This window comes from Aotus nancymaae, unplaced genomic scaffold, assembly GCF_030222135.1.
Source record: "Aotus nancymaae isolate 86718 unplaced genomic scaffold, 86718_ANA_hifiasm-v0.15.2.pri h1tg000022l_1, whole genome shotgun sequence".
NCBI lineage: Eukaryota > Metazoa > Chordata > Mammalia > Primates > Aotidae > Aotus > Aotus nancymaae.
The window spans coordinates 28266564-28410742 of NW_026988435.1; the positions used below are offsets into that span (position 1 = coordinate 28266564).

General features: G+C 34.2%; 1 long non-coding RNA gene and 1 other non-coding gene across 2 annotated transcripts; both read right to left on the reverse strand.

Annotated features, from left to right (window-relative positions):
- Positions 1–5915: 5915 nt before the first annotated feature.
- Positions 5916–74225, reverse strand: LOC105708309 (uncharacterized). Its single transcript, XR_001105283.2, has 3 exons — positions 74165–74225; positions 12911–13014; positions 5916–5976 (listed from the first exon to the last, which is right to left on the reverse strand). It is a non-coding gene; the product is annotated as an uncharacterized LOC105708309 (long non-coding RNA).
- LOC135276467 (U4 spliceosomal RNA) lies at positions 9781–9921 on the reverse strand. Its single transcript, XR_010344002.1, has one exon. It is a non-coding gene; the product is annotated as a U4 spliceosomal RNA (small nuclear RNA).
- Positions 74226–144179: the final 69954 nt, after the last annotated feature.

Genomic DNA, 144179 nt, shown 5'->3' on the forward strand with positions numbered 1-144179 from the left:
TGAGCATCATTTCCTGTGCTTAATGGCCAGTTTTACATTTATTTTATCCAGCACCTGTTGAAATTGCCCATTTTAGTCATTTGTTTTCCATTTTATGATTGAGCTGTAAAAGTCCTTTATATATTCAGCTTCTGAGTTATTTCTTAGATACCTGTGTTAAAATATTTCTCCCATTAGATATCTTGCATTTTTGTTTTCTTAAATTTGTCTAGCAGTTTTATTGTTTTAGCTTTTTCATTGACAATTATGATACATTTTGAGTTAATATTGTATAGGATGTGAAAGGAAGGTCAATGTTCTTTATAGTTCATATAGATAGATCCTATACAGATACAGAGTTATCCAAAAAGTATGTTCAGAAATGTTTTATTTTCCCTTTAACCGACTTGGCACTTTTGTTGAAAAACAACTGGCCGTTTCATGTGAGTCCATTTCTACATTCTTTATTGTGTTCTGTATGTTTATAACGTCTTGATTACTGGAACACTATTGCAAGTAATTTCAGTCCTCCATTATCTTTCTCTATTTAAAAAATTGCTCTAGGTGGCTGTATTATCACTTATTTCCAAAACCACCTAGTTTTCTTTTTTTTTCAGTATTGCTGTGAATCTGTTATCAATTGATCATTTTGTGGAAATTTCCATTTTAGTTATATTAAATCTTCTAATCCATAAACATGGTTTATTCCATCATTTCTTTAGGACTTCTTTAATTTCTATCAACAATATAATGCATTTTTCAGTTACAGATCTTTTATATCCTTTATTAAATATCAACCAAAATATTATGTGTTGCCACTATTGTAAATACAGTTTTTAAAAATTATTCCATGACAGATAATGGAATGTTATTTGCGTCCACCAATATAATTTACTGAAACATACGGTGTGCAGTCTGTGTGGTACAAAAAGGAGTACAGACTTCATAATCTGACAGATTTAACTCAATTCTGAAAAGTATTATGGGTACATTTCATTCAACTCTAAAATTATTATGATGGTAATATGTGATTCAGTTAATTGTGAGGATTAAAGTAGATTTCATAGTAGGTCTTTATTCATATGTAATACATTTTTCCAACTTTATTCCTACTGCAGATATTCTAAGCAAGTATTTTTAAATAATTTAAAATTTTTGATTTTAATACCAGTAATTATAAAACAAAGAAGTATAAAAGATAAATTATAATACATATGATAGAAACTAAATCTTAGCCCTTTACATCAATTGTTGATAGGAAAAACATTCTCATTGATTTTATAAATGATGTTCTTTGAAGCAACAATGAATTGAACCATCAAAAAGGAAACACTCCATTGAAGGAAAAGCAAACAGTGAATGTGAAAACCAATACCTAAGAAAAACACGTGTTTTCTAACCTTGGCTTTTATTCCCCCTTTTGCCTTTGATAGATGATAAAAAGTTGAATTGTAAACAAATGCAACACAGAGATTGCAATACTAGCATATCAATCTGTTTTGTATACCAGCAGAGGACACAAACAAAATATATGAGATGCTACCCAAATGGAATATAAGTGAGTCTATTATTACGTAACTAATTCCTTTTCTGATGGCAAATAAGATATTTAATAATCATTCCATTCACTTAGCAAATGAATGCTAAAATATAACCTTAGGCTGGTCACAATATTTTATTATTAGCTTCTAAGTCTTTACTGGATCCTTCTTCAGCTTCTTCAAATCCTGGGCTGCGTGCGTGCGTGTGTGCGTGTGTGTGCGTGCACGCGCGCCCACAGGTGCATTGGCTCCCTGTTAAAGGATCATGGCTTATTCAGGGGCCCCATGCTACTCAGGTCAGAGGCAATGAGATGAGAATTGAAAGCGGTGTTAGCCTGTATCTGTGGGCTATGGCTCACACTTGTGGGTGCCAGATTGTTATTTCTCTGGCCATCCATAAGTCTTATCTTCCAGTCCCAAATGCTTGTCCTGTGATATTTGAGCTTTACTATCAATCAGACAGGAAGATAACATCCTTTCAGAGAGTGCTTAACTGGCTCTCGCAATTGCCTTGGGTTAAATTCTTTTAACAAATTCCTTACTGAACTCTGCCAGAGACACCATACTTATCTAATTCTATCCAAGAAAATAAGCAATCATAAATAAATGCATAGCATTTTTTATGTCATTATCAAATAGACCTTAAAACCCTTTAATAATAATTAAATGATGATTCTTATGGCTATGAATCTATTAAGATGAAAAGAAAATCGAAATTTTTCTTCAGTAATGTAGACATTTTACAAAAAATATATAAGGCTTGGTACACATGTGCATGATAACTTTATCCAAAAAGTTAATAGCTCCATTTAACAGATTAACTAGAGCTTATTGACAAAATTTTAAGAATTAAACTTTGAGTGATCATAGAAAACATCTCTTTTCATTTTGCTTTTCAAATAATGTATTATCCATTTCTGTCCTCCTTTTTCCCTGGATAAAAAAAGTTTTGATTTTATATTGAAAATGAAAGAGGCACACTGGAAAACAATTAATTTTGACATGCTTTACTCTCAAGAAAAATTCAGACTTTAGTAGCACTGAATCTTATCAGAATAGTTCCCTGTAGAAGGCTCAACTATAAAATTGAGCCAGGATTTTGAAACCCTAGATTTAAGAAAATATGATATAAGGAAGCCTTTAACTATTTCTTTGCTAAGCTGTACTTTTACTGTATGTTAGTGTGTCCTAGTTTTACTAACCAAATTGAAAGTAAAAACCTGGTAGAACAAACTGTTTCACGTAAGAAGTTCTTCAACCACCTTTCAATACAACTAAAGAAACCAACCAAGGTTATTACCTTATACCATTAATAAGTCAGCCCTAAAAACTTAGAAGCTTGACTTAACTTGGAAATTGTAGAAAAAGTAACTGATGAAATCCATAGAAGAGGGTTATCCTCCTTTTTCTTCATTTCTCTCTCCAATCTCTCTACACACTTATCCCACACTGTTTGTTCTGAACTACAGGATTAAATTCTTTTTCCAAACTATAATAAAATTAGGCTAAAATAACCCTCCAAAATGGAATATTACTACTGAGAAAAGTATTGATCACAGGAGGAATATATTTAATATGAGGAGGAAAAGGCATTAAATTTAGCCAGTTACATTAGTAAATTTAAGAGAGACATTTCAGTTAAACTATACCCTAAAAATAAAACACAAAAAGAAAATCAATCATGTGGAGTGGATTTTATCCTTTTAATGACAACAATAAAGATCATCAGGGGAAGCTTACTACTCAGAACAAAAAAGTTAAGTGTCTCAATCAAAGTTGTACTGTACGTACTGGATTTCCCAGTTGTCTTGAAATCAGAACCTTCAAGGTAAGCCTTTAGCACTGCAGTGACAAAATGCATGTGAATTAGATAGGCACTACTTGGGATCAAAATCTCAGGTGATTTCTTCATAGAGAATATCAGAGTATAAATCATTCAAATAAATTGAAGGTATGCTATGCTTAAGAATGGAAAGGGTCAGTAAAGGCAAGATATCAATTATCCAGAAATGAATCCGTAAATCCAAGCATTTCAAACAATGGTACCTGATAAACTGGTTTAAAATATCTTCAAATGATTACAGCTAAAGTTACATGGTAATTATTTAAAAAAGAAACAATATTTTGCAACTGACATTGGAGCAGGACTAACTAATACTTAGGCATCAAAGAACCAAAATAGATGCTTCAAATACAAACCAAAGCCTATGACACGTTGCTAAAGAACAGAAGTCACATTCAATAGTAATTGCTAAAAATTTTCCAAGAACTGATATTGCCCAAATTAGATTTCCATATTAAAAAGAGTTAAATTATTACTCACCATATATCATAAGAATAAATTATAAATGAAATAAGAAAAAAATGAAAGGAAAATTAGAGGAATACTTTCAAAACATGGTACATACCTAAAAAAATTAGAAAACATTCTAAAAATCTCAATGAATAAAAGATTGATGCATTTATATCATAATGTAAAATACACCATATAAAAATATATAGCAGAAATGAACAAGAACTTATGAAAAACATTTCCAACATCTAAAATAATCACTGTTTTAATGTCCAGAATATAAAGTCAATTATAAATCAGAAAGATATTGATAAAAGAATTAGTAGAAAATGGCAAATTATATAATTAAAATATCTAACACTGACTTAGCTTTAACAATAAGGCAGATGTTGCTTTACAAATTATATCTTATTACTAATTGTTATTATATCTTGTTATGTCAACTAAGTTATTCCTCACACTGAAACCAGGGAGAGCACTGGGTGAATGCTTTCCTTGTTTCAGGAATTGTGGTAGACAAGTAGCGAGATCACTAAGAAAGGGGGCTGTGTGGAATAAAATGAAATTCAAGACAAGAAACCAGGATGTACAGGTTTTTTGTAATACTATGAAAAATGTAGATTTTTATAGTAAGAGCAATGGAAAGCACAAAGATAGTGTGAAGTTCCTTGGTGATATTACCAGGTTTGTATTTTACTAGAGGTAATATTATTTGGGTGGAGAACACATGAGGGGGATCCAGGAAAGGAAGAGTGAAACACTGATTCAGGGAGAACAGATACTAAACTAAAATAATATAGTAAATAAGAATAATAGTGTGTTGGATAAGAGTGAAATCAGTTGAAATGTAGAAAACTAACAGATTCAGATGAAGATACTACTTAAAGAAATATAAGTATTCCTAGACATAGATAAATAGATAATAAATAGCTTCATAATAGAACTATCAATTAATATTTTTAATAAAACCTGTCTTTTGTTTGTTTTCTATAAATTATTTGAATAAAATGATATTAATTATGTAAAATCATAGTATTTATAACGTCTATTTAAATGGCAAACTGTGGTTTTCTAGTGAAAAATTACCAAAATTTAAGGGCAAAATACTACCTTATTTCCAAACAATACAAGTTCTCATTTCTGAGGCAAAAAAAAGCAAAATTATGGGAGGAGTTGAGAATGTTCTGTCCTAAATATACTTTAAAAATATATCTCTGTGACTAAAGTGCCTCTCAGTAACCAGAATGTTTTAATAACAATTGAAAAGCATAGGGCAACGTCTAACCAAGCTCACTAAAATGCTATATTTTAAAAAGCATTGCTGAATAGAATCTTTCCCAATGTACTACTCTGTTGTGGGATGTCACTGTGAAACTTTTTTTCAGTTATGTAATATTATCTTGCTTCAAGACTTTTTTGAAATAACTCAGAAATTTTATTTAACAAATAAGTCCTATTAAATATTTTTAGGCAAAAATTATGTTTCATATGCTTTTAAAACATTTTATTAATAAATTTCTATTTCAACAATTTAGAAAGATATTTCTCCTCATTCACTGGGGTAAGATTGCCACCTCCTGCTATCAAATGTTAAAAGACAAGAAAGCTGGGAAGGAGGATTAAAAAATAAAAATAAAAACATGGCGCACATGACCACCTTGGCTTTTTCATGTCAGATTCAGTGGTCTTGAAAGTTGTTCACCTTCCTGGATGGGAAAATATATACTGTAAAATTTTACTAAGAATTTATACTGTACTGCTCTTATTTTTAACACACAAGCATTAATTAGACAGGTTATTTACATTCAGAATGTAGCTAAAGTAAATGTAAGCTTGAGGGATATAGAATCAGTTCTAGCACATGGAGTCCATAAAGAGAAAAAATACTGCACGGATGGATATATTCTAGGCACACACACACATGCATGCACAAAAACATGTATGCTTCTTGCTAAGTTTGAAACATTCATCACCAGAAAGAAATGTATCTTTCATTGCAATTTGAAAATGAAATAAAAGAGAAAACAAAACTACGTAAAATTACCTATTTTGCCACCTACCTCACACCCACAGCACTTATCGCTGACATGTATTTAAACAATGTGCTTGAGCTTGGAGAAATTGAGAACAGCTTCCTGCTCCAATGTGGCCATATCCCAATGCCTGTTGAAGAAACCAGCAGTCACTGTGCCTGCTGTTGGATCAACAGTCTCCTCGCAGGTCATTCCCTTCCCCTGCAACTATGACAAGTTTGTTTATTTCTTTTTCTGTCTAACAAAGATAATATGTAAATATAAAGCAATCTAACTGCTTTTGTAACAGCTCACATCTCCAGTACAAAGCAAGGAGCATGTGTGCGACTCTGGTATTTTCTTCTTTCTTTGGAGCACCACTTTCTTCTGGTCTAAACCTGAATGCCTGGGAACAAAAGATCTAACAGAGCATGTTACATTCATTCCAACAGTGCCGTTAGCTTCAGTTTATTTATTTACTTTTTATTTTTAGATTTTATGGATACATAAAAGTTGCACATATTCAGATACATGTGATATTTTGATCCAATCATGAAATGTGTAATGACCAAATCAGGATAATTGATATATCCATCCCCTTAAACATTTATCATTTCTTTGTGTTAGGAACATTCAAATTACACTCTTTTAATTATTTTGACAATAAATTACTGTTTATAATAGTCACCCTATTGTACTACTTAACACTATATCATTCCTTCTAAATGTGTTTTTACTCATTGACTAATCCCTGTTTATTCCCTCATCCCCGCTACACTTCCAGACTCTGGTAACTGTCATTCTACTTTCTAACTCCAAGAGATCAACATTTTCACCACCCATGTATGAGTGAAAACATACATTTGTCTTTTTTGCACCTGGCTTATTTCATTTCACTCAAGTTCTATCCATGTTTCTGCCAATGACAGGATTTCATTCCTTCTTATGGCTGAATAATATTCCATTGTGTATATGTATCATATTTTTGTATCCATCTGTTTGTTGATGGACACTTAGGGTGATGCTATATCTTGACTGTTGTGAATAGTGCTGCAGTAAATATGGGAGTACAGATAGTTCTTTGATATTCTGATTTCCTTTAGTTTGGCTACATATATCCAGCACAGTACAATTGCTAGATCATGTGGTAGTTCTATATTTAGATTTTGAGAAACTGTCATACTGTTCTCTATAATGACTGTATTAATTTGCATTCCCACCAACAATGTACGACTGTGTCTCTTTATTCACATTTTCATCAGCATTCATTGTAGCCTTTTAGATAAAAGCCATTTTTTAAATTTTATTGTACTTTAGGTTCTGAGGTACATGTGCAGATCATGCAGGGTTGTTGCATAAGTACTTACATGGCAAGGTGGTTTGCTGCCTGCATCCCCCCATCACCTATATCTGGCATTTCTCCCCATGTTATTCGTCCCCAACCTCCCCACCCCCACTGTCCTTCCCTTATCCCCTCCAACATACAGACCCCAGTGTGTGATGCTCCCTTCCCTGTGTCCATGTGTTCTCATTGTTCAACACCCGCCTATGACTGAGAACATGTGATGTTTGATTTTCTGTTCTTGCATCAGTTTTCTGAGAATGATGGTTTCCAGATTCCTCCATGTCCCTACAAAGGACACAAATTCATCAGTAGTTTTATGGCTGCATAGTATTCCAAGGTGTATATGTGTCACATTTTCCTTGTCCAGTCTATCATCAGTGGGCATTTGGGTTGGTTCCAGGTCTTTGCTATTGTAAACAGTACCGAAATGAACGTATGTGTGTATGCATGTGTGTCTTCATAATAGAACGATTTGTAATCCTCTGGGTATATACCCAGTAATGGGATTGCTGGGTCTGGGGTGAGATAAAACATAATTTAACGGGGGTGAGATAAAATATTCATATCTTTGGACCATTTTAAATTAAATCATTTGCTTTTTTGTTATTCAGTTATTTGAGCTCCTCATATATTTTGATTCTAATTGTCAGATGGGTAGTTTGCAAATATTTTCTCCTATTCATGTGGATTGTCTCAAGTTTTTTGCTAGATATAATATTTTTATGAATGAGTACACATCTGTGCTTAAATTAGAAGTAACATAATGCCTTGTGTATGGCAAAATATTTCCTTTACACTTAGAAGCTAAAACAAAAAATAGCTAATTCATTTCTGATATAGGAGAGTTAGTAATTTTTTACACTACTGAGTAAAAATTTTCATAAACAACGTATGTGGTTTTTACAATTAGAAGAATGACTGGGTCAGAATTAATAGATGTTATTTCTGGAATTGTGAAGATCCAAAGGTATGTCTTGTGAAAAGGCTGAAATTTTTTTATTTTTATTTTTTTTCTTTAAATCTTGAACTGAGGAGCAACAAATCTTCAACACATACCTGAAACTAAGCATTATTTGGAAAATACAAAGGCTAATTCTCATCCTAAAACTCACTTTTTATTTTGGGTATATTTAGCAACTTTATTTACATAAAATGAGATTCAGATTGTATAAAATTTCTGGGTTATGTTATCCTAATTCCTCAAATGATCCTATCCCCACGTGTAATATGTCAATGCCTATTCATAAATAGAAAGATATTTGTAGTTATTAAAATTTTTAAATCCCTAAATCATCACACACACACACACACACACACACACACACACACACACACAGTTTTTTTGTTGTTCCCTCCCTGTTTTAGGCAAATAACATATTTTTTCTAATATACAACACTCTTTTTGATTCATGTTTCCATAGAAACCAAACGGTCAGTGTGTTTTTGATCCTTGTTGCTATTGTGAAATGAATTTGGTGGTTTGGGAGTAGGTGAAAATTGTTAAATAATAAGTAAATCTGAGTATGAGCTTTTAGAGAAAACATAAGCCTAAAAAAGAATGAGTTCATGTCCTTTGTGGGGACATGGGTGAAGCTGGAAACCATCATCCTGAGCAAACTATCACAGGAACAGAAAACCAAATACCGCATGTTCTCACTCATAAGTGGGAGTTGAACCATGAGAACACCCCATAGACACAGCAAGGGGAACATCACACACAAGGCCCTGTTGGAGAGTAGGGGTCAAGGGGAGGGAGGGCATTAGGACAAATACCTAATGCATGTGGGGCTTAAAACCTAGATGACGGGTTGATAAGTGCAGCAAACCACCATGTCACATGTATACTTATGTAATGAATCTGCAAGTTTAGCACATGTATCCCAAAACTTAAAGTAAAATTTAAAAAAATTAAAATTAAAAAAAGAGAAAGCATGAGCCTCATGATAAAAATAAAGATTAAATATAAATAATACACTATCAAGTTTAAAACAGAAAAAATAGAAATATTGAAGGAAATAAAAAGTGTAAACACAGACTCATATGAATATATTAAATTTTAATCGTGAATAAAGGTGATACCACTGATAATTGTAGAAGACATTTGTTGTTTTCAAAATGATGCTGGAAAACTGGACACATCACATGAGGGGAAAAGAACTGGCCCTCTAACATTAGAAATGTGGTCTCTAAATGGTTACGAACCTCAGTGCCAAAGTAAAACTATATATTTAGCAGAGAAAAATGGAGACTTTTTGTGAACTAAGTAAAAGGACTTTATGAAAATTGTGTTCAAAATTATAATCCAAAGAGCAAAAATAATGATTACATTGGAAGTCATAGTCAATAAAGAATACCATAAATAAAAATTACTGACAGCTGACAGCAGAAAAGAAGGTATTTTTCATGTCTAAAATTTTTGAGAATGATATATAGGACATAAACTTACATTAACGAGGTGAAAACACAAAATGAAATTTTCTAAAAATATAAAGAGGACATTTATAAAGTAAGGGATATTAGTTACTTTTTAACTGCTGTGAAAATTACCACAAACTTAGTGACTTAAACAATAAAAACGTATTCTTTTTTAAAAAATTATTTTTTATTCAGTCTCCGTAGAGACTGCCAAAAATTGCCAACGCTGACTGTATTTCAAGTAGTCATGGTGGGGTATTGGGAAAAGTTTTCAATTAGCAATAATCGCGCCTCAGATAAACCTCATTGGCTACGATACTGCCACTGCGCAAAGCTTAAAACGTGTTCTTTTATAGTTGTGAAGTTCAGAAGTTTAAAATTGCTCTCCACCGGATAAAGTGAAGATGTGAGCAGGCCTGCTTCCTTCTGAGGCTCTGAAGGGAAAATCAGATTCCTTATATTTTTCAGCCTCTGCAGGACTCCTGCATTCTCTGACTTACAGTCCTTCCTTGTATCCCTCCAGTCTCTTGCTTCTGTCGTCACATCTGCTGCTTCTGCTTCTGATCTTCCTGTCTCCCTCTTATCAAGACCCTTGTAGTTACACTAAGCACACCCACATAAACCTGGATCATCTCTCCATCTCAAAGTCCTTAATTTAACCACGTCATTAGAGTCCCTTGTCCAGGTAAGGTAACATTCACCAGGTTCCAGAGATAAGGCATGGACATCTTTAGGGAAAAAGAAGCTTTGTTTAGCCTACCATGGAAAGGGAGCCCAAACAAGAAGCACTGGGATAGATGTTCAGAAGTTACTAGTAATGGAATAATTCCAACAAAAACAATGAGATGCCTAGATATTCAAATAAAGTCAAGCCTTGGTGGAAATTTAGGGCAAAAAGAATGTTCAGGCCTTGCTGGTGGAAGGGTGGAATGGTGTAGCCATACCAAAGAGCCATTTGACATCTCAAAGTCAAATTGCTTATAGAAATGTACAGAGGACTCAGCAGTGTCACACCCAGTAAAAAAAATGTTTTACATAAGTCTATAAACTTGTGTGAGCTAAAATGCTTATAATAACATTGTACTTGATGGTGATATTTGAGGTCAGATATAATATTTGGAGGCATCGCTGGCAGGGAATAAAATATTTGGAGGAAAACTATGGAGTATGATGCAGCAGTTATATGCACTCGATTAGATGTTCACAGAACTACTTGATGGGCTTTAGTGCAATAGTGTATATGGAACCAAAATATATACATGGATATGCTACACACTCCCTCACATAAATATGACAATGTATGTATATTCATATATAATTATGTAATTGTGTACATACAATATTCTGTATATTAGAAAACACAATCAAATAAATATAATATGCAATAAGGACATTTAATTGTTATCTATGGTGTTGAGAGAAACAAGTTTGTGGTATGAAGATGAAAGAGAATAAACGAATGACTGCAATGCACAGATTGTTGATCATAACATGCCATCAACTGGGTAGCAACGTTACTTCAACCCTGTGCATCTGAGATAGAAAACAATCATGAATATAGGCCAGACTGGAAATATCTCTGAAATATGCTGACAAGCTAACTTATTTCAAATTTATTGAATGCTTATTCTTGTTGTTTTGGATTTTCCCTCTCACCGTTTAATAGTTACTTTCATGTTTCAAGAGGATATTCAAAACACTGATTAAGCAGTATAGACACCAGCCAATCAGAACAGATGCACAGTGTAAACTGACATATTGGGGTAAGCCTATTTAATAAGAGTGTCACAGGTACATTACATTATAGTAGCCACTGCAAACAGATTAAAATATTGGGTGAGTATCCTGCCAGTCCTTTAAATTCAATTGTACAAAATATTTAAATTTGAAATGTACATCTTCCCAGAAAATAGATGTCAAATGTTTACAATTATTCTAACCATGAAATTGGGAATATTTTAATATGCTTGGATGGAAAATAAAAATGACATGTAATGTTGACTTTAAAATACACACAAGCATATTTTTCCCACTGTTCTACATGAAAGTATTGAACTTAGTAACTTGTATTTAACTTCATAATTGAGTAAAATGATATGAGAAGTCCAGGATCCAGTTGTATTTAACTGTTTTAATATACTTTCCTTCTATTGGGGTCTTACAGAAGAAAGTGTAAGATGTCTTTCATGCGACTTTGAACTGAAAAATATAAGTAAAATCTTGCAATTTGAAATACTCTAACTATTTGAGCACTGGAAAAAGCAAGTGAATTTTTTCAACATCATTTAATAGCAGGTAAAAGTTCCTGTGTATGGGAAATAGACTTGTAGGGTGTTGTTGTGGAGGAAGGGCTGGAGTTAATGTGTAAAGACCCCAGATAGGCAAACTGAGGGGAACATGAAAGGAGACAAAAGGATTTATTGAACATACGTAAAGTTACATAGTTTCCAAAAGGGAGCCAGTGATTATCTAATAAATTTCTAGTGGCAAAAGAAGTGGACAGTGGGAAGAGCCTATGATCAGTTGCCAAATTGCCAAAGGAGGAGCACACGAATTGGTGATTTTCCTTTGAAGTCTGAGTAGAAAGTAAAATAACAATGTCAAATGGTTTTCAAAGGGATTCAGTTACATAAGCTAGAAAGTGTTAAGAAAAAAAAGTTTCCTATGACTCTGCCACTTACTGGAGCGTAACAATTAGCCTCCACATGAAGTGAAGTGGTGGTTAAAATATTTAATTACTGGATTTTTGGATGGGAGAATGCTTGTTTGTACTATTTGTCAATTTCCATGTAAATATTACCAGAATGACCAGTATAAGCTATCAATGTGTAATGTCAACTGGCTTGCATCATTTCTGAAATTTAACAATTGGCCCTTGTATGCAGGTAGAAGCTAGTTCTAATACATCATTAGAACTTTAAATTACTGTGAACTTTAAATTATTAAACTGCGTAAAGCCCTTTGCACAGTGTTTGGCACAGAAGAACAATACATATTAGCACTCCCTGAATTTCTTTTTCAGTGCAAGAAAGGATGCTTTCTTCTCCTATTAGTATCAGATATGTAAGTAAATATAATTAATAATAATATTCATAACTATATAGACAAATATGAGATGAATAAAGGAAGTTAATCTTGACGGGCAAGTGAACATCCTAACATTTCAATAGTTGTATATCACTGACCTGTTTGATGTTGGGAGGAAAAGGCATATGTAAAGAATTACTGAGCTGGCCTGTGTTGTCCAAATTCAGCACATTCCAAAGAAAATTTGTTCCTTTATCATGTTCTTAGAGATAATCTCCAGACTCTTGGCATATCCTACCTGAAAAGAATGTCTGTTTCTCTGTGACCATGGACCAGGTCAGATAGTCTGGGAAAACATTTTCATTTGCAGTGAAGTCCTTGGATCATGTAGTATTCATTGACCTAAAGAGAGAATGGAGATTGAGTAACTAATGTCAGACATGAGAGTGTGCCTTATCTATATGACCAATCCCCACTAAAAACGCTGAACACAAAGGGTCCAGTGAACTTCTCTGGTTGGCAATACCTTTTGTGTACTGTCATTGTTAGAATTAAGTTCTGTCTCTAGGATTCCACTGGGAGAAGACAATTGGAAACTTGTGGCTGGTGTCTCCTGTGGTCTGTTCTTTGCATATTTTACCTTTGCTGATTTTAATCTGTATCCTTTTTATATAATAAACTCTAACCCAGAGTATAACCAAAAAAGCCCAGATGGTGAGATAGTTGAAGTTTAAATTTTATAGCTTCTTACTTTTCCCAACTTTTCCCCACAATTTTAATTATCTGGCTCTTCTTGTTCTATATTATGTTCCAGTCCTTACATTATGTCTTATTGTTTTGTTTAAAAAAATGTCGTGACCTACTAATCTTCACAAAGAGGTTAGCTACTGACAACATACTTGCATGCTTTCTCAGTCATACTTGTATTTTAAAGACATTTATTAAAGTTAAAAGTTTATTGGACTAAGTTAATGATTACTAAAAAGGAAATTCTATCCACTGAGATGGACAATAAACACAATGCTAGAAATGAATTCTATATCAGTGGAAGATTTGGCCATATCTATAGAAATGTTTGGGTGACAAAACTGGTGTGGGAATACAACAGTTGAGGGCAGTTGAGGGCAGAGGCTAGAGATTCTACTCAGCCTCCCACGATGCACAGGACAGACCACCACAACAGGGGGTTGGCTGACCAAAATGTCAGCAGTGCAAAGTTGAGAATAGATGCTCTGGAGTTAGCTTTAATCATTCAGCCTGAAAGCAAAGAAGAAATTCCACATTATTTCAGGGAACCAAACAGCAGTAAAAAATGTCTTAGTTGGCAAAAGTCAATCTGTGAGGTTTATAATTTCTAATGAACAAACACAAAACTATAACCCAGGAAACTAAAGAAATTGAAACTACATAAAATGTAATCTCAGTTGTAATCAGTGAACAGAGTTTAAAGCATTAGGTTTTTTTTTTAATTTTTTTAATTATACTTAAAGTTCTGGGGTACATATGCAGATTGTGCAGGATTATAACATAGGGGAATTGGGGAGGGATAAAATTAGAAAATTAGGAAAAATACCTAATGTAGATGATGGGGTGATGAATAAAGCATTAGTTTCTAAATATATTTTGATTTTTTTTTATTAGGTTAACACTGAAGTAACAACTGAAGAAAAATTTCCTACTTACTAGGTGGTAATTTCCTGTAGTTTATTATTGATAGTCAATTTAATTGGAAAAAAAGACATATTTGCTTTTGTATCTATAAATTCAAAGTATTAATAAGCTGATGCTTTGTATGTGCTTTGTATGAAAAGAAATATTTCAGTCATGGAAAAATTTACACCACTTTAAATCTCTTCAATATAATGTTTCAGTTAATTTACCTCTAAGTTTTCAGTTACAAATAAAGCATTTTAACTTTCACATTTTAAAATGAAAATAGCATTGCCTACCATAGTTAGACAGCCATTGAATTTTTGAGACGGAGGGTCTTGGAAACTAATGTCAGCACAGGGGAGTTTCAGTGTTTTTAGCCATCAAAAATATTGTTGATCACATAAAAGGTTATCCTTTGTCCCTGCTCCATGCACATAAAATTCTGATTGATGTCAATGGGAACCACGTGCAGCTTTTGAGGGCACTGAAGTTTGAAACTTTATGGTGTGTTTGGAATATTTTTGAAGTCCAGTTTATGAGGAGAAATGCAGCGTTTGAAAAGTAGTTCTTCAGGGCTTATGATTATCCACTGAGAACAAGTTTAGATCGCCTATTTTACATGCAGCGTTAGGCTGGAATTGCAAAACACAACATGGGTAGGGAGAAGATGATTTATAATGGATTGTTTCAGTTGACTACAATTCCTAGATTTATAGCCTTGAGGGCCCCGTGGCAAATTGTCCGCCTCTTTTTTTGAACATTAATATTCATGAGTTTCTTTTATTCAGCTGCAATAGTAGTATATATTTATTTATTCATAGTATTGCTATAAAATAAGTGTATAACTTTCCTTCGCATTGTCCACGAAATTCATCAACAGAACAGATGAGATCACCATTACGTCAACGAAGTCATCAGTAAACTGAACTTTTAAATTATGACCAAGTACGTGTTTGTAAGACCTCTTCATATTTTTTGGTGCTTATCTTGATAAATATATTTAAGTACTCTACAAAAAACTCCTTGAATGTATTCCTACAGCAAGAGATCAGACATTGACCAGGTAAATATAAACACTACAAAAATAAAAGTGATGGTTTGTCTTAGGAAATCCCAAGTACATTAATCTGCTACACAGCACATGATACAACATTTATCAATTATAACATAAAATTAAGTAAAATAAATTATTATAATATAACATATAATTTTAAAATAATCTAGATTTCTTACATAATAGCACTAAAATCACCTAACCATTCAAATACTCAATGACAATTACAAGTAATATAAAGAACAATTACCTACTCCCATTCATCAAATATCAAATTATTTACTTGGATTAGCAGATTCTTGAACAAAATGCATATCACATATACAAATAATCACTTTTTTAAAAATCTGAAACAGAATTGCTAATGTTATCTGAAACTTCCACATTTCCCAGTTTGAAGGTATAAATGATATAATCCAATTTATATGTCCTAATTTTGCCTTTCTTAACTAGCTCTTGTTTCCATTTTGGACCCTACTCAAGTTGTGCTTAGAGCTGCTGAAACTGTGCAGCTTCTCAGAGACATCTTTGTGATTTTGCTACTTTTGGGTCTTGACAGCTCATCCAGTCTGTGCCTGATAATCCATCTCAACCATACATGAAGGAAGGTGTTTAATCAGCAACCAAGAAGGAGGACTTCTATGAGAAGAACAATAAATGACAGCCTTTCAACCAACAACAAATCTTTACATTTAGGAAGATTTTATGGTGAGTATGCAGGAGTTATGATGAAAATAATTGAAAGTAAAAAGACAAGAAATGGAATGCAGAAAAGAAGCCAAGAAAGGGAAGGGAGAAGGCAGGAGAGATACAATTTGGTTAGTTTTACATTTTATGTATACAACAGAAAATTACTTCTTCTGCTACTTTGTGGCTGTCATAGGTTCCTCAAAAATTAGTCCAATAACCAGAGAACAAAACTTCCATGCTCTTTTTTCTTCCATCATTTCTTGTCGCTGTTAGACAGTTCCATTGGCTCCACTAGATCTACTCCCTCTTCTCTATCCTGCTCTGCACTCCTGGACGGTATCCTTCCATCCATTAGGATCCGGCTTCTCATCAGTTTGAGCCAACACTAAGAGATTAAAGAGTGGGAGGAGAGCAAGGTACCTCCCTCCCTTTGAGACTGACTTTAGCTGGTTATTGAAAGGTCATCTTTTGCTTAAAGGGTTTGATAGTCAACACTTCCTCTTGTCTCACTTACTCTAAAGCTTGTAAGCTGCTGCCAAGAGCTCTGCTTTCTGTCCATGTCATGCTCTTAGTCTGACATGTCCATGTCAGTTACTCAGTTTTCTCTACATTCTTTTGATGTAATTATAGTCTCTTTATTAAACACATCACAAATTATCCAGCTTGAAAGCACCATTTAATTTCTGACAGAACATGACAAATTAGAGGTTGAGGTTTTTGTTGTTCTGTTCTCTCCAATATCTCCCTTAACAGAACCTATTTATTTTGTGCTGAGAAAAGAAGGTAAGAGGAAAAATATTAGTAGTAGATGGAAATTACATAATACTGAGAAATTCCCATGGGGTGACAAAATTTTTCTGCCTATGTTTCTCAATGGACTATTGGATTTTATTATTGATTAATGAGAAATTAATTATGAAAACAGGATTGGTCCTGTTCCACTTAACAAAGTACAACTTGCCCTCTAACCTGTGCCAGATCAATCTCCATGTGGAGTGTGGTTGTGTCCATAAATACTGTTTTCTTATATACAATATTGGAAATTACCTGGAAAGATTATTCTCTACTTACGGAATCTGAAAATGAATGGAATGGGTTTCCCACTCTCAAGTTCAACAGATATTTTTTGATTAAAAATGTTTTACTTGGTGGCTCAAGCCTGTAATCCCAGCACTTTGGGAGGCCGAGGCGGGTGGATCACGAGGTCAAGAGATCGAGACCATCCTGGTCAACATGGTGAAACCCCGTCTCTACTAATACAAAAAATTAGCTGGGCATGGTGGCGCGTGCCTGTAATCCCAGCTACTCAGGAGGCTGAGGCAGGAGAATTGCCTGAACCCAGGAGGCGAAGGTTGCGGTGAGCCGAGATCACGCCATTGCACTCCAGCCTGGGTAATGAGCGAAACTTCGTCTCAAAAAAAAAAAAAAAAAGTTTTACTTTAGGGGAACAGTAAACACTGGTGCTTATCAGAAGGTGTAGGGTGGGAAGAGGGAGAGGAGCAGGAAGAATAACTGGTGGGTACAAGGCTTAATACCTGGGTGATGAAATAGTCTGGACAACAAACCCCTATGACACAAGTTAACCTATGTAACAAACCTGCACCTGTACCCTGAACTTAATAAATGTTTAGGAAATGTTCTATTTTAATATTGCATCATAATCAACATGTAAGATGAGAGGCTGAAGGTCTCTGCTCTTACAAAACAAAGATCAGGTCAGCCTATGTGGTCATATTTTCAGGTTATTGAAATATTTGGGCTGTAATTCTTAAAAGCATCACTATTATTAAATGCCTGTCAAATTTAAAAGCTTTGCAAATTCCTCTTTTCACTGTATCCATTTACTTGTATGTCCACAGAATAAGTTTGCATTCATCAGATTCCCAGCTCTTTTTAGTTTCTGAGTCCCCATCCTCTCTCACACCATTCACAGGTGTGTTATCAATTACATTTTAAGGATCAATTTATATATGTAGTTACCATGCAATCTTACCAAGACTACATCTTAAAACTTATGCTTTGTAACTGTGTGTAAATAGGTACAAATCCTTAAAAAGCTTAAATAATATCAATATTTTCCAAATATTTACCAGTTAACAAATAGCATTAGTTTTCCTAGGTGTTTTGACATCCAAAGCACATGGCTAAAAAGAAAAGCCAGTTCCCAGATCCCAGACAGGTTTCTTTATCCTCGGCACTATTCACATTTTCAGCTGTATACCTCTTTGATATAGGGAATTGTAATATACACTGCCGGAGTGTTTAACAAACGATCTGGCCTCTAACACACCACATGCTAGAATCACCATCTCCACAACTGTCAGAATCAAAAACACCTCCAGACATTTCCAAATTCTTCCTGTTAGGGGCCGGGGGAGAGGGAACAACCACCTCTGGCTGAGAACCACTGGTATAGAATGAAGACATTATTGTTGCCGCCCTATGGCCCCTTAATTATGTAATATTTGAATGAAAACATTAAAATTCTAAAAGAGAATAAAACACATAACTGGTCATATTTCCAGTCTATATAAGGTCTTTTTGTGGCCTAAAATATTACAGCTTTCGGATTGAACATCTTTATCAAATAAGAGGCAGCATAGCTGAATACTTAAAGCATCTGCTTCCTGAGTTCAGATTACCACTCCTGGTGGCTCTGGGGAAATTATTGAACATCTCTGTTCAACAATTTTCTTGTAGGATAAATAGGAACAATTTATACTATTTTATACTATTTAAACTGTTGAAGGATTAAGTCAGTTAATACTTGTAAAGAACTTAGAAAACTGGTAATATAGGATGAACTCTTATTGTTTAGACATAGAAGAATGGACTTTGGGAAGAGGTGAGGTTAGTTGACATACAGTACAAATCCTACCACCATTTATATAACCTCAGAAGAAAAATTATATAACTTCCTTCATTTTCAATTCCTTTACACATTAAAGATGGTCTTGAAAGCTGTGCAAAACCATATTTCAAATTCTGAGGCTTTGTTCATGAAACCACGTTACTAACAATATTCAAGACAGAAAAGAATTGAATTGTTAAACATACCATAGTAGAAACGTGCGTGTGTGTGTGTGTCTGTGTCTGTGTATGTGTGTGTCTGTGTGTGTGTGTGTGTGCACTGCTGCTTTGATGAGGTGTTTCATTGTAACATGCAGCATTTCTAGTCACACAGAACATGGCTCAACTGTATTTGCCACTGACACACTTTTTTCTGTTACTTGGTTTAGTTTGCCTTTACCAAACAGATAGGCCTTCTGCTTGTAATACTGACAGAAATACTAAAATGGAAAATAATGCTAGTATTTGAATTCTGTCCGAGTTTTTGGTGGCTTTTGGTCTTAGAAATATTTTAGCTAACTCATAAACTGAAAAGAGAAATGGAGAAGGAACACATCTAGAAAAATAAAATTATAAAGAGTACTCTGAATAATATATAGGAATTTCTAAGTTTAAAGCAGAAACTCATTTTTTTATAACTAAAAAGGGAATAGGATAATTATATCATTGTGTTTCTAGATAAAATAGAACATTTCCAGAGAGTAACAAGCCATGCATCTGGGGAGAAAACCTCTTAGATTCCAGGTGATATGGAAAAATGAGGGGGAGACATGAATTAATCTTCTTCTCCAAGGAAGCACACTTCTGTGCCTCTTTAAAACTATTGAAAGTACATTAATTTTAACTTATTATTGGGTCTTCCATCCCCCAGCAAGAAACCCTGAACACAATTGGATTACCAGTCCACTTCAACTCTCCAGGAAGTCTACCAGAAGCAGTCTGTTAGAGTAAGATGGTCCAAACACTGCACCTCCCATGCAAAATTCCTGTCAGCATTTTTGGTTTTCTGCCATGTCCTCATACCCAAAGTCGTCACTCATTATTCCTTAGGGCAGAATGCCACCCAGTTGGTATAATGGATATAAAGGACAGGTTTGACTACCTCCTCTTAAAAGAAAATCCCTTTATAAACAAAATACTAGACTCAATTTTTAAGAAAAGGAGACCCTAAATGTCTACCAGTGAGCCAGGGTGCCACTTCGGAGGCAGTGTGAACTTTTGTCCCTGATTGATGTAGGTCCCACTTGGGAGAGTGATCATGACAATTATAAACAATATTTTATTTCCCCAGTGGCAATATTTTGTGTGGAACCAGGAACTAACTAACATCCTTCCAAAACATGGTGACTTACCCCTGAGAAACAGTCTTAAGAGATCCACAAGCATTTCAGGACAAACCACCAGAACATCACGTAACGCTCAGATGCATGTGAAGGTTTTTTATATTTTATTTTACTTTATTTTTTCCTAAATGAGGCTACCCTAGGTTGCATGGAGGTTTGAAAAGGATAACTGAATTCTAATTTAATCACAAATTATGCAGCAATTCTTACAGCATGGTAATTATTCTATTGGAAATATTGGTATGAAGTTTGTGACTCTAGTTGAGATGATCAATGACATCCTCTCAGGTTAGGAAAGCATTCAGTTCAGCCTCAAAGAATCGGCCAGGGTTGTTATGAAAGTCAGCTTTTTCCTAGACATTTTCTTTATGGGTCAAGGCAGATTCTATACAATATACATATGTATACCTGGATTAATGCCTCAAGAAAAGTGGAAAGGTCAATATAGAATCTCAAAAATAATCCCACCTGGATTTCGAAGGTATTCCTGATTGTTAGAAACTTTGTTCAGCTGATGAGTTTGGGACACTGTGGAACATTTTTAAGGCCACTACATTAGGTTGCCACAACCTGATGTTTAGAGTCTTGATAAGAATAGCCTTAATTAATTAAGTGTTGTTTATAAATAACAAATTTGGTCACAGCCTATGCTAGTCAAATAATCTGAGTAGCCAACTGGGCATCGTATTCATGGTCAGAAGGTAAGACAGTGTAGAAACGAGGGGCAGTGTAGAAACTCATGGGACGAGTCTCCACAAGTTTCTCGTGTTTTGGCACATCTTGCAAGTGGAAGCATCACCCCTTGATTCCAGACTATTTTTCCAAGGATTTTGTAAACATTCATATAGAATATTTTACACATTTATGAGACATGTTGTATTTTGTTGCATGTATAGAATGTATAATGATCATGTCAGGGAATTTGGGGTACCCATCACTTTGAGCATCTGCTTTTTCTATGTGTTGGAAAAGAAATTCAGGTTTACTTTTCTAGCTACTTTGAAATGTATTCTACTTTTTCCTTTCTATAATTATCCTTCTCTGCTATCAAGCATAACTTATATTTTCTACCTCATTGTATATTTGTATTCATTGACCTACCTCCCTTCATCCTTACTTTCTCTCATACACCCTGCCCAGCCTGGTATTTATCATCCCACTCTCTACTTCCCGGTGATCAACTCTTTTGGCTCCTACACAATAGTGAGAACATGGAAAATTTATCTTTACATGTCTGGCTTATTTCACTTAACATGGTAACCTCCACTTCCACCCATCTTGCCATTTTGTATGGCCAATAGTATTTCATTGTGTATATACGCTACATTTTCTTTATCCATTCATCCACTGATGAATACATAGATTGATTTCATATCATTTCTATTGTGAATAGTGATGCAATAAAATCTCTGAGTTCAGATATCCCTTTGATATACTGCTTTCTTTTCCTTTGGATAAATATCCAGTAGTGGCATTGTCAGAGCATATGGTAGTTCTATTTTTAGGTTTTTGAGAAATCTCTGTACTGTTTTTCATAGTGGCTTTACTGTTTACATTCCCACTAACAGTGCGATAGAATTGCCTTTTCTTAACACTAGAGGTGTTTTTGTAGTGTGCAGCCCTAGTGGGCAGAGATAATATCTCCCTCCAGAGAAAAAGCATACAGGCCAGTTTAATAAAGATAATGTCTTCTTCAGTGCCAAAGGTCAGGCAGGTTTGCATAAAGCCCAATTTAATAGAATGGGATTTTGTGAACTCAGTATTCCTTTCCTTTAATGCAACCCATTGTGGACTCAAGTGTCACTTGGCTTTCCTTCTGTCACCATGTGTAAATATGGGTTTAGAGTAACAACACAAGAACATGTTGATCTCTGGCTATAGCTACTGCTATGAGTAATAAACCTACTTTATCACTGGCCCAATAGTCTCATTTTCTGTCAGCATCAATAAAACTGTAGCAACAAATCTGTTAGTTGGCCACTATGATAAAATTGCAAACCTTTACTGTTCTTGAAACAAATTAGTATGGGTATACATTTTTTATCTCAACTACAAAACTGCCTTAACTATTAGTGCATGCTATTTTCTGTTTTAACATTGAACATTCTATATGTGTTTTTTCCTAATCATTGCAATGCCATGAGATTCTACAATCCAAGGAGATCATAAGCAATCGTACCACACAATCACAAAAGAAAGAGACACTGCTGTATAGAACCACTTCACTTTCCTTTGCCTGTTTTGTGTGTGTGTGTGTGTGTGTGTGTGTGTGTTTTGTCTCTTCTACTCATGTCTTTATCTTGTATTCTCTGCCTCGATTCTGTTAAATTCTGCAACTTAAAACCTGAGTTAATAAGTATTAAAAGTAAATATAAAATGAAAATAACTGAATGCTTATAAATAGAATACAGCTTTTATAAATCAAAGAAAAAAAGTCTCATACGATTGTCCAAAATTTTACCAAGATCTTACAATATTTAATTATCACTTCCTGTAACAAATCGCTGTGAGAAAATCAGTTCTTTGGGAAATGCCTTTTGGGAAACGAGGTTTATTACTTTTTTGGTTGGTATTCATTACAGCAACAATTGAAGCTAATCCTTACTGAGGTTCCACCATTGACCCAGCTTATGTAGGTGAAAGCTAAACCTTAAAGTCTTTATAGATTGTTAAATTTATATACCCAGAATCAAACCTATTTGAACTCAATAGTAAATTAATATTAGTTGAATATGGTCAGTGTTGTCAAATTTTGTCAGGTGAAAATATTAACAAAAATTGAAAATGTCCCAGTTCTTTTATTTTCACTTGTGTTTCATAATTCTACAACTCAGTTAAACTGAATAATAAGTAAACACAAATAAATATTTTTGCTATATTCTTTGATCAGACATACAATTTACATATATTTATTTACTATGTTCAATTAAGTAGCAAAATATCTGGAGCAGCGAGACTGGCTCCTCTATTCCTGATATGGAAATTGCTATTCATAAACCTCATATTTTTAAACAATTGCTTGAAGTTTACATTAAGCACGTTGATTTATTCACAATTGCTTTAATCTTATGCTTGTAAATGAATATAAGCTTTTAAATAAAGATTTATGTTAATGGAGCCTTACACATTTAAACATATTGGGAAAAAAAACAAAAGAAAACATGCATTAATGTTAGAGATGATCTTATGCAGTGGTTTAATTATATTTTGTAAGATATTACCATGCTTGTTATCTAACAGTGACAGAGGGGAGTCTCATGACCTTTCAAGTTTTTTAGAACCATCCAGGAAACAGCAATTTCAAAAGCATTTTTATCTGTGACACTGCACAGCAAGACAAAATGTAAAATTCAGAAGTTACATACTATGATAAATCTCCAAAGAAGTTCCTTTTTCACATTCATTGACATTTCCATAGTGCAGAGATACATTTATCAGAGAACTTTGCCCAATAAAAGTAAATTAGATTAATGGAAGGGAAAAAGAATCATAATTCTGTATAAGCATATTATGTGAATCTATTTCTATTCAACTTCTTTTTGATAGAAGAGTTTCTTTTTTCAAATGTCATGCTAAAAATGGAAACAATTGGACTTTTTATATCTAGATATGTCCACGAGAATATTTTCTTATCCATTTAAAATGAAATTTAATGTTTACTTGTATTAAAATTAATTGTAATAATATGACATCTAATTTAAGATGGATTTCAGGTAAAACGATGACATTGATTTTTCTTATAATATATAAAAATGAAGTTCTCCTTCCTAACTATAGGGCACTTTGTTGATAGGGTATTTTTAAACACAAGATGCAAAATAATATTATTCAACATAGATGTCTTTCCATAATATAAAGAAGATTTTTGATGCTCATGGAATTGGCAAAGACTCTTGATATTATGAAAGAAGAATGAGGTTCGGTTACACAAATTGTCTAGGGACTCACAGATAGGAATGGCAGGACAAGTAATGGCTTGATTAGATGAAATAATTTTTCACACTCATATTGAGAAGAATTTATGAATAAATGACTTGTTTGCCCTTTATCTGGTGTATTTTAACATAATAGGAGGCAACCGGACACGATCATGTCTAAGTAATTTTTTTGATCTATCATGTGTGTTTGACACTAGCCTTTATATTAAAAAGCTTTTCCAGGCATAATTTTGAAAGTTTAGGACACTTCTTTGGGAACAGATAAATGAAATCTAAAAGAACTGGACAACATTATTTATTTTTAAATACTTCATAAATATTACATATAAATATAGACTACATGTTAGGCTATGTTTCAAAAGAATAATGTAAACCAGAGTTACTGCTTTTCTGTTGAATATAACTCTAAAATATTTGCCTTAATAGCTTAGTGAATATACTCAGTCATTTAAAAAAAAAAAAACTAAACTTTGAAGGCAAATATTCCAATAGTTATATTCACCAGTAAAGCAGTGAGCCTTGGAGTCTTCTATGTGAAAATATAATATAAAGATATTTTCAGTCAACTGCCCTAAAAAAAATATCTTGTGTTCCCCTTATTTGTTTCTTCTTTCCTTCTCCCAAAGCCCTGGCAGAATCACTTTTTGATTCCCTGGAGAAACACTTTTGATTGTATTTTGATATTTACACACACTATTCACCAAGTGTAATTCACACTATTACACACACTATTGAGCATTATTTTCTCAAATTGATTTTCTCTCATCCATCAGCCAAAAATTAAACTTTAGAAGAAATGTCATTAGAAGAATATTTGTTCTAGAATTGAAATTATGTGAGACGTTTTTAACAAGCAGAAAAGAAGATTAGGGATATGGTTTTTTGTTAATGCTTCCTCAGACCTGTGACACTCAAAAGGCAATGATGATAATAAAAGAATAATTTCTGAAAAAAAAAAAAAACTAGAAAAATAACTTCAATGGGCCCAGATTTTTTTTAATTAATTCATTTTTTAATTACTTCACTAGTTTTGGATTCCTCCACAATCCTTAAGAATTAGTAATTTCTGATTTTGTTAATCTATTAATCTATTTGTTAATCATTTTTAGTTTAGTTTTTTTGAATAAATTTCCTCTTTTTTCTGCACTGAATATAAACACCTTGAAAGCTGAGATTAGATTTGTCTTGAATTCTGCTATACCTCAGGCATAGTCTACCTTACTTACTAAGTTAGCACTCTCCTCTCTACATATATGTAATTTATAAACATACTTCTCAGAGCCTTTATTACAAAATTCTACATATGTGTAAAACATTATAAATCTAGTCTATTTATTAAAGATTAATTTTAGTAATTAGTAGTATTTATAAAGAAATAATATTTTGATGGCTGACACCAGGAAATCAATTAGTGTCTCAAAAATGATCACGGTTTTCTGCTTATTCTTATATAAATTGGCGGTTACAATTTCTAGATTTAGACTTAGAAAAGAATGATAAATGTGAGAATTGTGGGGCGTTTTAGAAAGTAACCTTCAGCACAAAACACCACACCAGCAGTAGTGGATGTCCAGGGGATTACTAGAAAATCTTGATGTTTGTCCTGTGAAAATACTTTCCTACTCTTAAAATAGTGTAAAATATAGAAACTCTAACATTTGAACAAAGCCTCACTTAAGAGAGTTTGAATAAACAAAAATGAATGACAGAAAATGTTGACGAGGATGTGGAGCAACAGAAACTCTCATTCATTGCCAGTTTAAATGCAAGATGGTAGTCACTTTGGAAGACAGTCTGGCAGTTCCTTAGAAAACTAAGCATATTCTTACCATGTTATTCTGCTTTCGTGCTATATGGTATTTACAAAACAGAACTGAAAACATACATTCACACAAATATTTATAGCACCCTTATTTATAATTTCAAAAGTTCAGGAGCTACCAAGATGTCCCTCAATAGGTCATTGGATAAATAATCTTTGGTACATAGAAACAGTGGATTATTAATCAGAATTAAAAAGAAATCATATTATGAAGCCATGAAAAAAAAATAAGGAAAAATTAAGTGCATCTTGTTAAGTAAACGAAGACAATCCGAAGAGGCTACATACTATTTGATTCCAACTACATGACATTCTGGAGATAGAAAACTATGAAGACTATAAAAGGTTCGGGATTGCCAGGGCTTTGGGAGGACGAAAGCAGCAACAAATAAGTGGAACAAAGTGATTTTTTTAGGGCAGTAAAATTATGCTGTGTGATATTGTAATAGTGAATCCCCCTCATTATATATTTGTCAAAATTCACAGATTGTACAAGATAAAGAGCGAATTTTAATGTATACTATAATCCTTACTCAATAATGTATCAAACTTGGCTCATCAACACAATTACGCAAGGTGTTATACTAGGAAACGCTGGAATGAGTGTGAGGGAGTTATGGGTGCTCTGTACTCGCCACACAATTTTTCTGTAAACCTAAAACTGCTTTATAAAAATAAAATTTATCAATTTTTATAAATGAGAGGTAAGTAGAAACAAATACATGAGATATTGTAACATGTTATTCACATTATTCACATATTCACACCTTTTTTTTAATGGAATCTTGCTCTGTTGCAAGACTATGTTTTAATGGGAATCTTAGCAAAATATTAGGGAAGAATCCTCACTCACTGTTGACCAAGATTTTACTTTCCTCATTGGTAACAATTTTAAGACAGCAGTTTCAATGCTTATAATGATGTAATATTGGTTAATAATTGGAGATGTTCATAACATTACACAGCTCTTTCCTGTTGTGTCTTTGAATCATTTTTAAAGTTTGAAGAGAATTCCATGCTTCTTGTCATCTTGTATCAGCAGATCATGCAAAAAAAGAAAGTTTTATCTATTCAGGGTCAAAGTTTTTTGACATAAACTAACCCCAGATTCATACCAATGAACAGAAAATAAGTAGGTCTCATTTTTAATTGAATCATGCAAGTAGAAAAACTATATTGTTTAAAACAAGATGTGGGCTGGGCACGGTGGCTCATGTCTGTAATTCCAGCACTTTGGGAGGAGGAGGCAGGCAGATCATGAGGTCAAGAGATGGAGACCCTATCTCCACTAAAATTACAAAAATTAGCTGGGCGTGGTGGCACATGCCTGTAATCCCAGCTACTCAGGAGGCTGAGGAAGGAGAATCACTCTGTCGCCCAGTCTGGAGTGCCGTGGCATGATCTCAGCTCACTGCAACCTCTACCTTCCCAGTTCAAGCGATTCTCCTGCCTTAGCCTCTGACTTCATTTGTTTTTGGAAACCCCAGAACACACCAATGTAAAGAGTCACAACAGTGGTAGAGATGGGGTTAAGCATGGTTCCAAGAACAGGGACTTTTATACTTACAAAAACCAATTTATTTACTAATGTTTACAATCCTTGCATATTTAACATGGACCAGTGTCATATATCACTATTTCTCAAAGACCATCTGGTCCCTTGATGGCAAGTGAACAATTGAAACCCTTGAAAGAGAAATTGTGTTTTGTGAGTTACATGACTACCTTCCTTTTGCTTCCAAGGTCTCCTCTGTAATCAAGAGAAGAATGCAGGAACTATATGTCCAAGAATCTCTTTCCATATTAGAGTTTACCAATGAGATTAAATCATGTGAAGGTTGACAGAGAGAGAGAAACAAATTCCATTATTCTTAGGCAAGCATTGTGACCAGAGGTGGAAACTCATGGCGGTCAGATGAGGTGGCTGCATAGACTTTGTGCGATCTCCCATTTCATGGTTGTATTGTTAGGAGTTCTGCTGCATCTCAAACCTTTTCACAGCGGATACACAGCTCTAAAAATTTAAAGTGATAGAAATTCAAGCTAAAATAAAATATGATGAACACATTCTCCAATAAAACATTTTATTTTAGCTTGAATTTCTGCAAATATAAAATTTATAGAGCATGGATATATTCTATTGATGATTATAATTTAACCTTTAGATAAATTATTTGTTAATATCTTGCATCTTAATACAAATATTATTCTTCATATAATCACTCAATTTTTGTATTAATTGAGGACCTGTTGCTATAGACTCTAAACAGCTTATAAATGTTTGGACAGTGATGAGGCAAGGTGATGAAGGAATAATATAGTGGTATGATCACCTCTGTCTAGTAGCTGTTATCCAACATCTGAGTACTTAGATTTTCCTAGAGGTATGTAAACTACTGTGTTAGAAAATACTAGAAGTGCATGATTGTATTTTTCATTCCCAAAGTCTAACATGCTAAATAGAGAAAAGGATTCTAAAATTAGTTTCTTTAATATTTTAAACAAAAGTGAATTTTCTTGGTTAAATATCCTACTTAATTGCATTTCTAAAAATGGCCTAAATGTGCATTGTTCGATATATGTGGTGAGATTTTTTTTAAGTACTTAATTATAATGTTTTATTTGATGAGACTAGCTGTTAGGTAATTTTTTCTTTAATGAGAAGAAGACAAACATACTTAATAAAATGTAAAAATAATACTGGAAAAATGTTTTAAATGATTGCTAAGTATTTTTTGTGAATACCTAATTAGTTGGCTAAGGCTGCCATAACTAAACAACACAAACTAAATGGTTTGAACAAACAAACTATTTTCACTCAGTTCTGGAGGCTCAATGTTTAAGATCATAGTGTCAGCAGGTTTGAGTCCTCCTGAGGCTTCTCCACTCGGCTTGCAGTTGTGTGCCTTCTCATTGTATCCTCACATTGTCTCCCTCTGTCTGTGTGCTCTACAATCTAATCTCCTCTTCTTATAAGGATACCAGTCATATTCAACTAAAACTGCACCCTAACAACCCTAATTTAATTGAATTATCACTTTAAATATTTTATCTCTAAAACAGTAATATTCTGAAGTACTACAGGTTAGGACTTCAACATATTAATTTTGGGGGAAGGAATGCAATTTAACTCATAACACTTGTGAAGTTTATCTCATAGAAATATAACTTTCTATGGGTCTTTCATGACAATGAATGTGAGATGAATGCTATAGTCTGAATGGGTTCCTTCCAAAATTCAGGTGTTGCCAATATGACAATTTGTTTTGTTTTGTTTTTTGTCAGACAGAGTCCTGCTCTGTCACCCAGGTTGGAGTGCAGTGGTACCATCTTGGCTCACTTCAACCTCCACCTCCCAGGTTCAAGCAATTCTCCTGCATCAGCCTTCTGAGTAGCTGACACTACAGGCACATGCCACCAAACCTGGCTAATTTTTATATTTTTAGTAGAGATGGGATTTCACCATATTGAACAGGCTTTTCTTGAACTCATGACCTCAAGTGATCTGCCCTCCTCGGCTTCCCAAAGTGCTGGGATTACAGGCATAAGCCACCACGCCCAGCCCAATATAATAATATTAGGAGGTGGTGCTTTAAAGAGGTGATTAAGTCATGAGGGTTTCTACCCTCGTTAGTTGGACTAAGGTCCTTATACAAGAGGCTTCATATACCATTTGGCTCTAGCTTGAGCTTCTGTCTTCAGCCATGTGAGGACATAGCATTCCTCCCTCTGGAGGATTTAGCAACAAGGAACTATCTTGGAAGCAGAAATCAATCATTTTCTAGACAACAAAACCTACTAGAGCCTGGATCTTGAAATTATCTACCTTCAAAACTATGAGAAATAAATTTCTGACTATTATTAACTATCCAGTTTTGAGTATTTTGTCATAGAAGCACAAAATGGACCAGTATGATGAATTTTTATCTGACACTGCTGACACCATTGTAGGAGCAACGTGTTTATTGTGTAATCTCTTGAGACTTACTCAAAGTTAGAAATGAGGAATAAATTCTACTGCCCACAGACAAAGATTGTTTCAACTTTGAATTTTGATGGATCCAACCACAACATTTAATTGTAAGTGGTATTAAACTGAAGAACAAAAGAAAATTGTATGTATTTTTAGATGTTTGCAGAGATAGATGAGAAAAATATTGGCAATACTTGACATATGCAATGCAGAGCTGGTGAAAATCAGAAAGCATGATTCAAGGAAAATAAAGCTAGTTGGCTTCCAACTGGTAAAAGTTCACACTATGAAGAGTTAATTTCCCCACACTTCCTGTCTGCATAGGCCTAAGCCTTCAGAAGCAGAAGTTTCCACACAAGGTTCAATAAGGAAACCATGATAAATAAGTCAAGGCAAGAGTGCACAGTGAAGGCAGAAGATGAGGGTATCTCAGGTTGCATCTTCTGAGGCACCAGGATTCAAAGGTGGACAAAGCACACAGCACGTCATTTGATGTGGTAAGTTTCATGGACATAGAAGTAAGGAGGAAGGAATGTCAAGGTGTGTGTTGGGTGGGGGGGTGGGGGTTGGGAATTCAAATGAGATTCTCATCATTAAATATACTTGAAACAAATTTGGAAAGGTGAAGTAAAGAAGTAGCCATTTTCCTGACACTCAAGGATTGCTTCTGCAAGTGCAGAAAACAATGACAACTTCAGATATTCTACGAAGTACAGATACCTTTTATCAAATTCTTTGGTTTCAAGTAATAATGGTGTTGGTGCAGTCAGAGTTGTGAAAAAGGACTGTTGATTCCAACATAGTTTCAAAGATGGCATGTTGAACTATGTGCTTCTACCAATGTGTCTGTTGTTCTGGAGCCCATATTTGGAAACCCAGTCTAAAAAATACCTCTTCATCTCTATTTGATTTTGAAACCATTTAATTCTTTGCTTCTCTGTATGTCTGGAGGCAGTACTACACGCTGGAAGTTTGAGAAAAAGATTTAAGTATCTACTTAAGATAATTGAGGAGTAATCACTCAATTATCTTAGTCCAGGGAAAGGTTATGGGATTCCTTGCAGGTATAGAGCCTATTGGAAGTCAGTGGTGATGAAATTAAAATGAGGTCATTCCTAATGATTGTTTTTCACTAGTCCTCACTATCTCATGCCTGTGTGATGAGAAGATGTGAATAAGCAAACAATTGGATTTAGCCTGTGCTTTTCCTACTTGCATAAAACGGAGATGTTAATGGGATTTGTCCATAAGTGAAAGATGAAGATTATGATGATAGGCCACAGAATTTAAGTTTAGTAAAATGGAAAGTGAGAGCATTTGGTGGTTAGAGACAGTAAAAAGGTAGTAGAAACTATGGATTGGACAAGGCAATTAAACAGGACATTGTGAAGTAGAGCAAACGAAAGGAAACACTAGTGAGACAGAAGTTTTGATACTGTAGAATTCTGAGATAATAATAAACTATTGTCTGGAGATAAAATTTGTTTATTTATATTTGTACTTGCATATTTTACCATCTAATTTTTTTGGTTAAAATTACAAGAAACAGAGTTTTGTTCTAGTTTTTTGTAACCAGTGACAATAGTAAAAACAAGAATTGAGCACATACTATTTTGGAGACTATTCTATGTGATTTTATGGATTAAATAATTGATATTTAATGCAACTCTATGAAGAAGGAAATATTATTAAGCCTATTATGTAGATGAAAACAGTTAAGAGCAGAAAAGCAAAATGTCACAGGGCTGGTAAATTGCAGAGCCAAGATTAGAACCAAGTAGTTTAACTTTAGAGCCTGTGTGCTTACCTGGAATTTTACATGTTCTTGATGCTTTCCTGGAATTTTACACTTTCTTGAATAGACTCTAGACTGACTTCTAGCTATCTTTCTTTTCTCCCATGTTAGTCATTTTACTTGACTAAAATATTATAGATATATGTGCACAACTGGACTGAATACTTGATTGTATACTTAATTCATAGTGATACCAGCCTTTAAAATGGCTTATATGATGAAATGAAGAAATACATCTGCTATAAAGGCTTTGGAGTAATGTATTTGACCATATTTGTTCATGTTTATAATAACAGCAGACCAGACATGAAGAGTTCTGATCAACTGCACAATAACCATTGTGCAAACATTCAGCACAGTCATTATCAAAAAATCAAAAATAGGAAAAAATTATCACAGAATTAATCTAGATAATAAATGTAAAAGGTATATTAAAAATTCTGGAAACTATAAAAAATAAGGATTTGATACAAAGATTTGAGTTTTGTTTTGTTTATAATCTTGACTGTTGCTTTATTGACCCCTAATTTCAACAGTCACTGAAAATTATGAGGTAAAATTACTTTCCAGTTTTTTTCTAAGTTTCTTAATTAGAGTTTGCTTTCTGAGAACACTCAAAACAGCTCTATGTGCAATGCAAAGTAATTAAGGGAATTCTTATTACTCTTGCAATTAGGAGGTGGCAGCATCAAAAAAATAATTGAATAGTAAATATCACAATAGGGAAACAACATTATTTGAATATCACCATCCTTCTGGCTTGAATCCCAGAATCAAGAAAACTGATGGATTTTCATAAAGATAGGAAATAATGCACAGGTTTTGTTTTCAATATTGTTTTATTCAATTCTGTACATGAAGTATATATTTTAATTCTAAAATATCAGTGATCATTTTGCCATTATCTGAAGTTCTATGGGACTCCAAGAATGCAAAAGTGGTCTTACGTATATGTATGTGTGTGTGTGTGTGTGTGTACATATATTCATTTTCTCTTATATATATAGTATATATAAGAGTCTTATCAATACTGAGGACTGCAAAAAATATTTCAGCACTGGTTCCAATTCAGGCAGAATAAGTGGTACATAGATCTGCTGCATGTTTTATTTTATTATTTAAAATATTCGCCAATAAAAGGGAAGATGAAATGATTTGCTCATTTAATTTCCAGATATCACCTCATTTTGAAGAGATAAATGGGATATCACCTGGAAATTATGATTACAAAATATTTCAAATAGAAAGGCAAGTGAAAAACCTACAATGACATTGTGAAGCCAATATTGATCAATAGGGGAAGCATATTAATAGGAAACAAAAAATTATTACATTGAATGATTTCTCCATTCAGGCACTTCATGGGGATGAGAGGCCACTGAAATTCTACCTCATGGGTCTCTTCCCCACCACTAACTATGTAAATTCATGCTCTTGCATCTCTGAGGTGTGATCTGGTATCATTTTTACAGTCCTCCATGTATTATTCCTTTTTCAGACTGCTTTAAATACTTGGGACTGGGTAATTTATAAAGGAAAAGAGGTTTAATTAAGTCGCAATTCTGCGTGGCTGGGGAAACCTCAGGAAACTTACAATTATGGTGGAATGGGAAGCAGACACTTTCTTCACAGTTGACAGAAAAAAAAAAAGCAAAGTGGGAAGTTCCAAACGCATAAAAACCCATTAGATCTCATGAGAACTTACTCATTATCACAGGAACAGCATGAGGGAAGCTGCCCCCATAATCTATTACTTCCCTCCCACAATACTTGGGGATTACAGGTCCCTCCCTTGACACATAGGGATTAAATTTGAGATGAGATTTGGGTGGGAAACCATATCATTTTGCTCCTCATCCCTCACAAATCTTGTTTTTTCACATTTCAAAACTAATCATTCTTTCCCAAAAATATTAACTCATACCAGCATTAACTCAAAAGTCCATAACATGACTGAGACAAGGCCAGTGCCTTCCACCTATGAGCCCATAAAGTTAAAATCGAGCTAGTTACTTTTTAGGTACCATGAGGATTCAGACATTGGACAAATGCTCCCATTCCAAATGGGAGAAATTGGTCAAAACAAAGAGACTATGAATCCCCTGCAAGTCTCTTTGCTAAAGCGTTGCAAAGTGACCTTTGCTTTAGTTCCCAGTAAGTTCTTCATCTCCATCCAGACCACCTCAGCATGGACTTCCTTGTCCACATCACTGTCAGCATTTTGGTCAAAACCATTAAAAAGGCTCTAGGAAGTACCAAACTTTCCCACATCTTCCTGTCTTCTTTTCATCCCTCCTAACTGTTACAACCTCTGCCTGTTACCGAGTTCCAAAGTCGTTTCCACATTATCAGGTATCTTTATAGCAATGCCCACTCTCAGTACCAATTTATTGTATTAGTCCACCTTTACACGGCTAGAAAGAAATACCGGAGAGTGGGTAATTTATTAAGGAAAGAGGTTTAATTGACTCACAGTTCGGCATGGCTGGGGAGGCCTCAAAAAAATGTACAATTATGGAGGAAGGGGAAGCAGGCAACTTCTTGACAAGTGGCAGGAAAGAGAGGAGTGAAGGCAAAACTTCCAAGCACTTATAAATTCATTAGATCTCATGAGAACTCACTCACTATCATAAGAACTGCATGGAGGAAACCATCCCCTGATCCAATCACCTCCCGCCCTTGACACATGGGGATCACAGGTCCCTTCCTTGACATGTGGGAATTACAATTCCAGATAAATTTCTGGTGGGGACACAGAATCAAACCGTATCACTCTACCATCCCCAATTACTCTGTTATTTGCCAGCAGAAAATATTTTTCTTCTTCAAAAAGGCATTTTCACCTTTTTTCTTGATTGCTATCTGGTGTTCATTCCATCTCACTTACCCAGTGTAGTTTCCCCAGGTCCAGAGATTTCTGGTTAACACCTATTCTTGGCATCCTAGTTAGTTATCAGTTTTTTCCAGAATATATTTATTGACCACTACTCCACTCCACCCATTTTGATTAAATGCATTAAACATAACCCATGAAATCAGCATATTCATGTCAATTTATAGTTATCATAATATTAGAATTATTCAAATTTTATTGAACTTGGTTTTGTTTGTTCATTTAACCCTCAAAATTGTAAGCTTGGTGGAATTTTGGTTTGGGCTTCTTTATATCTCTAGTACTTAGCACAAAGCATGACATAAGCTCTCAATAAACATTGGCATTAGTTGGTTATTTGTTAAATTTTTATTTTTTTTCCCAAGGATGCTCCTACTTCACAAGTTATTCATATACAGTAAAGCATGTTCCATATAGTACCATGGATAAGTAATTTTTAGAATATGTAGCGTTATTTCCACTCTTTAAAAAATAATGACACATGTTTATTCCTATAATCTCTCAGATATTAAAAAGATGGCATGCAATTGCAAAGCAAAAATGTTTAAAAAAATCATTTTTACATATATGTATTTTCAATTTGTATATGTCCCATGTGGGTATTTTAAATTTATAAGCATAATGTATACATTTAAAGTAATATACAAAACTTAGAATGAATATTTTCTTCAAATTTAAAAAACTATACAAATAGATAAAAAAATATAGCTGTTAGCAAAGCTGAGTTCTTCAGGATCTGCAGGACAACAGCAGCTTATTTGTGGTTAAAAATCACCAGTGAAAATTAAACCTGAATCACATGAATAAGCAGACTCCCACTTAAGATTCAGGCACTGCAATGTGTCTGCATTTCAAGATGCCACCGGGTTTCAGTTACAGCAATTAATCAAGATGTTAACAAGGTATATTACTGTAAAATTTTTGTGATAGTCGAAGAATAAAATACAGGAAAAAGAAAATACAGACAAACATCCAAGATGATTGAAACATTGAGGCATATCTTTCAGGGTGATCTGTCAATCATATAGGATGTAATTTGGATCTAGATCATAAACTGCCAAAAATGTATAATATCTTGGTTTGGTGAAGACTCAGTCATATGCAAGGGGGTGTTTTTTATATTTTATACCCCTCTAGATGCATGACCATATTCAATAGTAGAAATAGGTCAAAACAGTCACCAGATGCAAACATGCATTTTGGATATATTCTGTACAGAATGGATTGGAAAGATTGCACTTCTGGAAGATGTAGGGAAGAACCATTTCCTTGACTTTTCCAGGTTCTAGAGGCCACCAGCTTGTATGAGCATGTGTCTCCATGTCCCTTCAAACTCTACTTCTTCTCACTACATCTCTTTCTGTGACTCTCACCCTCTGGCTCCATATGGACCTTGTGATCATATTGTGCCCATTCATATAATGCAGGGTAATTTCTCCATCTAAAGATCCTCAACTAATCACATCCACAAAGTTCCATATACAATGTAGAGTAATATCAGTCTCAGATACTAACAGGTAGACATCGTTTAGGGGGAGATCCCACAGTCACATTTTAATCTGGGCATTGGATGCTGGCAGAGGAACCAAATATAAATTATATTCTGCATGTTTAAATTCTCATATACTGGTAGGATAATAATTGCCCTATACATTGATTTATTTTACTTCTACAGACAAGATGTTTCACCTGTTTGAATATATGTAGGAATATGTTTAATTTTTCATCTTGAATCAGTGTTCATGATCTTTCCCAAATTTGATGTCCTCTATCATGTTGTCTGTTTGCTGAGTTTGTGTAATCTATTTTTTAATCTGTATTATCTATTCAAATTCTTGACACTTTTAAAATATCATCTCTTCTAAATAGCCAATATAATCAATGCTTTTTTTCCTCAATATGACTCTTTTTAAGGTTCATTTATCCTTTTCGAGGAGTCTTATTTTTATGTCAATTATATTTGTCTCTTTTTCACAGCAACATTTAAAGGAATGATTATGATGTCATGTTTAGTGACCAAACTTTTCTTATGATCTCATAAATTTAATCCATTTTCTGCCACTACAATTTTAGGCAGAGAAAAAAATAGTAGTGAAAATGTATGTAAATTCCTATGTCATTCCCCATTATATCTTTCCTATATTCCTTTCCTTATCTCAACCATTGATTCAATGGTGACCTCTATACTTCTACATTTGTTCAATCATGTGACTCATCCCTTCAGTCTTTTCTGAACCCTCAGTTTTTCAAAGAGATGTTTCAATTGTCCATTTTTTTTAAATCAGTCCACTGTCTTATGACTTGTAAGGAAAATGATAACTCCATTGTACATATTTCTTAATTTTAAACAAGCATTATGGTGCACCTGCAGAAAACTGATCTCTTCATCAGTTGACAAAGCAGTGGATCAAAATTGAAATAATGGCTGGGCCGGGCGCAGTGGCTCATGCCTGTAATCCCAGCACTTTGGAAGGCCGAGGCGGGCGGATCACGAGGTTAAGAGATCGAGCCCATCCTGGCCAACATGGTGAAACCCCGTCTCTACTAATACAAAAAATTAGCTGGGCACGGTGGCGCGTGCCTGTAATCCCAGCTACTCAGGAGGCTGAGGCAGGAGAATTGCCTGAACCCAGGAGGCGGAGGTTGCGGTGAGCCGAGATCGCGCCATTGCACTCCAGCCTGGGTATCAAGAGTGAAACTCCGTCTCAAAAAAAAAAAAAAAAAAAATACAAAAAATAGTCGGGCGTGGCAGCGTGCGCCTGTAGTCCCAGCTACTCGGGAGGCTGAGGCAGGAGAATTGCTTGAACCCGGGAGGCTGAGCCGAGGTCGCACCACTGCACTCCAGCCTGGCGACAGAGCGAGAATCCATCTAAAAAAAAAAAAGAAAAGAAAAGAAAAAGAAATAATGGCTTTAGCCAAAGACCCCTAATAACTTTATGGCATCTTGTTCAGGAACCAGATATCAGATATGTAAGTCCGAATCCAGAATAATTATAATTTAGGTCAGTACCCCCTAATTATTCAGTTAAAATCCTAGAAGGTGGGCAAATGTAATTGATTTGTCATTTATGGGTCAGCCTAATGCTCTTGGTTACATGAAACATAACTGTTTTTAAGCTTATATTTCTGTTGACAAAAGTCCGAGTGTTATTCAAACTCTAATTTTTGAAAATAAAGTGGAGTATTCTCCTTTTATTCTGCTAATTGTTGCATTGCTCAAATGGCATAATTTCCTCTCATTATGTCTACCTAAGAGGTCACTTCCAATAAAAGAATGAGGTCATTCATTTGTTTATTATATTACTCCACTGAAGTAAGAAGTGCTTTTTTTCTTCTCTGACTAAATGATAATTTTTCATAATAAGCACTTGACACTGTGATTCCTTTTAGTTTCCAGTCATTTAAGACCCATTTTTGGACCACACAGCCAGTTTATTGGCTACAGTCCAAAACTGATATAAATCCATATGTTATTATTATTATCACCTCCCAGTTTCTCTGATAGAGTGGGCAACACCACTTTCTTCCCCTTGAGTGGATTCATCTTTTCCCTTTATGAAGTGCAATTAGCCACCAGTTGTAATACAGCTGCTTAAAGACAAGGCCAGCTTTCTACCCTTGAACAGTAAACTCTGCTGCCTTTTATTTATGTATGTATTTATTTTGAGATGTAGTCTTGCTTTGTCACCCAGGCTAGAGTGCAGTGGCACGATCTCGGCTCACTACTACCTTTGCCTCCTGGGTTCAAGCAATTCTTCCACCTTAGCCTCCTGAGTAGCTGGGATTTTAGGCACCCACCATGACACCAGCTAATTTTTGTATATTTTAGTAGAGACAGTTTCGCCATGTTGGCCAGGCTGGTCTCAAACTCCTGACTCCAGGTTATCTGCAAGCCTCGGCCTCCCAAAGTGCTGGGATTACAGGCATTGACCACCGCTCCTGACCACCCTGCTGCTTGTTTAGCAACCTCCAGTAACTGATCATATATAGAAGCTCAATTGGCAGTGAAGTTAGGGCAACTCCTCAGTGGGAACCAACATAACATGACTCCAAGACACGGAAGAAACTCTTCATGTAGGCAGTATGTGCCTCTGGGGTCCTCTGGCACATGTGCTTGAGCATTTAATGTGGAAACATTTTTGCACATTTCCCTCTCTGCTGGAATGTTGTTCTGACATAGTCCACATCATGATAGCTTTGTGATATCAAATAATAATTTATTCACTTATAAAGAAGAATTTTAAAAATAATAATAAAAACAGTTTTAAATAAAGCCCAGAATAACAATTGCCTTTCAAAGAAATGTGTTTAGTAGCACCCTCAAGTAACTTTCTAGTAAAATCTTAACACTCATAGGTGGCAGTTAAGAGCTTATTCCAAAATTCCCAGTAATGTGAGTACAGTGGCTGACATTTCAAATATTGTCGAGCCTGTTTTACATTCTCAGAGGAATTTACTGAGTTGTGACTCCTTCAAGCTCTAAGAGAGATGCTTGTTGCTCAGAGTCCCATACAAATTAACTTTCAAAAGAATAAATTTGTAAAAACAAAACAAAGGAAAAATTATTTTGAATAATAGGTTAGTATGTTCCTCAATATAGTCTGAAATTTCTCCAGAAACCAAAAATCCAATTAGTCTTGTACATTTTTGTGCATTTGGAACTTGCAGAGAATAACGTACGTGTGTGTGTGTGTGTGTGTGTGTGTGTGTGTGTGTAAGAACCCTAGTATTTCTGGCCCAAGTAATTCCTAACAATTTCACCATTTTGCGGACCCCGTATTTTAACGAGCTTTATTAGTTAGCCCCCAGTTGTCAAATGATCAGTCCAGGGAGATATCAATATTATATCATATACATAATGAATGACAATATTTAAAACAAAAATCCAAGTCTTCTTGGGTTGTGGCGATAAGAAATATTCCCACAGGAATACAAATAGTGTTTTACTTTCTCCTGAAAAGAAAGCATTAATCAAATGGATTATACAATAAAATGATCCTTAATTTGTTGATTGGTATTGGTACTAGAATAACCTATTATGTATTTAGAGAAAAAAAAGTAATATCAAAATACCTTAATCACAACCTTATTTTATGCAAAAATTAACTTCCAAATCAATCATAGAGAAAATATTTTTAAAGTACAAAAATATTTGTAAACCTAGGAAAGGTAAATGTTTCTTAGCCAGAACATGAAAGCACTACGCATGAAATAGTAATAGGACAAATGGGCTACATCAAAGTTAAAAATATCTATTCTTTACCATGCTTTTTTGTAGAAAAAGAAATGGCACTACTACAGAAATTAACCAAAAGATCTAGAAACATATTTATAACACTTTAAATATTATTCAAAAACACTCTTACAACTCAATAATGAGAAGATATTAAAATTAAATAATAGACAAAAAGACTGGAACAGGCAATTTACAACAAAAGATATATAAATGGAAAACCAGCAGATGAAGCCTTACTAAATAATGTTAGTCGTGAAGGGAATGCAAATTAAGAATAAGATACCACTATGATTCAGGGCACTAGAATGGCTTAAATTTGAAAGAATGACAACCCCAAATGTTCGTGAGGACATGAAGCAACTGGAATCCATTATACTGCAAAGACTGTATAATGGTGTATTCATCTTACAATCTATATGACAATTTCTTATCAAGCTAAACACACATTAATTCTTTCACGAAGAAATTTAACTTTCAGTTATTCACTGAAGATAAATGAGAGTATATAAGCACAGAAAGAATTTATACTAATGTTCATAGAGCTCTGATTTTTAAAAATCTAATACTGTACACAACTCAAATAATAGTATAGCCATGCAATGAAATATTACTCAACAACAACAAAAATTAATGTGGCTAATATTCATTGCTAATAATGCAACAATATGGAATAATCTGTTTATTGTTGAATGAAAGAAGTCAAACAAAATATTGTATAATTTCACTTATATGAAGTTCTAGAACAGGCAAAAGTATGATAGTGAAGGTCAGATGAATATTTGCTTTGGATAGGATATGAAAGAGATTTCCTAAAAGGAAAAAGACCAGGATCTTCCTAAGTTGATGATAATGGCCTGTATCTCTGTTGAAATGGCGAGTACAAAAACACATATATTTGTCATTGAACTGTACACTAAAAATTATTGATCAATTTACTATTCTATGTATTTTATTACATGATATAGTCTACATAGGATATGTCATATTCTACAAATTTCCTAGTGAGACATCAACAGCAACCTGTATACAAATATGTTTCCACCAATCAGAATAATGTAGCATAGTAGATGAAATTAATTATAGAGTCTTAAATTATACACCAATAATAGAGATCATTCAGTACAATCCTATAACAAAAGTAGAAGTAATTGCTTCTACTTGAAAGGACATAGGGTCATCAATCTTTTAATTTAGCATTCACCATTATCAGAACTCATTTTATTACAGTATGATAATAGCTTTCATCATTGCAAAAGTGTTGATATAATCAAGAAACTTGTATTACATCCTTTCCTTAGTCCTGGTTTTGATCTTTGAATTGTATGAGGTGGGATGCATTCCTACACTTGAGACAATTCTTTAAATAAAACTATATATTTAACTTTTTAATTATGGTTTACAGTTTCCCACACTGAAGAATAATTAATTCCACTATACATACATTATTTTTGAAAAGTGCACTCTTCTTGGATATCCTTCAATTTGTTAATATCCCTCTTGAAAAATGGCCTTAAAAATAAACAAACTACTTGTGGTAAAATTCTCCTGTGAATTTGTCTGGTCCTGGACTTTTTTTGAGTAGTGGACTATCAATTACTGCCTCAATTTTAGAACTTGTTCTTGGTCTATTCAGAGATTCAACTTATTCCTAGTTTAGTCTTGAGAGGGTGTATGTGTCCAGGAATTTATTCATTTCCTCTAAATTTTCTAGTTTACTTTTGTAGAGATGCTTATAGAATTTTTTGATGGTAGATTCTATTTCTGTGGGATAAATAATGATATCCTTTTTGTAGTTTTTTATTGTGTCTATTTGATTCTTTGCTGTTTTCTTTATTAGTATAGCTAGCAATCTAATTATTTTGTTAATCTTTTCAAAACACAAGCTCCCAGATTCATTGATTTTTTTTAAAGGATGTTTTGTGTCTCTATCTCTTTCAGTCCTGCTCTGATCTTAGTTATTTCTTGTCTTCTGCTTGCTTTCAAATTTGGTACCATTCCTTCTGAAACTATTCAAAATAAAAGAAAAAAGGGGATCCCAAAACCTAAAATTCAATAAAATATATATATATATTTTTTTTTAAAAAAGAGGGATTCCTCCTTAACTCATTTTACGAAGCCAGCATCATCCTGATACCAAAACCTGCCAGAGACACGACAAAGAATGAAAATTTCAGGCCAGTGTCCCTAGTAAACATCGATGTGAAAATCTTCAATAAAATACTGGCAAACCAAATCCAGCAGCACGTCAAAAACTTTATCCACCACGATCAAGTCGGCTTCATCCCTGGGATACAAGGCTGGTTCAACACATACAAATCAATAAACGTAATCCATCACATAAAAAGACCAATAACAAAAAGCACACAGTTATCTAAATAGATGCAGAAAAGGCCTTTGATAAAATTCAACATCTCTTCATGCTAAAAACTCTCAATAATCTAGGTATTGATGGAACATGTCTCAAAATAATAAGAGCCATTTATGACAAACCCACAGCCAATATCATACTGAATGGGCAAAATCTGGAAGCATTCCCTTTGAAAACTGGCACAAGACAAGGATGCTGAGTTTCACCACACCTAATCAACATACTATTGTTGTTCTGGCCAGGGCAATCAGGCAAGAGAAAGAAATAAAGGATATTCAAATAGGAAGAGAGGAAGTCAGATTATCTGTTTGCAGATGACATAATTGTCTATTTAGAAAACCCCATTGTCTCAGACCCAAATCTCCTTAAATTGTTAAGTAACTTCAGTGAAGTCTCAGGATACAAAATCAATGGGCAAAAATGACAAGCATTCCTATACACCAATTATAGACAGAGAGCCAAATCATGAGTGAAAATCCATTCACAATTGCTACAAAGAGAATAAAATACCTAGGAATACAACTTACAAGTGATGTGAAGGACCTCTTCAAGGACAATTACAAACCACAGCTCAAGGAAACAAGAGAGGATACAAATAGAAAAACATTTCATACTCATAAATAGGAAGAATCAATACATGAAAATTGGCCATACTGCCCAAAGTAATTTATAGATTGAATGCTATCTGCATCAAGCCACCATTGACTTTCTTCACAGAATTAGAAAAACATACTTTAAATTCCTTATGGAACCAGAAAAGAGCCTGCATGGCCAAGAGAATCCTGAGCAAAAAGAACACAGCTGGAGGCATCATGCTACCTGACTTCAAACTATACTACAAGGGTACAGTTAAGAAAACCATCATGGTACTGGTACCAAAGCAGATATATAGACCAATTAAATAGAATAGAGGCCTCAGAAATGGCACCACATATCTGCAACCATCTGATCTATGACAAACTTGACTAAAACAAGCATGGGGAAATAATTCCCTATTTAATAAATGGTATTGGGAAAACTGGCTAGCCATATGCAGAAAAACTGGACCCCCTCGATATACCTTACACAAAAATTAAGTTGAGATGAATTAAAGACTTAAACTTATGACCTAAAAATATAAAAATCTTAGAAGAAAACCTAGGCAATATCATTCATGACATAGGCATGGGCAAAGACATCATGACTAAAACACCAAAAGCAATGGCAACAAAGGCCAAAATTGACAAATGGGATCTAATTAAACTAAAGAGCTCTACACAGCAAACAAATTAGCATCAGAGTGAACAGGCAACCTATAAAATGGGAGAAAATTCTTGCAATCTATTCATCTGACAAAAAGCTAATATGAAGAATCTACAAAGAATTTAAACAAATTTACAAGAAAAAAAACCAAACAACCCCATCAAAAAATGGGCAAAGAATATGAACAGACACTTTTCAAAAGAAGACATTTATGCAGCCAACAAACATGAAGTAAAGCTCATCATCACTGGTCATTAGAGAAATACAAATCAAACCCATATTGAGATATGATCTCAAGCCAGTTGGAATGGCTATCATTAAAAAGTCAGGAAACAACAGATGCTGGAGAGGATGTGGAGAAGTAGGAACACTTTTACACTGTTGGTGGGAGTATAAATTAATTCAATCATTGTGGAAGACAGTGTGGTGATTCTTCAAGGATCTAGAAATAGAAATACCATTTGACCCAGTAATCTCATTACTGAGTATATACCCAACGGATTATAAATCATTCTACTATAAAGACACATGCACATGTGTGTTTATGGTAGCACTGTTCACAATAGCAAAGACTTGAAACCAACCCAAATGCCCCCCAATGATACACTGGATAAAGAAAATATGGTATATATACACTATGTAATATTTGGCAGCCATAAAAACAGATGAGTTCATGTCCTTTGCAGGGACATGGATGAAGCAGGAAACCATCATTCTCAGCAAATCAACACAGGAGCAGAAAACCAAACACCACATGTTCTCATTCAAAAGTAGGAGTTGAACAATGAGAACACATGGACACAGGGAGGAAAACATCACACACCAGGGCCTGTAGGGGGCTTAGGGGAGGAATAGCATTAGGAGAAATATGTAATGTAGATGATGGGTTGTTGGGTGCAGCAAACCACCATGGCACATGTATGTCTATGTAACAAACCTGCACTTTCTGCACATGTATTCTAGAACTTAAAGTATAATTTAAAAAAAAGAAAGAAAAACTCACAATCAGGAAGCCAATGGAAGAGCAAATGGTTCAGTCCTGAGCACCCCTAATTTGTATGGGGGTGATTAACTCAACTGCTTCTCTTGTTAGGAAACACTTTGGCAGAAACCCCTAGAGATTATTCAGGCAATGGATACATGGTTTGTTTGTGCATATAGGTACAGGCACACAGACAGAATTTTTTTCATAAAGCAAGTAAATAAAGATTAATTGAGCTTTTGGAATAACATAAACAGACTAGGTAAGGCATGATCTGAAGAGTAGTGCTCTATTGTTTTTGAACATTAGACTTCCAATCACATTGTGTCTGCTGATTTGTAAACCTGAGTCAACGAAATCCCTGCCTACCCCAGTGTTGTTACAGCTCATGAGTTTTGACCTAAATATTAGAATTACCCTCATCCTCTTACAGTCTATTACATTTCCAAAAACAATTTTTTCTACATTATGATTTCACTTTCTAGTAAGGTAAATTTAGATAAATATAACTAATATGTCTAAATTCAGATATTAAGGAAAATCATGTTGAATCAGACAGACCTATTCTATCCAGAAGATTTACAAAAGACAGTAGTTTGGCAATTATCCATCAGAAACTTTCTCTATCTGTTTTCACTCCGTAAAAATAACATGCATAATTTATTTCCTCAAATATTCACACGTTTTTCATAGAACACATTTTAAGCAAATTCTGTTTTTCAAGCTTTCCGTTGCTGTTATGCCATTTTTTTAATTTGCTAGACTTTTTTAGCAATTTTATTGATTGCTTCCATTTTTTATTTAAAAATAAATTCTAGTAAAAATTATAAAGAAATAAATTTTCTGCCTGGTAAATTCAATGAACACATCAGATGTTAAATTGCTTTGCCTATGAACACACGACCTCTCATAATTAATTAAATTGCTCAAACTCATTTTTTTATATTAACCCCAGAGAGGACTGCAGAGGAGTTATTCTATATTTTGAAAAGGGTTTAAGATTGTTGCTTCTTTTATTACAAAAGTGACCTAACAGTAGTATGGTATTAAAAAACTTGAAACAAATAAAGTCAAAACTGGAGCATATTGACAGATCTTTTACTTGACTTATTTTCTAATTTGATTTAGGGTAAAACATAAAGATTTGGATAAATTTATTTATATTCAACTTAATTTTACACTAATATAAACAAAGACAATACTGAAATTTTTCTTTATACTTAGATTGTAAAATGTACCGTTTTCTCATTTTTAGGCTCCTAAATGCCATTGTGTTGTGAACATGTGGAAAAACAACCATCAGGAATGTTTGCTTCCTCATTCTTCACCAGATGACTAGAATCCCCAGTTTTATACTACATCATTATTTTAAGTGAAGCCCACTTGGGCTAACTGTCATGTAATCAGAAGAGTCACCATATGGTGAATTTAATTAAAGACATAATTACACCCTTTTACTTAATCAGAATAGTAACCTTAATCTTTACCTACAGTAAAGACTCATTTGCCAATTTTACATTAGATATTTTATACAATTAGTGACTTGAAATATTATTTTAGCAGATACTGTCATTAATAATGTCTTTTGGTCAGAGGAATTCAAAAGGCACTAGAGCAATTTAGTGCACATTTTTTAAAAAGCAAGTATAGACTCTTCCTATGGCAAGTTTACTTAAAAATCATACTACTGTGCAATGTTTGGTTATTGCAAAATATGTCAGTTGCTCCAGTGCAACAATTACCATTTGGAAGACAGTATCTGGTCATGAGCAGCATTTGCTCTTGAGTTAACAAGTAGGGTGAATATGATGCACAAGTAATTTTGAGTTTATAACTATACCTGATTAAGGTGACAAATTCAACACAAAATGTCTCACTACTAAATCGTATTATGTTGTAAACATATATGAAGCATTATCTGTATCTTTATTACTGTAAATATTCCAGATAGATGATTAACATTACTGGGAGCCTCTTTCTTTAATCCCTCAGGGGAGAATGGTTACATCCTCTTTATACACAAAAAGTGGCCTTCCCTTAACTTTTTTCTTCTACTGGTAACTTCATTTTAGAATAGCCATAATTACCAGTACCTGCATTCCTGAATTTTCTGGGATAGTACCTTAACAAAATGTTCATATTTCTGTCACAGGAATCTTGGGGCGTTGCTTCACCAGCCAGAAACCTCTGTGGTCAGTGGTACCTTTGCTTGAGTTTTGCTCAGCCTGTTGGGCTTTTTCTGCCCACTTGGCCTGGCAGGCTGTGTTCACCTTGTGGTACTGGCCTGGATCCCACACCTGCCAAAGGCAAGCCAGGTGCAAAGTGGTGTGGGGTGTGTAAGTGAGCATGGGTTCAGGTCATTCCAGGGTCTGCTCAGCTGTCAACAGAGAGGACACACTGGAGTGGGTAGCTCCTCTCCACAGTTTGCCATCCTATCAACTCTCTGAGTCTGGCTGACTCCGGGGCTTTTATGGGCTTCAGAGAGGAGGAAGTGAGCGCCCATTGGTCGATGGATGGCCACAGGCTGGTTTGTATAAAGGACCACAAATCTCAACCCATTGTTCGGAGCTCATCATTTGGACCCCAGGCTTCAGACTCTCCCAGGCTTGAAAGTGGAGCTCCACTGAGGACCCAGCCCCTTCTGCTCAGAAGCCTGTCAGCCTCTTGCCACAGTTCATGTTTGTGCCACAGGTTGTTCGTGCCACAGGGTGCCTGCAGGCCAATGCCAAGCTTTCCTCAGACCCCCTTCAGCCTCCTTTCCATGCTCATGGGCACTCAAAGTCTAGAAGAGTTGAGGTGGCATGGGGCTGGCATGTCAGCACTGCCTCAAGTGTTTCCATACCCGGCTGGGCTGCCACAATATCTGAACTAGACCCCAATCTTGCTCCAAGATCAGAGTGGGCACTGGGAGTGGGGAGAGGCCAAGCAATGGAAGAAGACACCTCTAGGGATGTTGGGGAAGGGGGGCCTTCTTGGCCACCTGAGACTGCAGACACCCAGGTCTGCATTCTCAGCTTGGGCGGTGCAGCTCTGCCTGGGAGGGCTGGGCTCCTGCCTGCTTCTGGCCCCCACTGGCTTTGTGGAGAGGAAGCAAACCCAGACGCACCTCCCTAACTGTAGCCAGCATCATGGCAATGGCTGCTGAACACAGGCCACCACTGCCATCATTTGGAAGAAATAATGTATTTTATGATTTTAATTTTTTTTGTTTGAAAAATTTAGAAAAGCCTGTTTCTCATTGCTCCACATGCAAATCATTAATTTTGGTTCAGAATTGATTAGTTTATTATTTGCCAGCATAGAAATAGAAATTTCTGTGGCACAAGTAAGAGATACTGTGTCAGGGAATTCTAAGGCCACAGAGTTGTTGCTCTAGAAACAAAATCAAGCAAACAAACAAAAAGCAAGTAAACAATGAATTGAGGTGAGAGAAAACTGGTTATCAATGGTCCATGGCCAATGAGAAGCTAGATAATACGCATTCTATCATTATGTTATTAATGATGATATTTACAGTAAAATATTTTGAATGCACTCATATTCCCTAATGGATGTGTTGGGAAGCAGTTAATAGATTTTTAATAATTTTAGTCTATATTATTAATATATTATTAAAACACATTCACTTTTTTCAAATTTGTTACCTCTATACTCCTCCTTTTGTTTGGGAAGAGCCTGATTAACATGAGCCAATTGAAAAAAAAAAATGTTAATAGGGATAGACAGTAGTTTACTTTTATTTCATTGAAACGCCATATAATAACATTTTTAAAAATCTGAAACTGTAATTTCCCAAACCTAAAACTTTATATTATTTTAAAAAGTAGCTTCATTTTTTTGCTCATATACATATGAATACTTAAACTATTTAAATGATATTAGTGAATTTATATTAATGAGTTCTTTTTTATTCATTCAACTTAAAATATGTTATGATTTTGCAAAGGATATTTTTACATCCATAGTTTAAATTTATAATATATTTCATTTTTTACCTTAGCTATGTAACACTTTTAAACTATTTTAGATGATGTGGCAAAACAATTTTAGTTAGTAAAATACTAATCTTATTTCTTAAAATTACTTTATATAAATTTAAAAAAGAGATTATGAAAACTTGCAATATCAAAGAATTCCTTGCCCTTAAGAGCATTCTAATACTTAACTTTGTGAATTCTAAGTTAATTGATAATAAAATTATGTTTGAATAACAATGTCAATGAACAATTACATTTAAATATAACATTGATATTCTTAAATATTAATGTTAATCATTATTTTAAAATTCATGTTTTTTATTTTATGTTACATGAATAAATTCACATTAACTGTTACCTCTACATGTTGCATGCTTGGCCGAAGCTTTCACTGGACTTTGAGATATGGTATGATATGTTGTTAACAATTACATTTTATTTTTAGCACCAAACTTATTGTGTCCTCCCTAATATGTTATTAAGTAGAGATCAGTTAGAGTGCTATGTCCATCATTTACTCATTCTGAGGCTTCTGAGAATCCTTTTCTTATTCAAACTCTCAGTTTTATTATCTCTAAAATTGAAATAATTTATATAATTGAATGTGAAAGTTGTAGATGCATTACATAAGCAAAATCTTGGTTAATGTGCACTACCTGTAGTAAGTAGTGTCTGATTCTACTAGCTGGCTTCTAAAATCCTACACTCTTTGGAGACCTAGAGGCCCCTGACTGCACGAAGAATTCTCATTTCATGACAGTATCATTCACACATTATTGAATACATAAAAATTAAGATTCCTATAAAATTATGACATGTAAAAAATGATAAAGTGAACATAATGAATCTTATAATTCAGAAAATAGATGCATGTTCAAGTAGCAACGGGCAATAACTATACAGTCAGATCATTATTATGTGCTGGAGGAAGAATGATTGTTTTAAGCAACATTAGTAGCCTACTTCACGGGCCTGTCATGTGCCAGTTATACCTTTGACTCACAATATTCCTGAGCTTTAGTTTCTACTTGTATAAAAACAGAGAAATTATGCATACTCTATAATGTTTTTATGAGGAGGAATTAAAAAGATAATGTGAAAGTGCTTTGCAAATCATCAGCATAGCATACAAATGGTGGCCAAAATTGTTCAAATCGTAAACCTTCAAGCTGCTACAGTCTCAAGGCATATATATATTTAAATATAATACATTTATATATAGTATATATGATACATTAGTATATTATATGTCATATATTTATATTATATATTATATAATACATTTATGTATACACATACACACTCACAAACATACCCACATATGTATTAAAACAAGGTTTTATAAAGCAATACTAACTAGAGTGATATCTGATGCTTTTGATCCCATTCAGTTTTCTTCTAATATACATTAATTAAAAATTAAGTCACATTGCAAGGTATATGGTTGATTTCCTTAGCCACAGATAGGTCAAACCCTGAAACTTAAGGGCTTACTCTCTGAGGACTGACTTATTTGCAGAAGATTTTAAAGGAGGAGATGATAGCAGAAGAAAGCATACTTTCAGCAAAGAGAATGTTTACTCTTTAAAAAACTTATATTTTATAAAGTTGGTCCATTCGCAAATATTTTACTTTACCTCTCCTTTCAAAAAGGTGTTAATGCTCTAGCCTGTGTAATCTTGAAGTAGGCATTTACATTAATCTTGCTTGAGCCGAGCAAAGGTTAATAAAAGTAACATTACACTTCTAGAGAGAATTAAGAAACAACAGCTGGGCAAGGTGGCTCATGCTTGTAATCCCAGCTCTTTGGGAGGCTGAGGCAGGTGGATCACCTGAGGTCAGGAGTTCAAGACCAGCCTGAACAATATGGTGAAACCCGTCTTAAAAAAAAAAAAAAAATTTAAAAAAAAAAAAAGAAACAGCATACATTGCCACCTTTTCCCCTTACTGTCACGATGAATTGCTGTGTACCAGACAGAGTAACATCTGCCATATTTATACAGAATAAGAGGACACAGCACAGTTCCAGAGAACTCCCCATGAAATAGTAGAATCAGTGAAAAATAAAACTTTTTTGTTACTATAGCATAATCTGAAATAAAACATTTTTTGTTCCGTACCATAGTCCAGTTTATTTGACACACCAACATGAGTCGTGAAATAATGTAAAATGAAAATATTTGGTATTTGGTTGGTAGTTTTATGAATAGCAGCAATAATGCTTTGGGAGAACCATGGTAAGTGGTAATGAAATATTAGGGGACATTTTGACCTGCCGTAACTTGGAAGAGAGCATAACTAACATACATAGCCTTACTGGAAGGAGTTAGAAAAGAAAGAGATAGCTCTATTTGGCAACATACAATAATAAGTACATGAACATAGGAAAGAACTATTTTCTTTTAACAACAGTGAAAAGAAATAAAGGGAATCCAGGAATATAAGAACATTCAGGATTGTAAAGGAAACCTGCTTCTCAACCCCTAAGGTTAAGTAGAAACTGAGGTCTTTGAGCAATAAAAAGTAATTATTATATTTTGAGGCAAGGGTTAAAAGAAAATATACTGCCTCTCAAACCTATTGTTAAAGATTTATGAGTGGAATGAGGTTATCTCTCAACAAAGATCCAAATAAACACAAGCTACCTAATAAACAATTGACAAAACAACTCACTGTCTTGGCTCAGGATTCTTTAAATTAAGGGAGAAAGGCACATTGAGAAATAGACAGAAATGGAAGCAAAAAAAAAATAATAACAAAAAAAGCATTTCTTCCCCTGGAAAAAAAAAAAAGAATAGACATGAAACAGAATCAACCTTTCAAATGAGATATTAGTCTGTTATTATGACCCTGTCCCATATGATAGCTTATCAGTGTCTCCCTGATGCAGAAAATTACTGGACATGAGGATCAAAATGTGAATAGATTTTATTAATCCCTGTAAAAGTTTTGAGTCATAAGAAATTTAATTGCACAAGCATCTTAAAAACATTTTATAATATCAGTAAGTTTTGGATGATAAGGTTCCAAAGAACAATTAATATCTATTAACATATAAAACAACCAGTTCTTGAATTATAATATTAATTATTTAAATAAGGCTGCTTAAAAGATATGGGGGAACAACTTATGTATGATCATGTAAAATTTTATAAACAAAAATTTTAATGTTTATGTTCTTCATCTACAGTGTTACAATAGTGACATTTCAGAAATAAGCAGTGTTCAAATTTTAAGTAATAAAATATGAAATAGAATTAATACTGAGTACTGAAAGTTGATTCTCTGTAAATCAGTTTCCTCTGTAAATCAATCAATACCTGTAGTTGCTTAATAGGGGAATTTTCATTTAGACATACAGATTGATTTAAAATATACCTGCTGGGTTGATAACTAAATCTCATCCATGTTATAAATGGTACCACATAACATAAACCGAGTAGGATAGCTTTGTGTTAGCAAGGCACTGGTATAAACCAGCTTTACAGAAAAAAATGTCATCAGTAATGTACAAAATAATTAGGCATCTGTAAAATTTATTATTAGTTTCAAAAGTTTACTAATATCCACAAATTTAAACTTTATTTTCCTCAATATATTTCACTTCAGTTACTGAAAGTGTATTTTAAAAAATGTTTAATTATACTTATTAAAATTATGCTTTTAAAAATGATTCAAACTTTAAATTAAGATGTAATATATGTGCCTGATGAAGTTTTGAGGCATTATACAAAATTATTTACAATTTAAAAAATAAATGACAATAAATAGCTGTTGCAGTATCATTTTAAATCACTTTCTATCTGTTAGTTAACTAGTTCTGACATCACAATGAGCCATTAATTATTCTTAGTAACAATAAATCTATGAGTAATAAAATAGAACACATATTATTTTTCCTGAATAATTACATAAGATTTTTAGTTGACAGTACAAATTACAATAGCTTTTTATATCCAATTAAGATAATAGTTTGATAAGTATCTAACATAAAATAATTTAATATTTGATACATTTGGAAACTTTGATGTCAGTGAAAACACTCAATAATCTTATTTGATATTTTAGTATAATTTTCTCACTACAACCTCTAATCAATATAATGCAAGGGACACGTTATCTGAAATAAATTAGATGGTTTAATCAGGAGCAAATGTCATACAGAAAGTCTTACTAACTTCTTAAGAAAAAATGATCTACATTGATGAAGTAGAAGCTCCTAAGGCTGATGCTGCTATTGCTCAATAAGACCATATTTGTCATGTTAACCTGTGATATAAATATAAAAGCCTTACAAAATTTTCTTGCTATATATGCTAAATATATGTTCAAATTTAATCTGTTTGCATGATGTTAGTCATTTCTAAAAAGTGATTTTGGGAAATTAAAAACAAAAGAACATAATTTGGGACACCAATAATTGTTCAAACAAAGGCAGTTTCCAGAAACACATTTAAGACTACTTTCAATAATATCAGCTTGAGAAACTAATTTCATTCCAGAAAAAATATACAAAATAAAAACAATTATTTTAAAAAATAAAATAAAAATTTAAAATTAACAATTTCAACAAATTTGTAAACTCCCAAGTGATACATAAAATCAGCTACTTTTTGAGGTAAAAATGGCAAATATATTAACTTTTTGACTGAGAATTTGGAAGAGGAACTGAAAACTAACTAGGAAATATTTAAAATGAGAGAACTGTAGAAGGACTAAGACAACAAATATTCTACATATTTTGCAATGACTGAAAACTACTTTAACTATATAAACATGGAGAAGCCAGAATCCTCGTGAAAATTTAAAGCCTGGGAGACTTGAAAACTTGCTGTGCCTGTGAGAGCATTCTTCAATCCACATACATCTCAAGTGGCAGAAAGCCTAATTGGCTTAAAGAGTCTAAGCACAGCCTTTGGAAATCATTTTTTGGCCTTTAAACCACACAAATGCAGGATATATCTCTATGGAAACATTGACCAACAATTGTACACAACAGAGGATGCAGATTTGAAAATTTGAGTTTGGACATTTTAACTGCCTTGAAAAATTAAAATCCAATTACTCTCCAAGAACAAACAAAATGTATGATCACTAAAATGTATTTTTTAAAAGTCTTCAAAAAAAGAATTACTATGTGAAACAATAAGAAAATGTGACTCTTGTTCTGAAAACAAGCATTTAATATAAAATGACTTCAGTTAGACTGAGATATCAGATTTACCAAAAAAAAAATGCTTCATAGATTTCCTAAATATATTAATAGGATTAACGTAATATATGTTTAAAATAAGTGAACAGGTAGAAAAGATCAACAAAACCAAATAAATAAAATTAATTTTAAGGAAAATTTGAAGTTAAAAAATATGATAATGCTGTATTTTTTAGATAGATCTTATACAAATTTAAGATTCAGATGGAGGAATACGGATACCAGAAATATAAGACCACTAGATACACAACAGGGTCTTAATAAAGGTATTTATTGCAAGCATGAATGAACAAAGGCATAAGGAATTGTATGGAAGTGGTTTTAGACTTTGTAAGCACACTGTTTTACATAGATTCTATACTTAACATATGTATTTTCATGGAGTTGAGAGTGTAACTAATAGTACTCAAGCCACCCCCAAGCCTTGTTTTACTGCATCAGTTGCATAGAGAGGAATCCAGCCCTAATATCTAATCCGCCATTTCTCTCCTCAAAGCCAACTACTATTATCAATTTCATAGTTATGTTTCAAAATAATTCAATGTGTATTCCTGTATCTAAGGTTATTTTCTTTAGCTTTACTGTGGTATAATTTACATACAAGAAAATCCACTCATGATATGTGTCCAGTTGGATAAGTGTAACCACCAACACTATATAGCTTTAGAAAACTCTCTGTCTCCCCCAGATGTTCTATCACATTGTTTTGCATTGTTTGTCCTCTGATTCTTGGCCACTGGTAATGACTAGATTTCTGACACTATAGTTATGCCTCTTAAATAATTTTATATAAATGGAATCATAGAGTATGTCATTTTTGAGACTTTTTTTTTTTAACTTATCATCAGTTTATTTTTAGGCCTTTCCAGGTTGCTGTATCAGTAACTTCCCCATTTTTTATTTGCTGGGTAATATTTCATTGCATGCATATACCACAGCCATTTATCATTTGGACACTTCAGCTTATTCTTTCTGGGACTCTCATGAATAAAGATTCTATGAGTGTTAATTTAAAAGTGTGTGGACATATAGTTAGTTTTGTTTCTCTTGAGTGTAAACAGAGTAGAAATACTTAGTCATTCACTAATTTAAGGTTTAAATTAAAATCAAAACAAAACAAAAATAACTGTACCATTTTTGCATGTAAAAAAATAACATTTGCATTTTGCCAAGTGGAATACGGAAGCTTAAAAAAAAAGATACCCAACTTTCTAAGGTAGGTTCTGATAGCTTCTTGGATTAGTTAAGCTGGGCAACTGGAGTTGATGAGGTCTGAGCATGACTAAGTTATCATTGAAGGTTTGCATCATTCTAGTATTTGGAATAAGTTGGTAGTGGCCTTAATTAAATGATGCACGAGGCCGGGAGTGGTGGCTCACGCCTGTAATCCCAGCACTTTGGGAGGCTAAGGTGGGTGGATCACGAGGTCAAGGGATCGAGACCATTCTGGCCAAAATGATGAAACCCCAACTCTATTAAAATACAAAATAATAATAATAATAATAATATGCACGTGGTGGCACGCCTTTGTCATCCCAGCTACTTTGGGAACTGAGGCAGGAGAATTGCTTGAATCTGGGAGGCGGAGGTTGCAGTGAACCGAGATCGCACCCCTGCACTCCAGACTGGCGACTAAACGAGGCTTCGTCTCAAAAAGAAAAAAAATAATGCATGAATCAAATTTAACAAAGTTGTCTCATTACACATCAGTCAAATTAGCTGATGAAATGTAGTCATGAGAAAACTTTACAGAAGCCAAGACAGTGGGGAAATAAAGGAAAAATTTTGGAGGGGGTGGAAATTTTCTATGGGTCTCTCACATTACTGCGTATCTTCTGAGCAAGGGACATTGACAACTTTATTCCAGATTGCCTTTTTAAGAATATTTTTGTATATGAGATAGTTTTGAAAGATATAAGGAAAATTTCCCTTACTTGTGTCGTTCAGGAAGGCAGATTTGTCTCCTGACCAGGATAATATAAAGATGATACTCCTGTTCAGGGAAAAATTTGAGCTGGCTTTCCAGCAACACAATTATGAGGCTATGGGATTCACAGGCTAAAGTTCCTCAGCTGTGACATAAATTCATTGTTTTCAGTATCATCCTGCAGTACTTCACATTAACCTCATGGTCCTCAGGGAAAGGGGAATACTTGCAAATGTATGCTCCCTACTGTCCTGTGAGTGAAAAATGCCTTTGTCTCTAAACCAGGAGTCTGTGTCTTCTGCCAGCATCTATAAAGCTCTGACACACTAACTTAAAAGCTTACACATAAAGTTTTCAGACCCTTCACTGATCTTGACATCTTGATATCGATACCCCTAAACATAATTTCCAATGTAGAGAGACAAATGCTAAGATGTAATCAATGCTGCTATTGCAAGTAAGAGATACAGTTATGAAAAAGAATAATACAATATAAGGAGGACAGAGAAATTGTGGTGGGTGCTGTTTTATCTAAGGTATCCCAACACTGAAATAGGTTTAAAGGAAGTGAGAACAGGAGCTATGAGAATGACACAACCAGATGGCCGCTTTTTTTGTGAAAACCCTCAAATTACTTCAGTTGTAAATATTTTATAGTTTGCATTTTTAAATTATTTGCATGTATTAGCATTCTCAAAGAAAAATCCTAAAATTAAACTTAGTGAAAGAAAATAGAAGAAATGTGACAGAAGTGAAAATGAACGAACATAAAGCTTCTGCCAAGACTCCTTGATCCTTGGAGCTCACAAACTTTAGCTCTCATTGTACTTTCCTCTTCAGTCCATACACCTAGCAATGGCTGAGCACCTTCCGTACCCTTAAGGTATCTTAATACCTTCATGAGAGTCTGGGGTCTGTCATCTTCTCCTTTTTCTTTGTTGTAATTCCTATATTAATTCAGTAAGGGAGTCGGAAACTCATAATATATGTCATCATGTTTCTGTTTCTCTTTTGATATTGAGAATATTTCTATTTTTTCATATTTAGTCTCTGTATTTATACCCTCAAATTATTTTAGGACTATCACAGAATGGTGACATGAAACAATGACATGTAAAATATCTATGATAAAATAAGACTTTTTAAATATTTTGATTTAATATGGCCTTATATTTTCTTTATTATGAAAAGTTTATCACTTAACAAATGAAACATATGAGGTTATGCATACAGCCCACATCACATTTACATATATGCATACACACACACACATAAACTTTCGTCATTCAGAAGCTCAATCGTGTCAAACTGAAATATTTGTAATATTGTTGTAAACAAGGAAAATAATATTTGGTTCATTCAGGTAATAATAAATAATAAATAAACATAATGCTATAGTTTCCTAACTTGTCTCCAATCCCATAATATTCTTCCACCTCATAATGCAACTGTTGGGAAGTGTTACCATGTTCAAAGGTTGTCATATACATGATAAATGTACATATATATTCAAATACAAAAACATGTTGGTATACATATATTTATAATATGTCTTTAACAATAAATATACATATAAATATTACTATAAATACATTCTCTGAGCACTATATTTGTAATTGTAAAAGCGTGTTGCTGTCAATAACAATAAAGATAGATATCTAATTTAAGTCAGCTATTGAGTGGATACTAAGAGAAGGTTTGATTCCAGATATCTGTAACTGGGTCCTCTTTGGAGTCATTAACTAAAAGACAATAGTAAATGGCATAGTATTCTACAGAAACACAAAGATAAAGTAAAATGTATGAGTCATAATATATAGGAATACTGTATAGTGTAAGGATGCAGGGATTTGTTAAGGTTTTATGGTCTTTACTGCTCTTTCTGTGTGGTTTAAACAAAGTCACAATTACTAGAGTAAAGCTGAGCATTTAAGAATTTTTTCTGACAATGAGAAAACCTAGCAAGCATTGCCTGGCAAGGATAAGGTTGTATGAGTTTGGAAAAGCAGAGAAATTTCAGATTACATTTCAAAAGTAAACATGTATTTATGAGCATGTAGTAAGCCATACTGAAACAAATATTATTTACTCAAAATCCCAAACTTGTAATTTATTAAACATTGCCTAATTCTACAAAGACACAGTCATATATTGGAAATAAAGAAACAACAATGGTGGTGTATAACTTATTAATAAAATATAAAATCTGAGGACGTAACCAAACTCTGTGTTTATGACTATATATATATGCATCTATTTTAGAAGCAGGGTGCTGACATGACCTTAGCACAGTGCTGGGTGTAAGAGGGCAAGGTGACAATGAGAGAGGAAAGTAATGTATTATTTAATAATGTTTAGCAATGCTAATTTTGGTGATAGAGAATAAATGAAGATTCTTTTTGGGGACAGAATCTTGCTCTGTCACCCAGGTTGGAATGCAGTGTTGCGATCTCTGCTTATTGCAACCTCTGCCTCTTGGGTTTAAGTGATTCTCCTGCCTCAGCCTCGCAAGTAGCTGGGATTTACAGGTGCCTGCCATTAGGCTCAGCTAATTTTTGTGTTTTTAGTAGAGACAGAGTTTCACCCTGTTGGCCTGGCTGCTCTTGAACTCCTGACCTCAGGTGATCCGCCCGCTTCTGCCTCCCCAAGTGTTGGGATTACAGGTGTGAGCCATCATGCCTGGCCAAATGAAGATTCTTATGACTAGGCATGATATGCTTTGTCTCTGTGTTCTTGTCTAAATCTCATCTTGAATTGTAATCCCCATGTGTTGAGGGAGGGATTGGATCATAGGGGTGGTTTTCCCTATGCTGGTCTCATGATAGTGAGTGAGTTCTCAAAAAATCTGATGGTTTTATAAGGGGCCCTTCCCACTTTGCTCTTCACACACGCTCTCTCACCTGCTGCCATGTAAGATGTACCTGCTTCCCCTTCTGCCATGATTGTAAGTTTCCTGGGGCCTCCCAGCCATGTGGAACTGAGTCAAGTAAACCTCTTTTTGTTATAATTAGCCAAGTAGTATCTTTGTAGAAGTATGAGAATAGACTAATACAATAAATTGGTACTGCAGAATGTGGGGTAGTGCTATAAATATATTAAAAAAATGTGGAAGTGACTTTGGAACTGGGTAACAGGCAGAGGTTGGAACAGCTTGGAAGGCACAGAGGAGAGAGTGAGATGTGGGAAAGTTTAGAACTTCCTAGAGATGTGTTGAATGGTTTTCACCAAAATGCTGATAATGATATGCACAATGAAGTCCAAGCTGAGGTGATCTCAGTTGGAGATGAGGAACCTGTTGGTAACTGGAGCTATGCGTTTGCAAAGAGAGGGTGGCATTTTGCCTCTAGCGTAGAGATCTGTGGAACTTTGAACTTGAAAGAGATGATTTGAAATTGGAACTTATGTTTAAAAGGAAAGCAAAACTTAAAAGTGTGAAAAATTTGAAGCCTGATGATGTGATAGAATAAAGGCTCAAGCTTTCCCTGTAGTAGGATATCCCAAGGTGTTCTAGGATTAAAGCATCTGCAAGTGTTTTTGTCTCTTAATCAAACTATATCTTTTACCCTAGGGTTTGACAATACTAAATAGATACTTTTTTTCTACATTTATAGATTATTTTGCCTTCATTTTTTAACTAATTTAGAATTCTAGTAAGGTTAAAGAATGCTGCTTATGCATTCCAGATTTCTAGTAATTATCTACTCTTCCACCAGCCCCTAGAGAAGAAAAATGAAGAGACCTATGTCACATACAAGTTGAGTTTGCTTACCCATCAAATAGCTCCCAAATCAGTGTGATTCTAAATGTTAAAAATAAAACCTTTTAAAATCAACTTATAGCCCTACAGCTTTCCATATATATTGTTATTAAGCTTAACCACTCTTTCGATGTAATTATTTGCATACATACTTGTCACTCAGTTGTCTCCCTCTTTAAGACAGATAACTAATAAAAATACTGGTTCTTTCACTCATGTTTTCATTATTAAAGTAACTGACACATAACCATGACTTAAAACAACAACAACAGAACACTGGATAAATCAATTACCAGGATACTCGAAGAAAGTAGAAATTAAGTTATGTTTAAGAAGATACATTACCTAAGTGGACAAACGTGGTCTTAGGCACAAGCAGCTGCATATGGGAGCATGACCATAAATCTGATGTGATACTAATGGTACAGGCATAGCTACAAAAACGTTCCCGAGAGAGACTGGCCTTTGGATGAAATATGAAGAGCATGCAGAGCTAAACAAGTAAAATTGAGGGAGTGATAACATTTAAAAGTGGGCCAATTTGGCATTCTAAATATTGAGATTCTAATTTTATAGGCATCCTTTACCCTAGTGAAATCTCCCAACCAGACTTTCTTTTTCATTCATTATTGTTGCCATTGAGAATTTGAGTGTGAGGTTCAGACTTATATCATTTATCGTTTGCATGTAGATGTCTTTTTATGGGTTTTCATTCTATCTAGCATAACTTTATCTCAAATGGAATACTGTAAAATACATGACTGTTTACAACCAATAACCTTAGTCTTCTCTGATCGGAAGAGGCACAAGGAACTTCAGAACCCATGTTGTCTTCATTTAGAGGTCTTTACATATCTATTAAGAATTGTAAGAAACAATATGAAAAATAAACCCCCCTGGTATATTTCAGGGAATGTCAAAAAATATTCCTTATATTCAACCCACAGCCTGTTTTATGTTTTATTTGTTGTTAATCCATTTCCATATGTCTAGAAGTTCAGTATGTTTAAAGTTCCACATCAACACTGCATTTTTATCTAAGATTAAGATACAATGTTTTGATTGCTGAGGCATTAAACTGTTTTCAATTCCAGATATTGTGGAGGTATACTGTTATTTTCATTAGCTTTCTCAATGGTGCTATTTGGTTTTTATTTAAATTTTTCTCAATTTGCTTGATGACAGAAGAAATGCCAAGATTTTGAAGAAAAATAACTTAATCTCACAGTTTCATATTCAGCTTATGAAGTGATTTATTATTTTACCAACAAAAAAAAATATTCTTCATCAATAAATACATATTTACAAGATTTTTATTTTTGTACTTGGAAAATTTATCTTATAATCCAGGAGACCTATTGAATGTGTGAGTATTGTATTTTGTATGCTGATCACAAAGTATAAACAAATAGCTGATTTATACTTAGGGTGATATTAATATTAACATATGTCATTTAAAATTAAAACTAGCATAATTCATGAGAAATCATACATTAAGTTAATAACAGTCTAGAAACAACTGATTCACCTTTTAACAAGGTACACATTTAAATATACTTTTGAAAATTTGATTGGTACACCGTAAAAACACAGCAACATATAAAGAAATAGAGAAATGAGTAAAAAAACTAATAAATTACAAAAGTGCTGATAATTAAAAACAATTATAAATTCCAAATATTGATGAAAATATAAAGTTAAATTAAAAGCTCCTCTCAGCCTTCACTCCAAACTTTTCTTACCCAAATTATAGTTACTAGTGGGCTTTTTATTCTAGGAGAAAACATTTTATCTGTCTAACAACATATATACATGTTTGAAGGATACATAAGTTTTGATTACAAAAATGAATTATATTTATCAGGGTTCTATTAAAACAGCAAAATGTCATCAAGTGTTTAGGCAGTACCTAGTAAGATTTTTTGTATATGCTTTCAAGTGTATGTGCTTCCACAGTATATTTGGGGTTTTTCAACTCTTTAATTAAGAAAACAGGGCCAGGTTTGGTGGCTCACACCTGTAATCCCAGCACTTTGGGATACTGAGGCAGACAGTTTAAGGTTAGGAGTTCCAGACCAGCCTGGCCGATATGGAGAAAACCCATCTCTACTAAAAATACAAAAAAAATAAAAATAGAAATAGAAAGGTGTGGTGGCACGTGCCTGTAATCCCAGCTAGTGGGGGAGGCTGAGGCAGGAGAATCACTTGAACCCAGGAAACAGAGGTTGCAGTAAGCTGAGACAGTGCCACTGCACCCCAGCCTGGGCAGCACAGCAAGACTTCATCTAAAGAAAAAAAAAGAAAAGAAAAAAGAAAATATGCAAAAACTGAGGAACTTAAGTAACCTGCTCACAGTCACAAAATCAGGGTGTTAGCACCCATATTTAATGTCATTTTCAACAAATATTGCTGGGACATTTGATTATCTGCATGCAGAAGATGAACTTAAACCCTTATCTCACACAACACACAGAAACTAATCCAAAATGGGTAATGGTAGTGCTGAAACCAAATATTATAGGAAAAAATGTGGAAAGACATCTTTCAGATTTGGGTTAGGGCATCATTTCTTAAATTTGATACTGAGAACATGATTCACTAAACAAACAAAGCATAATCTGGGCCTTCTCAAAATTCAAAACTTTTCCATCTCAAAATATGGTATTAAGAAAATAAATTATAAGCAAAATGCTAGGAGACTATTTTTGTAAAATTCAAAGATACATACATCTGACAAATGACTTTTATCTAGGATATCCAATGCACTTACAACTTGATAAGAGGACAACCAACCTAATTTCAGAATGAACAAATATAAAACTAGACTTTTTATTAACCAAGATATATAAATTACTAACAAGATGTTTATATTAACAGTAAAAGCATAATTAGTCATCAAGGAAATGCAAATTTAAAACTCAGACACCTTTTCATACATACTATTAGGTTGGTGCAAAAGGAATTGTAGTTTTTGCCTTCACTTTCAATGGTAAAAATCGCAATCACTTTTACACCAAAATAATAGTATGTCTACTTAAAAAAATATGGAAATAAAAAGTATTGACAAGGATGTGAAAAATAAGAATTTTTCATATATTGCTGGTGGAAATGAACACTGTGGGAATTTCTGAAAAAAGTATTTTGAATAACATAGTAGGTGGGGGCTGAAATTACATTTTATGGACAACATGTTGAGAAAAAATATGCAAACATCAAAGAATTTAACTTAGATGTAAATTCTTGGTGCATTTTGCTGAAAATGATGGCATAGATATTTGAAACATTGTTTATTTTATTGATCTAACAAATGTTCATAGACAAATATCAGAACAAAATGTAGTTTGTAAATAAGAACTGTGAGAACAGATTTACTACTTCAAAGAACAAAAATGTTTTCTGTGATTCAGATCCATTCTCCCAAAAAGTCCAAGATTGAAAACCAATATAAATGAAAATATATAACTTACTAAACAATAATATTTAGTCAAATATTTACACTTAGTGTAATGAATAGACGGAAAATAAAGTAACACTAGAAAACAATTGGAAATAACTATATGAGAAATGTCTTGAACATTTGTTGTGTAATAGATGTAGAAACAGTGTAACAGAACCCCCAAACAAGAGGATATCAATTTCAGGCTGTCCTTTTTCAGAGGCTTCACATATACTTTCTTTGAATTTTGCTTTAATTGCCATAAAATATATTTTGGAGAAATTTCCATGTATCACATGCAGGTGTATTTCATTCATTTTTAATGACTACAAATTATTTCATCTTGTGGATGAATCACCACATATTAAAATAGTTTCCTACTAATGAATATAAATGACATTTCCTACTATTTTATTTCAAATGCAACCAATAGTAAATACATTATATCTATAAGCCTAACATTTTCTCGTCCCCTGAAGAGTAAAGTCCTAAAGTTGGACTTTGTGAAAGAAATGTAACATGTGCATAACCTTTTAAATTAACACTTTCACATTTTCCTCTGAAAATGTTTAACAATTATGTCATGAGTTATGTCATTTATCAGTTATTTTATATTCTTGTAAATAGAATAGGATTTATGCTTACCTACTGTGTTGTCAGTGGGAGAGCTAGTCCCCCTTGTGGGGTCTTTACGAATCACTTCAATGTAACTGCAGAAATTACAGTCCAAGGGGTATATAAAATTGAAGGCTTCATTATACTCACAAGTCCTAGAGAGGGATGACTTTGTGTGGCATGTCTGGAGGGCCACACAAAGTCATGGCAAGCAGAGAGAAAACAGAGTAAGGACCCCTGGACTAGTTCCTTTATTGAGGGTCACAGCAGGGGTAGTGAGTGGCACATGGCAGGGGACACTCTCTTTGAGTAATTTGAATGTAGCTGGGTCAACAGGGAAAGGAGGAACTGATAAAATGGAGAAGTCATCATGAGGCTTAGCACTTAAAGACAAATGTTGGAGACAGGTACCCAGAAATGGGGCAATAAGTGGGTAAAAGATCAAAGCAAGAAGGGCAGATGCTGGCACTCAAGAAGCCATTGAGGCAAGAAATAACAACTTCACACCCACCTCTCCCCCAATACTGCAAAAAGCTTGTAATGCAAACTGTGAACATTTTTTTCCAGCTGTTAGGTGAAAATTGTCATTTTTTAAAATTTGACTGTTCTTTAATTTTGAATATGATATCTCTTCATATACTTATTCATTTTTCTTTTCATGTCTTTTGTGTAATTTTCTACTATTAATCATTTTCAGTTTATCAACTCATCCAAACGTGTATCTAATGCACAGTATCAATTTTTTTGATATTTGATGAATTAGAGTGTGACTAATGAATACTAATATATATTATTGTATTGGTATAATCACTTGGTCAAATAGGCTAGTATTTGAACCTGCTGATGAATTATAACCTCACAATCTAAGACTGTGTGGTAAATTTTGGCTGAATCCTATTTCTTGTTAAACGAAGCTTTTGGACAAACTAAGCTCTCCGTTCTTTGTAAACCCGTAGTCATGATAAATAAAAAAATGTTAATCTCAACATTATTTGCTGATATAACAGCTAGCTTGTGTTTTGGGTGAAATAAGAGAATTGGCAAGTAAAAGAAGCTGAAAAAACCGTATGTGCCCTGTGAAGTCACGGGTGGATTTAGGGCAAAGAGTAGCAACTACTATAGAAATAACTGGGCTTCAAGAGGTCTCAAACTTAGTCGAAGAGAATATCAACAGGCTTTTGAGAAAGATGCCAGATGTTTGTAGCACAAGGAAGAAAGCCACCAATCTTTGATTTTCCTCCAGTTTTGCCACTGATTCATTTATTATTTAAAATCTATTCCTCTTAACATTCTGTCTTCAGGTTTCTCTGACCAGGAAAAGAGAAGGAAGTGTGGTTTGGGGGTCTAGAAAATCAACCTTTGTTCTCACCTTTACCTATCAAGTTGACCTATAAAAGCTTAGGACAATGTAAAATGATTTTAAATCCAAATTATTCAGCTATATAATATTAAAATCAGAGATTTTGATTTTAACCATCAGTTATTTGTTAGATCCAATGACGATTTAGCTATCTCTAAAAATTTGAATTTTTCAACTTTTATTTTAAGTTTAGAGGGTTACAAGTGCAGATTCATTCCTTGGATAAATTGTCTGTTCCTGGGGGTTAATGTATAAATGATCCCATCACCCAGGTAGTGAGCATAGTACTAGGTAGTTTTCCTCCAACCCTCCGTCTTCAAGTAGACCCCATGTCTACTGTTCCTATCTTTATATCCATGTGTACTCAGTGTTTAGCTCCCACTTATAAGTGAGAACACACAGTATTTGGTTTTCTCTTCTTGTACTAATTTGCTTAGGATAATGGCTTCCAGCTCCATTCATGTTGCTGCAAAAGACAGGATTTTTTTCTTTTAAATGAATATGTAGCATTCCATGGTGAAAATGTACCACATTTTCTTAATCCAGTCCACCATTTACGGGCATCTAGGTTGATTTCAGTCTTTGCTGTTGTGATTACTGCTGCTATGAACACAGAAGTGCCTGTGTCTTTTTGGGAGAACAACTTATTATTCTTTGGGTAGATACTCAGTAATGAGATTGCTGAGTCAAATGGTAATTCTGTTTTAAGTTATTTGAGAAATCTCCAAACTGCTTTCCAAAGTGGCTGAACTAATTTACATTTCCATCAGCTAACAACTATCATTTTTACATTTTTTAAATAATAGCCATTCTGATTGGTGTGAGATGGATTTAAAAATCAGCTTGTTTAAGCAATCATGCATAACACTTGAAAGGAACATTGTATCTGAATTTAAATGTGAAATTTTTATTGTATTCATTATTGGCATTAACCAGAAAATCTAAACATAAACTAATATCAGCTTTCACAATAACATTTCTGTCAGGATATTTTGGGAAATGTTTGGTTTCATTTTTTCATGCAAATGATGATTTTATAAGGTAGTTATACTAAGGTAGCTATACTAAATGATAAATCACAGAAACCATCCTGAAGGTTAACACTTTCAATTATGTCACTGCCTTTGAAATATATCATTTAATAATTGTTTATACATTGTTAGCATTTATGCTTTTAGGTGGCATCAGATTCTATTTCTATAATGAAAGATGATTAAGAAAATGAACGTAAAGATTGCATGTGTCAGATGTAATTATTTCAAATATACCTATTTTCTTATAAAAATATAAAGATTAAATTTCATCTTAAAGAAGTTTATTTGCTTTGGATATTTATACAAAATACTTCTTTTAACTGGAATGAAATAAATATCTTCAAATGAATGTGTTTCTCCAGGATTGTTTCTATATAACCTGTTATAACCTAATGTAAGTAGCTGAAGAATGCTTAATTTCTAAGTTTCAGAACTTAGAATAAGTTTCCAGACTAAACAGTTTTACAGTGCTCAAATGAAAGAACAAAAATTAAATGTGTACCCCTTAACTATAGGAAGTGATATCTTTTAATAATATTGTACTTTTTTAGTCATATATTTTTAATAAATGATAGTTCTTCATTAACTTGGAAACATAATTTATGATACTATAGAAGGCTGAAAACAGTCACTGGCTTTGCAAAGAATAGTGCAACTTGCATAATTAACAGAAGAATTAATACTTAATAAGTCTAATGATGCATTTGTATCATTAAATAGAAATTAACTGTTTATATGGCAATGCTTTTGAAAACGCTATGTTGCATAGCTTTATTTTTACTGGATTTTAGAGTCTAATCTTGTAATAAAAACAAATACTATAATGATTCAGTGTCCTGGAGCTAAGCCTCCACCATGTTCTTGTTCTTTTTCTAAACAACTTAGCTATTTATCCAGTCAGCTTGTTCTTATGCTTGCCTTGGCTAAACCACACAGGGTTGGACTAACATCTGGCAAGGTATAAAGGTTTGGATTATGCCAAATGTGGAGACAGAGATATGAGGTCTTAGGTTTACAGGCAAATTGGGCCTTCCATAGACCACTGTCTGGAAAAACACAGCATGCAACCTCTCTCCACACTTACAATGTACTTTACTTAATTTAACATACTTTACCACCTCATCAGTCTGAGTGGCCCCTTGGAATTTAAAGATGTGCCACCTGTTATCCAGAATTTGCATTTACTTAGGTTATTTGCATTTCTGATCACTCTGCTCAACTTACTTTAAAATTAACTTTCTCTTGAGCAGAATAGGTACTCAAGCCCTGGCTGACCTTGGCTGTACCTTCTTAATGTAGGGGACTTAAAGGGGTATTTTTTTTTTCAGTACATATGCATGTATGTATTGGGATATAATCATACGTCTACCTAAACAGTTTATTTAACATATGAATATACTATACAGACACCCTTATCATATGAGTATGTATGTATGTGCATATGGATGTGTGTGTTTCTTATATGAATTCTTAGAGGTGTGCTTTATTGTTGATTGTACACTTTCATCACTAATGGATAAAGAATAAATACTTTAAAATGTATGCAAGAAAAATGATACAAATATGCTTCATTTCATAGCTGAGAACAATACTAAGAAACATTACATTTGGATGCTAATATGTATTATTAAATCAAACTAGTTCGCTACATAATGTTTTTCATCTTACTTAAATGGCTCCATTTACTTTAAATAAAGAATGAAGAAGGCTGCTATTTATGCAGACTGTTCAATCTATGAAGTATTTGGAAAAAATTATTCTCAATAGTCTAAATAAGATCACAAAATGAGATGCACTATAAGCCTTATTTTTTATAATGATCTTAAATGGAACAGATGGCAGTTTATTTCTACTGAATTATGTTTGGCACATAAAATCGTTTAATTTTTATACCAATCTTCTTAAGGTAGAAAATGTTAAATTATTGATATAATTTTTCTAGCTTTATTTCTTTCAGTTGTCCCTTCACAATTATCATAAATTTGGCATTTTGAGTATTAAGCATTATATTTTGTAATAAGAAAAGTCTGTTGGCGCTCACATATTTTCTATTAAATTTTTATATGCAAAACTCAATTGCATTAGTCATTATTTTACTTACAATAAACAATAGAACATGTTAGATTCCTCCAACTAATGATAATTAGCCATAAATATGATCATAGTGACTCATAATAGAAGATTGCCTACATTAGTTTACTAATACAAACAATAGACTGAGAATATACTCTACAAAATGTTATTTTAAACATGTAATCCACTTTCCAAAAGCTATAGTTTACATTACTTATACATACAGTCTACTATTACTTTAGATATTGAAAAAAGATGCCAAGAAAATGTGTTGCCAAATGTAAACAATATGTCAATTTTAGTTTATTGAAGTGTTGAGAAAGTTGAGTTAAAGTATTCTGAAAGAAGGATCGGAGCAGGGTCAGTGATGTATAGAAAACATGAAGAATGAGAGGCACTCTTCTTATCCTTGGACCTTGTTTTTGTTATACTCATCAGATCAAAGATGGATATATCTTTTTTATTCTCCCCCCTCTGTCGCCAGGCTGGAGTGTAGTGGCACAATCTCGGCTAACTGCAACCTCTGCCTGCCTCCCGGGTTCAAGCAATTCTCCTGCCTCAGCCTTCGGAGTAGCAGGGTCTACAGACACATGCCACCATGCCCAGCTAATTTGTGTGTGTGTGTGTGTGTGTGTAATTTTAGTAGAGACAGGGTTTCACCATGTTAGCAAGATGAGCTCAACTCCCTCACCTCATGATCGGCCCACCTCAGCCACCCGAAGTGCTGGGATTATAAGCATGAGCCACCACGCCCCCCTGCATATATCTTTAAAATTAGGAGGAATAGGAGGAACTCCAGGTCTTTACTACCATGACTAGGGAATGGAATACTCTCTTTATGATTGCATTAAAATATATTCAACATCCAATTGCTTTAGATTACATCCATTGCTACCATCTGTATTTCAGCCACTTTCGCCACTTTCACCGGGATTACTGCAAAAGCCTCCTAAGTTTCTCCATCTCTTCACGTACTCTCTTATATAGAAAGATTCATTGAAAGTGAAGATTTGATCATGTCAATGCCAGGTTCATCATCCAAAAGTGGTTCTGCATTTTACTCAAAGATAAGACAAAGTCCTTACACAGTTTCACCCTCTGTGATTTGTACTCCACTCGCTTTCTCAGTGAGCTTTCTCTGTATTACTTTTCCCTTCACACTACACTACAGCCACACAAGTCCCTTCCAGACATCAGTGAACCAAGCACCATCTGGCATTGTAACATTTGCACTGGTTCTTCCCAGTATTCATTCACATGTCCTTGAAATCTGCTCAAATGTCACCTTCACAATGAGGTCTCTTTCTTGAATGCCCAGTGATAATCATTAAGTTTGTCTTTCTAATTAGCCCTCCCATTTCCTTGAGTCAACTCTATGCTTTCATTGTATGAATAACACTTAACAGCTGATATATTGTATTTATTGTTTATTTTGTGCTGCTGCTATCATTGAAAAGACCCTTCTCTTTCTTATTCACTGATGTATTAATATCCTAAGAGCATCAAAGGGTTTCTGGAACAGTATTATTTTTATATGGAAGAAAGATGATAAAAAATGCACTAAAAATGTTTTAAGAAAATATATTCTCATTTTGCTTTTTTAAAAACTAGAATACAGAAAACGTTTTCAAATAGAGGCAATTTAATGTAGAATAATCTTACAAAGCAGTTAGTTAATAAAAAGGGAATTGTTTGTTAAAAGAAATGGAGGAACAAAAGGAAAAATGTATGAATCTCAGAGATTTGAAGAAGCTAAAGCCCCCCATTATGGAAGTCATAAGCCAGCTGGTGCATTTTGTACAGAGATGAAGAAGTGCTTTTCCAACTAAAGCTAAAACTACCAAAATAATGTTACATTTGCTGGGCTACAATAATAATTTTTAAAAATTAGCTAGGCATGGTGGCACACGCCTAAAGTCCCAGCTACTCAAGAGACTTGAGCCCAGAGTTCAAGGCTGCAATGAGCCATGATTGTGGCACTGCACTGCAGACTGGGTGACAGAGCAAGAATACATCTCTATAAAAATAATAATAATATTAATAACATAAATGCAGAAAGAAAGTGAAGAGACTGGAAACATGTCAAAGTCGGACATGTAAATATATATATACATTTAATTACATAAATATAAACATAGTATATATCATACAACACACATCTCTATTTGCATCTCTATCTTTGTCCCTATATTTATAGCTAAAATATAGTTACACATACCTATAATTTATTCTTACTATTGCAGTATTTCTGTTTTATAATTCCCCACAAACACTGAATTAGCCAATGCTGAACCTAGACCAAAAACACAGTTAATCTTTATGACCCTCTGTTCACATTACTTTGTTAATCCATCAACACATACTTTTGTTTTATATGTCTCCATTTAAATACAACTTATTTAATGTATTTTGTTGATTCATTAACATTGAACTCATAGCCAACAGCACTGCAACTCATGCCTAGACACAGCTTGTCTAACACTCATAATTTCACCTTAAGTCTCATTAACACCTTTTGGACTTAGGAACACTAGATAGCACTTTAAGCACTACATTTGGGGGCCATTTTGAACAGTGAAATTCTCAACACAAAGCATAAAAATGCAAAAAGCACAGCTCTAAGTAAACCACAGAAAGGACATTGCTTGCAATAAGTGAGCTGAAACAGAAAGGCAAAGTGTCAGGATGTTAAATCTCACTTGGGAATGTATGCATTGTGCAACTTGTATTTTTGGCTTTCTGCAGATATCCATAAATGGCCATGAAAGTACAAGTGATTTTTAAGCTGCAAACAAATTTTAGCAAGTAAGTGCATTTGCCAATAAGCAATACATGAAAATGAGAAATAAAATCATATACACCATAATATCATCTCCATTTATTTTTAGCAGCTCATATTATCTAGACAATAAGGTCAAAAATGTTACTTTATCAGCTCCTTGTTGTGTTCTGTTTGGGTTTTTGTTTTTAATGTCCTGTCTATTCTCCTTCTAAAATGGCAAAATGATAATTCTATATTATAAGGGATAATAACATTGAGATTGCTCAATTGTTGTTAAGTGGATAATTTAAAAATAATTTTGGAGGTTTAGTCAAGGAAGTGAAAATAAACAAAAGCCAGCATCAGTTCCATTTAAAACAATACTACATAGATAAGCCACATCACCTATTTAATATAGCATTGACATTGACAACAAATGTTAAGAATGTCATATGCACCATGAATTTGAATGAAGTGCAGAAACTAATGGACAAGTCACTTTTTTCATAAAATTGATGTTAAAAATTAAGTTGAAGCTTCAGTGCCCTATTATATTTTTATTATATAAAAAATGAGTTAGTTATATTGAAAATGTAGAAAAAGCAAACTTTCCTCACCCTCCTTGCAGCAAAGAGAGTATCTTCCAACTGCATCAGAAAATCATGATTCAAGTAATCCCATCCTAAGCTCAGATGCAGTCTAATAGTGTATTAGGAAACCCCACATGTCTTAGAAAATATTAATCTAGTATTTTTGTTTGTATTGCCTTGATTATTAGTGTAATTGAACATTTGATTTCATCTTTTGTTATATATAGGTGTATGTCTCTTAAAACTATTTTGCCAATTGCTTATTTTTCCTTGTAGATTTTTTTCTCTAAATTTTTTTCATTGGAAATTTTATTCCTGAGTCAATCTCATAAGTTGCAAACATTGAATGAACCAGGAGTTTTAACTTTATTTTGTTCACATGTGTTGTCAAGTGTTTAAATGCCATCAATAACATTTTATGTATTAAATTCCTTATAAGACTTGCTACTATAGTCCTTACTATAGCTAGTCTTTCAGTTTGTTCTAGTATAACACTATTTACTTTCTTTATAATTAATTGCAGTTTTGAAAGAGTCTTCATAAGTCTTAAGTTATTTTCTTGTTATTTTTATTTTGCAGTTAAATAATTTTCCAAACAAATGAACTAAAGTGAGAATTTTTATTCTTATTACTTTAATTCACATAATAATTTCTCAAGAAAAGAATGACAATAAATATACCAATGCATTGTATTCCCTTTCATTTAGTGGAATGAGCTAGTGTTACAACTGGGAATACAACTCTCAGGGATGGTACTGTAGAAAAATTGAAGGTCTGCTAGGTGTCCCATATAAATCCAAATAGTTCTCTTCAATGCTGGAAATAGCTTATAATGCCATGGTTCCAGGTTCTTTCTAATTACTCTGTCATGTTCAGCAAACCATCCTTGTGGCTGTTTTTTCTTTAATCATCACATTCACATTGCAGGCAAATGAAAGAAGAAAGAGGAGAGTGGTAGTGTGTGCTTTTCTTTTAATGGCAAAACCCAGCAGTTGTACACACCAGTTCTACCTTCTTAAGATGGGTCATAATACACACCTAATTCCATGTATATGTGGAAGAGAGGCTTATTAAAGTAGTCTTCAGTTGTTGGATGTAAGACCACCCTAAAATTCACTTAATAGGTGAATTGAAAACTTACATTAAGTGATAAATGGTAGTCTTTGCAAAGGAAAATATTCTTATAGTCCATATTCATAGATAAGAAGAATCAATATCATGAAAATGGCCATACCGCCCAAAGTAATTTATAGATTCAATGCTATTTCCATCAAAGTACCATTGACTTTCTTCACAGAATTAGAAAAATTACTTGAAATTTTGTATGGAACCAAAGAAGAGTCCATATAGCCAAGATAATCCTAAGCAAAAAGAACAAAGCTGGAGGCACCACACTACCTGACTTCAAACTATACTACAAGGCTACAGCAACCAAAACAGCATGGTACTATTACCAAAAGAGATGTAGAGACCAATGGAACAGAACAGAGGCCTCAGAAATAACAACACACATCTACACCAATCTAATATTTGACAAACCTGACCAAAAAATGCAGTGGAGAAAGGATTCCCTATTTAATAAATGCTGCTGGAAAAACTGGCCAGCCATATGCAGAAAGCTGAAACTGGTCTCCATCCTCACACCTTACACAAAAATAACTCAAAATGAATTAAAGATTTAAACATAAGACCCAAAACCATAAAAACCGTAGAAGAAAACCTAGGCAATATCATTCAGGACATAGGTATGGGCAAAGACTTCATGACTAAAACACCAAAAGCAATGGCAACAAAAGCCAGAATTGTCAAATGGGATCTAATGAAACAAAAGAGCTTCTGCACAGCAAAGGAAACTATCATTAAAGTGAACAGGCAACCTACAGAATGGGAGAAAATTTTTGCAATGTATCCATCTGACAAAGGGCTAATATCCAGAACCTACAAGGGACTTAAAAAAAACTTACAAGAAAAAAACAAATAATCCCATCAGAAACTGTGTAAAGTTTATGAATAGACGCTTTTCAAAGGAAGACATTTATGTGGTCAACAAACATATAAAAGAAAGCTCATCATTACTGGTCATTGGAGAAATGAAAATCAAAACCAGATGAGACACTATCTCATTCCAGTTAGAATGGTGTTCATTAAAAAGTCAGGACACAACAGACGCTGGAGGGGATGTGGAGAAATAGGAACACTTTTACACTGTTGGTGGGAGTGTATGTTAGTTCAATCATTGTTGGAGACAGTGTGGTGATTCCTCAAGGATCTAGAATTTGCAATACCATTTGATCCAGCAATCCCATTACTGGGTATATACCCAAAGGATTAAAAATCATTCTACTATAAAGACACATGCACATGTGTGTTTATTGCAGCACTATTCATAATAGCAAAAACTTGAAACCAACCCAAATACCCATCAATGATAGACTAGGTAAAGGAAATGTGGCACATATACACCATGGAATACTATGCAGCCATAAAAAAGAATGAGTTCATGTCCTTTTCAGGGACATGGATGAAGCTGGAAACCATCATTCTCAGCAAACTAACACAGAAACAGAAAATCAAACACCACATGTTTTCACTCATAAGTGGGAGTTGAACAGTGAGAATGTAAGGGCACAGGGACGGAAACATCACATACTGGGGCCTATTGGGGAATGGGGGTTAAGGAGACAGAAAGCATTAGGAGAAATACCCAACATAGACGATGGGTTGATGGGTACAGCAAACCACCATGGCACGTGTATACCATGTATACCTATGTAACAAACTTGCACATTCTGCACAGATATCCTAGAACTGATTTAAAAAAAAGTCTGTGCAGAGGAAAAATACTTTAAAACTTACATTCAATCCAGTAAAACTTCAATGCATTCAATTAAAGCTTGTAATACAATAATGATAATAACAGCCAGCATTTAAAGAGCACCTCATATGGATAATCAAGTTATTGAGAACTTACATGTGTTATCTCTGGTATGAAGATTGCTTCATCCTTAGATTCTTATGTATAAATAGACCTTGTATATGAAAAAAAAAGAAAGAAAAGTATTATTATTATATTATTATAATTTTTTTTTTTTTTGAGACAGAGTCTCGCACTGTCGCCAGGCGCCAGGTTGGAGTGCAGTGGCATGATCTTGGCTCACTGCAACCTCCGCCTCCCAGATTCAAGCAATTCTCCTGCCTCAGCCTCCCAAGTAGCTGGGACTACCGGCATTTGCCACCATGATCAGCTAATATTTTGCATTTTACAGTAGAGACAGGTTTCACCATGTTGGCCAGGATGATCTCAATCTCTTGACCTTGTGATCTGCCTGCTTCAGCCTCCAAAAGTGCTGGAATTACCGGTGTAAGCCACCGCGCCCTGCAGAAAATTATTTTTTAAAATGCATTAATTTGTAATTATCTCTTAAACTATTACTCATGAAAGATAAGTTATTTGTTGTCAGTATATTATTTCTGTTTCAAAAATTCATTCAGATTTTACTATGGCCTAATATGTAATAAATGTGTGTGTCCTGTTGGAATTGTCAAAGAAAACATATTATCTCTTTTAGAAAACATCTTTCACATAGAGCTATTATGCATTCATATTAAAAACATTTTTAGATATCTCTCTTGAATTATTTTATGAGTCAAAGTTTATATTTTGGAAATATTCCTTTATTTTTCCAGCAAAGAAGAAATCATTGCTAAAGAGGCAAATTTATTAACACTATTACCTGATTTTTTTTAAATGATACTAAATAAATTTAGTAACTATTGATGAATTTTTAGCAGATAAATTCATTCTGCTCCAAGAGCATGACATCTAAACTTCTACTTGCTCATTTATACTCTGTGGAAATATGCTTTTCTGCCCTATGAGAGAAATAAAATTCTATTATTTTAATTCTGTATTTTGTATCATAAAAGGGAAACTAGATATGGAATACAGAATATACATATGTAGAATAAAACAATGGGGAATATATAAGATTTAATTCAAGACACTTATAGAGATCACGTATTCAAACACACCAGTGAGTTCTTAAAAAGAAAATCTTTTATGTTCTAATTAAAGTAGCAAACTTCACAACTGGAGTTTTTCAGCTCATTTGTTTCCTGACTTCTTTATTTCAAGTTAAATACTCCTAAGGTGGGTCATATAATTCAGTGACTTTTAAAGTAAAATTGAAATATTTAATTTTACAACTTTTCTTTATCTCTTTTTCTCTCACCACATGCAGCCTATAAATGCCAATAGAATTAATTGCCTAATTATAAGGAATAAAAACATTGCCTTTTGAAAGATTTCAAATTTATGTATCCTGCTGTGGAGATTTTGCTTGACTACCTGACCTATACAGTCTGTACTTCTGAAGGAAACAAAATAAGTAGTCTACTTTGGAACACGTTTTGAACTTGGTAATGAATGCTACAAGACTGCTTTGCTCTATAATCTTAGGTTATTTTATATTTTAAGGGCTTCATCTGGAGCCATTTTACTGTTAACCATAACTATTATATATACTCTTTAATAAGCTCCATTATATTTTTTACCTTTTTCTTTATACATTTTAATAATATGGCAGAAAAGTAGGGAATAAGGAAAATACTAATAATCATTAGTTTACAACACAATGACACACATTTTCCAACAAGAAAATTTGATTGACAGGTGTTGAACAATGAGAACACATGGACACAGGGAGAGGAACATCATACACAGGGGCCTGTCGGGGGATGGGGGGCTAGGGGAGGGATAGCAGGGGATGTGGGTCTAGTGGAGGGATAACATTAGGAGAAATACTTAATGTCGATGATGGAGTGATAGATACAGCAAACCACCATGGCATGTGTATACCTATGTAACAAACCTGCACCTTCTGTACATGTACCCCAGAACTTAAAGTATAATAATAATAATTTAACAAACAGGTAGCACCAAAAAAAGGCTGTCTACCTAGATAACATACATAATCCTTTTTATTGTATCTCTTGGAAAAAAACATAGTTAATATGCTTCATGTATATTTCTCTTAATAATCACATTTTTGGTAACCTCACTTGCTCTGGGAATCATGGGTTCGAGGTACATATAGCATCCTTATGCCAATTTGATAAGGTCATACCTTAATCACTAGTTGAAAAGGTATAAATATAAAGGCAAGAATTCTAGGTTAGAAAGTGATATCTGTGATTTTATAGGAAGACAGATGCAAGAGAGAATTTGTGAGTACTATGTGAAGGAAGAATAAACCTGAGACCCCAACTTAATTTGGAAATTAAAGCTGATTATATCACACATACACCAAGAGAATATGAAAAGATTTATTTCTCACATAATGAGATATTCTGGATAGATCATGGCAATCTCCAAAACAGTTCTGAAAAATGGCTTAAGACAATGTGGAGGGATGAGTAGCTTGCCTGTTATTTTGCTTGGCGTTGGGAGTTATTGTGCATTTGGAACTAAGTTTACACGGTTTGAACTTTCCACTAGCACCGGGGTAGAGAGCTAGGATATATAACCAGCTTGCCAAGACGTGGAATGAAAGAGAAGGGTGGGTGGTAAGGCATAAAAATTATTAACAATAAGACATCAAAAATCAATTCAGACTCTTTATCATCACTCCAATGTTTGAGGATTAAAATGTGCCATGATTTATTTAATTGTATTTAAAGTTGTTATAGTAAGCCATTATGGCTCCTTATGAGGCTCACATCATGAGAATGGTAAGGAAATAAAACTTTCATTGAATACTTTGGTCAGCTGAGATGGTTAATTTTATTTGTCAGTTTAACAGGGTGATGAGATATGCCCCGGTGTTTGCTTAAACATTATTCTGGGTATTTCTGTGAGAGTATTTGGGATGCAATTAACATTTTTATCAGTAGACTGAGTAGAGCAGGTTTTCTGCTGTATCGTAGTTGGACCTTACCTAATCTGTTGGAAATCTGAATAAAACAAAATGTCTGAATCTCCCTGGAGTAAGAAAGAATCCTCCTACCTGACACTTTCTGAACGGTGACATTGGCTTTTTTTCCTGACTTCAAACTCAAACTGAAAGATCAGCTTTATCTGATTTTTGAGCCTGCCAGCCTTTGGACTGGAACTACCTCATTGATTCTCCTGAGTCTCCAGTTTTGTGACTTGCTCTGTAAATCTTGGGATCTGCTAGCCTCCATGAACTCCCATGATATTGCTAATTTCCATGATAAATCTCATGCATTCTCCCTCTCTGTCTCTCTGTCTCTCTCTCTCTGCATTAGTTCTTTTTATTCTGGAAAACTCCAACTAGTATATGAGCCCAGCATTGTGTATTTTGTGAAGTAAAATGTTTTTCTTGCTCACAATGAATTGCTCACTATCATTAATGTCTAGAACTCAGAAAGGGATAAGGAATAATTTGATAAAGATTTGTATTGTGGCATCATTATGTAAAAGGACATGCAACCCTGGTTATATAGTGGGTACTTGTAATTCACAAAATTTCAGAGTTTTTTTTTTTCCAAAGGAGAGAATGTTGGACGTGAAAATTTTGTTGCTGCCTTTGGCCTGCCCTAATGGCCAGACCATTGTCCACAGATATTCAGTAAAATTATGCAGACGTGGCTGATTCTTGACCGGAGCATTTATTGTTAAGATTACTGTATGATATTTTTGCCACTTGTGCTGAACCTTGGGTCTCAGTCTTGATCAGGAGCATCCTGTTTAGGCAACAGAAAGTGGCTGTTAGGCAGTGGGCTCTCTTATGTGTAATGGTGGCCCTTCCCATCATGGTGTATTAATAGACTCACAGTTCCACAAGCCTTTAGAGGTCTCACAATCATGGTGGAAGTCAAAGGATGAGCAAAGCCATGTCTTACATGACGGCAGGCAAGAGAGTGTATGCAGGGGAACTGCCCTTTATGAAACAATCAGATCTAGTGAGACTTACTCACTATCACAAGAACAGCATGGGAAAAACCCACCCCCATGATTCAGTTACCTCCCCCCAGTCCCCACATGACACATGGGGATTATGGGAACTGCAATTCAAGATAAGATGTGGGTGGGGACACAGCCAAACCATATCACATGGGTAGTATGGAACCTCTAAAAGACATAAGAGGAGATTGCCAAAGGCTCTACAATGAACAATCCTTGGGGGACACCTAAGTCTCTGTTGTTTTGCAGTATTGATAGATTCTAGAGTCTTTTGTTGTAGGGTAGCCCATTCAGAGTAAGTCAATTTGTGAGCAATAACATAAAGAAGCTTAAATAAATGTAAATAAGGAATATATTTCTTCCAGAATCTAAATGGGCTAAAAGATGTTGAATTTGTTTTAACATTGTGGGTGATGATAGAGTGAACAGCTGTTTCTTTACAGTGTCAGGAATGGGGCATTCTCTATCTAATCAAATGATAGTGAGAGATTTTACTGAGGTGGTGAGGCCTTTTACTTTATGTGAGTCAATAGTCCACTAATTTTGGTAGCTCTGTTTTGAATGTTCAGTTGTCCTGAATGCATGTGTAAGTAGAGTCTCCTAGGAGGAAGATGAGATCAATATAGTGTCATACATATGTTCCTAGAAAAATTTTAATGTGATTAAGATCTTACCTTCAGAAGCTGTGTGCAATAGTAAATCTGTTGAGATGCCCCTGGGTTGCTGCATAAGGATGTATTTTCTTTTTGAAGATGAAGAAAAACTGCAGCTAAGCAGCTGTTGAAATAGGCAAAACAGAATTTATTAGCTAAATCTGTGACTGCAAAGTACTTACCCATTGCTGATTGGATTGAATGTAGTCAGTAATTTAAGTAATATTGGGTAAAGAAGACTTAATGGGTGGGATTATGACATTAAGGTTACAATAATCCATCATTAAGTGCTATTCATTATTTCCAGTTTTAAGAATAGACCAAATACTGTTGTTAAATAAAGAGAAACCATAGGGATAATCACCCCTTCTCTAAATAGTTCTTGTATAATGTGTTTTGATCTTTGAAGGCTCTGTTTAACACTATATGTGGCCATATTAAGTATTTTGACCAGAGGGGAAAGCCCGTGAGGTCCAATTCTGTGAAGCTGATTGGAAGTGCCAAACATTTAATTTTATTTTATTATTTTTGGGGTCATGTCATCCATGCACGCTATGGAATATTTTAGTGCAAAGTGGAAGCTTATAAGAAAGTCTGCTTCACTCTATTGATATTGGTTGTTGGCAAATTCAGATCATGCAGATTCAGGCCTGCCTGTGGGAGCCCTCACTCTGATTCCTTTCCCTAACCATAAGAAAAGATAACCCACTGGCTGCACCCCCATCCCAACCTTTGCTCTCTCAAACTGTTTTCCTCCTGCTTAAAAACTAGCTGTGTTTATCCCACAAAGCCTCATTATGTGAATAATAAACTGCTTCATACCCTCTTGATGTCTGTGTGTGGCATCATCAGTCTCAACAACTGAAATAAATAGTTGGTTGGGTGTCCATTCTTATTGCACAGATCAACCACAAGAAAGAAACCACTTTTGTCTGATGTTGTCATGAAAATTTTTACAGAATAATTTAAATTTGAAGGAGACTGACAGATAAAGGGATTTGCATAAACACAAATGAGAAAAGGGAAAATTAAGTGCAGGTTGTGGACCATCATATACACTGTTGGTCAAGTTGAAAAATATTTAATGTGCACTAAATTCTTCTGCATTAATTGATGTTGGAGTATAGTTTTACATATTCACTAATTTCTCCTGTGTTTCTTTTCTACGTGTTTCCTTTCCCATTGACAAATACGGCTATTCTATGTTTATTACTTCAAGGATGATAACCAAAATACATTTCCCCTGGAACTCTAGGAGTACATACCCTTAAGGAAATAAAGAAGTTTAAACAAATGGTTTGTTAATATGTGGTTTGATTAGATTTGGCCTTCCCTTTCCCAAATAAAAAAAGAAACATAATATATAGATACATATATGGAAGTATAGATATTTCTAGGGCAGGAGAAGAGAACAGAAGGAAGGGCAAAGAAGTTTAGACATATCGAGTCATAGATGGAGGAAAGATACATGCTGCTTCTAGTATTGGCTTGAGTAAAATCGTGGTACTCAAATGAAATTTATGAAATTGGAGAGAAGAAGATCCCCGAACACTTCAAGAAGTCCAAAAAAAGAACGGCTGTATATTAGGTCTAACTTCAGTGACTCCCACGCTTTAGTGAGACAGTGGACTTGCAGTTCACACACTAAAGTGAGGCATGGAGATTGCCACTGGACCAGAAGGGAACATCTTATTGGGAATCAGCCTTATCTTAGCAGCAATATACATAGTCTAATAACTGACATTCAAGAAGAAAAATGGAAATATCTCTGTTGACAAACGAAATCAGCTATCTGAGACTGTGGGCATGTCTGCCTCCACATTGATGTCTTGGCAGTAAGTCAGTCACCTAGAACTCCAGGACAGATGCTGGCAGCATGAAATTTCAAACCTACTCAAAGTGTTCTGACACTCACATAGAATAAAAACTTGAGTTAGAGAAAATTATATTGTTTTACTTTTTAAAAATTGCTATGTCAATTACATTTTATATATGATATTTACGTGAAATAAGGTTGATGGTAATGTGTAACCCTAGCCATGAAGGGCTCTCATATCAGATTACTGCAATTAGCTTTTGTATTGTAGAGAAGATTTTGGTTTGGGATTCTGTTACAAATTCAGTGCTTAAGAAAAATTAATCTAGTTGTTTTGCAGGTTGCAGTGAAAGGACATTTAGAAAATAAAAATTGCAAATAATTTCTCTAATGCAGTTATTAGATAAAAATTAACCGAGATCATGTTGCTAGATATATATACCTAATGCAGATGACAGGGTGATGGATGCAGCCAACCACCATGGCACATATATAGCTATATAACAAACCTGCATATTCTGCACATGTACTCCAGAACTTAAAGTACAATAAAAAAGATCTTACTTTTGATGTATGTTTGTATGACATAATGATTAATTAATAATTATACTAAATATACAGATTATATATATATGTGTGTGTGTGTGTATATTTTAGTACATATGTATATTTTAGTACATCAAAGCCAGGGTCTTGCTTTGTCACCCAGGCTGGAATGTAGTGATGTGAACATACCTCATTTTAACCTTGAATTCCTGCTCTCAAGCAATACTCTCAACTCAGCCTGCTGAGTAGCTAGGACTATACGTGCATACCAACACATCCAGCTATTTTCTAAAAATTTTGATTAATAAAAATATTTTAACATTAGGAGATCCAACTTTCAAAGTAGTTCAATAAATATTGTATTCTAATACCCATTCCAAATTAAATTCTATATGATGGTTTAGATTATGCATTAATGAGCAGATCACTCTTTAGCCACAAAATCATCAATATAATTGAAATCAATTTTTTTGCATATAGCCCACAGAAAAATTGAATGTCAATGTTTTAATAAAAGCAGAATGTCACCAATGACTTAGGCCACTTTCTGTTTTCTGGTAAGTGCTAAAAAGAAATTTGTGTGAACAGAAAACGAAACACTACATGTTCTCACTCATAAGTGGGAGTTGAACAATGAGAATACATGGACACGGGGAAGGGAACATCACAGGTCGGGGCCTGCTAGGGGAGGGATAGCAGGGGGTGGGAGGATTAGGGAGGGATAACATTAGGAGAAACATCTAATGTAGGTGACAGGGGGATGGACATAGCAAACCACCATGGCACGTGTATACCTACGTAACAAACCTGCATGTTCTGCATGTGTACCCCAGAATTTAAAGTATAATTTAAAAAAGAAAAGAAAATTGTGTGAGTTTTGAGAGCCATATAACTTTTTAAAAAACATTTCTAATGCTACTCAAATGCTCACCAAGGCTTCATGCATGGTTATCTATCTAGTCTACTGACTTCTAAAGAGATTTTCCAGAATTATTAAATACAATGATGTGAAGAAATATTTGGAAAATAAAAATGCATAACCAAATATAATCTCTTTGTCACATTTATTGTAGAAACATAATAAATGTGGGGTTTTCTGAAAAAAACGTGTATCTTATTAGATTGTGCTCAACAGAAATCAGATGTAAATCATTTTTTTTCTCTTCTGTTAGTTGTACCTGAATCCAGTTGTAAAATTTTGCTCATTGATATAATCTCTGAGGAAAGTTTCGTAAATCAGGTTAGTTCCTAAGATTAACATAACAGAAAATGGTCATCACTTCTTAATTGAAAGTTTGTACTTAATTGAATTTAATTTACTAATTCTAGAAAATTAACATGTAGGGAAGATATCTCATGAATATGATTAAAATTATCATATGCCTAATTGCAATATGGTATCCAGGAATTAAACCTGGGACACAACAAGGATAATATGAAAAAATTGGTCAATCGTGAATAAATCTGTCTAATTAATAGTACTATTCCAATGCTCATTTACTTAAGATTTTTAATAAATATGTCTCATATATCAAATATTAATACTAGGGAAAATTCAGTGAAGAACATAAAAAAATTCTCTGTACTGTGTTTTGAATTTTCAGGTAACTACCAATTTTTTAAAAAGAGTATTTAAGTACCAAGTGAGATAATTTTGTGTTTTTTCAATAATAACCATCTCTTCTATATGTCTCTACTATACTATTCCTCTCCATCCCTACCAGATTTTCTTTGCTCTGTCTTCTGCTATCACATTTTGAATTCTAACCTAGTTTTATTGATTTTCTCATTAGTCCTAAAATCCTAAAATCAAAATATTCCATGAAAGAGGAAAAACAGCTTCAAAAGTCTGAAGCCTGATAAAGCACTCTATATATCTAAGCTCCTGAAAAAAGTGGATATTCTTTATTTTCTAATACAATTTTCATTATCTGCATTTACCTTTTTTAAATTTTAACTTTTATTTTAGATTCAAGGGTTATATATGCAGGTTTGTTACATAATTACATTCCATGATGCTGAGGTTTGGGGTATAACTAATCCCATCACCCAAGTACTGAGCATAGTACCCAATACTTTTTCAACCGTTGCCTTTATTCCTCCAACTCCCCTCTAATAGACCCCAGTATCTATCATTGCCATCTTTATGTCCATGAGTGCCCAATGTTTAACTCCCATTTCTAACTAAGAATATGCGGTATTTGGTTTTCTGTATGATGGCCTCCAGCAGCATCCATGTTGCTGCAAAGAACATGATTATTTTTCATGTCTGCATAGTATTCTATGGTCTATATGTACCACATTTTCTCTATTCAATCTACCACTGATGGGCACCTAGGTTGATTTCATGTCTTTGTCATTGTGAATAGTGCTGCCATGAACAAACACGTGCATGTATCTTTTTTAGCAATTTCCCAGGTTATGCTGGTGCTGCAGGTTGGGGCACAACACTTTAAGAAAGAACCACTGCTTCATGGCAAATGATTGTATTGGGAGATATTAGAAATTCTAATTTATATATATATATAAAAATATATATATGTATATATAAATATATGTATATATATATAGTGATTTAGGTTTGGGGGTACATGTGAAGAACATGCAGGATTGTTGCATAGATACATACATGGCAACATGGTTTGCTGCCTTCCTCCCCATCACCTATATCTGGCATTTCTCCTCATATTATCCTGCCCCAACTCCCCTCCCCCTACTGTCCCTCCCCTAGTTTCCCCCCACAGACCTCAGTGTGTGATGCTCCCCTCCCTGTGTCCATGTGTTCTCATTGTTCAACACCTGCCTATGAGTGAGAACATTTGGTGTTTGATTTTCTGTTCTTGTGTCAGTTTGCTGAGAATGATGGTTTCCAGGTTCATCCATGTTCCTGCAAAGGCCATGAACTCATCATTTTTTATGAATGCATAGTATTCCATGGTGTATATGTGCCACATTTTCCCTGTCCAACCTATCATTGATGCACATTTGGGTTGGTTCCAAGTCTTTGCTATTGTAAACAGTGCTGGAATGAACATTCGTGTGCATGTGTCCTTATAATAGAAAGATTTATAATCCTTTGGATATATACCCAGTAATGGGATTGCTGGGTCAAATGAAATTTCTATTTCTAGGTCCTTGAGGAATCACCACACTGTCTTCCACAATGGTTGAACTAATTTACACTCCCACCAACAGTGTAAGAGTGTTCCTATTTCTCCACATCCTCTCCAGCATATGTTGTCTTCAGATTTTTTAATGATACCCATTCTAACTGGCGTGAGATGGTATCTCAATGTAGTTTTGATTTGCTTTTCTCTAATGACCAGTGATAATGAGTATTTTTTCATATGTTTGTTGGTCTCATATATGTCTTCTTTTGAAAAGTGTCTGTTCATATCCTTTGCCCACTTTTGAATGGGTTTTTTTTTTTTCTTGTATTCTGTTTTAGTTTTTTGTAGATTCTGGATATTAGCCCTTTGTCAGATGGATAGATTGCAAAAATTTTTTCCCATTCTGTTGTTGGTTACCAGTTCACTCCAATGATTGTTTCTTTTGCTGTGCAGAAGCTCTGGAGTTTAATTAGATCTCATTTGTCTATTTTGGCTTTTGTTGCTAATGCTTTTGGTGCTTTAGTCATGAAGTCCTTGCCTATGCCTATGTCCTGAATGGTTTTGCCTAGGTTTTCTTCTAGGGTTTTTATGGTGTTAGGTCTTATGTTTAAGTTTTTATTCAATCTGGAATTACCTCTTATATGGTATTATCATGTTTATGCCTCTACTTAAATTCATGCAAAGAAAGGATTTTGTATACTTTGTTTCTTAGGCTCTTGTATCATAGTGCTTTGTAAAGAACAACTATTTATATCATACTATAATATTGACTGTTTGTTAAGTAAATTATAATCAAATAGGTTTTTTTCCCCAAGCAATAAGGTCATTAAACGTTGTACATATTAGCACACATCTTTGAATTCAATATATATATTTAGATCTCTTGTCAGAACACTCTGAAAGCTCCACTGCCCCATTATACAGGTCAAATTTAGGTCATGGGAAGAACTGAGTAGAATGCGACTAAAAGAAATGATTCACAAAGCAGTAACACAGCTTACTTCAGCTGATTTAACAAATAGACTGATCTGATTTATGGCTAAGTTGCTTTGGCTGTTATTTTGAGAGAAGAGGAGAAAGAAAGAGAATCACTTTCAGTAGTTTTGACAGCCCTGTCTCCAGATATATAGAAATTATGCCCATGGGATAGCCTATTCTTCAGTAGAAACTATTGTAAGTACTCTAATTTTACAGCTAGAAATCTTGCGACTGATAAAAGTTAAATATTGTTCTGTAAACTCTTACAAAATCATCACACAGTCAATACTAGCTTTCTAAGTCTATAACTTCCATTTTAAAAATATATAATTATTTAGATTTCAGTGTTCTATAAATCCTTAAAGAGGTCAAAATACAACAGTTTCTTAATACTAAAACAAAACATATTATTATCTTTTTTTCCCTGGGTGTATAATCATGAATCAGTAAGGGGCCTTAACAACTTTAGAAATATGACCATGGAGAGAAGTAATGCACTGTTTGAAGGACAATCCAGTACCTTTGAAAACACCAACTTAACAGCTTGAGGAAGATTTAAAGCAAGCTTGTCCAACTCGTGACCCACAGACCACATGAGGCCCATGAGGGATTCGAATGCAGCCCAACACAAATTCGTAAACTTTCTTAAAACATTTTGAAAATATTTTGCTTTATTTTTCCTCATCAGCTATCGTTAGTGTTAGTGTATTTTATGTGTGGCCCAAGACAATTCTTATTCTTTCAATGTAGCCCAGGGAAGCCAAAAGATTGGACACCCCTAAAAAGAATGAAGGCTGTAAGAAGACTGCCATTGATAGATTATAGATTATATTACTTAGATATTAAGAATTGAGGATGTTTGGAAGTGAGGACTGGTAAGGCTGCAGGTGACATTTACTTCTGTAAGTCAATGATCTCCTTAAAGATACATTGTGACTGTACCACCAAGTCCTAATTGAAATGTGGCTATCAGACTGCCCTGCCAAGGAGAACCTGGTAAATCATTGTCAGAAAGTTATTGCTTTTACTTATGAATATCTTCAGGCATAGCTGTCTTGGGAAAAAAAATTAATCTACTCTGAATGGCTTTCTAGAAAATCTTGGAACATCTCTCATTTAATAAAACCACTGAAATTCAGATATGTGTCTCTATTATGTGCATCAATTATGTTCTAGATTTCTGGAAGAAGCAGTACAGTGACATCCCCTGCACTATTATTCTCTACAGTTGAGCATTTGAGCTAATAGTGAACAGTTGAAACTACAGGTTAATTATTCATAGACTTAATAGATCCTTTATAATTTAAAGTGAAAACCTTGAGTATCTCATAAAGCATACATTTATAATGTAATAATTAATTAAACACTATTCACATCTCTTTTAGCTATATAACAGTAGCTATTAAATTATAATATGCATCAGAGTCACCTGGAAGAATTAATAAAAAATGGATTGCTGAGTTCCATTGCCAATGTTTCTGATTAATTCAGTAAAAGGGGGGCCTGATAATTTTTTATTTTTAGCAATTTCCCAGGTTATGCTGGTGCTGCTGGTTGGGGCACAACACTTTGAGAAAGAACCACTGCTTCATGGCAAATAATTGTATTGGGAGATATTAGAAATTCTGGTTTCTAGAATCATGTTATTAAAAATATAATGAAGAATACATTGCATTGTATATAAGAAGTGCATTTTATTATCCAAAGCTCTTTAAAATTACAGCATTGTCAGGATGTAATAACAACATTGAGCTAATGTTTTATAAATAATTAGAAACAATGACTGACAAATTAATTAGCAAAGACCCTGAAATGAAATGATGTCATCTGAAGAGCATTTATTTTGTAAAAATATTGCATAGAAATGGGTACCTGTTAACTATATGAGATTTGAATAAGACATAGATGCTTGAGATATACAAAGTATATTTTTGTTAAAAACAGAAATTCCTGTCTTAAAAATAAAAATCCAAAGTAGCTTGAAGCAGAATTTGGTTCAAAATATGGCACCTATATCATTTAGTCTATTCGAAGTGAATAGACAGTAATTCAATCAAGCTTAATTGCTTAGTTGAAATATAAGAATAAAAAATGAGTTACAACTTTTGCTAATTGATATTTTCTATTCACTCAGAGCCTGTGCTCCCTAGAGTAATGTGCTAACTAAAATGTGGTTTAAAGAGGTTACAAAATTTTATGAAGAAAAATATCACATTATGTCTTTAAAATAGGCAACAATATTCAAGTTACTCTAAAAAAACAAAAATAGACAATATAAAATTATAGATTGTGAGATAATCTAAAGTCTTTAATATCATGACTGACTTCTGAATGTTCAAATTATGTGTCATAAAAGTGAATGCTTATCAAGCTATGAAGATTCATAGTACCAAATTTAAAAAAAAACACACACTTTGAAAACTGAAACCAAGACTGTTGTGAAATGAAGTAGAAATCACCCAACATCATTTTACGAAGAGAACATGAATATAAGAAAACTAGCATGAGATATTCTATTTTTCAAGTGATCACTTATAAGGGTAGATTAATAGGTTATCAAAAAATAATTAACAAAAGAAAAAACATGATACTGGCCTCATACTCAAGAGTTTTCTTTGGTAAACATTAGTTTGTGTACACACTTCATATGTAATCAGAAATAAGAATTGATAAAAGGAAACAATATTCTTCTGGAAGTCATGAGAATAATTATTTTCCTTTAGCCTTGACTTTTCATTTCCTTCCTACCCTGAAAATTGTCAAATGAAGTTCCACCCTAGCTTGCAGCCCCTCCCGTGTCTACTAGGGATGCTGAAGTAAACTTTATTATTTGAGATTCTTGTATTGCAAAGTGCAGAATAGATTGTCATCATGTCCAGTGTTCTCTACCTAAGAGGAGTATAGGAAGTGTTTGCTGGTCATATTGCCAAAAGAATGACAAATGGACTAATATGCATCTAAAAATTGACTTTTAGGTTGAGATGAACCAATTTATTGTATATCAGATTTGCACTTCACAGTTACTATATAAACTATCCACGTTTAAGTTTTTAATCATTTATTCTATGGATGATATGATATAATATGAGCTTTCCCATTCCATGTTCAAACTACATCTATTGATTATTCTGAAAATCTAACTGAAGTTTATTTTCTAAAAATAAATTTCTGAAATGTCTATATTTAGTTAAGTGTTTTATTATTGTAGCTAATCTGAAGGCCAATGTTTTCCAGATATGCCAACCCCCATTTGGAAGCATGATGTTATAGATATGGTTTTAGATACACGCATAAGTATAAACACATCAGTATGTTTTTATAGAAGTAATTTTCTCAATGTTTTAAAAATTTTACTTTGTTAATCATAAATTTTTCATGTTGATAAATATTCTTATCTAATAGTATTTTCACATTTATTTCCCATTGTATGATGTATCATAATATTTAACAAGTTTTTATTACTGAATACTGAGATTATATCAAATGTTTTACTGCTAGAAATGGTACTATACTAGATATCTTTATGGCCAATTTGTTGCCACTTTCTGAATATTTCCTTGGACGTATATATTCAGCGCTCATTTATCTTTTCAAAATACAAACATATTTTGTCCTCCAGATTTTTTACCCTAGATTACATATATATATATATATATGTAATCTATATATAGATTACTCAAACAGTAGTCACATATATATGTGTGTGTGTCTATATATATACATATATATATATGTGACTACTGTTTGAGAAGCACAACTCCCAAAAATTTACCATTTCATATTAATAAATGTTTAATTTGTCATAATAAGTAAATCTGTAGAAATAGATCACAATTCCAAAACCATTGCATTAAATGTATGGTGGTAAGTATTGAAAATAGCAATGTCATAGGTATTTTCAAGATTTCTACTGAGCCATTATAAACACTGTTTAAAAGAAAAGAGCAGGAAAAAGAAATAGCTCACTAATATCCCTGTAAAATCTTTTGTTTTACTTAACTGAAAAATATTCTACTACATTGCGTTTTCTGCTTTTTTGAAAATACTGAAATGTTGATTCCTTTCACCAAGTGGAGCATTTATAAAAGAGCAATTATTTTTGTAGGGGTAGCAGAATAGACAGTCTGTTAATTATAATCCAAGTATCAAAATAATCCAGTGGTACAGAGTGATGTTATTTCTATCTGGGGCAATATATATTGTCTAGACCACTCTCAAGATACTAAGAAACTCAACGTCATTCCTATTCTTTTAATAAGAACAAACCTGAACAACAACCATTATAAATACATTTAGCTCATACATCTTTACTAGACTCCTGTAAACATGAAATAAAAGAAAGCTGATGTCTTACAGAATATTGAGGGTTGAGAAACAAATTTCACTGAAAATAATGCGGTTTCTTTGATTCATCACTATTTAAATCAACAAACTCAAATTGTAATCTTCAGATACTGAAAGCAATTTCAACAAAGACTAAAGGAGATACCACCACCTAGTGGTAAAACATGCTGCTCAAAGGAAAATATTGCTGTATTCAAGTATTTTTAGAAAAGACCAGGCTGATGTGTTACGGTTAAATGAAGTGTGTAATAATTATGAAAATTACGCATCTGTTAGGTTCCCAACTGCTGTGCGCTTTATTCTGTTTACTTTTATAGTGTAAGCACTTTCACAAGGAAATAGACATTATTGTAGATGTGACTAGGGAAAAAATAACATGCTAGTGTCTTTATGGGATGATTGAAGATAATTTTTTTCTGGCTAAAGTAGTTATTAATAGTCTAGAATACTTAAGACTGTTTTAAAGATAATATTTCATTTAAAACATGTATTTATTTTAATAAATATAAATTTAGGTTTTGTCCACATAATATCAAATGTGGTGGGGATATGTAGATTTGGAAAACTATTAGCTTAAATTAACAACCATAGACAGAGTGATTAAATACCTTAAAGAAACCTATCTCTTGCAAATAAGATGTCCACAGATTATTAAAATGTAGAATTTTAGAATAAGCATCAATAAGAAAATGTTTTTATTTATAAAATGCTATATGTTACTTAAATAGAATATTTTTAAGAAGTAGCATGAATTATTGTGATTATGGACAGGTATATTGTGCAAGAAATAGCATTTTCTTGCTGGATACATCCATAATGTGATCACCACAATAGGCAAGTACAAGCAAAACAATAAATAAAAATAAAATTAAATTTAAAAATACACCTGAATGCTTTTATTGCTTGCTTGAAAAGTTTGAATAGGTGTTCTGCATGCAGTGTTCACTCTTCTCGTTAGTTTATACTTAAGACTAGTCTTCATTTTGCTCTGTGTATTCTCTACATTTGCATCATACGTTGTGCCACACAAAATGTAACAAAATGATATTTTATTATGTTAAAATTTATGGAGAGTTTTTTTTAATCACAAACAATATTCTGCCACAACAACATACTGAGAACACAGAATACTTTCTATTTAATGTCTCATGCTATTTAATCAGAAGAAAAGGATGCTCTTATAAGAATATATTCAATGAAATATTAATTAATTTATTCACCAGCTACTTACTGCATTCCTCCCATGGGTCACACACTATTCCAAAAGTGTCTGCAGATAACTCAGTGAGACAGACAGGATCCTGTTTACATTGAAGCTTCTCCTTTTCCTTCTCCCTCTCCTTCTCTTTCCTATCCTAACTGGTAGATAAAAAGACAAAATTTGATTGCTTAATTTCCTTGGTTTTCTCTTCTGTTTTTTTCCTTGTTTTGATTTTATTAAACACCGCTGTCTTTATTATTCTCTCTACTCTCTCTATTTTGAGATTAATTCTATCTTATTTTTCTAGATTCTTTTGTAAGCTGAGCTCAACAATGTAAGGACTTTCTTTTTTATACCAAGCGCCTGGTGCTATAACATTTCCTCTAAGTGTTGTGTCCTCTACTTCCCACAAATTTTAATATGTTGAATTTTAATTTTCTTTCAATTCAAAATACATTTTATTTTCCCATTCAATTTTTTTCTTGGACTCATGTGTTATTTAGAAGAATTATTTACTTTCTGAACATTTGATGATTTTCCAGATATTGTTCTGTTATTGATTTAAATGGAATTTCATTGTAGTTGGAGAACATAATGTGTACGACTTGAATACTTTTATATTTACTGAGATTTATTTTAGGTAATAGAATCTGGGCTACATTTTAAATAGTGCTTTTCTACTGTACCTAAGTGAAGTGTTACATAAATATCAATTAGGTCAAATTGATAGTATAGTCCAAATTTGCTACATATTTACTCATTTTTTTCTTAATTGTTCTATTGAGAAAGGAGGTTTAAAATCTCTGATTATAATTTTAGATTTTGTATTTCTCTTTACATTTTTATCATTTTCCTTGATCAATTCTAAAACTCTTTTAGATTGATAAATATTAATAAATGTCATGTTTTTAATTGATCCTGTTATCATTATCAAATGACTCTCTTTTGTTTGACAATCTTCCGTGTTCTGAAAATAGTTTTCTCTTATATTGATACAGCTATTCCAGTTTGCTTTTCCTTAGTGTTATCATGTGATATATTTTTTTATCATTTTGTTTTAACCGATTTGTTTCATATGTTAAAGTGGGAGTCAGCATATGCTAAGTCTTATTTTTTTATCCAATCTGAAAAGTTATGCCCTTTAATTGAGATGTTCAGACCACTTACATTACTGTAATTATTGACATAGGTATTAATTTTCTATTACTGTTATAACAAATCACCACAAATTTGGTGCCTTAAAGCAACCCAAATTTATTATCTTATAGTCAGAAAGTCAGAAGTCATGGGAACATGTTGAGACAGATGCATTCCTTCTGGATGTTCTAGAGAAATGTTTCTTTGGCTTTTCTAACTTCTAGAGACTGCATGTGCTTCTTATCTCATGACTCTTCTTCCATTTTCAAATCCATTACTTGAATAAAGCATATTAAGAAGAACTGGTATCATTTCTACTGAAACTATTCCAAAAAATTGAAAAGGAGGAACTCCTTTCTAACTCATTTTATGAGGCCAGCTTCATCCTGATACCAAAACCTGGCAGAGATACAACATAAAAGGAAACTTCAGGCTATTATCCCTGATGAACATTGATGCAAAAATCCTCAATAAAACACTGGGAAACAGAATCCAGCAGCACATCAAAAAGCTTATCCATCATGATCAAGTTGGCTTTATCCCCAAGATGCAAGACTGGGTCAACATACACAAATCAATAAATGTGATTCATCACATGAACAGAACTAAAGATAAAACCCACAATTATCTCAATAGATGCAGAAAAGGCCTTCAATAAAATTCAATAGCCATTCATGGTAAAAACTCTCCATAAACTAGGTATTGAAGGAACATATCTCAGAATAATGAGAGCCATATATTACAAACCTGTAGGCCATAACATACTGAATGGACAAAAAGCATTCCTCTTGAAAACTGGCAGAGGACAAGAATGCCCTCTCTCACTACTCCTATTCAACATAGTATTGGAAGTTCTGGCCAGGGTAATCAGGCAAGAGAAAAAAATTAAGAAAAAAAATTAGGAAAAGAAAAAGTCAAGTTATCTTTGTTTGCAGGTGATATATCTAGAAACCTGCATCACCTCAGCCCAAAAGCTTCTTAAGCTGATAAATAACTTCAGTAAAGTCTCAGGATATAAAACAAAAGCGCAGAAATCAATAGCAGTCCTATACATCAATAACAGGCAAGCAGAGAGCCAAATTATAATTGAACTCCCATTCACAATTGCTACAAAAAGAATAAGATATCTAGGAATACAGCTACCAAGAGAAAAGAAGGACCTCTTCAAGGAGAACTACAAACCACTGCTCAAAGAAATCAGAGAGAACACGAACAATAGAAAAATATTCCATGCTCATGGATAGGAAGAATCTGTATTGTTAAAATGGCCATAATGCCCAAAGCAATTTATACCTTAAGTGCTATTCCCATTAAACTAACATTGACATTCTTCACAGAATTAGAAATTAGTATTTTTAAATTAATGTAGAACCAAAAAAGAGTACAAATAGCCAAGATGATCCTTAGCAAAAAGAACAAAGCTGGAGGTTATCATGCTACCTGACCTCAAACTATATTACAAGGCTACAGTAATTAAAAGACTATGGTACTGGTACAAAGATAGACACATAGACCAATGTAACAGAATAGAGAACTCAGATATAAGACCACACAGCTACAACCATCTGATTTTTGAGAAACCTAACAAAAATAAGCAATGGGCAATAAATTTTCTTTTTTTTTTTTTTTTTTTGAGATGGAGTTTCACTCTTGTTACCCACGCTGGAGTGCAATGGTGCAATCTCGGCTCACCACAACCTCTGCCTCCTTGGTTCAGGCAATTCTCCTGCCTCAGCCTCCCAAGTAGCTGGGATTACAGGCACGCGCCACCATGCCCAGCTTATTTTTGTATTTTTAGTAGAGACGGGGTTTCACAATGTTGGCCAGGATGGTCTCAATTTCTTGACCTCGTGATCCACCCACCTCGGCCTCAGGCTTGAGCCACCGCGCCCGGCCAGCAATGAATTTTCTATTCAATAAATGGTGCTGGGAGAACTGGCTAGCCACATGCAAAAAACTGAAGCTAGACTCCTTCATTACAGATTATACTAAAATGAACTCAAGATGGATTAAAAACTTAAAATGTAAAAACTTTAAACTATAAAAACCCTGGAAAACAGCCTAAGCAATACCATTCAGGACATAGGCACAGGCAAAGATTTCATGGCAAAAATGCCAAAAGCAATTCCAACAAAAGCAAAAGTTGACAAATGGGATGTAATTAAACTAAAGAGCTTCTGCCCAGCAACACACACACACACACACACACTATCATCAGAGTGAACAGACAACCTCAGACAACCTACAGAATGGGAGACAATTTTTGCAACCTATCCACATCCATCTGACAAAGGCCTAATATCTAGAGTCTATAAGAAACTTTAACAAATATACAAGGAAAGTGGGCAAAGGATATGAACAGACACTTCTCAAAATAAAACATACATGTGACCAAAACTCAACATCACTGATTATTAGGGAAATACAAATCAAAACCACAATGAGATACCATCTCACACCAGTTAGGGAATGCTTTTATACTATTGGCGAGAATGTAAATTAGTTCAATCATCATGGAAGACATTGTGGAGATTCCTCAAAAATCTAGAGGCAGAAATACCATCTGATCCATCAATCCCATTACTGGATATACACCCAAAAGACTATAAATCATTCCATTATAAAGATACCTGCATGTGTATGTTTATTGTAGCACTATTCACAATAGCAAAGACATAGAATCAACCCAAAGGCCCATCAACAATAATAGAATGAATTAAAAAAAGTGGTACATATACACCATGGAATACTATGCAGCCATAAGAAGGACTGAGATCATGTCCTTTGCAGGAACATGGATAAAGCTGGGAGCTGTTATCCTCAGCAAACTAATGCAGGAACAGAAAATCAAACATCGCATGTTCTCACTTATAAGTGGCAGCTGAACAATGGGAACATAGGGATACAGGGAGAGGAACAATACACTGTTGGCAGTGGGGTGGAGGCAAGGGAGAGCATATAGGTTGCTTTTCAAGGCATTCAGTATATACAAAATATTGATTTAAAATTACAGGAAACAACATGAATGAATTGATGACTGATCATTACTCAGATATATTTGAGGAACATCATTGGTGACTCTACTTATCGAGATGAGAAATGTAGATTAGTTTTTCCTTTATGAAAGTTAGGGGTATTGAATTTGGGCTTTTGACAAGGGCAATTAGTAACACCCCTGTGTAGATACCCAATGCTATCTAACAAATTATCCCAAATATTTGTATCTCATAATAGCACGCCTATATTAGGTATATATTGGTATGTAAAAATTAGCCACAAACATAGTGTCTTTAAATAACAAGAAACATATTTGTCTCACAGGATTGATTAGAGCCAAGAATTTCAGTGGCTTAACTAGGTGGTTCTACCTCTAAGCTTTTTATGATGTTGCAGTTAAGATGTCTGGGAATCACTCAATCCTTGAACAGCAGTGGATGGTAGACTTTTAAGGTAACTCACTCAAATGACTGCAAGTCGATGTCAGTTGATGGGAGAGGCCTCAGTTCCTCACTATAATTACATCACTACAGAACTTATTTACAACTAACCAAAAAATATGGTAGGGGTATATTGGCTATTGATACTGATTACAAAATATGTCTGTTAATCTGTGTTTACTAGGACAGTTAATAATTTATCCCTGAGTTTGAAAAAATCATTTTCAAATGTTCACTGGCAAATCTGGATAACAGCGGCCTCCTCTCATGCATGCAGACCCTGACCACAAAGCAGGGAATTGACCATAACCAAGACATAAGAATTAGATGAAGATGCCAACTCTCAAGAAGTTAATTCAATATTGTCTTCAAGAAACCAAAGGGAAGCAAGCAAATCCTGTCTTTTCTCCTGAGGAAACAGTAAAAGGAGGGAAAAGGGAAAGAATGTTTCCTAGTATTTCTTTTTTTAAATTAAATTTGAAGTTCTAGGATACACGTGGAAGACGTGCAGGTTTGTTACATAGGTAAATGTGTGCTATGGTGGTTTCCTGCACCTGTCAATGCATCACCTGAATATTAAGCCCCACATGCATTAGTTATTTATCCTGATGTTTCTCCTCCCACCACACTCCCTACAGCCCCCAGTTTCCTAGTATTTCTAAAATAATTATATTTAAATAAAAGAATAAGATTAGAAAATGGGCATTTTCCCCTAACAACAATTTTGACTGTGGCAATCTTTAGATATCTTGTGATTATGTCTTGAATCACATCCTATCTCACGCAACGAACTAGACCAGAGATGAAAACAAATTAGATTTTAAAAACATAGTCCTATACACTGTTGAAATTTACTTATGAGACTAGATAGGAGAATTAAAATAAAAGAGAAGAGGATTTGTTAAGCACTTTGTAATAAAGTAATAATTATGTTTTGTGTTCTTGAATAGGGTAAAATCACACAAAACATTTGACACAAAATTAAAATGAGTTTTCAGTAATCTTTGCTATTACTTTACAAAAGTAAAATGAAATATATTTTATATAAACTATAAAAGATATGTGTATCTATTTTGTACACAGATACTTCATCATTATAATACTTAAAATAAATAATATTATCTGACTAAAAAGATTTGTGAAATTATGAACAAAGTTACGTACTACTTGGGCAGGAAATCTGTAAAATGGGTCTAAAATATGTATAGTGTACAATTATGAGTAGTCTTGATGCCATGTAAAAAGAACCGAGAAAACTAATTTAATTGACTTCTATACTTATATAGTCTGTAATCTAGTTTTCTCTTTTGTTTGTTTCTTAATTTTTGTAGGAAAGATTTAAACTCATTGATTGAATTATTAATGGCAGTGACCCAAAATGATTATAAGACTGTTAATACTGTATGATAATTAACTTTAGAAAGTAAAATCTTCCAGAAAGATTTCTTTATTACTTATTGTCTTTATTTTTAAAAATGTTTAGGGACACTTTTACACTGTTGGTGGGAGTGTAAATTAGTTCAACCTCTGTGGAAGACAGTGTGGCGATCCCTCAAGGATCTAGAAGTAGAAATTCCATTTGACCCAGCAATCCCATTACTGGGTATATAACCAAAGGATTATAAATTGTTCTATTATAAAGATACATGCACACGTGTGCTCACTGAGGCACTGTTTACAATAGCAAAGACCTGGAACCAACCAAAATGCCCTTTGATGATAGACTGGACAAAGAAAATGTGGCACATATACACCATGGAATACTATGCAGCCATAAAAAAATAATGAGTTTGTGTCCTTTGTAGGGACATGGATGGATCTGGAAACCATCATTCTCAGCAAACTTACACAAGAGCAGAAAATCAAACACTGCATGTTCTCACTCATAGGTGGGGATTGAAAAATGAGAACATATGGACATAGGGAGGGGAACATCACACACTGGGGTCTGTTGGGGGATTAGGGGCTAGCAGAGGGACAGCAGGGGGCTGCAGAGGTTGGGAGGAATAACACTGGATGAAATGCCTGATGTAAGTGATGGGGGGGGATGGAGACAGCAAACCACCATGGCATGTGTGTACCTATGCAACGATCTTGCTAGATCTGCACATGTACCTCAGAACTTAAAGTACAATAAAAATAATAATTATTATTATTGTAAAAACATGTTTACCAGTTTTGTATATAATCCCTATACCATACAATTCCTTCATTTAAAGCATACAATTCAATATCTTTTAGTATATTCAGAGTTGTGCATGCATCACCACAGTCAATTTTAGAGCATTTCAGTATCCCCCCACAAAAGAACTCTAAAACCTTTCCATACAACCAAACTAAAGCAACCACTAACCTGCTTTCTGCCTTTGTAGATTGGCCTATTCTGGACAATCTTATAAATCATACAATATGTGGTCCTTTGTAACTGGTGTTTTGAATTAGTATGTTTTCGTCCTTTTTGTAGCATGTATCAGTCCATTTATTTTTTAATTTTTAAATGTAAATTGAAAATATACAGAAGGCTAAAATAATGGACCCTTATCTTACATCATACACAAAAAGCAACTCAAAATAAACTACAGACTTAAACATTAGATTTCAAACTGTAAAACTACTATAAGAAAACACAAGGGAAAAAAATTACATAACATTAATCTGGGAAATAGTATTTTAGATTTAACCCCAAAAGTGCAAACAACAGAAGTGAAAATGAACAAATGGAATTAACAATAAATAAAAAGCTTCTGTAAAACAAAGAAAACAAATAACAGAGTAAAGAGAAAACCTACAGATCAGGAGAAAAGATTTGCAAGTCATACATATGATAAGGGATTAATATCCAAAATATATAAGGAACTCAAACAATTCTATAGAAAGCAAATAAATTCTATAAAACTCAAACAATTCTACAGAAGGAAAACACCTTTTTTCTAAAAATGAGAACAAATTTTGTTTCTATAGAAAAAATTTTTTTTTAATATAGAAAGAAACAAATCATACAAAGAAACAAATCACATAAAGAACACAAACAAATAATTGTTTTAATCCAAAGAGATTTTGGATTAAAAAGTGGGCAATGTACCCAAATAGATATTTCTTAAAAGAAGACATAAACATGGCAAACCAGAAATATAAAATATTTTAAATATCACTAATTATTTTTTTTAATCTAGAAGAATGGTTTAAAATCAGCCACATCATTTTCAGTGGCATAATCAATATAAGTAATGTAAGTATTCAAATAATATATCTGTCCTTTTAAATCAATTATGAACTTTCACATTTCAATATTTTAACAAGTATATGCAGTTTGATTGATCCATAGCCTCCATAATAACCTCAGGCATCAAGGTCTTTTCTCATCCATAATATCAGCTGCGTCATAAATTTCATATCTTATTAATCATAGGTTTGGTGCCAACAGCACCAATTATATGTACTTCCTTATTAGAGTCATTTGGGAGCCATATGGCAATTACTATTCCCTCCTGTCATAGTATTTTGAGTTATGGTGGTAGATACAAGCATGAAAGTAGATAAAAGACCAATTTCTCTCCTATATTCTTAAAAAATCCCTATGACTAGCTTTTCTTCTTCTATTTTACCTTTTATGTAAGAGGTTTGATCACTTTTCCTTATACATTTGAAGGGTTTAGAAATAGATACATTGCTTCTGTAATTGGTATTTTTTATATTGTATTTTCTTGTTAAAAAATACGTAGTTTTTACTACCACCAGTATCAAAAGTTTATATTTTGATTGAACAATCCTTGAAATCTATATCAATTATTTGAAAATGATTTGAATAAAGCAAATTCTTGTGATAGTCTTTTGAAACACAGCTTCATACAACACACTGTGGGAAAATTTAATTCACCAACATCATGTTTAGACTATTAAAAACAATTTGATGTATTAAAAAGATAATAATTTAGGCATGGTTATTCTATTTGGAAGCAGCTATAGAGGTCCTTATGTTGTAGAACTATCTAAATTTGTTTTCTATAAATTATGTTTATAGTTTATTTATTTTTACTTTTTTTTTTTTGAGACAAAGTCTTCTGTTGCCCAGGCTGAAGTGCAGTGGTGCAATCTGGGCTTATTTTGACCTCTGCCTCCGGGCTAAAGCGATCCTCCTACCTTGCCTCTGGAATAACTGGGACCACAGATATATACAACCAGGCCTAGCTAATTTTTGTATTTTTTTTGGTAGAGATTGGGTTTTACCATGTTGCCCAGGGTAGTCTCCAATCCACAAGCTCAAGCCATCCACCCTCCTTGGCCTCCCAAAGTGCTAGGATTGCAAACATGAGCCACTGCACTGCCTAATTCTTCATTTTATATTCATGTTTTGACTAGACAACTTCAGTACACCCAAGTATATTTTGAGAAGTGATACACTTGTTTCTCTCCTTGTTTCTTTCAATTATGGTTGCAAAATTCATGAACATTGTATGACTGATTTAATGAAATACTGTTGCATTAGCATTTACTTTTATAAACCTAAAATAGTTTCTTATCTCATATCTCCTTACAATTACTTGATTATAGACATTATCAATTCTATGAACCTGCATACTTCCATAAAGAAAATACATATCTGGGACTTTTGTGTATTTTACATTTTTCTTGATTTTTTAATTCAGTGTTTAAGTTATTTTGGTAGTAGAAGCATGGAAACGAAATAACTTCTAAGAAAGTTGAAATCTATGGAAAGGCCTATTTTCATGCTTGAAAAAGAACAGTAAGAAATATTTAAGATACACCAATAACAGACTAACAGAAAGCCAAATCAAAAGTGAAATCCCATTCACAATTGCTAAAAAGAGAATAAAATACCAACGAATACAACTAACAAAGGATGTAAATGATTTCTTCAAGGAGAACTACAAACCACTGCTCAAGGAAGTAAGAGAGGAGACAAACAGATAGAAAAACATTCCATGCTCATGGTTAGGAAGAATCAATATCATGAAAATGGCTATACTGCCCAAAGTAATGTATAGATACAATGCTATCCCCATCAAGCTACCAATGACCTTCTTCACAGAACTAGAAAAACCACTTTAAACTTCATATGGAATCAAAAAGCCCACATAGCCATGACAATCCTGAGCAAAAAGAATAATCACACTGATTTACTGCCAGTATAGAATACATTCAAGTGTAACAAATATTCAAAATATTTTTAAAGCCCGAGAAGTTATTAAAAATAGCTCTTTCACACTGTGATTATATTTGAAATATTTTTTGTAAAATTATTTTAAAAGATTCTTTCAATATTTAATTACTCCTAGACATTGCACAATATTATCAAATTATATTCAAACAATTGTTTGAATATTCAAATGTATGCATGTATAAATATTAGAAAAATCATAAATATATGTGGTCTTAGAGGCATACTCACATTTTAGATTAGTTAAAAACACAGTTTCAATTATTGATAAACATGCAGTTGAATATAATTTTCTAAACTATATTCAAAAGTGTAGTCAAGCTTTAGTATCTTATGAGTAATGAGTTTTGTCAAACCACATCTTTATGTATAGTGTACTGTTATATATTTCATTATCATTATGAAGATTTACATGTTAAGCTGTCAAAGATGTAGTATGATAATGAACAGGTAATTTCAGATCAATTAACATATCCCATAACTTCTCAGACTTATCCTCTTCAGATTATTATGTTAGATGTTATGATGTTGTTAATTAACGTATTCAGATTTGATGGGCTATTTTCCACATAATTTTAGATCACGATAGGAATTTAAACTGAAATTAATTACTTCTTATTTCCATGAAAGTAATGCATTAGGTGCTCCACATGAAAATAAAGTAAACTCATGTTAAAATTATTTAACATTACATATTATTTTTTACTTATCTAAATGACAATATTTAAAGAGAAAACTTATTTACTGTTGCATCACTATATGAATAAGAACATACCTATTGTAATAGTCTGTTTTTATGCTGCTGATTGGATAATTTAGACTGGATAATTTAGAAAGGAAAGAGGTTTAATTGACTCACAGTTCCACATGGCTAGGGAGGCCTCACAATCATGGCAGAAGGCAAGGAGGAGCAAAGCCATGTCTTACACGGATGGCAGTAGGCAAAGAGAGGGAATTTTTCCAAGGATCTCCTCTTTATAAAACCATCAGACTTGTGAGACTTATTTACTATCATGAAAACAGCATGAGAAAGACCCACTCCCATGATTTGATTACCTCTCACTGGGTCCCTCTCATGACACATGGGACTTGTGGGAGCTACAATTCAAGATGAGATTTGGGTGGGGACAGAGCCAAACCATATCACCTATGAAAATAGAGAATAGTTGTCATATGAAAATTGTATGTATAAATATTTCCAAGATTTTTGTATAATATTTACCTTATTGGGCTATTTTGAGGTAAAAGTGAGATAATGCATGTAAAATACTTCACTCATTAAATGAATTAGCTAAATGGTATATGCTGATAGATTTCAAGAACTCTCATGACTGGAACAAAAGCTTTAGTTTTGACCACCAGGCAAAGAATGACAGCTAGCTCTTGAGTACATACAAGAGCAACATGGAAAGTCAGTGTTGGGAGGCAGGGATGAAGAGCAGCCATGACCCATAAACATTTTCAGAAATAAAAACTTGTTTCCACTTGTATTTAACTTTTTTTTGCTTCCCTTAATTTTGATATTTAGAGTTTGATAAATTATTTACCCTATCAGTCTTAGATTTTCTAATTCCTTAAAAATGTATTATTTTCCCCAGCTTGATTATATATTTTTAAGAGGATATATACTGAGTTGAACAAACATTTATTAAGTAATTTGCAAAATTTAAGAAAACAGACTTTGATGGGAATAATCTATAATTTAAAAGATAAATGGATGTCACTAGAAATTTTAAGATGCAATTTTGAATTTCAAAGTAATCCTCGAAACTTCCAAATATGATTGTAGTAGACTGCTTGAATAGAGGCAATGGATATTAAATAGGCTTATCAAATGATTTGCCTTACGACAGGAGCCAAAGTATGGTGACAGGATTCATTAGATGATGAAACAATAAAAACACCTGAAGCTAAGCTACATTGATGGAGTATGTCCTGTTTGATAACAGGATTTCATTCCTAACTAGCATTCTGGTTCAAACTCCATCAGTTTGAGCTATTTTCCTATATCTCTCACTCCATCCCCATCCACCCACTGATTTCTTTTGTTCCTATGAACTTTATTATGTGACCCAGTTTATTACATTTGACTGATAGGGTTTTGAATAAGTGTATAAATAAACACATATGTGTGTGTGTGCATGTAATCAAACAAATATATTATTTAAAAGTAGAAAGCAGTGAACAGTGGAAGTCAAACTCCTGTTTGTTTTTCTGGGTTTTTGTTTTTCTTTTGTGAAATGAAGCAATTGAATAAATGAGAAATTAAATTAAATTTACCTTTTAATTGGGATATCCCCCACATTGGCATGTGTTTTGTGTTCATAAATTCTTTACATTTTGTATTGGAAAAAAAATTGTGTATTTGTATCTCCTGTTCATACATAGTATAATGTTCTTCACAATTAGAAAATAATAAAAAATGATAAAATTTTTAAATATGTAGAAAATAAATGGGAGTCATATTTTCCAAATATAATTCCCATGGGCAAGTAGGTAAATAGAAGAGAGGAGAGAAATATTCCAAGTGAATATTAAGGAAGATGCATGTTTGGGAATGAGAGAGAGATAATGGAGAATAAATTACAGATAGATTATGCAAAAGAATGGTTATTTTGTACGTTACTATTGCTGCTTGCAATTTTTGTAGCCTCCCTTTCTATCACCATTGAAGATGAATGCGAAAGGTGCTTTATCATTTCATTTTTGAAAGCCCTTATTTTTCTCCTGGCTGGCAGGTCTACCTTAGATCATTAAGGTTTGTGGCTGTCCAGATGCACATTAAAATCAGCACAGAAATCTGCCATTTGGTCAAAAAACAAAAAGTAACTGGGATGCCTACAGTATTTCTTTCTTTCTGGCCTTTAATTGTTATACTCATTCACTTTCTGTTTGTGCTTTTAGCACTTAACACCAATGCCAGAGACTGGTCATTTGCTCTTTAGTAAATAGGATAATGGTTTATAAATGCTGAAAAAATAAACATCAGAATGAGAAACTCTGTATCAAAAGACCTTTGATCCCCACATTACTCTCATTGTCTCATAGATAAATAGCTGCAACATTAACGGTATAATTCTTTTCCCCTTGTTGTGGAGTCTTAAGGCACAGACAAAGTCACCTCCATGCTCTATTGTGTCAAGATATGTTGGTACTACAGGACTATAGGAGTTTTCTGCACACACTTGCTTTTCTAACTTTTGATTTCTAAATCCTGAGGTCCTAGAAGAGATTATGATATGAGGAAAAGAGACTAGTAAGAAGTTGAGGTCAAGTTGGTATTTTGTATACATGGAGCCAAGCCTGTCCATGATAGCTGGAGAGATGGCAGAACCACAACAGGAGGATGCACACCTGGGCCCTAGCATGTCTTCAAACTAATCAATATTGATGGTTTACAAGAGTGAATATTAGGAAATTATGTAAGTCCGGTTTTAAACATTCTGTCTGGGTCCATTTAGGCACCTACAACAGAATAGCATATACTAGTTGGTATTTAACCCATTCTTGAGTTTTTAGGGTTTTTTTGTTGTTTTTGTTTGTTGTTTATTTTTCTTTCTTTCTTTTCTTTTTTTTTTTTTTTCAGAGTTTCTTTGCTCTTGTTGCCCAGTCTGGAGTACAATGGCACCAGGTTCAAGTGATTCTTCTGCCTTAGCCTCCCCAGCAGCTGGGATTACAGGTATGCACCACCACGCCAGGCTAATTTTGTATTTGTAGTAGAGACAGGGTTTCTCCATGTTGGTCAGGCTGGTATCTGTTTGTTATTTCTTACTGAGATAGGGTCTTGCTCTGTCACCCTTGTTGGAGTACAGCGGCACAATCATGGCTTACTGTAGCCTCTATCTCCTAGGCTTGGATTATCCTCTCTCCTCAGCCTCCCAAATAGCTGGAATTACAGGCCTGCCCCACCATGCCCAGCTACTTTTTAAATTTTCTGTGGAGATGTGGTCTCTATGACTTCAGGAGTGATCACTTGATTTTAACTAGTTTTAACTTTATATCACTGGAGGAAGCACTGTAAAGGGTAGAAATGACACTCTTGAAAAGTAGATGCTACCCCTCTCCAGTCTCCCAGCAGTGGCCCCATAACACGGAGACAAATTCTGTGTGCTTTGGGAAGAGACAACACAGTAATTGTGGGACTTTCATTAAACCTAAGTGATGCCCTGTCAAAGCAGAAAGCAACACCAGGCAGAACACAGTGCACAAAGAAGTGCCCATGGAAGGGGCATTTAGACTAGTCCAAGCCAGAGGGGAATTGCTCATGGAAGGGGCAATTAGACTAGTCCAAGCCAGAGGGGAATCCCAGTGGTCAGAACCTGAGTTCTAGCAAGTCTTGCCACTATGAGCTAAAGGGCTCTGGGGTCCTAAATAAACTTGAAAGACAGTCTAAGCCACAAAGGCTGCAATTCCTGGTCAATGCTGGCTTTGAAGCCAATAGGTTTGTGGGATCTGTGACCTGGGGCAGCCAAGGGAATGCTTATGTCAGCCCACCCTAACTCCAGGCAATGTAGCTCACAGCTCTGAGAGACATTACTTCCTTTGGTTTGAGGCGAAGAGAGGGAAAAGTAAAAGAAGACTTTGTCTTGCAACTTTAATACTAGCTCAGCCACAGTAAAACAGGGCATCAGGAAGGCCTCAATTTTGCTCCCGAGCCTATGGACATTTCTAAAACCACCCTGGGCCACATGCAAAACCACTGCCTTGAAGAGGACTCAGTCCTGACAGAATTCAGCCCCTGCTGCCTAAAGAGCCCTTGGGCCATAAACAGTCAACAGTGATAGCCCCATAGTACTTGTCATGGACCTTGGTGAGACTCAGAGATGTGCTGCTTTCAGGTGAGCTGGCACATTCTAACCTGTGGTGGCCAAGGGGAGAGACTCAGTCTGCTTGAGAAAAGCAGAGAGAAGAGTACAGTGGACTTTGTCATGTAGCTTAGGTGGCAGCTCAACCATAGTGGAGTAGATCACTAAGCACTAGGCCTGATTCCAGGCCTTGGCTCTTTAGCAGCATTTCTGGACCTGCCCTGGGCCAGAGAGGAGCCCAGTGAACTGTAGGGAGAGTCTCATGCCTGGAGGCATTCACCACATGCTAACTGGCAATAAGATGGTATTCCAATGCCTCATGGTAAACTCACATCAAAAAACACAATAGAAAAGAAAATTAAAAAGCAAAAAGTTAAAACATACAACTAGAGAAAATGACCTCTACCAGAAAAAAAAAAAAAAAAAGGAAGAAAGTGAAGAAGAAATAGATAGAAGACCAGAAAACAAATTTAAAAATGGCAGAAGTGGCCGGGCACGGTGGCTCAAGCCTGTAATCCCAGCACTTTGGGAGGCCGAGGCGGGTGGATCACAAGGTCAAGAGATCGAGACCATCCTGGTCAACATGGTGAAACCCCGTCTCTACTAATACAAAAAATTAGCTGGGCATGGTGGCGCGTGCCTGTAATCCCAGCTACTCAGGAGGCTGAGGCAGGAGAATTGCCTGAACCCAGGAGGCGGAGGTTGCAGTGAGCCGAGATCGCGCCATTGCACTCCTGCCTGGGTAACAAGAGCGAAACTCCGCCTCAAAAAAAAAAAAAAAAAAAAAAATGGCAGAAGTAAGCCCTTATTTATCAATAATAGCATAGAATGTAAATGCACTATGCTCTCAAATTAAAAGATAAAGAGTGACAGAATGAATAAATAGAAAAAGATCCAATGATCTGTTACCTACAAGAAATACACTTCACCTATAAAGACGTATATTCAGTAAAAATGAAGGGATGGAAAAAGATATTCCATGAAACTGAAAAGAAACAGGAGTAGCCATACTTTTTCAAAAAAAGGAAATTTCAGACAAAAAAAAAAAAAAAAGGTCGTTACATAATGAAAATGGCTCAATTCAATAACAGGATATATCAATTATAAAAATTTATGCACCCAAAACTGGAGCACCCGGATACATAACGCAAATATTATTAGAACTAAAGGAAGAGAAAGACCCAAATGCAATAATAACTGGAGATTTTAACATCCCACTTTCAGCATGAGACAGATCATCCAGGCAGAATACACACAAAGAAATGTTTAACTTAATCTCCACTATACAACAAGTGAACATAATAGATATTTATAGAACATTTCATTTTCTGACTGCAGAATACACATTCTTTCCCTCAGCCCATGGATTATTTTTATATAGAACATATATTAAGCACCACAGCAAGTCTTAAAATATTTAAAAAATTGAAATCATATCAATTATCTTCTCCTACCACAGTAGTATAAAACTAGAAATCAATACTAGGAAAGATTTAGGAAGCTATACACACATATGGCAATTAGGAAATATGCCCCTGAATGACCAGTGGATCGATGAAGAGATAAAGAATAATTTTTTTTAAATTCTTGAAACAAATCATAATGGAAACACAACATACCAAAATCTATAGGGATGCTGAAAAAGCATCAGAGGAAAGTTTGTAGCTATTAAGTGTCTACATCAAAAAGAAAGTTTGTAGCTATAAGTGTCTACATCAAAAAAAAATCTTTACCTTAAAATTTACCTTAAAGAACTAGAAAATCAATATCAAACCAAATGCAAAATTAATAGAAGATAAATAATAAAGATTAAAAACAACAAATAAAATTGAAAAGAAAATAATACAAAAGATCAATGAAACAAGTTGTTTTTTTGAAAAATAAACAAAATTGACAAAATTTTAGCCAAACTGAGAATTAAAAATAGAAGATCTAAATACATGAAATCATAGATGAAAAAAAAAAGAGATTACAATTTATACCACAGAAATTGAAAGGATTATTAGAGTTTTGTATGAACAACTATATGCCAATCAATTGGAAAACCTAGAAGAAATGGATAAACTCCTATACACAAACAACCTACCAAGATTGTACCATGAATAAATCTGAAACCTGAACAGATCACTAATGGGGAGCAAGATCAAAGATATAATAAAGTCTCCCACTAAATAAAAGCTCAGGACCCAATGGTTTCACTGATGAATTTTGCCATACATTTAAAGAATAAGTAATATCAATTCCACTCAAGCTATTCTAAAAAATGGAAGAGGAGGGGATACTTTCAAACTCATTCTGCAAGACCAGTATTAAAATGCACAAAAATACATTAAAAAAAAAAAAAAAAAAAAAAAAACTACAGGCCAGAATTCCTGAAGATCACTGGTACAAAAATTTTCAACAAAATACTAGCAAACCAGATTCAACCACAAATTTAAAAGATTTTTCATCTTAATCCAGTGGGATTTATCCATGGTATGCAAAGATGGTTCACCATATGCAAATTAATCAATCTAGTACATAATAACTACAGAATGAAGAACAAAATCCATACGATCATTTCAATTGATGCTGAAGAAGCATTTGATAAAAATCAACATTCCTTCCTGGTAAAAACCTTGGAAAACTTGCCGTGGAAAGAACATACCTCCACACAATAAAAGCCACATAAGGCAACCCTCAACTAATTTCGTACTTCATCTAAACAAATTAAGCCTCTCCTCTAAGATTTGGAGCATGGCAAGGATGCCCACTATCACCACAATTATTCACCATAGTACTGGACATACAAGCTAGAGCAATCAAACAAGAGAAAAACATAAAGGGAATCCAAACTGGAAAGAAAGAAGTCAAATTATCTTTTGTTGCAGTAGACACGGTCTTATCTATGGAAAAAAACTAACAAATCCTTAAAAAAAACTATTAAAACTGATAAACAAGTTCAATAATGTTGCAGGATACAAAATTAACATACGAAATCTGTAGCATTTCTAAATGAAATGCTACAAACTGAAACAACAAACTGAAAAAGAAATCAAGAAAATAACCTTATTTTCAATAAGTACAAATAAAATACCTAGCAATTACCCAAAGTGAAAGTTCTCTAAAATGAAAACTATAAAACATTTATGAAATAAAGAGGACACACAAAAATGTAAATATATTTCATGTACATGGACTGGAAGAATCAACATCATTAAAATGTTCATACTACCTGTATTAGTCCATTTTCATGGTGCTGATAAAGACATAGCCTAAGCTGGGAAGAAAAAGAGGTTTAATAGACTTACAATTCCACATGGCTGGGGAGGCCTCACAATCAATAGCAGAACGCAAGGAGGAGCAAGTAACATCTTGCATGAGTGGCAGCAGACAAAGAGAGAGCTTGTGCAGGGAAATTCCCATTTTTAAAACCATGAGCTCTCATGAGACTCATTCACTATCAAGAGAACAGTACAGGAAAAACCTGCCCCCATAATTCAATCACTACCCACCAGGTTCCTCCCACAACACATGAGAATTGTGGGAATTACAATTCAAGATGAGATTTCGGTAGGGACACAGCAAACCATATCATTATCCTAAGCAATTTACAGATTCAAAGCAATTCCTATCTGAAGATTAATAAAATTCTTCATATAAGTAAATAAAACAAACAAACAAAAAGTCCTAAGATTTATATTGAACCACAAAAGATCCAGAATAGCCAAAGTTATCATGAGCAAAAAGAACAAAACTGGAGGAAATGAATTACCTAACTTCAAATTATATTACAAATTCCTAGTAACAAAAACAGCATATTATTGGCATAAAAAACAGAAACATAGACTAGTGGAACAGAAGAGAGAATCAAAAAATGAATTCATAATTCTAGAGCTAACACATTTTTGACAATGGTGCCAAGAACATATATTGTGGAAAGGAAATTTATTGAAGAATAAATGGTGCTGGGAAAAAAAGAATATCTATATGGAGATGAATGAAAATGGACCCCTATGTCTTGCCATATACAAAAGTCAAATCAAAATGGATAAGGACTTAAATCTAAGACATCAAACTATAAAACTATAATTGGATTGTTTTTAACACAAAGAAAAATTCTTGAGGGAATGAATACCACATTTACCCTAATGGGATTACTATGCATTTCATGCCTGTTTCAAAATATCTCACATACTCTATAGATATACACACCCACTATGTACCCAGAAAAATAAAATAAAATTAAATTAAATTAAAAACTAACCTAAAATGAGGTGATATGTGTGGGCCCTAATCTATTATGACTGTGGTTTTTTCATATGAGAAGAGGAGATTAGGACAAAGATACACAGGGAGGGATAACCAGGTGAGGATATTAACAAAGATCAACATCTCCAAGCCAAGGACAGAGGTCCTCAGAAGAAACCAACCCCGCTGACATTGTGACTTCGAACTTTCAATTTACATAACTGTGACAAAATACATTTCTACTGTTTTAAACCACTCAATCTGTGGTCCTCTATGGTAGCCCTAGTAAATTAATATAGTCCAACCTAGACATATTCAACAATAAAAGTTGCAATGTTTTTGGAAATCTCTCCTTTAAACATCCACTTTCTGACAACGTTTTGTAATTCAAGTTAATCCATCTCCTAGCCCTTATTCCACTATCTTCGACCTCAGGAATAGCAGACCATACTGTCTAAGACATATATATTGAATTTTTTCATATGCATTTGTTGTTGAGATATTAATCCTCTTTCATTATTTTAAATAATATTTATATTTATATATAAATAATATTTATATTTAAATAATTTTAAAATAATATTTATATGTGGGACATATAAATGTGGTATTCAACCCATATGTTATCTGTAAATTATCTTAAATACATGCTTTTATATTTCAAATCTTTCTCAATACTTTCATAATATTGATATTTCACAGAGTAAGTCCTACAGTGTTAAAGAGTGTTAATCTACTCTCAAAATCTCGTTTTAGATGTAAATGTCTTTAACATTTTATATACTTTTAAATCTTCATTATTTTTACATAAAGATATGTGTAATGTTTTCAATAATATACATTTTAATACAATCAATCACACATGAAAATAAATATGAAAATCATTCATATAATTAGGAAAAGAGAACTTTGTGTGTCTATGTGTGTTTGACTCTTGAACAATGTAAGGAGGTTTGGGTACAGTCTCCCTATACAGTCAAAAATCCATGTATAACTTTTGATTACCCCAAAATGTAACCTCTAACGACCTACTGTTGACTGAAATTCTTACTGATAACATAAACAATCAACACATATTTTGTATGTTATATGTATCATATACTGTATTTTTTCAATGAAGTAAGTTAGAGAAAAGAAAATGTTATTAAGAAATCATAAGAGAAAATATATTTACTGATCATTAAGTCAAAGTGGATGAAAATAAAGGTCTTCATCCTCTTTGTCTTCATTGAGTAGGCTGAGGAAGAAGAGGAAGAGGAGGTTTTCTCAGGGCAGAGAGAAGAGGTGGAGGAGGTGGAAGGCAGGCAGAATAGGAAGGCCCACTTGGTGTAGCTTTATGGAAATACATTGTGATTTTTGCTTGACTTTTTGCTTTTATATTTTTCTGAAAATATTTCTCTATGATACTAATTCTTCTGTCATTTGCTTTAGTTTCAGTGCCACCATTTCATAGAAGGTGTCAAAAGCAGTCTTGAGTAATTGGAACCCTACTGCCAAATTGCCTAAGATCAATTTATTTTCTGGCTGTTTCTATGTCTTCTTTCTCATTGTCTGGCACTGGTTCAGAAGCATTCATCTTCATCAAGTCCTCTTTTGTTAATTTCTCTGGTGTAGTAACTAGTAGATCTTGAATTTCTCCATGACCCATATCATAAAATTCTTTACCAAACACATTATTTTTGTCATATTCACATCTTTCATGATTTCCTTGATTGGCATTTTTTAAATTCTGTGAAGTCATGCATGACATGTGAACATAGTTTTCTCTAGCAGGAATTTATTTTTTTTAGGCTTGATTACTTTCAGGGCTCTTTCTATAATAGTAATAGCATGTTCAACAGTGCAATCCTTTCAGACTTTTATGATGTTCTTCCACTTGGGGTTTTCAACTATAGAACTGACAATCCTTTCCATAGATTACTGTATATAATAAACTTTAAAGTCCTTATGACCACCTGGAGCAGCAGGCAAAGAGAGCACTCTCCCTTATAAAACCATCAGATCTTGTAATACTTATTCACTATCATGAAAACAGCATGGGGAAAAACCCCCCATGATTCACTAATCGCCCACTGGGTCCCTCCCACAATGAGTGGGAATTATGGGAGCAACAATTTAAGATATCATTTGGGTGGGGACACAGCCAAACCATATCAATAGTCATACTTCTAGTTGACAAAACTGAGACATAAATTGGCTAAATAGCAAGTCATAAGGCTTGTAAGAGGCAGAGGTTAGATTTGAATCCTCACTACCTTACTCTACATTAATGACTACCTTACGTTCCTCTTCATTTAGTGATTCATCTGCCAACATTAATTAATTGTGATTCATCATTTTATAAATACTATAAAACACATTTTAATAAGGCAATGGAAACTGTCTAAGCTTTAGAAAAAACAAAATTCTGACATTTTGTAGTAAGTTCAAGGAAATCCTCAAGATCATTAAAGTATGCAGAAAAAGGGACTGAGAGTGGTTTTAAAGACTATTAGAATTATTCATTTGAAAAGAATCAAATTCTGAAATTTGATGTAAATATAAAATATGCTCAAAATGGTAACCAGTTCTCTCAAAAAGAAAACAAAGGAAAAAATCTTTGAGGAGAATATTATAATTTGAAAATGCAAAACCAGTTTACCTTTTTGTGTTTAAGATTCTCTTTAAAGATGTTTTTGAAACTATAGAAAGTTGTAAGACATTTTTAAATTCATCAGGCCCTTAGGAAACCATTTAACTAAACCATGCTTCAGAAAACTAAAACTAAATAGTCCAACTGAGCCTCATAATTGAAACCTACCTTTCAAAAATTCCTAAATAGCTCCCTGGGACATCTTAAGTGGTGAAAAGAACCTGCCTTATGAGGCTATTCATATAACATTTCAATTATGCTAAATACATAAAACCTCAAATGCAGTCAACTTTTATAATTTTTATTTAAAGATTATTCTTTCTTCCTTGTTATCTATTTACCTTATTTAAAAGGAGGAAATATAAATATTTTTCTAACAAAGTGGCTGACAATAAATTTTTGAATTTCTAGTTGTTAATTAGATGAATAAATAAAAGAAAAATTAATTTAAAAATAAGAATGGTATCATCCATTTTCCTGTTCATTTTATTGCCTCCTATAAAATTAAAGATAAGGCTAGGAGCTGTGGCTAATGCCTGTAATCCCAACACTTTAAGAGGACAAAATGGGAAGATTGCATGAGCCCAGGGGTTTAAGGCCAGCCTGTGCAACATAGGAAGATCCTGTGTCCACAAAAAATACAAGAATTAGCTGGGTGTGATGGCGTGTACCTTTAGTCCCAGCTACTCAGGAGGCTAAGGTGGGAGAATTGTTTGAACCTGGACAGTCAAGGCTGCATTGAGACATCACTCCACTCCAGACTGGGCAACAAAGTGAGATCCTGTCTAAAAAAAAAAAAAATATATATATATATATATATATATGAAAAATTAATAGCCAGAAATAATCACATATTAAGATGCTTACAATAATATGCCTAAATTGTTCATCATTTACAAAAAAAAAATTATTAGAGTCTTAAAGGTGAGTTAAAAGATGAATTGTTTTCAATAAACTTGCATTTAGATATAAAACATTAGAGTTCATTAGACCATATTATCTCAGAAAATATTTCTCTCACATTTGTCTTTCTTCCTGCTTTAAAATAGAATTTTTAAACCAACAATGATAATTAGGACTTATCTGAGCCACAAACTCTTTTTTTAATTTATTTATTATTCTACTTTAAGTTCTGAGGTACATGTGCAGGACTTGCAGGTTTGTTACATAAGTATACATGTGCAATGGTCATTTACTGCATCCATCACTCCATCATCTACATTAGGCATTTCTCTTAATGTTATCCCTCTCCTATATCCCTCCCCTAGCCCCCGCCATGCCCCAACAGGCTCTGGTGTGTGATGTTCCCCTCCCTGTGTCCATGTGTTCTCATTGTTCAACATCCACTCATGAGTGAGAATGTGTGGTGTTTGATTTTCTGTTCTTGTGTCAGTTTGCAGTGATGGTTTCCAGCTTTATCCATGTCCCTGCAAAGGACATGAACTCATCCTTTTCTATGGCTGCATAGCATTCCATACTGTATATATGCCACATTTTCTTTATCCAGTCTATCATCGATGGGCATTTGGGTTGGTTTCAAGTCTTTGCTGTTGTAAACAGTGCCAAAATAAACATACATGTGCATGTGTCTTTATAATAGAATGATTTATAATTTTGGGGGTATATACCCAGTAATGGGATTGCTATTGGTTCAAATGGAATTTCTATTTCTAGATCCTTGAGCAGTCTTCACACAGCTTTCCACAATGGTTGAACTGGTTTACACTCCCACCAACAGTGTAAAAGTGTTCCCATTTCTCCACATCCTTTCCAGCATCTGTTGTCTCCAGATTTTTTAATGATTGCCATTCTAACTGGGATGAGATGGTATCTCAATGTGGTTTGGATTTGCATTTGTCTAGTGATCAGTGATGTTCAGTTCTTTTTCATATGTTTATTGGCTGCATAAATGTCCTTTTTTGAGAAGTGTCTTTTCATATCCTTCACCCACTTTTTGATGGAGTTATTTTTTTCTTGTAAATTTGTTTAAGTTCTTTGTAGATTCTGGTTATTAGTCCTTTGTCAAATAGGTAGATTACAAAAACTTTTTCTCATTCTGTTGGTTGCCAGTTCACTCTAATGATAGTTTCTTTTGCTGTGCAGAAGCTCTTAAGTTTAATTAAATCCCATTTGTCTGTCTTGGCTTTTGTTGTCATTGCTTTTGGTGTTTTAGTCATGAAGTCCTTGCCTATGCCTATGTCCTGAATGGTATTGCCTAGGTTTTCTTCTATAGTTTTTTTGGTGCTGGTCTTATGTTTAAATCTTTAATCCATCTGGAGTTTACTTTAATATAAAGTGTAAGGAAGGAATCCAGTTTCAGTTTTCTGCATATGGCTAGCCAGTTTTCCCAATACCATTTATTAAATAAGGAATCCTTTACCCATTGCTTGTTTTTGTCAGGTTTATCAAAGATCAAATGGTTGTAGATGTGTGATGTTATTTCTGAGGCCTCTGTTCTGTTCCATTGGTCTATATATCTGTTTTGGTAACAACACCATGCTGCTTTGGTTACTGCAGCCTTTTAGTGTAATTTGAGTCAGGTAGCATTCACAATTGCTACAAAGAGAAGAAAATACTCAAACTCTTTGAAAATAATCAGTAACTTTAAAGATGTTTCTTTCTGTTTCTTTTTTTTTCCATAGAGGGTGTGTTGTATTTAATGTAATATATTTATAACATGTACAATTATAATATTTCCCTAATTCCAATATTTACTAAGCAAAATAATATTTTTGTGACAATTGCAAGTAACTTTTTGTGAATTCTGCCTCTACCTTATATCTGGGAAATATCTATCAACATGGAAATGTATAGAAACCCAATGGTTTTCTTAGAAAGATAGATTTATTCCTGTCACAGCGAAGGTCACACTTATTCCCAGGCCTGTTGAACATCTGAAAAGCAGAGATTTTGAAGAAAGATTGCTTTTTTCCCCCTGTGTAGCATTTTGAAATATTTCTAAGTGAGGATAAAATATGACAGCCACAGAAGTGATTTTGAAAAAAAAAAAAAAAATGGTGAAGTTGGCAGCTCTAAGCTCCTTCTCCCAAAACTAAAACATTAAAAAACAATGAACTACCATCAGAACCAACTTTGTCCGAACTCTGAAAAACAGTCAAAGATTTATAGCAACCAAGTGAACACTGAATCAAGAAAAAGGCAACTTTAAAATGAGAGGGAAGATCTGTGGCATTGTTACTTGGTCTTGTCACACCCTTTCCCCTAGTCCTGAAGACAACTGTCCATGTTGCTAGGGTGACATACTGGTCCTTGGATTCAGAAAAGAAAAAAAAAAAAAGCATGCCTTATTCATAAATTATCTGTTCTTACATACCTGCAGACAATCTGAAGGCCTAATAAAATGTACTCATCTCTATTTCGCTGAACTCACCTAAGGCCAAAAAAGCAATAGGCATTTTTTGAAAACATTGGTGAGTAACAAACCATAGACATATTGGCAAAAGAATCATGACTGAGACATACATCCAATAGAATTCCTAAAATCGGGAATGAAAAACTGCAAGACAATTCTTTGGGAAATTAGGGTCTTCAAAGTCACCTGTGTAGATGGTGGAACTTAGAAAGCCATACACATAATGAGGATAAGATGCAGGCTCAAAATGTTTCGGGATGATCAGAGGGTTTCACCTTTGGCCAATCTCTAGACTCAGTGCAAATCTGGCTAAAAGTGTTGAAAGGGATCTGCAGCAGGGAATCCACTGACAAAAAGTAAGATACACAAGTTTGGATTGTTTGTTTTCTAGCTCCTTGTGTTCAAAGAAATAAATATTGAAATACTACATGAATACAGCTAAGGAACAAAGCCTTCAGTAACCATCACACAGCAATGAATACAAGCTCTGCAATATAGTTGGAAAAAGTTACTAGACAGATCACTACAGCCTTCAACATAAACAAAAAGCACACCTAGGGAAAAGCAAAGAACCCTATTTCTAGAGTTCTCACATTTTAATACTCAAATGTGCTGTTTTCAACAAGTAACCACAGGGCATGCAAAGAAATACACAACTATGTGTCACTAAATGGAACAAAGTAAATCAACATGAACTGTGTCTGAGGAACCCAGACATTAGATTAAGTAGACAGAGATTGTCTTGGTCCATTTTGTGCTGCTATAACAGAATACCTGAGACTGGGTAGTTTTATAAACTATAGAAATGTATTTTCAAAGTTATGGAGGCTAGGAAGTCTAAGATCAAGTCACCATCTGGTTCATTGTCTGGCAAGGGTTGCTGTTTCCAGTCATTGCTTCCAAGATGGCACCTTTAATACTTCATCTTCTAGAGGAGAGGAATGCTGTGTCTTCATATGGCAGAAGATGGAAGGGCAAAAGAATAAACTCCTTTATTATATAAAGGCCCCTAATCCCATTTATGAAGGTGGAGCCCTTGTGACTCAGTCACCTCTCAAGACTACACCTCTCAATTACCTTTCAAAGTGAATTTTGGAGGTGACAAAAAACATTCAAACTATAGTGCTCTGTCCCTAGTTCCCCCCCCACCCCCAAATCAGGTCCTTCGCAAATAAAAAATACATTCTTTTTATCTCAAATGTTAACTCATTTTTGTACCAACATAAAATTCTAAAATATAGAGCCTCATGTAAATCAGATATTGGTAAGACGATTTATCTTGAGGCAAATTCCCTCTAGAACTGAGAAGTCTGTGAAAATAAACAAATTTTGTGACTCTAAAATTCAGTGGTGGAACAGGCATAGGATAGATTGTCCCATTACAAAATGAAAAACTAGAAAAGAAGAAAGAAACAATAGATCTTAAGGAAGCCCCAAACCCAACAGGGCAAACCGAATTAAATCTTTATGTTTATGAATAATGTTTGACTCCAAGGTTTACTTCCTCAACACACTGGGCTACGAGTTGAGTCACCAAGGTCTGAAGGCACACAACCTTCTTGGCTTTGTTAAGCATAGCCCACAGCACAGCTCTTGTGTGCTGGAGTTGGGTGCCTATGGCTTTATGAGTGGCATCGCATGAAGGTGGCTTCACAGTCAGTGGATACTGGGGGTATCCCAGCCACCAAGGCTCTACTAGTTATAGGTTTAGTGAGCACTTGGTGCAGTGGCTTTGCCCCTGTGGCACGTCTATTCCAAATCCACAAGGCTCTCTGAGGCATACTTTGAAATGTAGGTTGAGGCAGCCTGCCTCCACAGCTCCTGTATTCTGCATTCTTGCAAAATTAGCACCATATGGACTCTGCCAATGTTAATGGCTGTACCTTCTAGAGGTGCAGCTCTAGACTCACTTGGGCCTACTTGAGACATAGCTGGATAGTTAAGGAGCACTGTGCACAAATATGGGGAGCAGAGACTGGAGATGGCAGTGGATGTGACAGGAAGAGTATTCTCAAAGATCTTCAAGATGTTGTCAAGGTCGTTCTCTTAATGTCTTGATAAATAGCAAGTAGCTTCCTTCTATCCAATTAATCTCCTTACCAAACAGGCACTTGGCCACTCTTTTACTTTTCCCTCCAAAACATCCTTTATTATTCTTTATATAGCCTGGCTGAGAATTTTCCAAATCTGTATGTTAAACATTCCTTTTAATTACAAATGTTATCTGTAAATCGCTTCTCTCTTCTCGAATGTAACTATAAGGAGTTCAGAGTTTGATGATATAAAGCATCAGGGCTTAAAGAGAACACCAAACTCAGTGGATTTCAAAAGCATCTGACACCAGTTCTAGTGTGGCGTTGTCACGTCGGGGTCACCACCTAAGATCTCGATCAAATCAGGGTCCCCACCTGAGAAGTCAATCACCACCTGCGGAAGTCTGTCCTGCAGACCCTGACTCAAGGGACGGATGAATGAATGCACTCTCACATCCATTACAGTGATTCAAGTGGGCTAAGGAAGGTCGTCAACTGCTTTCAGAGGGTGATTACCACTAACTGATCATAACTCCCTGTAACTGTCCACATTTATTCAGGACAGATTTCATAACAGAGGTTCTAAGTCAACATACTTGTAGATAATTAACATGGTTAAAAGAATAATTTTACGAATGATAAAAGCTTTAGGTTCTGGGCTGCAGTAAACACTATTAATGGGTATTTCTCCTTTAACTTCCCCCAAGAGCGTCATCCAGCACAAAGTTTACATGAGCCAACAAATTATAGTAGTGACAAAAGAATGTGGGGTAAACAGGCTTAACTAGGAAAGCCTTGACTGTCCTTAGCTTTTTCCCTATGCTAATATAATGAACCCACTGTGTCTTGAGCCTGTCCCAATAAAACCTTTCAGCCTTCTGAAAGATTTGAGACTATAATCTACTTTCTCTAATATTTCCCTAATATTTTGCCAGCCACCCTGAATCTCAACATCCTAGTGTGCTTTAGTCATGGTTCTTGGAAATATATGGATCACATGACATGAGAGGGGAAGACCCCCTCTGCACCTCCCGCTTCCCAGCCTCCACCTCCTCCTCCCCCACTCCAGATGGGAAGGATGGGGAAAAAAAAATACCAAAGAGCTGGGAAGATGACTCCCTTTTTGGTTCCTAGCATCTCTGCTATCTGTAAGCCTTGAAAGACTTGCAAATGAATGTTATCCCCCTGCCCTAGGTCATGCCCCTATGTCTGCATGTCCCAGGCTCCCTCCCGGAACCACCTCTGCCAACTGATAGTTTACTGCCTTTGTCTTGTCTCTGTAAGCCCCCCTCCCCTGTCTGTTCCTGATCGTGCCACATATGAACTAGCAAATCAATGAGGTCAAAAGATTGTAAGGTCCAACATCCAGCCAATGGACAATGACATAGTTTCATTTCAGTTTCTCCTTTAGCATTGTAAGCCTATAAAAGGGGAAAGAAGCTGCTATTCAGGGAGCTTGGTGAATGACACTCTAGCCACCTGCAGCTCCTGGTCGAATAAAAAGCCACTTCCTTCCTTAGTTCGGTGTTCAAGAGGTTGTTTCTCACTGTTCCTGCTTCATACATAGAGTCAAGTTTCCAGATCTCCCATGATAAGTCTTGCAGAACCAATATAAAGACTGAGGCATTGGACAAGCTGGAATGACTGTGCACTTCAGGATTCCCAAAAACATTAGCTTCACTAAGTCTATAAAGAATGCACTTTTTTACAGGCTTAACAGTAGCTGTTGTCTCTAAGCCAATAAAGATTAGCAAGTCTTGCTGTTATGAAACAGATGTTGAAGCTGATATACAATTCTAGAAGAGCAAAGGAAAGGTGGTAGCATGTAATTGGTACAGAGAGATAAGGACCAACATAAATTCCATGCAGTTTTCAGCAACTCAACAACTAAGGAACTCTATTATGTAGGAATCTAAGATAATGGATAAGCTATCATCACAGTTTTTAGGAAAACTATAGAAATGCTGCCAATAAGGGTTTTTGTACAAGTACATATACATTCAGAAAGCAGCTAATGCGGTGAAGCAGAAGGTTGATGTCAGCCAATCCAATGGAAATTTCAATCACTCATCTACTTTCCAAGCCTAAGCCAACTTTCAGACTGAGAGTCTAATGATTAAAGCAGAAGCTGTGTCTTTCTGAGAAATGACCTGATGCCAGAGGAAATACATACTGTAGAGATAATTTTAATTTTCTTCCTCTGCTCAAAGGATCCGTAGCCATAGATACATGTGGAAAAGGGAGCAACGCCATTTTTTAATATAGTGGGTGAGTTGAAGGCAAGTCAACTTTTGTCATAGCCTACCTTCAACGATGGATACATGTGAAAATCAGGTAATAAATTTAGTTTAACCACAAATTCATTTCACAGTGGGTCCAATGAGTCCATATATGCACAGTAAAACCCCATTTCTTGAATTCATAATTTAGATGTACAGACATGGTAACTGGCAGAACACTAACTCTAGTTCCTTGAAATGTGAATTAATAATAATGTCATAGACAAAAAGGTCAAGGAAAAGACTGAAAAAAGTTCTTTACACCATTCTTCATAAAAGAAATATTGCCTTCCAGATACAATAGAAGATATCAGTGCTATTTTTAAAAACAAAAAGTTGCGGGGGCACAGTTTCTACTGTATTCTCATTTGATTGAATTGTTTGGCCAATGCAAAAATCAAATACATGATGACAGATTGCAGTGAACTATAGGACACATACCCAAATGGTAGCCAAAAACACAGCTGTTCTGACAAGTGGGATATTACTGGAATGTGGGGATGTGATACGTGTTAATTCCTATTTTTAGTTGCAGAATTTTAATTAGATGCTTTTTTATAAATTTAAGTTTTTGGTTAAAAACAACATGTTTGCTAAAATATAAAATACAGTATTATTTTAATGCTACAGCTGACAGTATTTCTCAATTTTATAGTGATCTAATTTGGTTATCCATTGTGTTCTAGGAAAGTCTTGAATTTTAATATTTTTAGACAAAGTTTCAAAGGCATATGTATTGTCAATAAGCTCTTCAGCTTAGACAAAAAATAAAAACTGATAAAGGATTCCATTTACATTTGTTATGTCTCACAGTTTGTGTTTTCTTGGATCCAGAGAAAATGTTTTAAAATTTAACTAAACTCATTACATGAATTAAAATGTAACATTTTTTTCTAACTTTTGTCAAGATAATCTTATAAATAATGTATAAATATTATGAACGTTAGTACTGATTTCAAGAACTGATTCCATGTCCTGAAAATATTAGCTGAAATTAATTAGAAATAAATGTGAAAATAACTGGAAATAAATGTTCCATGCATTACAAAAAGAAACATGTTAAGATAAAATTAACTAGGTTGTGATAAATGCCATTGTCAAAATTATTGTTAACCCTAATAAGTTATTAAATGTTTTATTAAAATTTATTCAATCATTTACCAAAGTAATTCTCATACATATAAACATAGAATTAAGATACATATTCAATATATGAATATGAAACATTAACTACAAATTTTATAGCATTCTTTCATTTATTTAACCCCTCTGACCAAAGCAAGCTCATTCGTATTTGCCAAGCAATTGTTCTTTGACTTTTTTGAACTTGGTTTAAAATGACATTTTAATGAAATAATGTGAACATAAAATAGGAAACATAAAATAATTAAAGGCCTTTCTTCAATTACACATTATTAGTGACAGTTTTTCCTTCTTTCCCCATGAAATCAAATCTACATCTTAAAGTAGCCTTTCCAAGGCTAAGGTCAGAAGACATCTGGAGAGTGTAATGATGATACTACATCTTTCAAATATTTCAATATCTACAGTTCTCATTATTCTTCTTCCAATAACCTAGTGTGATTTTAGTAAAATAAAATTAATAGTATTCAATGATAGACATTTTAAGCCTACTGGTGTGTGTGTGTGTGTGTGTGTGTGTGTGTGTGTGTTGGGTATATTTTTTAGAGACATGAAAGAGTTGGTTTATGCCTTGTTTGGTCATATGCTCACTTAATAACTTTTATTTGAAACAATGGCCAAATTAATTAATTAATTAAAATTACTTCAGTTAAACTGTCGCACATACAATATCTATAAAGTTAAAAAATGGATCAATATTCTCTTTTAGACAATTATGAAGAATAAGCACTCTGTCACATGACACATTTTTGGGGAAAAAAAAGGATTTTAGTTTTCTAAATTCTGAGCTTCAAATCCCTGCTTGTCTGCACAACTAAATTATTCCCAAGAATAGCATCTGAAATATTATATGTTGTTAGATCATTATTGATTTAATGATGACACTAGTCAAGATGTAAACAGCATTCTGTAAACTATCTTCAGCACACACAGCTCACTGCTTTCGATATATTTTTTAAAATTAATATCTCTTTTCTTTTCTTTCTTTCTTTGAGACAGGGTCTTACTATGTCACTCCGGCTGGAGTGCAGTGGTGTGATTATGGCTCACTGAAGCCTCCACATCCCAGGCTCAAGCAATTCTTCTGCCCCAGTCTCACGAGTAGCTGAAACTACAGGAGTGCCCCACCACACCTGGCTAATTTTTGTGCTTTTTTGTACAGATGGGGTTTCACCATGTTGTTCAGGCTGGTCTTTAACTCCTAGGTTCAAGCCTCTGCTGACTTCATCCTCCCAAAGTACTGGGACTATAGACGTGAGCCTCTGTGGCTGGCCTATCTCTTTCCTTATTCTGAGCAGAAAACAAGAAAGCAACTGTGATGAAATCTGTGACATGGTAACAAGTGCCGACATAAACTTAGACATATCTAGATAATCTGTATTCTAATGTTCTAGAAGCTCCATTGTTTTTTATCCTGTCCCTGCCCCAATCTTGATACCTCCTTTTGTTCTGGACTCTGCTCTGGAATGAATAGATATATTTATGTATTTTTTGTTAAAGTTCTTGTCAAGTATATCTTATGATAAAAAATATGCATTAAATTTTATATAGGGTATGCAAATACAGCTAAACACACTACCTACAAAACTGAACATTTTAAAGTCAAATTGATCCCTGCTAAGCTACACTGCATTCAGTTTCTGTTTCCTCTCATTCTTACTTGGAGAAGTGGTGACTGTGGAAGAAATATTTCATTGTTGTGGTAGGTCCTTGAACACTAGCTTCTTACATTACTGGTAATATGTCAGTCCTAGAGCCATTTTTCTTCGTGGGAGTTGGCTTCATACACATTTATAATGGTAGCAGGAAGCCTGAGTGTGGTTGCTGAACTACACACCACTTCATAGCAAAGAAGGGAATACAACTACAAGAGGCACCTTCTAGACAAAACAAATGCTTCACAATGAAGTTCTTTAAGATGTAGATTTGATTTCATGGGGAAAGACTTTATCTACATCAACAGCAGAATTTCAACCTGAAATAATGCAGAAATTCACTTCAAGCTAAAATTTGAAAAAGAAAACATGTAGGTCCTTAGTGAGTTACATTTTGCTTTTAGTTAAAGATAAAAAGAACACATGAACTTCTTAATGACTTTGGAAAGTTGAATTCACATTAGTGCCATACTTTGGAATACCTTCGGTAAACTTTCAAGTTGAATACATTATTGTTTTTACCCCTTTAAAAATAGCCTTTGGACTTTTTCAAACCTGTGTTCTTTATAATGTCATTCAAATCTTATGTAGTAGCTTTCATACAATCCTTGCTTAGAGGTGGTTGTCTAATTTCTTAGCGACTTTTCCTTAATGTTTCTATTTTTTCCAATTATATCCAAGGCTACTGAAAAATATATTTTATGCATTACAACAAAAGTAAACATTAATAATTGCCCTGAAAACAGTGGTAGAGTGAATTTAAACATTTGAGAAATATTTTAAGGAAGCAATTATATAATAAATAATATTTTTGATGTGAAATTCAATATCAATCTATACATGTATGGTATCTATCTATAAACACTCTCATGAAACTGCCTATCAAAAGAAAAGGGACATAGCTCATACATTATAGGAGTTAAATTGTTGAGCCCAGTTAAAAGTCTTTAATATTTGAGAATAAAACATTTCTTGAAAATCATATTGAAATATTCTTTGGATGAAGGTTTCTTAGTCTTAGAATATATATATTCTAAAAAAGAAATAAATGTTTAAAAACAGTATTAGTCTCCAGGCACACAGAGGTGTTTCTGGTGAAATATAAAAAATATTATTATAGCATGCATATAGTTGAGTTAGCATATTATAGAATGAACTGGAAGAGGGAGTAAAATGGCAAAGTAAAGAGGTGTTCATGTATAATGTGTCATGTTTTCCGTAATATTTAGTTATTGCAACTTCTTATGTACTGAATGTTTGTGCCCTCCAAAAGTCATATGTTGAAATCCTAACTCCCAATATGATGTAGTGGCAGGGGAGGGAGAGGCACGCTTTCAGAGGTAATTAGGTCATGAGAGCTGAGCCGTCTTGTACAACATTGGTGTCCTTATGAAAAGAACCCCAGAGAGCTCTCTCATATGCTTTCTGCTTTGAGAGCGCATAATAAAAAGCCAGACATCTGAAAACCAAAACTTGGGTCCTCATTAGAGCCCCAATATTTGGCACACTGATCTTAGATTTTCACTCTCTAGAACTGTGGAAAATAAATTCCTGTTGTTTATAAATCATTCAATCTATGGCTTACAGCAACACAAACTGATTAATGTAATAAAGAAGTTAATTATATCATCATATTTGATACATAATAAAAACAGGGAGTTGAAAAAACCCAAAATAAATGAAGATTTGTGTGTATTGATCTAAATCATGATGAACAAAACTTTAACTCTGATATATATACTTACACATAGTTCAGAATCATGGATAGTCATCAAAAGGATGAATTATCAGAAAGGCAGAAATCTGAACAGTGAAAAAGATATATAAATATATATGAGGAAATCCAAATGGAATCAACATGAGTTAAAACAAAACAAACTGTATGTATTAGTCCATTCTCACATTGCTATGAAGGAATGCCTGAGACTGGGTAATTTATAAGAAAATATGTTTAATTGACTCACAGCTCCACAAGGCTGGGGAAGCCCCAGGAAATGTACAACACGTCGGAAGGCATCCCTTCACAGGGTGACAGGAGAGATAACGAGTGCAAGCAGGGGCAATGCCAGACACTTATAAAACTATCAAATCTCCTGAGACTCACTCACCATCATGAGAACAGCACTGGGGATACCGCCCCATGATATAATTACCTGGGTCCTACCCTTGACATGTGGGGATTATGGGAATTATAGTTCAAGATGAGATTTCAGTGGGGGCACAAAGCCTAACCACATCATATAATAAACTAAAAAAAAAAAATGGTATCTTCTGGTTATAGAAACATGCCCAAAGTGTCAAAGAACTGACTGTGCAAATACAGTAGATTGATCACATGAGTGATGCACACGAGAAGGCAGGGGATCAACAATTACCAACATGAGAAGATATATTCTAAGTCCACTCTGTCAAATAATCATTTTGTTGTTCCTGTGAGTAGCCTACAGCTAAATCGGCAAACAAAGAAGAATACTGACCACATTTTTAATGCCTAGCCTTGATATTCAGGTCATATTCCTTTGTGCATTCATCCATCCATTGCATAAATATTTGCTGATGTTTCATCTTTCATCCATTATTATAGGTGTTAGGTAATTAATGTCAATGAGGAAGTAGAGTCTCTATAAGTTTGAGACTTTATGTAGAATATGAATGATAATGTAAATAGTTTCTCATTATTTTGACTGAGTCAAGTTTCTGAGAATTCTTATTGTGTTGCTTGTAATCTGTTTTATGTTCAAAGTTAAATGGATTCCACATTTCTTTTCAGTAAAATAATTATCCTCTGGAGAAATAGTTAAAATTATAAATTATAAAACTTTAAGAACCCTTTATATCAATAGAGTTATTAATTATGCACATCGTAATCAAATGAAATAAGAGAAAGCCTGTGACCTTTATAGAACTTTAAAGGTCTTTAAAGTTACACTTTAAATAAGTGTAACTCACTTATCAATGTGTTGTACATGTAATAGTCTACAAACAATCAATTTTTTGCAATCTACAAAGCCGTTCAAATGAGGACAATTTTCCAATTTGGGCAAATTAATAGTACACACACACACAACATGCTCACACACATTGTTCTATTGAATTTATGCAATTATAGCTATTTTAAAAATCAAATGTATAGTTAAAAAGTTTATCTTTTGGAAATATACATTAAAGGATGAAAAACACGTTTTCCCTTCAATTGGTGAGGAATTTTAATGATTGCCTTTCAAATTTTTATTGAAATATACAGACTATTTATATTCTTGCTTTTAAATGCATCTGGAATAGGTAAAAAAGAATCTCTCTTAACAATGAGAAAATGTAAAACATACTTTTTACATTTTTACTGAGTTATAAATATGTTACTTAAAAATAATTCAAGAATAAACTTTGTATTTACTAACCTTAAAATATACTTCAAAAAGTCAAAGAATTATATATATATATATATATATATATATATATATATATATTTAAGAGCTAAATTAGAATTCATATAGTATACTTTCTACTGGAAAAATGAACTACAGCTATTTCTTTATTCATTCATTATTTTTAAAAAGCAATTTTGGTCCAGCGTGGTGGCTGACCTTTGTAATCCCAGCACTTTAGGAGGCCGAGGCATGTGGATCATGAGGTCAGGAAATCTAGTCTGGATAATATGGTGAAACCCCATCTCTACTAAAAATACAAAAATTAGCTGGGCATGGTGGCACGCATCTGTAATCCCAGATACTCGGGAGGCTGAAGCAGAAGAATCGCTTGAACCCAGGAAGCAGAGGTTGCAATGAGCCAAGATCGTGCCACTGTACTCCAGCCTAGGTGACGGAGCAAGACTCCGTCTTAAAAAAGAAAAAAGAAAAAAAAGCAATTTGAAGCCTGGGATGCAATCTGTGGCCTAAGAAACTGTTAGAATTACATATTTACTCACATTCTCACAGGAAACATAAAGTTTCTGGATCGCAGAACAAACTATTCATTACTCACAGCAAACCTTAGTGTGCAATTCTCCAGCCCTGGTACCAAAGAGTGAACCATAATACCTGTGCATGTGACAGTATTGCACCACAGGAGAGGCATCCCGATGTTATGAGACCTATAGGTTATATACAGGGTGTCTGCACATTAGCCCATCTTCCTTTCTGCACTGAGGAGACCTTTCCTATGGAATGTAAACAGCTGCCTCCGGGGGAGAAGGGGAAAGTGGCTATCCAGGGGAGAAGGGAAAAGTTTTATTATCTTAGAAACAAATAGCTCCAAAGGAAATACATCCAGGTATATCTTCAGAAAAATATACTATCTCTAATTTCAAACATATGCTCATTCAATAATTTTGAACCCAGATTTTCAGTGTTCTTTGCTCAGAAAGCCTGGACCAGGCAGAAAAAAGAAAATATTCATGAAGAATGGTTTTCAAGAGGGAGCATGAAACTAGCACCAACTACATTTGTTGAAGTTTCTTAGATGTTTTATTCTGCATGAAAACACAAACATACACCTTCCAGAGAAGAATGTTTACAATCCTCTCTGGTTTCAATTACACTCCACTCCATCCATACTTCTAAATAACAACCTTCCTCCCTGTTACCCACAAAAGACAAAAAAATTCCTGCTTACCAAATTCAGTAGGTACTTATTTTTGTTCCTTCTCAGTCTTTGAGCCTTATTTAGAATTAAACACATTTGACAATCTAACCTAAAACCAATATACTCTCTGCACTTAACTTACCTGAAATTGTACTCTCTGGGTTTTACTCATACAGATAAGGCTGGACTTTTCAGGGTACATTACCGATTTGTTCTTCCATACCTAGCGTCTCAAATTGAAAGTTCCTTATGTGTTCTTGGAATCTATTTTACTTCAAGTTTCAGTTTCTTGAAGAGATTTCCTCCTTGCCAGTGGCTTCAAATGTTTAGATCCTTCATGACTAGATCCTTCTAAGAACAAATGTTCTGCTAATGTATTTCTTTTGAGTCTTATATGTAACTGTAACTACATCTATACCAATTATCTCTCTCTCTCTCTCTCTCTCTCTCTCTCTCTCTCTCTCTCTCTCTCTCTATATATATATATATATATATATATGTCTGTCTAGCTATCTATTCATCTAATTTGTCAAGGTTTTCCAGACAGACATAACCAATTAGATATAGACATATTTATAAATATATGACAGGAGATTTGTTATGGAAATTGTATCACATTATGAATATATGACAGGAGATTTATTATGGAAATTGTATCATATGGTTATGGAGGCTATAAAGTCCCACACTTGGTTGTCTGCAAGCTGGAGAATCAGGGAAGCTGGTGTGGCTCAGTCCAAGTCTGAAGGTCTCAGAACCATGGAAGACAATGGAGTAACTCTCAGTCTGAGGCCAAAGGCCTGAGAAACTAGGGGGTAAGGGGGGTCTTGGTCCATGTCCCAGAATCCAAAGTTCAGAGAACCTGGAGATCTAATGTCCAAAGTCAGGAGAAGAAAGATGTCCCAGTTCCAGAAAAGAAAGAGAATTTGCCTTTACTCTGCCTTTTTGTTATTTCTGGGCTCTCAACTGATTTAGTGATGATCGCCCACAATGAATGAAGGCCAGTTTTGCTTATTCAGCACACTGATTCAAATTCCATTCTCTCCTGTAAACACCCTCATAGATAGACTTGGAAAAAATACTTTACCAGCTATCTGGGTATCCCTTAATATAGTCAAGTTGATACTTCAAATTAAACATTATGCTATCCACAGATTGAAAGTCAACAACTGAGCTCCTCATCCTTCTCCATGTTCTCAGTCTTTCCAATCTTATTATATGATACCACTATTTGGGTGCTCTAAACAAAAATCAGAACATATGTTTCATTCCTCCTTCTTTCTTAACCCTCACATCCAATCTATCACTAAATGTTGTTTCTAATGTTACCTCCTCCCTGTCTTTATTTCCATTGTCCTAGTCAAAATTATCATGGTATCATCACTTACCTGAAATACTGGAACAGCTTCCTAAATATTTTACCTGCTGTATTAGTCTGTTCTCACACTGCTAATGAAGACATACCTGAGACTGGGTAATTCATAAAGCAAAGAGGTTTAATGGACTCACAGTTCCACATGTTGGGGGATGCCTCACAATGATGGCAGAAGGCAAAGGAGGAGCAAAGGCAGGTCATAGATGGTGGCAGGCACCGAGGACATGTGCAGGGAAACTGCCCTTTATAAAACCATCACGTCTCCTGGGACTTATTCAGTATCAGGAGAACAGCACAGAAAGAAAACCATCCCCATGATTCAGTTACCTGCCCCCGGGTCCCTCCCACAACATGTCAGGATCATGAGAGCTACGATTCAAGATGAGATTTTGGTGGGGACACAACCCAATCACATCACTTGCTACCAGCTTGCAACAAGGATGTAACTTTCTCTTTCATCTAAACTACTTTAATCACACTAGTCTTCAAGCTCCTTTAATGAAATAACATTTCTTTTTCCAAAACATTTACACGTTATTTATGTGTAAGAGAAAACTCTCCTTGGCATACTTTGCCAATCTAACTTAGGCTCATTTTTAAAATATCAATTTAATCAATTATTCCTTAGCAGAAAATGAAGTGGCCCTAGTAAAATACTCATCTCAGCAGCCACTCACCTGTATTGCCCACTGCCTTAGAACTGTGGTTTGATAGTTGGTTTTGCTAACTGAATATAATAGAAGTGACACTTTACGGCCCTTGAGGTGAGATAATCAGAAGTCTTACAGATTCCTAACTGGTCTTTAATGTGCTCTATTAATCCAATTAATATGATCTAAAGGAGTATATGAAACCTCAGGAAGCAGCTCACATGAAGAGGAAAAAATATTCTGATCAAAGGCTAGTTGAGCTTATTATTAAAAAATAGCCTTACCCTTTAGGTATGTGAGGGAGCAATACTGGAAAACACTCAGTCCCAGCTAGGATTTTCCTGCTATCATTATATTGACAAATAATAAGCTTATCTCTGGCAAGCATTACACAATCTGATAATCATAAGCACAATAAATGTTATTTTAAGCAATGGGGTATTGTTTTAGAAAATTGTTTAAACAGCAGTTCAAAACAAAACAAAACAAAAAAACAAGAATAATCTCAAATATACTTTTTTATTTTGTATTTATTTTGAGACAGGGTCTTGCTCTGTCACCCAGGCTGGAGTTCAATGGCACAATCTTGGCTCACTGCAGGCTTGACCACCAGGGCTCCAGCAGTTCTTCTGGTTCAGCCTCTAGAGAGCTCGGACTACAAGCCTGAGCCACAATACCTGCCTATTTTTTTTTTTTTTAGAGATCAGATCTCACTTTGTTGCCCAGGATAGCCTCCAATGTTGGGGCTCAAGAAACCCTCCCACCTCAACCTTCCATGCTGGGATTACAGGTATAAGTCACAGTGCCTAATTCTAATATGCTTATTTCATAACATCATATCCTTATACGTCATGGAATTTTTCAAGATTATAATGTATATTTTTATCTGAACATGATTAGGACATGGTTTTTTTTTTTTGAGAGAAAGGAATTATTCAGCTTACCACAATAGAGTCTGTATTTCATTGTAACAGTAATTAAGAAATTCTTTAAAATTCTGGCCCGGCGCAGTGTCTCACACGTTTAATCCCAGCACTTTGGGAGCCCGAGGCAGGTAGATCACCTGTGGTCAGGAGTTCGAGAACAGCCTAGCCAACATGGTGGAAACCCTCTCTACTAAAAATAAAAGAAAATTAGTCAGGCATGGTGGTGGGCACCTGTAGTGCCAGCTACTCAAGAGGTCAAAGAGAGAGAATCCCTTGAACCAGGGAGGGGGATGTTGCAGTGAGTCGAGATTGTGCCACTGAACTCTAGCCTGGATGACCAAGAAAGACTGTCAAAAAAAAAATTCTTTAAAATTCTGTCTATCACCAAGAAGTCCCACTGTACCTGCGACACTCAGTACTCAGGAAATATCGGGATGGATAGCACATTTGAAATGATACTTGCAAACTTATTTGAGAAACATTGGTTGTCAAGGCTGAAGGCTTTGCTTTGCGTTCTCATGACCATTATGTCTACTCCAAACAAACATTCCCATGGGGTCTCATTACTAAATATACTCTGCATCTGGAGTTCTTACTCCTTAACCTTGATTCTGCTCTTTAAATAGTCTGATAAATCCAAATGGCATAGAAGTGTGTTGCTCTATACCTAAGCTTATCAATAGTAGGTTCTGTGGCCTTTTCCAAAGATAAAACTTAAAAACACTCTGTGTGATCTTCAGCTCAGTTTACTAGAAACAACAGCAACGTGGAGACACTCCTGAGACTCATTGGAGGGACCTTACTGTTAACCACAAACACTCAGAAAATTCCGGTAAATTTATGTTTCCCAATTAAAACTTCACATACCTACCTCTGAGATTTCTCTGCTGATAGTAGATCTAAAATTCAAATTTCTTTAGGAATTCCCAGAAGTACAAGTCATAACTAGGGAAAAACCTCTTGCAAGGAACTTAGATAGTAGAGGATTATTAGAAATGAAAATTTTCTGCCCAGGATCTTCAGATAGAGACACCAAATGCTGGTAGTCACTGATAATTAGATTCTCCTTTGTTTCTTTATCCTCTTTTCCATGTTCATTTTTCCATCTTTCTATTCATTTAATGTTTGTGAGGATTACCTTGATACTCTTAAAAACTTTACCCTTAAACTTGTTACTTTGTATATCAGGGGATATGCTGTATTAAATAGACCTAAATATATCAAAGCTCCTTTTCTGACAAACTTTTTTTCTGGCAGATATTTTATCAGGATGGAATATGTTCTGTTTGATGATTTTAGGTTGGAAAGAATCTTGGCTTCAAGACATTATTTGAGACTTTCTAATAATACTAATTTTCATTCTTGTTGCATTCATAGAGTTTTAAAAAATTTACTCTCTCCAAAGTCTTAAAGTATTCCATATAGCAACCCATTTGATAACTTATGGCTAATATCCCAAAATCTACAAGGAACTTAAACAAATTTACAAGGAAAAAAAAATATCAAAAACTGGGCAAAGGATATGAACGAACACTTCTCAAAAGAAGACATTTATGTGGCCAACAGACACATGAAAAAAAAACTTCATCATGACTGGTCATTAGAGAAATGAAAATCAAAACCACATTGAGATACCATCTCATGCCAGTTAGAATGATGATCATTAAAAAGTCAGGAAACAACAGATGCTGGAGAGGGTGTAGAGAGATAGAAATGCTTTTACACTGTTGGTAGAAGTGTAAATTAGTTCAACAATTGTGGAAGACAGTGTGGCAATTCCTCAAGTATCTAGGAGCAGAAATACCATTTGACCCAGCAATCTCATTACTGGATATTACCCAAAGGATTATAAATTATTCTACTATAAAGACACATGCATACATATGTTTACTGCAGCATTATTTACAATAGCAAAGACTTGGAACCAACCCAAATGTCCATCAATGATAGACTGAATAAAGAAAAGGTGACATATATACACCATTTAATACTATTCAGCCATAAAGAAAATGAATTCATGTTCTTTGCAAGGACATGGAGGAAGCTGGAAACCATCATTCTCAGCAAACTAATACAGGAACAAAAACCAAACACTGCATGTTCTCACTCATAAGTGGGAGTTGAACAATGAGAACACGTGGACACGGGGAGGGGAACATCACACACCGGGGCCTGTTGGTGGGGTAGGGGAGGGATAGCATTAGGAGAAATACCTAAGGTAGATGACGGGTTGATGGGTGCAGCAAACCACCATGACACATGTATACCTATGTAACAAACCTGCACATTCTGCACATGTACCCCTGAACTTAAAGTATAATAAAAAAAATTGTGCTGTGTTTATTTTCAGAATGTTAAAAGAAAACATAGACCAAAAAAAAAAAGGATTTTGTGTATATACTCTGTCATAAACAGCACTCTCATCAAATTTTAGTCATACTATGTTCTTAAATCATGTGATGTTTCCAAATTATTAAAGTATTGTGCTTCTTTTAAACAAATATCCACATACTAATGTAGAGATAGTCTGCTGCATTTAATTTGCAAAAAGATGCTATACGTGGAAATTGGGTATAATTTTACTAAGCAGTATAACTAGACGATATAACAAGACAAGTTCAGTAGCATAAGTCTTAGTGGCAAGTTTTATAAATTACATAAAAATTACATTCACTTTTAAAGAAACACTGACGGGTTCACTAATACCTTTTTGTGAGGGAAAGTCATTACACATTTTGTTACACATATTGTTAAACAGACACTGTTGTAATGCTCTAATGACATCTCAGTAGGCGGCACATATTACACCCCATTTATTGTGACGAGGCGCATGAGAGCATTTGCACAACTGGCTACAGGAGGATAAAGTGGTAAACTGCAGCGTCACTGAAGCATGAATGCAGCCTAATTAACAAAACTGAAGCTTCTACACTCATGCTCTCCTTTCACGTGTCTTAATTCACTTGCATGGTCTATGCCTTTGTGTTCAGTAGAATGTTGCTTCTCACTGGCATGCTGCAATGTTTCTCATCCACCTGCTGCATCTTGAATGATATCTTAAGGTGCTGTGCATGCAATTATCTTTTTGCTCAGTGGTATTTTAATTAAAATCTATCAACTATCTCAGCTCCTTCTACTGAAAGCAAGTGGAAATGTCCCACTTCTGGAATCACATTTTAAAACATATTTCTTAATTTCTCGTAGATATGGATGCAATTCCATTTATTTCAACAAAATCTTAGCTAAATTCTTTTCTACAATTTTTAATACCCAAACATATTAACTTACATTAGAGAATAATAGAGAAGAAAATAAATGAGACTTATCTCTCTTGATCACAGGAAAAACTATTCATCTCTGAATACTTCTGTCAGCCTCTCAGTCTTCAAAATATATATCAATTGAATTTTCTCTTCTCTCTCCATTCAATACAATGAAAAACTGTTTAGTTTTACATAGCTGCACTGTTGTAAGTCATACAAATATTATCTGTATGAAGTAGTGAAAAATGACTGGATAGAACATCTTAAGTCCTGTTGTTTAATTATTGAAACCCAATTTAAATCTTCTGTGGCATAATTTGCTCTTTGAATCATGAAAGAGTAATTGATTACTTTTGAAATGTTACTAATTTTGAAGTTTATTTGATTCCATCTATCTTCATCTCTTATCATGCACAACTTTGGAGGAAGGAATAAATCTTAAGCAGAATATATTTATGTGTTTGAATACCATAAAGCCAAAATAAAGCCTCATTAACAAATTCTCTCAGTGGCATTGTCGCTGATTTTTTTATAAGCTTCAGTAAAGGCGCCTAAATAATATCAGGTATCTAGATATGTAGAATGATATATTAAAGGCAAGTGAGTTATTCTTATGCCACAGTATCTTATCTACAACATGGAATGATGAGCAAAATTCAATATATTAAACACACCTATGTATATATAAATGTTTATTACATATGTACATGGTATATTCATTTGTAAACAGATGAACTGAGTTATTATTGATGACAGTAAAATAAACACATTTAAATTGTACAAGGCAATAATTTTGACATCTGCATACACTGATGGCACTGTGATTATAATCAAAATAATAAATATATACCTTAACTTAAAAAGGTTTCTGTGATCCTTAAAGTCCTCTCTGTTGTTTATTTTTCAAGATGGTGGTTCAATGCAATTTAAAAAATAAAAAATTAAGTAATACTGAAGAATTATTGAAATGTATCTTCACCAGAGTCCGTGATTGATCATTATATCTTTCCTCCACCACCCATTCCAGCAGTTCAACTAGATGCTGCTGCCTGGCTTATTAGGTCATCATGAAGAGCTTAACCCTGAGGGAGATGAGCCGCTAATTTTCTTGACCCATTGAAGTTTTCACTATTGCAATTGCTAATTTATTGTTATAACTTGGCAGAGAATCAACAATAAAACCCCTGTGCTTCAGACATACTTCATTTTGTAGCAGGAAGTGTAACTCCTCTGATCGTTTTTTTTTTTTTTTTTTCGCTTTTATCTATTATTCTGTTGTCATGAGAATTCCGAAGTTGACCATGAGGCAGTCTTAGCTTCTCATTTCATGGAAACCCTGCTTTCACATGGTAAAACCATCTCTGCCTAGAAATAAGAGCTCTACTGCAACAGACCTTATCTTTTCCATGATAGAAAGCATAATTCTCCAAGTGAGTCACTACAAATAGTAAGAAGGGACGATCTTTCTTCCATCTTTTGCTTTGTGGACCAATGCATTCTAGCTATTTAAGATCAAATACCACATTTTGCCACTATTTTGGTAGCCATAACAGTCCCTGGAAAATAGTAAGCAAAGTTTGCTAATTATTGTCCTCAAGACGAATTCTTATCTTGTGTTTTGACAGTCTATTCTGATATTCTAACTGGTCAGATGCTGATGAGGGTTGTGCTATTTAGTGGGAGTAGGGGATCGTCAACCCTCATCAGCATCTGACCATGATCATTCATCCATATTGCAACTCCTTTCCTATTAAATGGCTCCCTTGATCTGAGGTATGTAATACAAAGTCTCCATAATTAAATCAGGGCTCTTACAGTGGTGATGACAGAGATATCATTGACAAGAAGGAAAAACCTGTATCAGATATAGGTGTGAGTATCCATAATGATATATTTATAATTTGTCAAAGGTAAATGATTCTACTGAAATTGACTTAACACCAGGTGTGTAGCTGGCCTCCTCAAGAGATGCTGGGAAATAGAGAGAGCATAGTTTTCTGTGGCTGATAAATTAAGACCTCAACACTAGCATGGCCGCTGGATGAGGCGGAGGCCATGGTGTCGTGTCTACACATCATGTTCATCCTTGAAATCTTGGAAAGTCTGTGGATTCATCATATAAATTCTATGTGGCAATGAAGAAAGAGTAGCTGACATCTGCCAGTTATTTACGAAATAACTCATTTCAAATGATCCTTTTCCATGGGCATTGATACATTATTCAAAGACCTACATACCTTTTCTTCTACTCTTATTGGTCCAATTCTAATCCTTTCTGGACACTTTTGACTTCAACATTTAGTCTTGTCCTTTCTAGCCCTCTAACTTATGAGTTAAGTCATTCACTACTATCTGGAAGTCCATATATCTATTCTCATCAGGTCATATGCTCATATATATGGAATTTAATATCAATAATACAGCTTATTATAAAGTTGTTCTGCCATCGATGTTTGGTAGGGTCACCATTTAGTAAGGCAACAATGTGTCAGTGTGTTTTGTTGTTGTTGTAGTTAATATATTGAGTCTCAATTTTTATGACCTATTCATAACTTTAATTCACTCTACTGAATGAACATAAGAAATCATACATGTAAGAAAGGTGTAATCTGAGAAGAGGAAATAGGTCCAAAGAGGTAGATAAGATGAAAGTTCAAGTCAGCTCTTTGAATAGCTTACTGAATTCCCTGGTGCTGTGAGCTATACAAAATATATCATGTCCTTCGTATTCTAATTACTAGTATCCCTGCTAACCTAATTATTTTGTGGATCTAACAATACCCCACATCATGGTAACCAAGCTCAGTCACTTAATCTACTGTTAGTCTCTCTGATTCTACTAGGCTCCAGTTACATTTCAGAAACTGCTACTTAACTGGAAAATCATTTTCTATGTCAGAAGATATAACCTTGGTCTAGAATCTTGGTATCTGAAAAAGGTTGTAAACTTCGGCCGAAAATTTCTGCTGATGCTCTTCCTTTAAAAAAGTGAAGTTCATTTTTTCACCCACTTGACACTGGGTGTCTTTGTGAATTGCATATATCAATAAATGTGTTAGAAATAATACTGTTTCTCATAGTTTTAATTCTCCAATAAACAGACTCTGAAACGGAGGTTAGTGTGCATGATGTTTATTAGGGGATGTGCTTGGTATTAGCAGCTATATAGAGAAGGGGAAAAAAGCAAGTTTAACAGAGGAAGAAGCTGACCTGCAAACAACCTACTACATCTTTAGCCAAACTGCCATGGAGCACCGGAACTAAAATATCCTTCGGAGTCATCCTTCATTTAGCTAAAATGGCCAAGTTTTTTCTTTATGCCTGACCACAATCATTTATTGAATGTAAGTGTCCTTGATGGTAGGTTACCACAGGCACAGTAAATATCTGTAGCTGATACAACTTTTGAAAGTACTCACATGGAAAAACTTTTTGTTAACAGGATTTCCAATTGCAGGGCAGCATGTTTTTTGAAGAGGAATATGGATGATATATTATCATGCCTACCATACTGTGTGACTTAGCCCAGGCTTTAAGATCTGTTTTTCTCTTTTTAATTATTTTGGAATATTTTGGCATTTATTATTATTCTTAAATTTTCTGTATTTTATGATTCCTTAGCATGTTAGGCCTTGTAGACCTGGGGAAAGGCTGCCTACCCCAGAATTAGCTTATTCCAGGACAAACCAAACAACTTACCTGCGATTATGCCTTTGATATGCAAACCAACCAAACCTGAGTTCATAAACTCCATCATCTGCTTTATCAGGCTCTTGCAGTCCAGGGATACTATCTCCCTGCCCTAAATCAGTCCATTGCCAAGAACTAGGCAATGAAGGACCACCCCTATAACCCAGAGCCCACCAAAATTATTCAAAGTATCCAATCCTAAACCTACATACCATTCCTCACCCTTTCCTTCCCACAATAATCACAATACAGGTTTTCAGCCATGCTCTTCCTTTGCTCTTTCAGACTCCTGACTAACCCTGGTGCCTCTTGATGTGGCTTGTATGGTGTGGTGTTCCCCATTCTTTTGGAAACCATGAGTTACAAATTGCCTTTTTAATAACAGTCATCTCCTGATCTGTTGGCCTCACCATACCTAAATAAAGTAAATCCTCAGGTACATTTTAAAGCAACTCTCTCTTCAAAGCCATCAACTTTATACAGACGTATCAGCTAAATTATTGGATAATGAGAGACCATGTGCAATGAGCAAGTCTACATGGAAGACAACTGAGGCTATCCAGTCAACAGCCTGTACTAAAGCCTCATACATGTGAGAAAGATCTCCTGGGACATTTCAGCCCAGTTGAACTCCCAGGTGAAGGTAGTCCCACAGCGATCACAGCCAACACTGTATCTGCGCAGCCAATCCTCAGAAGCATGAAAAATAATAAACCTTGCTTCAAGATACTATGCTTGTGATGATTTGTCATGTCACAATAAATTACTCATCACTATAAACAAATAATCGGAAATTAGTGCCACAAGTAGTGGGCTGTTGCAACAAAACCTGTAATATTTGGCACTGGCTTTTAAAATCGCTAATAAGTAAGAACATTAAAGACGATCAGAAAGCTGTGACTGAAAACTACAGTAATAGTGAACTAATGGTTGGCGGAGGCTGGAGCAGGTGAAAAGTAACGGCTATTGGACACTGAGACAACTGAGAGAAAAGGAGACACATATTACATGACATCATTGCCTGCTTTAGCACAGAAGATGGGAAATGTATTAAATGAGCTTATATATGAGAGATCCTCAAGTAGGACATTAAAAATGCCAATTGGTTTCTTCTATTAGTTGGTAGCGATACAGATAAACTGAACTTTTTACATTTTCAAGCAGAATCTAGAAGATAATTTTGTAATGCAGAGCTTGCTGGCTTGTAAAATAAAACTTTATCAACCTCAACTTCTTCCATTGGGAAATAATTGACAAATTAATAAATGACCTCAGGCATAATTGAATTTCACCCAACTGGTCTTAGAACACTTGAGAAGCCGAGGCAGATACTGATTGAAAGGCTTTATGAAGGTAGATGTGGAATGTCTTCATATACTACTCGTTTTTCTTTTTCCTTGACTGATTGTAGACTTGGTTTGGAAATTCGATAGACTAAGATAACACAATTTTGGAAAGTGAAATGGAACATTAATTTATAGTGAAAAAAATTAACCTTTACATCCTAAGAGAACGTCTAAGAGAATTTCTGTCTCTCCACCTCTATTTGTTAAGGCAAGGGTAAGTGATGTGATTGGGATATGCATTACCCACGGATGTAGAACATCAATCTCACACTCCAGCAGGAGCTTATGACTGTTTTGACTGCCTGCCTTGTGTGTTGATATGGTTTGGCTGTGTCCCCACCTAAATCTCATCTTGAATTGTAGCTTCCATAATCCTCACATGTCATGGGAGAGGAGGAAACTGAATCATGGTGGAGGGTTTTTTCTGTGCTGTTTTCATGATAATGAATAAGTCTCATGATCAGTTCCCCTGCACACACACTCTTACCTGCCACAATGCAAGATGAGCCTTTACTTCTCTTTTGCCTTCCATCATGATTGTGAGGCCTCCCCAGCCATGTGGAACTGAGAGTCCACTTAACCTCTTTTTCTTTAATTTTTTAATTTTTTTTTAAAGATGGTGTTTCACCATGATGGCCAGGCTGGTCTTGAACTCCTGACCTCAGGTAATCCACCCACCTCAGCCTCCCAAAGTGCTAGAATTACAGGCATGAGCCACTGCACCCAGCCTAACCTCTTTTTCTGTATAAATTACCCAGTTTCAGGCATTTCTTTATATCAGTATGAGAATGGACTAATACATGTGTTTATAAGAAAGGTCCATGTTTTCTTTTCCTATGTGAATTTCTTCATAGGAGTGAGACTGGAAAGCAGGGAACCATTTCAGATTCTCTGCCTGTAATTGAGAAATAAGCCTGCCCCATTGTCCAGGATCTGTTCCATTTAGTTTTGACAAGAGTTGCCATCATAATTTCAAACAATCTGATATCAGAGTTTCTACTTGTATGTTTTATATATCTCCCTTTAGCTAATCAGATTCCTTGCTTACTATTGGCCTGAATTATGAATAGATAAATGCCAGAATTTAGGAAGCAAACCTCACACTACTATGGCTCACAAAATCTTGACATAATCTGTAATTTACTTTGAAAAGAGCAAGATGGTAATCAAACTATGTTAATTGTATATGAGAGTCCCATTACTTCACATTAATTTACTGAATTATTCATTTTATCCACCTTGCACAGTCTAAATGCCATTAGGTTTGGTTTGTTTTGCTGAAGTAAGTCATCACTTTGGTTCAGAGATCTGGATATGATATTAATATCTCATAGGTTGTTATTTGGTAAATGGTATATATATATTTTTTACTGAATATTTATCCCTTTTTAATATTAATATTATCTTTCAGAACATGTATGTCCCCATGTGGTTTGTCAATAAAGGTGATTAAAAAAATAAATATGGGTGGCAAGAGTAAGGAAAGGATGTATTCTTCAGAGTTCTTCAGATAATCCTAACCAATGGGATATATATGGAGGTATGTAAGAAGATTTTTATTACGGAAATTGACTCACACAATTATGGAGGGTGTGAAGTTGCATGACTTGACATCTGCAAGCTGGAGAATCAGGAAAGCTGGTGGTATAATTGAGTCTGATTCTGAATACTTGAGAATCAGGGAAGCCAACAAGAAAAATCCCAATCTGAGGCCAAAGGCCTGAAAAATAGGCGAGTGAGGATGTCACTGGTCTAAGTCCTAGAGTCTGAAAGGCCAAGTGCCAGGGGTGCTGATGTCCAAGGGGAGGGGAAGATAGATGCTCCAGCTCAAGGAGATAGAGAGAATAAGAACTTGCCCTTCCTCCACTTCTGTTCTATTTGTGCCCTTCATAAACTGGATGTGCCTGAGTTCATGGTGAGAGCATATCTTCCTTACTCAGTCTATTGATTCAAAAGTTTATCTCTTCTGGAAGCACCCTCACAGACACAAGAAGAAATACTATTTTATTAGCTATCCGGGCATTCCTCAACCCAATCAAGTTGACACATAAAATTAACAATCATAGAGAAGGAGAAGAAAGCATGAGGGACAGGGGAAGATGATGATATAAAGGGTAAATGGCACTGCTTACCAGTGAGTTATGGATTACAGCCTTATGGCTGCTGCAGATAAGTTATATTGGAAATGGCTCCAAGTACATGGTGCCACACTTACCCTATAATCATCCAGATACTTTTTCAAGTAAGAAGATATGAGCAGAACTCTTTACAACTTTGTTCTTTCTTTCAAAAGCATTAAACCATATGATTCTGTGTTTTCTCTTTGACTTAATTCAAATTATAATTGCTAGATACTTTTAGCTTTAAGAATGTGAGTTTAAAACACTTTTCTAATTTTGCTAAAGGTAATGTTTCTTGTTTGATCCATTATTTTCATTATTCGAATTAATTTAAATGTAAGAACTAGGTTTCCAAATGGGTATGATTGTAGTTAAAGAATTTGATTGAATCCAACACTAAGTCATAGCATACACATATAAGTTAAATAAGAAGGGTGATCTATGAATGAATAAGGCAGTGAGTTCATTTACAGATAATTATTAGTAACAAAATATTCAATAACTAATTTTGTGCAGTAGTAAAATTTATGTCATATAAAACTTCATCCTATGTATCAAATTTTATTTTTTAAAAATCTGGACTAATCAAATTTTGTGCTTTGTAATGAATTATACACCATAAAATATTTTTAATTCAAGAAACTATACAGAAGTACAATTAAATGCAGAAGTAAATATTAATTATTTATGATATAATCCTGCAAGAATGTCCTATTTCTTTAGAAATTATTGCACCTAAAACTAAAAAGTTGGATTAATTTTTTTAAGTTAAGGATAATTACTATAATCAAGACTTCTATATAGTAACTTTTATACAATATAGTTTTTTTTTTTTTTCTTACTTGTAAGTAGAAATGCATTTAGCTTTTACCATCCCAGGAATCTAATTTGGTTTCTTTAGAATTTCTTATTTTCTTTTTCAGCAATGAACATACTGGGGTTAGGCATTTGCCTTGATTAGAGCACTTTAAAGATGTAAATGCTGAATAAAACTAGCAAGATGTAAAAGTAAGACATTTATAACAAATTTGAATAACCCAAAAATATCTCAGATATACAATAGACTAAATTTTAATCTTGAGTATACTATTAGGAGAGAAATTATGCTTCATTTCCCTAATTAATTGCATTACACTGATACAAAATGCCAAACACTAAATAGTAAATATTAAGACAGCATTTGTAAGTAGTTTAAAGTAATTTAAACTTAATTAAATGCGAATGACATTCAATGAACACAATTATTCTGTTCGTTGTGACATTTAAATTATAATACTCACTATAAAAGTAATAAGTTAAATGAATGTTTCCAACTAAATTATGTTTTTAAATTTTAAATAGGCCTATAAGCATTCAAAATGAAGATTATATTTGTAATTATCCATTTCAATTTGTCTGTTATTATTTCTTCATTTTTGAAAATGAGTGTTACGTTCCCACATTTGTTACAAGAATCTCAATACTTTTAAATTATTTGAATGGATAAAAATTTTTATCTTAGCACTTGTTGAATACACTGCATTATTCAGCTTAACTCTCTAAATCTTATAACATAGATACATAAAGTGAAGACACTCAACAGATTTACTAAATACAAATTACAAATGTAATTCATGTTAATTCACAAATATTAATTCATGTTAAATTTAAAATTCAGAAATTTTAAATTATTTTATCCTACAAAAATTCTACATAACAAAATAATAACTTGTATTGAATTACTGATTTTACTCTAATACTCCTTTTATATAAGCCAAACCCAAGCATAGTAAGAGACCCAGAGGAAAAACATAAAGATCAGGTGCAAAGAACTAAAGTGAGTCTCCAGGATAACAATTTTTAGATATTTCCAACACAAAGTGCTTTCCAGGCTGTAAGGCTAACTGCTATGTGCTGAATTCTTCCTGTCTCTCAAATTCATATATTAGGCCTAATTCTTAGGACCTCAGAATGTGACTATATTTGGAGACAGTGTCTTTAATTAGGTAACTAATGTGACTATATTTGGAGATAGGGTCTTTAGGTAACTAAGTTAAAATGAGTTTGTTAGTGTAAGCCTTAATTCAATATGACTGGTGTCCTTTTAAGAAGAGAAAATTAGGACATAGACTGATACAGAGGGAAGATTATGTGGAGAAAAGAAGGAGAGAGCCATCTTACAGCCAAGGAGGGGGGTCTCAGTGGAAATCAACCCTGCTGACACCTTGATCTTAGGTTTCTAGCCTACAAAACTGTGAAAAAATAAACTTCTGTTGCTCAAGCCACGTAATCAATGATGTTTTGTTAAGAAAGCCTGAGAAAACTAATACAATAATGCATAAAATAAACTAGATAATATAGACAATTGACTACAGTATTATCTATAAGGAATCTAGACAAAGTCAGAGGGGTAATACCAGGATACTCCATTCTCAGAAACTACCAGATAGGGTGATTTTTAATCCAGCTCTATGTAATTCAAATGTGTTCACTAATGAGATAAATATTAGATATTATTGATATATACATACATTATACACACATGCACACAAATATGTAATTGTATATATAAAAATACATAACACCTATATATTTCATATGTATTTTGTTCAAATTTCATTGATATTTTTCAAATATGTATTAAAATACAAACTTCTTTTTTCTACCCAATTCCACATTCTTTATTTTTTTACAGGATCATGATGATTTCTACAATTTCTCCTGAATTTATTAGCTTTACATATTCTATCACTATGAACCAACCTTGATATCTTTCTCCCTTGATTTCAATAATCACCCTTATAAGCAATTTTGCCATTCCAATACTTTTCTGGTTTTTTTTTTTCTTATATTAGCGTTTTGAATTATCTAAACATTACTGGTTTTACACAAAATGTGGTGTGAGCTTGTTTTCTTTTTTTTTAAAATTCTTTTAAAAAGGATATCTGCTTTGCTTTAAAACTTTCAATAGTATAATTTTCCCTCAGCTTTTCATTTTAATCAGACACAGCAAGATAACACTTCTAAGAATGAATCCCACATTTTTAAGCAAAAATATTTTTAAAAATTATAAAATCTGATCCATTTTATTCAGACTTTAAGTTCATGGCAAATAGATCCAATTTTTTTCATATTTGAATATTACAGATGAATCTGTGAGAAAAATCTGAAGCCATGGTAAAAAACAAAACAAACAAACAAAAAAAACAGTTATTCAATATGGCAGAAGTCTGTAAGAGGGTTTATCCCTGAAGATGAATACAGTGTTAAAATATCCTAGGAGAAACAAGCATTGGGAAAATATTTATCTTTAACTGTTCGATATTTTGATGCATACATAGCAACCAATCAGCAAATACACAGACAAGTAATTAGTCATGAGTTAGGGATCTCTGAAATTCATCATTGTACTAAGTAAGTGGAAGACATTTAAAATTAGTTGTTCAGAGACACTCAACTAGCGCATCCTGTGACACACGAGTTTGTGACTGTTTTTGTGTCCTAAATTGATTTTAATTTCAACTCTTATGTGGAAACTTACTACATAAAAGCATTAATTCTATCTATAAAATAGTTAATG